Here is a 144,179-nt window from a genome sequence, read left to right on the forward strand (position 1 = left end):
GAGGGAGAGAGAGAGAGAGAGAGAGAGAGAGAGAAGCAGACTCCACGCTGAGTGGGGACCTCACGTGGGGCTCAATCCCATGACCCTGAGACCATGACCGGATCAGAAACCAAGAGTCCAAGGATGCTCAACCACTCAACAAACTGAGCCACCCAGGCACCCCAGGAAGCAAGAATTCTTGTCTGTAGAGGGCACTTTTAAGCAACATGCTTGAGCAAAGAAAACCTGAGCAGAGTAGAAGGGCCCACAGTGACCATGGGGCTGAATGGAAACAGGCTCATTAGCAACCCACTTTGAAACAGCCATAGGCCCTAGCTGACCAAAGGGCTACTTACAACTGGGAACAGGTACCAAAAAAGGAAAATTCTATATGTTCCCATTCCTCCTCACTTCCCCTTTAACTATAGCCCCTCGCCACTGCCTACCGGCAGACAGTCTCTCCCTTTGCTATCCTGCCTGCTGCTCCTTTGCAGTATATTCAATAAACTGCTATCTCCTTTGTTCCTCCTTGGGTGCATTCTTCCACCACCGGTGCCACTGGGTTCCATTCAATCAGGTCACCCTACATTGTCCCCTCAAAGGTCCTTCTAATTGGACTAAGATTCAAATTGACATAAGACAGATTAATGGGAGAAAATCAAATTTAATAGGCGTACACACAGGGAATTCACATAGACAAGAAAATTCCAAAGACAGGCAAAATGAGTCATATATGTCATTCTGAACTAAGTAGAAGGAAGTAGGGGTCTGGGATTTCAGAAGAGAGGAATGCACTTCACAGAGTGATAAGAAGAGCAGATGCTTGGTAATTAGATGTTTGCCCTACCATACAGATGGGATACTCAGATAAAATTTACATCTGCTAATAATTCTTAGTCTAAAAGACCCCCAATTATGATTCTTCTTCTGTGTGGTGAAGGGAGGAACAAAAAGTTTCTCTTGAGCCCACAAGGTCTCAAGTGCTTTCAGCTCAAAATAATCCACATGCCAAAGTGGCACATTTGGGGAAGGGCCTGTTCTGAACCACTTCACAAACATGTTATTAAAGTTCACTTTTCTCCTGTTAATTCTGTTTGTTTTTTTTTAAGATTTTATTTATCTATTCATAAGAGACTGAGAGAGAGAGACAGAGAGAGAGAGAGAGGCAGAGATATAGGCAGAGGGAGAAGCAGGCTCCATGCAGGGAGCCTGACGTGAGACTGGATCCCAGGACTCCAGGATCACGCCCCGGGCCTAAGGCAGGTGCTAAACCACTGAGCCACCCAGGGATCCCCTCTTTTCTAAATTTATATTAGCAGAGAAAATATTTGTGGAACTAGTTCCTTGGGTGTAGTGACTTTGGTAAAGGTTTGTTTTGAGTACTCTTGGTTTTTATTGATCCTTTTCCTCACAGAGATTGTCAATGTTTTTCTTAGTTTCTGTCTGTTGTGTTGTTTGTCATATAAAGAAAAACCATAAGGTAGAATGTAGGAATCGGCATGCCTCTATACCTGTTGTTCGAGCCCGCCTCAGACTGGCAGTTCACAGTTCTTACCAGACCAGCATCTGTCTAGACAAACTTGGCTGTAGGTTAATGTGCAAATGAGGTAAAGGTTGTTGCTATGGGACATATTGGAAGCCAAAGCCACTATATTGGTGGGCACATAAAGAGCACTTAAGGGCAGTAAGAGTGCTTGGCACCTAGCCCAAAGACCCCCATGTTAGGATAAGTCGGTCACAGAACAGGTTAGATTGATACAAGGTCACCCACCAATGCCAAGACAGTTTCTGTGCAATGAGACACTTTGTAAAACACCACACAGTCCCTCTAAGGTATTATTTTGATTCCAGGAGACCCCAGGCTTAAAGTTGGGTGCATATAATAAATGTGCAAATAAGAAAAACTGAATGAGGCTTTCCTTTAGTCTTCTATGTCTTGGGAGCATGACTTTGTCACCAAAGGGAATATGGCTTTGTCACTGCCAACTGTAGGACACATGTACCAGTGTACATCTGGCAGACGGCCGAATAGGCTGTGGATCCAAAAAGAGAGGGAGTCATGGGAACCTCTGATTTATAGCCAGTCAGAAGGACGGGTAACAACTTGGACTTGCAACTGGCATCAGCATTCTCTTCATCCAACTGTGCCAGTTCAGGAGAGTTTGCTATAAGGGGTCTCGGTTCATAAGGGACCTTTGTTTCTCAACCTCTGTTGTTTTGTTAGTGCTGGAAAAGTCCCATTCCAGTAGCGCCTGCCCAGTGTCACAGATTAGTGGGTCTGTAACTGGAGGCATCTCACATTCTTGTGGGAAACTGGATACACTGCACTACACCATTCTTACCACTGTGCCAATGAAGTCTGACTTCTGAGGCTACCTCTGGGAATGAGCTTTCTAAGTCTTGTGATAGCTGCATCTTTTGCACTCTTCCTTGGGGATGTGTCCTATGTCCATGGTTAAACCATAATAAGGCTTATTGGTTTGAGTCACTGTTGAGATTAAAATAAGTTCCTACTCATCAATGGTCAGATGATGGACCCTTTGAACTAGACAAATTTCTATATCTAATTTTTCCCCAAAGAGCTTTTATCCTAAACAATTGTCTTAGTGGTACCTATGGAAAGGCCAAATTGAAAAGTAGATACAAAGGATGATGGCTAGCCTTAGGGGCTCTCTTAATAAGATGAAAGAACAGAAATCAAGCATAGCACAAAAATTAGAGTCCACATTATAATGTAAATTCCCCTTCTCTACTCTCTCATATAGCCTCTTATGCCCACCTACCTGTACCGGACCCTCCAGGAGATCTTTTATATCTGGGCCCCTCGTTTAACCTCCATTTCAAAATCCAGCCCAGGTAGCCCGGGTGGCCCAGCAGTTTAGTGCTGCCTTCAGCCCAGGGCGTGATCCTGGAGACCCTGGATTGAGTCCCACGTCAGGCTCCCTGCATGGAGCCTGCTTCTCCCTCTGCCTGTGTCTCTGCCTCTCTCTCTCTCTCTCTGTCTCTCATGAATAAATAATAAATAAAATCTTAAAAAAAAATCCAGCCCCATTGCTCCAGCAAATTCCCTTAGATACCAAAACTCCTCCAACTTCATACCTTAAATACCCAGTTGCCTGTTTTGAAACACCTTTCTTTACAAGATTTATAGAGAGCACCCTAGTCTGATTTCTAGCCCCAGGGTATACAGGTTACACAAGTAAATATTAAAAGTAAAGAAGTGAATTTAGCAGAAGTACCAGAGAGTGATTGTGGAGCTCACTGTGCTATGTTCCTTACAATTCCTCCTACTTTCCAGGGCTCTGTAATCACAGAGTGACAACTTAAAGCCTCCCTATACAAGGTTCTTTGTGAATGTATCCTGGACCTCCACTGCAAAAAAATCCATATCCCGTGGACAGCAACAGATCTTCTATTTTTTTTTAATTTTTTTTATTTATTTATGATAGTCACACAGAGAAAGAGAGAGAGAGAGAGAGAGAGGCAGAGACATAAGCAGAGGGAGAAGCAGGCTCCATGCACCGGGAGCCCGACGTGGGGCTCGATCCCGGGTCTCCAGGATCGCGCCCTGGGCCAAAGGCAGGCGCCAAACCACTGCGCCACCCAGGGATCCCAGCAACAGATCTTCTAAACTATAAATCCCTCTTAGAAGACCCTACCAAATTTAGAGAGGAGTTGGAAAGTTTAGTGGTCATTCACAAGCCCACTCACAGGGGCCTAAATTGGCTGTTGAGGGGTGTTCTTCCCAACCAAGATTATACTATAACCATCAGACAAGCCAGATGGCTCCCAGGGAGACTCTCCCCCACCCCAAGGAAACAGATGACCAGAAACTCTTTCAGGCCCTCTCTCCTACAAATAACCAGGAAATAGTTCAGCTGGAGATTGATAGGGACTTGATAAGAGAAATATTAGAAGTTTTCACCCTAAAATGAAATGGTCTAAGATTGAGTTATGCATTCAGAAAGAAGAGCATCCAAGGCCTTTTGTTAAATGCTTCATACAGACTTCTTAAAGACATTAAATACATTAAGCCCTGAAGTTCCAGAACAAAGACATTTTCTGAATTCCCATTTTATTTGTAATGGAAGTCTTCCTGATATAAAGAAACAAATTGAAGATAATTTAATTGAATGGGTAGCTCAGCCCCTCGATATTCAGGCTGCAATCCAGTTCTTTAAAGAATTGGAAACAACTGTCTTTGTCTTGCAAATCTCTACAAAGCCAGAAATGTGGTTCTAGAAGCAATTCAAAGCCAACTATTCTCACTAATCCTCAAGCCCCTATTCATCTCAAAATTCTTTTTTTTTAAATCTTTATTATTTTTTTTAATTTTTATTTATTTATGATAGTCACACAGAGAGAGAGAGAGAGGCAGAGACACAGGCAGAGGGAGAAGCAGGCTCCATGTACCGGGAGCCCGACGTGGGATTCGATCCCAGGTCTCCAGGATCGCTCCCTGGGCCAAAGGCAGGCGCCAAACCACTGCACCACCCAGGGATCCCTCATCTCAAAATTCTTATAGGTATTGCAAAAGATCAGGAAATTGGAGACACAAATGTCTTACACTTAAGGAAAGGAAAAATTTAATTAGTAACTAATGTAGGGGTGCCAGCCTGGCTCAGTTGGTAAAGCATGCGACCCTTGACCTTGGAGTCATTAGTTCAACCTCCACATTGGGCAGAGAGCCTACTTAAACAAAACAAAACAACATAGTAATTAACTTAAACCTCTGATAATAGGCAAATATACCCTCAAAACTCCTACTGTGAGGGAAGGCCAGGTCCAAGGATCTGGGGAGCAGGAGGGAGAGGTCCCAAAGGACCAGCCAGAAAGGTCCTTGGCTATATGAAGGATAGAAATCAAACCTGAGCCAGCAGGAAGTGAGAACAGTTTTATTATATGAATAGAGAGCAGGTACTGATGGAGAGTCTGGGAGACTCAAAAAGGAAAAGGAGAATGACTTTTGTTTTTGCTTGGGGTCTGGAGTTTTTTTTTTTTTTAATTTTTATTTATTTATGATAGTCACAGAGAGAGAGAGAGAGAGAGAGAGGCAGAGACATAGGCAGAGGGAGAAGCAGGCTCCATGCACCGGGAGCCTGATGTGGGATTCGATCCCGGGTCTCCAGGATCGCGCCCTGGGCCAAAGGCAAGTGCCAAACCACTGCGCCACCCAGGGATCCTTTTTTTTTTTTTTTTTTTTAATTTTTATTTATAAGGGTCTGGAGTTTTTATTGAGGACAATCATCTGCTCTATGTGTCTTCTTGGGCACAGAGGAACTGGTTGAACAAGGATGAGTGTGCAGATGTCCTCTGTAAGTCACTTATGCCCTAAATCCAGGGGTCTTTGTGTAAGGGTGTCAGTGGTCTCAGAAAATGTATGTGATAACCTTACCTGGTCACTCCTTAGATGTTATCTATTGTGCTGGAAGTCTCAAAAAAAATTATTACCTCCTTGACCTTTATAAGGAGGACATACATTAAGGCAGGGTTGCAGGTTCTAGCAAGAATAGAAGCAGGAAAAGGAGCAAAGGAAAAAAAAAACAGCTTTTTTTCTTTGGGTCTCTTCAGTTTCCCTCTCTCACTCTCTTGGAGAAAACTTGGATAATTTCTGTGCCTTTGTCATGTAGATTTTCTACTTCCACTTTCTCTTGGAACTAAGAGCCAGTTTTTGAAATGCAAACTTTAGGGAGAGGTTTCTCATTAGAAGAAACACAAAGGGGGCAGGTATTGAAAAAGTGGGCTAATAAAAAATCTTGAATGTATTCTTCACAAATATTAGTAGAAAAAGTTTTAGCCATCTAAGGAGGTAACCTTAATTTATCTCATCTGCCAGAAACACAGCTTGGATCCAACTTCTCTTTTATAAACCAGTGAGTTTTGGGATGCCTGGGTGCCTCAGTGGTTGAGCAGCTGCCTTTGGCTTAGAGCATGATCCTAGAGTTCTGGGATCGAGTCCAGCATCAGGTTTCCTGCAGAGGGCCTGCTTCTCCCTCTACCAATGTCTCTGCTTCTCTTTCTGTGTCTCTCATGAATAAATAAAGAAAAATCTTTAGACATCGATAAGTATAAAAATCTTTATATATCGATAAGTTTTGCATTATTATGCCTATCTCATAGCTAAAGTTTTATTTTATTTTTAAAAGATTGTATTTACTTATTTTAGAGAGAGAGAGAGAGAGTGCATATGGGCAGGGGGAAGGGCAAAGAGAGAAAGAGAGGATCGCAAGAAGACTTGCTGTCTATAAGGTTATGTGTGTCTAGCATGTATACACATGTTATAGATGTGTGTTATTTTTGTTGCTAAAATTAGTTTGTAGGAGAGCTCTATTTAATCGGATTAAAAACAAATTCTTCTAAGCAATTGTTGGGAACAAATTATGTACATAGATATAAGTTGGATAAGAATTATAGATACATTTTTTAGCAACAATTATATTTTAGGGTATGCGTACTTAAAAACAATGTTCCAAATCTCTTTGGTAGTTTGAAACTTTAGTTTTTCTAAATTAAAATAAATGATGAGATATTTGTTGAATATCTAGATCATTTCCAAATAATATAAAATAGTAATTATAGAAAGCAAAATTATACCTCTATAGAAATTATAACATGTGGATATCAAATTTTAGTCCTGGGGATCCCTGGGTGGCGCAGCGGTTTAGTGCCTGCTTTTGGCCCAGGGCGCGATCCTGGAGACCCAGGATCGAGTCCCATGTTGGGCTCCCGGTGCATGGAGCCTCTCTCTCCCTCTCTGTGTGACTATCATAAATAAATAAAAAATTTAAAAAAATAAAATTAAAAAAAATTTTTTAGTCCTGTTAACTCCGGTCATGGTGATTGTCTTTGAGGTTTTGGTATTTATGCTAAATTCTTCTGGTTTCCTCATCGGGCTACAATCTCTAAATTAACATTTCCAATTTTCTCCCATCCTTTAGTTTGGAATCACTAAGTACTAAAACTGTCCTTCACCTTAAGGTCCTGCAAACTGAAGCTTGACACTTGATATAATTTTCAGAGAAATTGGGGCTCTTTGGTGGCTCAGTCGGTTAAGCATCCAACTCTTGGTTTCAGCTCAGGTCATGATCTCAGGTTTGTGATGCCGAGTCCCAGGTCAGGCTCTATGCTCATCTCCGAGTTGGTTTGACTTTCTCTCTCCCTCTCCCTCTGCTCCTCCCATCCCCCATGCTTTCTCTCTCAAATAAATCATTTAGAAAATCTTCTTCACACTTGTTGCTGTATGGTCCTCTCAGAACGTGTACTGGTACACTGATGATATAATCAGAGGCATTCAAACTGCAAACCATGAAAATCTCTCAGATTGTTACTGCCTCCCCTCACTCCATCTGAAAGTGCTTCAACCCTGACATCTAGAAATCTTGACTGGCTGTCCTCTGGGCTCAGAAACTGATTTATCATTTTCTCTAATCATTAACCTTTGCTTTTCTTTTGTTTCTGCAGAAACAGTTCCTGTTCATTACCTGATTCCTTGCACAACATAGGCCTAACTTTGGAGCCCACCTAGGCTGCCTTCTGAAATGAGACACAAGTGTTTAACTGAACTGGCCAATTTTCAGAACTAAGAGACAGTTTCAGTAAGATGGAGCAATTCAAGCTTCTTCTTCTTCTTCTTCTTTTTTTTTTTTTTTTTTTTTTTTTGCAATTCAAGCTTCTTGATCGTGAAACGTATTTAAAGTTTCAAAGGTGAGACTAAAGAGCAACAGAATTTGTTACCCCAAAATGTGTCTCTTAGCCTGTGGATTATCCTAAACTGGTTATTTTTAAGAAAAAGCTGACACAGGTAAGCTCTGAGAACTGAGTAGAAGTTACTTTTTTGTAAGGGACACTTATATTTATATGGGAAATCTGAGAGTGTGTCTCCTTTGTCCACTGTATCTAGAAGAAGGGGATGATTCAACCTCTAGAAACACTTATCAGTAGACTAGACCAGGACTTAAATCGTCGTAAGAGCCATATCCTGGCTTACAGTTTTCCTGGGTCTATTTCATGTATATACAGGAGGTATACGTATTACTAAACTTTGTTTTCTCCTGTTAATCTTATAGCAATTTAATCACTGGAACCTAGAAGGGCAAAAGGGAAAGCTTTTTTTGATCCTTCATGCTACAAAAGGAATACTCTCTGATGGATTTCCAATGAGGTAAATGAGATACAGTGATTAAAACTTGGAAATAGAAAGGCACTTTCTACATCTCTCTTTGCTTCTTTGGAGAGATACTATGAACTGACTCAAGGACTCTCCACATTCATGCTTGCAAGATTTTATTTTGCTTTATTGAGTGATTATTTTCACCTTGGTTAATTTATAAGCTTGAATAACCGAGGCTGTTTTAAAAGCGTTTCCTTCAAGTGTTGTTCCTGGTTCTCATTCACATGTGGCTTTTCCTCCTGTGGAAAGAGAGAGAGAGAGAAAAAAAAGAAAGATCCAAATAGGCAATAAAAATATCCCTCCTCATTTAATTACCTGTCCATCTTCTTTCTGGGACAACTCAAGGACTAAAATCAATCCTCCTAAACGTGGGCCCTGTGTTCGGAGCCCCTGGAATCGTTTCAGCATGTGGAGCAGCACCTGCCTAGGGTTTCCAACATCCTATTTGAGTCCCTCCACCGCTCCTCTCAAGAAAAATGTCTTCCTTGTCAAAATGTGGCATGTTTGTAACCGATGCCAATAGAGCGTCAAAGCCGCGCTCCTTCTTTGTGCCTGCGGGCACGGCAGGGGTTCGCACACTGGGGCTCCCTTCGCCTGGACCGAACCCACGCAGACGGCAGCCCTCGCCTCGGAGTCCGGGAGGGGCCTGCCTGGGGCCGGCGGCCCAGCTCTTCGGGGGAGCGCAGGTTGAGCCGCCGGAGACCGAGCAGCAGTGCCCGCGCCGCGGCCTCGCCAGGACAGCCTGGAGCATCCCCTCCCGGCCGGTGTCGGGGGGGCCCGGCGCCCCGCCGCACCCAGCTGAGGCTCCAGCATTTCTGGGCCCGGAGGCCCCCGGCGGCCGCTGCTCCCGGGCCAGGAGACCCAGCGGCTCTGCGGACTCGATCTGCAGCGCGAGGTGGAAAAGCCGCCTTGGCCACCGCTGGGTCGGCGGCAGCGGCCCGGGACGGAGGACGCAAGCACCGCACGGCTGCCGGGCTAGCGAGCCATGGGCCACGGTCGGGGGAGCCCGGGCTGGCCTCCGCCGACGGGGCTAGCGGAGCGGAGCGGAGCGGAGCGAGCCTTAGTCCGGCTCTAGTCCTGCGGCCCTTGTCGGCCGCGGAGGGCCGGGGAGAGAGCCCGGGAAGCGAGAACAGAGGCTCGAGAGCTGCAAGCTCTCGCCGCCACCTCCTGGCCTGGCGCGCTCTCCTTGCATGTGGGGGTGGGGGTGGGGGTGGGGGTGGGGGCCCGGCTGCGGTGGGTCTCTGCGCCCGGGTCGGAGGGACCTGCCCGGCCTCACCCCCCAGCGATCGGTTCAAGCAAGCGCCGCGCTCGCTGCATCCCTGGCCCGGCCCTCTGGCCCGGTTAGCAGGCATAACCCAACTCCCTTCCTGCCCCTGGGCCCTGCTATTTCAAGAATTCTAGTGAAAAAATGTGCACCGGAGAGATGCAGGCTGGGGCAAGCAGGGCACCTCGCGAGCAGACAAGCCCAGGTGGCCTGGATGCAAACACATCTGTCCCCTAAAGGTTTCCCCAGCTTTATTGATCGCAGGAGTGGGTAGGGGTCTATTCCTATCTCTCGGATTTACTCTGAAACAGAGCCTCTTGGGAGTGAAGTCCATATGATTATATCATGTTCATAGTCGCGCTCTGTCCAAAATGGGCACGGGCACTCGCTGCTCAGACACTGAGTTCCCCAGAGAGGAGCATTCTCTTGGCCCTAGGGCTTATTCTTGTTGCTCAGTGGAACAGGCCTCCGAAATCCCCCAGGAACTTCTCAGTAAGTAGGTGTGTGTTTATGTATGTGTATATGTATGTATGTATGTATGTGTGTATGTGTGTAATGAGTCCCATGAACTGACAGTTTGGTATTTAGGAAAAATCGGGCTTAGGTACAAATAAGTCATGTACTTGTTGATACACGTCTTCTATGGATAAGAATGAGATTTCTGAGACCTCCAAGACAATGTCGACCTCATAAGGGAGAGTATTTCCAATCCTTCTCATTTAATTAAAAATCTGTACGTTGTTAAGATTCTGTAGACGTTCTAGGTAGCACTTCAGACTTTTGTGTTCTGAGTTGAATCTATACGCATTTTCATAAGAGAACACTCGTCCTGTATATAATGCCTTTGCAGGTAACTCATCACACCTGTAAGCTTCTTCAAGCTAAGAATAGTTTTTTTGTTTTTTTAAAGATTTTATTTATTTATTCACGAGAGACAGACAGAGAGAGAGGGGCAGAGACACAGGCAGAGGGAGAAGCAGGCTCCGTGCAGGGAGCCTGACGTGGGTCTCCATCCCGGGGTTCCAGGATCAGGCCCTGGGCTGAAGGCGGCGCTAAACCGCTGAGCCACCTGGGCTGCCCAAAGAATAGTTTTTATGCACCTGTGATTTTCCCAAACCAAGCAGTGCCTGTGCATAGTCAGTAAATGATGATTAATTACACCACTCGTTCCTAGTCCTTCCATTTCCTGTAGGCTCTGAAATACAGAATAGGGAGGTAGAGCTCAAAGATAACAGATAAAAGTGAAGCACTTAGTTGCTCATGGTGGGGGACATTTGCAAGACCTTAACAGTGTTCAGAATCAATTTGCTAATCAAGTCTCCTTGGTTTTAGGGCTATCCTGGGCAGGAGGTGGGAAAGATGTACATTCTCAGGGTATTTTTTAATTTTATTTTTTTTTAACTTTTATTTATTTATGATAGTCACAGAGAGAGAGAGAGGGAGAGGCAGAGACACAGGCAGAGGGAGAAGCAGGCTCCATGCACCGGGAGCCCGATGTGGGATTCGATCCAGGGTCTCCAGGATTGCGCCCTGGGCCAAAGGCAGGTGCCAAACCTCTGCGCCACCCAGGGTTCCCTCTCAGGGTATTTTTTAAATCAGTATTTGGATATATTTCTTTTCCTGCATTTTCCTTTTCTCCCTTTTTCTTTCTTTCTGTAGATTAGGTGTGATATAAGTCCTTATAACTGAAGTGAAAATATACTTTATTAACCTTTTGATTTCTTTGGATTTACTGCTACATCTGGCTCATTTCATATTTCTCACTTTTTATATTTGCACTGTCATCCTAAAATAACATAAATTGGAGAAACATGGTTTTGGATATCTAAAATACTTCACTTGGGAAAGTGAGCTGCAAATATTAAAATCTATTAGCTGCCTTAATTGTTGCTTTAAAAAAAAAAGATTTTATTTATTTATTCATGAGAGACAGAGAGAGGCAGAGACATAGGCAGAGGGAGAAGCAGGCTCCGTGCAGGGAACCCAATGTGGGACTCCATCCCAGAACTCCGGGATCACACCCTGAGCGGAAGGCAAATGCTCAACTGCTGAGCCACCCAGGCGTCCCTAATTGTTGCTTTTTCAGCTATCAGGGATACTTCACTTTTTAAAATATCTTATTTATTTGACACAGAGAGTGAGAAAGAGAGTACAAGCAGGGAGGGTGGCAGTTAGGAGGAGAGGGAGAGGGAGAAGCAGGCTCCCTGTTGAGCAGAGTGAGATCCCAGGAACCCAGGATCATGACCTGAGCCAAAGGCAGCTTCTTACCCAACTGAACCACCCAGGCACCCCATCCGTGATACTTTAAAAAATATCCCCACTCCTTTGAATGTACTCCCCAGACTCTTCCATAAGTACATATTTTAAGAACTTGTCTTAATATGTAATATCAATAATACATGTTGTACTAATATTTTAGCTGATACTGTTGTTCTTCTATCTTTTAAAACAAGATTTTACTTCTTCATTTGGCAGATAGTGAGAATACAAGCAGGAGGAACTCCAGGCAGAGAGAGGAAGAAAGCAGACTCCCTGTTGAGCAGGGAGCCTGATGTGGGGCTCGATCCCAGGGCCCTGGGATCATGAACTGAGCTGAAGGCAGACAGTTAACCAGCGGAGCCACCCAGGTGGCCCCGGTACTGTTTTTCATGAGGGGTTCAGTTGTGCCCACTCACCTTATAGAATGGCACTCAATAAACACTGCTATCGCTGATGCATTTCAAAACATTCATTCTGGACAACATACTATCGAGAACATTTTCTGTAGCGCCTAGAAATCTCTAGCAGCACACAAGACGGATTCTTATTTTAAATTCTTGTACTAGAAGGATACACATCACTTGGAATGATAGTGAAAAGACTAGGTGCCTGATCAGTATCACTGCTTCTGAATTTGTGTAGACCGTTCAGTTTTAAGAAAGATAAGCATCAAAAAAAAAAAAAAAGAAAGATAAGCATCTTGTCTAATTTTCAATTACTAACAACATATTCGTTTTATTAATCTGAACATTAGGAGTTGGCTTTTTGTAGTACCCCTTCTACTGTTTTGTTCAAGTGTCACCTATTCCTTCCTTCCAGGTTGTAAATAAACTATGGTTGAGAATATCATCTCTATTTTCAATACCGGGGGGGGGGGGGAATGCTGTCGGATTTATAATAATTCTTGATAACCTTGTTCTTTTATCGTAGCACCCATTTCCCCTCCTCCGTTGTGATTTTTAATGGAGTTCTTATTGCTGTTTTTTTTTTTTTTCTTGACCTACTTTCAAGAGCTTTCCTATAGAGTGTGTTTTCAGTGATGGTGATTTCTGTAGCGTGTAGGACAAAGTCTTAAATCACAGAACCAGATTAGTCGTCTATCGCTCATTCTAGAAATGTCTTCGTGGTTTAAAAAAAAAAAATCATCTGGTTACGACACCCACAATTTCATAGAGTGAAATCTCTTAAGCTTGCTTTTTCGTGAGTTCGCTCCGTTTTCCCGACTGAGGATTTGAACCTCATTCCGCTCCGATCTAATTGTTATTTTTCTTTGTTGCCTCCGCCCCCTAGAGATTGGGTTTCCAGGGGCGGGGGGGGGGGGGGGGGGGGAGAGGCGTTCTCGGCTGGGGCTGAGGAGGAAGGAGAGTCTAGTGGGATGAGATCTGGTACCTCGAGCACTAGATCCCTCCTCCCCTCCCCCGCCTGGTGAGAAGTCAGACAATTTTGACAGTTCATAGACCCGCTTTGGCTCTCACGCTTACGGTCCATGGGTAGGTTTCACCTTCTCCCTTTCCCCGTGTCTCTGCCCTGCCTACAGGCCAACCGCGGATGCAGCCATTGCCCCAGCCCACCCAGGGCTTTCTCTCACCCGTCTTCTTGGGGAACTGGGGCATACGTCCGTAGAAGACTTCGGGGATTGGGGAAAGCCACGCCGGAATCGGGACACTGGAGAGGGCTGCCCCTCCCCAGGCTCCCCCCCACCCCCTCGTCGCGGCGCCCACGTGACCGAGAGCAGGCCTCCACGGGCCCGCCCCTTTCGGCCGCTGCAGCCCACTTCCCGCTCGGGGTAAGTAAAGCGCGGTTTTCCGCGCCGCCCCAACCCCGCCCTCTTCCTTTCCCCTTCCCTTCACCTCCCTGGGGCTCCCTCGCGCCACTCTCCCGGCTCCCCCATCCTCCCCACCGGGCCCTTTGTACGTGCTCGGCGGCGTGCGAGCGCGCCCGGCACGTGACCCCGCCGAACGTGGCATTGTGTTATCACGTGACCCAGGTGCGTACGCGACGGAGCGGGGTGTGAAGATGGCGGACGAAGAGGCCGAGCAGGAGAGGTTGAGTGGCGGCGGAGGCGGCTGCGTCGCGGAGCTGCAGCGCCTGGGCGAGCGGCTCCAGGAGCTGGAGCGACAGCTGCGGGAGAGCCGCGTGCCGGCCGTGGAGGCGGCCACTGAGTACTGTCAGCAGCTGTGCCAGGTGAGGGCGCCCGGGTCCCCTCCCCCTTTTCCCCAGCTAGAGGGAGAAGAGGGCGAGCGAGCGCCTGGGGGCCGAGCGGTGGTCGTGCCTTCTCTGGCATCGTTGGCGCCGCCGCCCAGGCGGGAGCGGGACTACGAGGAAGGCGCCTTTGTGTGCTGCCTGCCGTTGCGGCGGTTGTTGTCGGCAGCTCCCAACTGGGGGAAGGGAGTTGTGGTCAGGGCGGAAAATCCCCCTCCCCTTTCCTCCCCTGAACTCGGGACTGCGCGGTCCCCGAGGCCGAGGGGATGGAGACCGCCGAGCCCCGGAGCCCTCTCTGTCGCAGGGAGAGGGTAAGGGCGGAATGGAGGCCAGGTCCTCCTTTTCCTCCTCCTCTTATTGTGCACTGGGGATTACCGCGCCCCCCGCCTCTGCGCCTCTGGTTTCCCACTCCGACGGGCCTCCGCCCCCACTGGTTTGATTCCTTTGCTTCCCCCTGCTTTCATCCGTCCCGCCCCCGGCCCCGTCCTCGCTGTCTCCCGGCCTTTGTTGTTCGAGTTTCGCCTTGGGACTGAAGGGGCCTTTGTTGACGTTCCGAGGAACGGTCCCCGCCGACCCCTTCTGGCTGCCCGAGATGTTCGGGGGTGGGGGGCGCAGAGGTCGTCCCTTCTCGCCTTTGCTGGCTCGGTGCACCGCCTCCACGGTAAAGGTGGCTCTCCTCGGCCGAGGAGAGGAGCTCTCCCTGTATCCTACGGTCGAATGTTCCTGTGGAGCGGCTTTCCCGAGTCCGCTTCTCTCTTGCTTTCGCCCTTCAAGGAGTACGGTTCCCTGTGTCCTTCCTCCCCATCTGCCCAGCGCCCCTCTCACTTGGAGCCTTCCCTGTTGGGCCTCCTGGTGGAACAGGGAATTGAGGTTCTTGTGGAACCTGTGCACAGGTCAATTTTCAGACCTTTCCTTCCTTTTCCTGCACAAGGACACTCACTGCTTTCCAGTAACTGCGTTCTGACCAGGATTTGGAATCTTAAAAACGGTGCTTGATAGAAATCGGAGAGTTTGGGTCTGCGTTTAATGGACGTGATCACAAAATCCCCAGCTAACGTTTGAAATTTTAAGGAGTTGCTACTGGATGTGGTGAAGATTTTGGTTGGATTGTCGCCCCGAGGAGGAAAAAGACAATGTATAACAGGTCACATGTAGAGGTAACTTGTGGATGTATCCTTCTAGAGAAGTTGTTTGGGAAAGATACTGAGCTTAAGGCCGAACAATGGGTTCTAACTATTTTAGAATCTCCGAATAGATTACATTTTCCCTTAAGTTTTAGTCTTCAGAAATCTTTCCTATGGAAGATCAGGGGATACTAGAACATACACAGAAATTCTCCGTTAATGTGTACAGGTTGTTGTCACTAATTATTTGGTAGTATTTCATTATCTTTTTAAAAACAAACACACAAAAACTTTGTGAGATCAAGTGGTGACTTGTCTAGGAGTATATGCAATGTGAAAGCTCCACACTTAGGATAATAAAGGTCTGATGAATACCTGTGGCAAAATTAGAGAATCCTTATTCCAAAGAATAAGGAAATTTGCCGTTTTGACCTACCTTGGCTGGGCCAACTCGTTAATTGGTGTTATGAAGATTTTAATTAGAATACTTAAGATACCCATAAAAGGAGGTCTTTCTTTTATAAGTTAAGTCTGCTTTTTAGTCATTGAAAAGTATTAAAGTCTAGTTTTGCTGAAGGATACTTTTCAGATAGCAGTGTCCACTGATGGGTTTAAGGCTAATTATTGTAAATATTCTTGGCCAGCAATGTTTATAAATGGGATTACTAATTCTGAGAAAATGGACTCTCGTGCAGGTTGGACTTTTTTGAGCATACACAAGGTCATCAAGTTATCACTTTAAAAAGTATTTTTAATGGATGAAACAGCATTGTATTTTTATCAATATGAACGGAATTCCTAGTGTTCCTTTTAAGTGATTAGTCTTATAATACGGAAATAGTTTTTATTGACCAGTGCTACAGGAAACAGTAATAAAACAAATACTGCGTTTCTGGATTTTAAGATAAATGAAATATTTCGTGCACTAAAATCCCACAAAAATTTAAATGCATTTAAAAGTAGTCTCCATTAATTGAATACTTACAGAGTGTATCTAATATTTGATCCCCTCTAGAACGTATTCTGTTTTTCTTTTTTAAATGTGCTTGTTTTAGTGATCTTGTCAAGTGGACAGTAACTTGAAACATAATTGTCTTTTTAAAATTGTATCCTAGCTATTATTAACATTCTGATTTGAGTTGAGCGAAGCAGTGGTTAACAATTAAAGAATTTATTGGAGCAATTTAAAAACTGCTTGAAATGCTAGGAGCCAGAACTTACGTCTTGTTTCTAACCTTGAGATTAGTTTTTTTTTTTTTTTTTGTAAGCTTTCTCTGGGAAAAACTGGGGTATTTATATGCTTCAAAAAGGCAAAGATGAACATACTTGTCAGAGTAGTTGAGCTTCAGACTTAATATTCTGTATGTCTTAACACCTAGTGCTTGTAGTAATCCTTATTGTTGCATTTATCTTTAAAAAATCGGTTTAAGAAATGAACTAGTTTGTATTTTGAATTTTTACCTCAGTAGAAGAGGAATTTCTGGAGAACATAGTGAAACCTACAAAAGTATAAGTTGCTTATCCATCCTCGTTTATAAATTTTTTTTCTTTTTGAATGAAATACAATGTAACAGATTTTTTGAGTTCTAGAAATAAAATAGAAATAAAAGACATTTTTTCTTACTGTTAGGAGTATTGTTTTGTTCTTTATATTGATTGGAAGTATGCCCCACTTTTACTTGTTTACCTGAACATTTGCTTAAAGCTTGAGTAGGAGGAGGATGAGTATAAGGGAGTGCCCTGTCAAGAATCTCAAATTTCCTTAAATCTTTACAAGCTAGCTTTAATCTGGGTAATGTAGTTCACTTAATTGATTTTCTTAAAATCAACCTAGAATAGGAATACAAACCAGATAACCAGAAATAATTTCTTGCTTTATTTGTGTCAGGACCATTACTATATATAAAAACTGATTATAGTTGGAACTTCTTGGACTATTTATTGTATTAGACATGTCCATATTCACTTGCTCAACATTGCTATTGAATACGTACACTCTGGGCCAGGCAATCATGATCATGGTCCCTGGCTTCAAGGAGCCTACAGTCTCTGAAGGAAGGTAGACAACTAATTGTAGTAATCTGTGATTTGTATCCTTTGTTTAGGAGATCGGTGCAGTACAGTGGAAGGTTATTTTTTGGGGAGTTTAAACAGAAGCATTTCAATAGAAGAGTTGTTCTAAAAGGATTTTAAAATATTTACTCATTTAAAAAGTTAAGCCATTGTACTATTTCAAGGTTGGTTTGTCAGGGCGTCATATTTGTTGACAGCGTTACATACATGGCTGGATGACTGATTAATACATGAGTTGTGACTGGTTTTGCTCATTTATCTTCTGGTGGCCGATAATTGTTTAAAAATGTTGAATTGCAGTTGGGAAAATATGTATTTTGCCAGTGTGTGCGCGCGCGCACACACACACACACACACACACACACTTCATACTTTGATTCATATAAGCAGCGTTTCTCAACTGGCTAGTACTTTTTCCCTGGAAATTCTTTCTTCAAGGACATTTGAAAATATGTGGGGTGAGTTGTTTGGTCGTTGCAGCCTCTGAGGATGTGATACTGACATTTAGTGTACATGGGCCATGGATACTAAATTTTCTGAGGTGATTAGGATAGTCCCACCCCATTGAAATGTATCTCTCTGTCTGAATATCATATCCACAGTGTTCTTTTGAGAAACACTAAACAGAAAGAAAAATAACATATTAAGATTTTTTTTATTGTTATGATCTTTTCATGTTAAGAAAAGTAGTTAATCTGGAACAGGTCCAGGTAAATGCTGTTCAACCATATTTAAATTCACACTGAGCTTGAGAGGTCAAGAAAATTTCTACTTCCTTAGTAGAAATTACAAGCAATTACTTAAACAATTACTTAAACAATTCACTTTTAGTGGGGTAAGAGGGTAGCAATTTCAGCATACTTAATTTTCCTGATTAAAGCACATATTTGACCTTTTGATATAATTAAAATTCTGTACTTTTAAGAAAGCATTTAATGCAAAGACTAGATTTAGATTTTAGAGGATATAAGATACAGAAGACTCTAGTAGTATATAAAATAATAAGATTTATTTATATATTTTTAAGATTTTTGTTTATTTGACAGCAAGAGAGAGAGAGAGTTCAGAATCAGGGAAAGCAGCAGGCAGAGGGAGAGGAAGAAGCAGTTTCCGTGTGGAGCAGGGAGCCCCTATAGGGCTCAATTCCAGGACCTTGGGATCATGACCTCAGCCAAAGGCACACTTAACCAACTGAGCCACCCAGATACCCCTAAAATAATAAGATATAAATAAAACTTCAGGATGACAGTTGAGGTGTCAGAAGGCAGTGTATTTAAATTAAATACACATTAAATTTATTTTTTATTCTATTTTTTAAATTGAAAATGTAGTGCATCTTTTATTCAGCAAAAAATGTATCTTCCAGATCATTCCATAGCTCCTCATGTAAATCTGTGGCTTTCTGTTTTAAACTGTGTAATAATTCCATGGTATGGCTCTGTTTAATCTGTTAATTATTGGTAGCTGTATAGAGAAATAATTTTATGTATAGTAATTTCAATCAATTTTTCAAAGTAGGAGGTAAACATTTCTGGCTGGTCAGAGAAAGCTTTATTGAGATAGGATTTGAGCTGGACCTTAGTACTTTTATTAACTGGTGCTTTATGGATAAGAAACAAAAATCAAAGTAAAACTGTTAAGAGCTACTGAGTATTTAAATTATGTAGTTAAAATATTTCAGAGCATATTTTTGTTTCATCTGTTTGATACAAGTTGATTCTTTCGTTTATCTACATATTCTGCTTAGCTTTGTTATAGTGGCAATTGTTTTGAAAATGCTTACTTTCCTCAAAAAAAAAAAAACTAGACTTTTTTCCTTTTGATTATTAGGGGATATCTTAAGTTAATTTTTAGGACACTTCAAATCAGAAGAAAGGATGGCTTGCTTATTAATTAGTGATAATTACTTTAGGTATTGAGGGAGTAACAAGTCATTTAAACTTTAAAAGTGTAGGTAATGCTCAAGGGAAATAATTTTTTAAATGTTCATGATTAGTATGATTCTATATTGGAGATAATAAATTCCACTTTCCAGAATATGCTTATACCTGTTTTAGCAAAGGAAAACTTTACCAAATTTTTTTTGCCTCCCTCTTGATACTTCCTGGTCCAAAATTGAAATGGAGGAAGATAAGATGTATTCTGCAATTGCCCTTCATGATATTTTGTATGACTAACCTGCAAAATCAAGGATTTTTAAAAAAATATATGTTCTTAACTCTATGAAGCTGCTGCTGTATTCATTTTCCTTGAAATTCTATCAAAGTGGAGAAATTATTTTTTTTCCAACTCCCACACATAAATCCAGTTCATAAAATTTACCAGTCACTATGGGAGGAGCCTAATTTATAAAATTGAAAGTTTGTTTTTTACTATTGTGTTTGTTACATACTCCCTGTAACTTTTTAAGTATGTATTGTTTTCCAGCAGAACCTCTTGATTCATTATTTCTTTTTTTTAGCATTGAGAGTTGCACAGTGCACCTCAGAAGAAAAATGTTACCTTCCCCCCCTCCCCCTTAACTTTACATTAGGAAAACTTTATGGTCTGTGAGTACTTATCTTTAGCCAAGAAGATGTGTTAAAATTCATTCAAGTACATATATATTTTTCTTAACTTATTTTAATTAGGTAATTAAATTCCTAATGTGGGAACACTAAGCGATGTATGGAGAATTATGAAGATCTCTGCCTTCAAAGCCCTTACAAATTTGATGCATACATTAACAGTTAAGCATTAGTATTAGATAGTAGAGTATCTCGTGATAAATAACATTGTAAGTAGAGTGTGAATTATGAGCATTTTGAAATTAATTTAGTAAAAATTGATCAGGAAAGGAAAAACACTATTTACATTGCATCTTGAATGAACTTGGATGACTAAATGGAACTGGGAAGGATGGAAATAAACACTCAGATAAATAGAGCAACTTCAAACTGGCATCTTGGAGGAAAATGTCAGGTGTTGGATTGACAAATAGGATAGAAAAGATAGATTAGAACCAGAGGAAGGGTTTAGGATCCAAAACGAAGGAATTTTAATTAATCTTTTAAGTATAGATAATATACATTGCTTAAAGACTCACCCTTCTAAATTTGAGACATTGAAACAGACAAAAACAAGTTCAGAATGTTACAGCATTAGGTATTTGTTTTTAAAGTAAGCTCCATGCCCCATGTGATCTTTGAATTCTCTATCCTGATATTGAGAGTCACATGCTCTGTAGACTGAGCCCACCGGGCACCCCCAACTTTGGTTTTTCTTGAAGTATCCCGTATAAGTTTTATTGCAGTGTAACAAACTACCCAAAAACTTAGTGGCTTTAGAAGAACAGCTTCTTTTTTTGTTTTAAGTAAACTCTACCCCTGATGTGGGTCTGGAACTCAAGACCCTAAGATTAAGAGTCACATGCTCTACCAATGGAGCCAGTAAGGCACCCCAGAAGAATAGCTTTTTTATTACTGTTCTCAAGTCTATGGGTCTGTTGGATGGTCTCTAGTCAGCTGGTAGGTTGTCTGGAGCAGAACGGTCCCAAATGGTCTCACTCATTTGTCTTGTCCCGTGAGTTGGTCAAGGTTCCTCAGTTGGTTCAGTAGTTTTATTTCAGTTGGCTCGTCTCCACGTTTATCATCTAGTAAGGTAATCTGGGATTTCTTTACGTGGCCTGAAGAGAACAAGTTCTATTGCACAACTGCTGTGTAAGCCTCTGCCTGTGTCTTGTTGGTCAAGGTTCTTTTGGGTACAAGTGGTCAAACCTAGTTTCTTTTGGGTGCACGGCGATATGGTTCTTCTTATAACAGTCTACCACATATCCCAGTTCCCTTTATTCCCTGCTGCAGTGTCAGGCACTTTCATGGGTTAAATTTTTCCTCTCTGTAGCCCTCTGCTTTTTTTTCTTGTCATCCATATTCTGTAATCAAAGCACATCTTTTTGCTCCTTTTCTCTTAGTTTGGCTAAAGGCATTTCCAGTCCTCTTTTCTAATCTCAGTCTCTTAAGTAGAAGAAGGGTGTCCCTACTACATCACTCAAACTTTGGAAAATTTGTAGAATGTCTTTATTTACAACAATTCTTTGTCTTAATTAAATCTGGTCTCGTTTGGTGTTTTGAGTTGTCTGTACATTGTGCAGTCCAATAAGAGCATCCTAGGTCTTGTCCTAATCTTTGGTCGTCTTTTTTTGTAACTGAACTTGTTTTTGTTTTTGTTTTTAACAGGCACTGAGCTTGTTTTTTAACTTTACTTTACTTTCAATTTGTGAAAGTCCCCAGTATTCTACTCTTCTTATGTTTCTACCTAATTGGGAGTCCAATTCTTGTAACAGTGTTTCTCAAATTTGAGTTTGCAGAAACCCAAGAGAGTCTTTAGATCTTAAAGTTTTGACCTTAGCTCATAGTAAGATCTAACTTTTTAAAATTTCACCATTTAGTCACACTGAAACAAAAGTATCACAAAACAGTACTTCTACCTTACTAGGTGTGATGCATTCTATTTTGTTATTTGTTACTTATTATTTTGCAGAGCTGCTCTTGATTTTATAGTCCACTGATGTAATAACCAACAGTTTGAAAAATACTACTTATGGGGGAATGACTGTACTCAGTTTAGTAGTAAGCACAAAAGTAGGTAGTCCTAAGTTATAAGGTGGCTTTCTAGTTTAGCTGATTCAGAGCATCCTTACATTTTATTTAGGAGAGACATCAAAATTAAAATACAGTTTTAAATGTCTTACAGTGAATGCTAGAAACTCAGCATTATGGCCGTGGAACCCGATTTGAGAAATACTGGCGCATAGGATAACATACAGATTTAAGCCTCAGCCCAGGGGTGTGCTTGCTCTGTTAATTTTTTCCATCCTTTCACAAGAACTCTCTGCTCCATCTAAGTTGGTCTCTTCATTCCTCACAAGTATACCTGTTTGTTTTATTTCCTTTGTGATTTTGCTTATGAACTGGAAAGCCAAATGGATTTGATTTCAGATATGAGCTCCTCTCTAATCTGGACAAAACCTTTAGCTTATTTTTTCTTTGAAAAAATAAGGTGGAGTGAGATGAAGCTTGGAGTTAGAGGCTGGACTAAGCAGATTGAAGAGGAAGAGAATTAATGTTCAGAAAGGCACTGTTAGATGCTTTACTAACAGTGAATTGTTTAATCTGAAGACCTGTGAGATCATAGGATTAAGCATCATTTAGTTTGTTTAAATGTCTCATTTAATGCAAATTGCTTCCTGAGATCTCATCATTACTATATAATAATTATTTGGTACTGAATCATCAGAAAATGTTAAATTTTATGCTTTGAAGATTTTATTTATTTATTCATGAGAGATAGAGAGAGAGAGAGAGAGAGAGAGGAGAGGGAGAGAGGAGAGAGAGAGAGAGAGAGGCAGAGACACAGGCAGAGGGAGAAGCAGGGAGCCTGATGTGGGACTCGATCCTGGGGTCGCAGGATCACACCCTGGGCCAAAGGCAGGAGCTCAGCCACTGAGCCACCCAGGCATCCCAGAAAATGTTAAATTTTATTAGGCATTTGTTTAGGAAGACTGAGATTTGGTTAAATGGCTAAAATGAAGCAGTTAAAATATCTGGACAATGTATCCATGTGTAACATTTGGCATCCTTATTGATGCTTCACATAGATAATGTTACATATTAACCTCAGAATTCTTAGATACAGGTTTTATATATAAAAAGGTAATCTAAATTTGGGCAGCCCGGGTGGCTCAGGGGTTTAGCGCTGCCTCCAGCCCAGGGCATGATCCTGGAGACCCGGGATCCAGTCCCACTTCAGGCTCCCTGCATGGAGCCTGCTTCTCCCTCTGACGGTGTTTGTGTGTGTGTGTGTGTGTGTCTCTCTCTCTTTCTGTGTCTCTCATGAATAAATAAATAAAGTCTTAAAAAAAATAAAAAAGTAATCTAAATTTTAAAGTGGTAATTAATAATTGACTTGATTCCCATCCCAATCAATTTTATAGGGATATTAGAAAGTTAGTAAATCAAATATTTAATTCCTGTAGTAATTTTAGCTTAGCAAAGTTATTTGAAACAGATATCTGTGATTTTTTTTTTTTAAGATTTCATTTATTCATGAGACACACAGGCATAAGGAGAAGCAGGCTCTCTGCGGTGCGGGGAGCCTGATGCAGGACTCGATCCCAGGACCCCAGGATCACGACCTGAGCCAAAGGCAGACGCTCAACCACTGAGCCACCCAGGTGTCCCTATCTGTAAGTTTTGAGAGAAAATATTTTCATTAAATAGGAATGATTTTACTACATATTTTAAATAAGCCATTATCATCAAAATGGTATTTAGAATTTTATTTACTTCAAATTAATAGCTTGCATTTTATATTTTCTGTGTAAAACTTGTACATATTCTTGATATTTCCCTAATTTTTACAAATATAAGTCTGTCAATAAAAAACTGAAACATTATGTTCAACTCAAAAGCATTATCATTTTGTTAATTTATATTCTGAAAAATACGATTTTTAATTTTGGAACAAAACTTTCACAAGATTATATTTCAAAAGAATAAAACATAGAGCTTAATGAAATATTTACTAAAATTGATAGTTAAATAATTGGAATCTTGTGACTTACCCCAATTATCCAAACCATATTTGTATAACTTTTTTTTTTAAAGATTTATTTATTTATTTCAAAGAGAGAGCATTAGCATACACGAGGAGTGGTGGTGCAGAGGGAGAGGATGAGAATCTCTTTAAACAGGCTCCATGCTGAGTGCAGAGCCCAACTTGGGGCTTTATCTCATGACTCTGAGATAATAACCTGAGCTGAAACCAAGAGTCCCACACTTACCTAACTGTGCCACTCAGACGCCCCTGTATATAACTATTTTAAAGCTGTATTAGGGAAATTTAAAAAAAAAATGCTGCCTGCCTAAAATGGGATATTGCACTTAACAACAGGTAATATGAATAAAATTTATATCCTCAAACAAATTGATCATGAACTTCATGGTCAGCATGAGATTTTTTTAAAAAAATATTTTATTTATTTATTCATGCGAGACACAGAGAGAGAGGTAGAGACACAGGCAGAGGGAGAAGCAGGCTCCATGCAGGGAGCCTGACGTGGGATTCGATCCCAGGTCTCCAGGATCAGGCCCTGGGCCGAAGGCGGCACTAAACCACTGAGCCACCTGGGCTGCCGGAGAAATTATTTTTAATTCTGAAAAGACCTTTGAGCATTTACTTCTCTTGAATGAAACCATTTATGGTGTTTGATTCCCCCTCTACCCTGAGAATCAGTTTTTATAGATCGGGTTTTACTTGATGAAACAAGCCTACTCTTTACATCTTGTCTTCCATATATACTTTGCTTGACAGCCCATTAGATATTGTGAATTAAAGTCTTAGGATTCTAAGGATCCTGGTTTTAATTTTCACAAAATTGTTTATTGTGACCTTTGGCATGCTACTTACAACTTTTCTTTGCTTCTTTATCCTTGAAATGAAAGTGGTACAGACCTTTGTTGTAAGGATTGATCAAAGGCATAGTTATTTTAAATGATTGTTACAATATAAAGCAACATTTTCATTTACACTTAGAGACTACTTGGAAACACCTTTGATGTTTTATATATGATAATGACCTAGCATAATTTGAAAACAATAATTCTGTCATTTTCAATGTCTTCTGTTATCATCACCTTGAAAAATAACATTAGATTACTGATCAGTTTTTTTTGCAGTCTAGAAGAGGTATTCTAGAAGAGGTAGAATTTTATTTTATAATAATTTATAAAAATTCTTTTAAAAAATTCTTTTGATTTTGATGTTGTGAGCTGAAGAGAGAATACTTAATGTATGGAAGTTAGCAGGAGAAGATTATTGGCTTTACAATTGGAACCTTTTCTTCGTCCAGATTTTTAAACCTGAGATTTGAGAGGCTGGGATGAGAGAAGGTAGTATTACATAGTAACCAAAAGTACAGATTTTGAACTATGATTTGAATTACAGCTCCCTTACTTTCTTGTGGACTTCAGGCTTGGTTTTGTGTCTGTGTCCTCATCTATAGACTGGAGGTAATATCTGCCTTTTAAAGCTGTTGTGATTAAGGCATAATGTTTGCCGAGCACTTTGCATATTACTATGCTGGAAATACACAATAAATGCTAGCTGTTGATACTAATAAAAGGATTAGATCTGAAGTTTTCCCTCATAAAAGCACATTAACCGTAGTGTTAGTAAAATATTCTTTATTGTCATCTAGATAGTGGTTTTAAAACTTAAATTTTAAGGGTACTCCTTCCCTTTACCCCAGAGTTTTACTTGATATCTTGATGTATTTAAAACAGAAGTTACATCTGCAGAGAAGAGTGACAAGTACTAATCTAGCATATAACAGTACTGTTGCCAGAAGTTGTAAAGGGAGTTCAAACCTACTGCTGACATTATTTTTTTCTTAAACAGGTGTGGGGTTTTGAAACCCCCTTATTTTTTTTCTTCATTTTACTGTTTTTTTTCTCTGTATTCTAGAGAATATTATTAATGTTCTTGTCTCAGAGACAGTATAAAGCCATCATTGAGAACTCTCATGTATATTCTATTTAATTTTTAAGGAATTTTAAGGAGTTTATGGAGTTTAGTACAATTAAAACTAGAATAGTTTTAATAGTTTAGAATACTGCTATTCTATTTAATTTTTAAGGAGTTTTAATTGTGCTGCTTACTTTTGTTTTACATACTAAGGCACAATAAATAAACTTGGGGTTTTTTTTTGTACCTAATATTAAAATACATTTATTTCTCCGGAAGCATGGCACTGACATGTGTATAGTATGAATAGAGAAATTGTACCTTATCAGAGGAACAATGTTAAATAATATTGAAACTTAAAATAGTGAAACTTAATGCACAGCTCCATGAATATACTCAGTGCTAATATTAAATGATTTTTGAAAGTTTATTAAGAAAACCTGTGCCATCTTACACTTTCCCCCCAATCTTTGTATCTTTTTCTCTGGATCTTTCATTTTCTTCTTTGGGGTTCCAAAGAAGTGACTGTTCCCTGGAAAGTGGATCTTTTTTTTCTGTACAGTTGATTCCCTTTCTCCTCAGAGAACCTTTCCACTTGTATGAGGTCTTCATTTTTCTTTCCATCACTCCTGTCCTTAAGCCTGTAGATGTCTGTGTGTCTTTTTCATCTTTTTGCTTTGCTTTGTTGGTCATTTATCTTCATGTTTCTTTTTTTTTCTTGAAGCCCTTCTCTCCCATATGAGACCTTAAAGAGGGGGGGCTTTAAAACTCATTTTCTAATCTTATTGCCATGCTTCTTAGAAAGGTACCCTATATATTGTCTTCATTTCTTAACTTCCATTGCATCATTCTTATGGTGAGGATTCTGTCCCTCACCATACTAAAGAAAATGTTCTTTTAAAGGTCTCTTGCTTAGGTGTGTAATACTTTATCTGTAATAATTCTATTAACTGTAGACCCAAGTTGCAGTCTAGTAGCTCAGATTACTTCACGTGCCTGCGTTGTTTTTAAGAAATTGTATTTGTCCACATTTTAAAAATTATAAGCTTTCATGTTGAGATATAATGTTTGGCTTATCTTGAAAAGTCAAAAGATCTGGTGGTATTGGACCCATTCATGGCTACAGGCTGAAGTGGCTGTCTGCTCAGCCCCTCTTGGCATTTTAAAGTGTTTGTGATCCCATCTTAAGCTCATCTTCAGCTTATTTACATTCACCTCCTAATCTCTTAACCTTTGTGACTGCTTTTCAGTCATCTCCACTGACTCTTCCTTTCACCTACTGGAATTGCACAGTAATTATTAGCCATCATTAATATATATATCTTTTAAGATTTATGATTTGTTTATTTATTTATTTATTTATTTATTTATTTATTTATTTATTAATGATATATATAGAGAGAGGCAGAGACACAGGAGGAGGGAGAAGCAGGTTCCATGCTGGGAGCCTGACATGAGACTCAATCCCGGGACTCCAGGATCACGCCCTGGGCCAAAGGCAGGTGCTAAACTGCTGAGCCACCCAGGGATCCCACCATTAATATATTTAAGACTAGATCCAAAATTACAGATTTTATTTTTTTGTGTGGCATTTCCTCAAATGTGCTTTTCTTCCTTGCATTTTTCACAAGTGATCCTCAAGCATTTTTCCCACCTTACCATCATGTCTGAGATTGGATTTTTACCAGTGACTCATGATGCCCTGGTTGATAATCCATGCTTTACATACTAATCTTCAGCAATTATCCACTTGACAGCATCCCTTGTTACTCAGTCTGGATAGGATTTCTAGCTATCTATTCTTTTAGACCTTACTACTACTGGTAGCTCTTGGCTCCTATTTCCAGCCACCGATTGAACTCTTCCTTGTGGAGTTCATAGGCCGGCCTCCCTCCCTTCCTTCCTTCCTTCCTTCCTTCCTTCCTTCCTTCCTTCCTTCCTCCCTCCCTCCCTCCCTCCCTCCCTCCCTCACAGGCAGAGGGAGAAGCAGGCTCCATGCAGGGAGCCCGATGTAGGACTTGATTGTGGGACTCCAGGATCACACCTTGGTCCGAGGGCAGGCGCTAAACCACTGAGCCACCCAGGTGCCCCTCAATAGACTAATTCTAGATTTCTAATTAAATATTTGAAATCGACCTCATCCACTTTCCCTTACATTACACTACTGCCTGCCAAACAGAAAGCCTATTGGTTTTGGTGACATAGCCCCCACTCACACTTAAATTTAGGTTTTGAAACCTTGAGTCATTTTTAGTTCCTCCTCTCACCTCCACAACCTAGTCACCAAGTTCTGTTGATTTTATTCATGCACTGCTTCCTATAGCCTTCTCTGGCTAGATGACCTGGCTTCATGACCTTTCAACTTGGCTTCCAGTGCAGCAGCATGGCTTATTGGGAGCCATATTTCTTATTTCTCTGTAGCCTTAAGAGCTTTAGGTCCTGTTCTTATATTTCAGTTTCCATATCCTCCTTCACATCTGTGCTTTGCTTTTTAGCTTTTTCCTTTAGTGTTTCCTCTTTTTATCAATCCCATGCCTATACATTTCTTTCCCTTGATGTATTATAAAATTATTAGGTATTACATTTCTAATGGGGCTTTCCTATACTCCTAAATGGATTTATTTATTTTTAAGATTTTATTTATTCATGAGAGACGCAGAGAGAGAGAGAGAGACATAGGCAGAGGGAGAAGACATAATGTAGAACTCAGTCTCAGGACCCCGGGTTCATTTCCTGAGCAGACACTTGACTACTGAGCTGCCGAGGTGCCCTCCTAAATGGATTTAATGACATATTTCCCATATTTATATTAGACTATGTTTTTCTAGCTTTTATCATAACTTCTCTGTATTATGATTGCATTTATCTCCTCGCCTTATCCTCAAATGGAGCTTCTTAAACGCAGGAACCATGGTACGCCTGGATGACTCTTGGTTAAGAATCTGATTCTTGGTTTCGGCTTAGGTAGTGATCTCAGGGTCATGAGATGGAGCTCTGCCCTCAGTGTGGAGTCTGCTTGAGATTCTCCCTCTTCCTTTGCCCCTCCCCTCTTTCTCTCAAATAAAATAAATATTTTTTATTATTTATTTGAGAGAGAGAGAGAGAGAGAAAGAGAGCGAGCACTAACAGGGGAAGGTGCAGAAGCAGAAGCAGACTTCTCACTGAGCAGGAAGCCTGACTCAGGGCTTGATCCTAGGACCCTGAGATCATGACCTGAGCTGAAGGCAGATGCTTAACTGACTGAGCCACCCAAGCACCCCTCAAATAAAAAAATAAAATCTTAAAAAAAAAAAAAAGTAGGGGCCATGCCTTATTTTACTGACTCAAAGTTCTGACATTGGGTATCTGTTTTTGGGGAAGAATGGAGTTTGTTCAAATACATAGAGTCCTTATAAAGCAAACATGAGTATATGATCAGTAGTAGTCATTTTAATAATGTATATTTATTAGATGCAGACTTTGTGCCAGGAACTATTAAAAGTGTGTGTGTACATGTGTGAGGGAGAACGTATGTTGGGGCAGGAAAGGGAAAGAGATTGAGTGAGAGGAACTCATTTAATCCTCAAAAACTAAAAAAAAAAAAAAAAAAAAAAAAAAAAAAATTCCTCAAAAACTGTCTGAAATAGGTAGAGTTGCTATTCCGTTTATATATGAGATTGCTAAAGCACAACGCAGTAAATTGTCTAAGGCAAGTAACTAGGGTTTAATGTTTAAAAAACAAACAAGGGGCGCCTGGGTCGCTCAGTCAGTTAAGCATTCACCTCTTGGTCTGAGCTCAGGTCTTGATCTCGGGGTTCAGGCCCCACATTGGGCTCCACAGCCCAGTATGGAGCCTTTAGAACAACAAAACAGAAACAGGAAAAGCAAAATTCAAACTAAGTAAAACAATTTTTTTCTTTTTCGGAGGAATATGTAGGTGGTGTTGATTATTGAAATTTGTTTTAGGGTACAGAAGGAATTTACAGTAGTTTAATAATTTGAAACGAAATTTATCAGGAAAGCAGAATAAGGAATATAAGCATTTTACTATTATAGTGGAGATAAATTAATAGCTTTATTTAAGGGTATGTTAATTATTTTCTTTCTTCCCCTATGAGGAAAAAATAAAACAAGATGAAATCAGAGAGACAAACCATTTAAGAGACTCTTAACTATAGGAAACTGAGGGTTAGTGGAGGGTGGGGAGATGGGAAGATGGGATAACTTGGTGATGGGCATTAACGAAGGCACGTAATATAATGAGCACTGGGTATTATATAAGATTATAAATCACTGCCCTCTACCTCTGAAATCAATAGTATATTATGTTAATTGAATTCAAATGAAATTCTAAAAAAATAAGTATTATTACAGTTAGAGAACTTGTAGAACTTTTAATAAGTAAATTTATTACAAGGTCTCTTGCTATCTACGTATTTACATTTCTTTTTATCATTAAAGTTTTTTTTTTAAGATTTTGTTTATTTATTCATGAAAGACACACAGACACACTCCATGCATGGAGCCTGCTTCTCCCTCTGCCTTTGTCTCTGTCTCTCTCTCTGTGTCTCTCATGAATAAATAAATAAAATCTTTAAAAAAAGCATATTTAAGTGGAAATATGCTTTCTTTTCTCATTTACTTTTTATTAGAAATAATGTTTAGGCTTCAAGACTGTCAATGAGAGCACTGAGTGTTGTATGGAATTGTTGAATCACTATATTATATCGCTAAAACTGACATAACACTGTGCTAACTGGCACTAAAATGAAAACTTAAAAAAGAATGTGTTAATTAGGGTTCTTTGTTTAGCAATAGTGGGAATTTTATTAGTTTTGCATTTGAGTAATGTGTGAGTCTTTTAAAGGTAATCGGTACATACTTACAAGTTATAATGGCAGCAACTTGTTGAAGAAATTAGTTTCTAATCTCCACATATAACTGAGATAATTTCTCTATTTTACTAGATTAAGTATTTGCAGTGTGTTTTGTCTTTATTTGGCACAGAGAAAAGTATCTAAAGCTCTTGGGGAAAAATAGGGTCATTGTCTACATCAGTGATCTTTAAGCTGCTTTTAATTGGGTATGCTACCAGTAAACATTTGAATATGAAACCTCAATTTAGGAATGTCTAACTGTAAATTACATAGATTTATATACACAGTAGTCCCCCTCTTATCTATTCTGTTTCACTTTTTGTGGTTTCAGTTATCCATAGTCATTTGTGGTCCAGATCAGATGATCTTCCTTATAAATTATAGTCAGATCAGTGGTAGCCTACTGCTACATCACAGTGCCTATTTCATTTACCTCACTTTGTCTCCTTGGGTAGGGATTTTACAATTTCATCCTAAGAAGAAGGGTAAGTACAGCACAATAAGATATTTTGAGGGCAGTCTGAGTGGCTCAGCGTTTTAGCACTGCCTTCAGCCCATGGCCTGATCCTGGAGACCCGGGATCGAGTCCTGCATCGGGCTCCCTGCATGGAGCCTGCTTCTCCCTCTGTCTGTGTCTCTGCCTCTCTCTCTGTCTCTGTGTCTCTCATGAATAAATAAATAAAATATTAAAAAAAAAGATATTTTGAGAGAGTGTATACACACTTATGTATTGTTACAGCTTTTATAGTTATTTAAATCTGTATACTAAACTATAATGTTTATGTTTTAGATAAATTCAATAGAAAAAGAAGTCCTCCCTGCTATACTTCACTGTATATATTCTTTCTTTTTGTAAACCGCTGGTTTATAGTGCTGAGTAGCTGAGGTTTCTGAGGTATATTATTAAATAACCTCCTGATTTATTTTTCCCATTTTCAGAGTATACTGGAGAAATGACAACAGTGACAGCAGATTTTTATAATTACTGTCTTTTAGTCAAATTTAATGTAGTGTGTATTTCCAGTGTACTGTTTCTGTCGTGCTTTACCCTTTATAAAGATACGTGGGTATTAAGTGTGCCAGTTATCCGATTCCATCTCAGCTCTAAATCAACTCTATTACTTGCTCTGTGATACTGGAACTTGACCCTTTAAGCATTTCTTCTTTGATTGATGTTCTTTGTCAGTAGAGGATACTTAAGGGACACTGTACAAGAGAAGGGGCTTTTGTTTTTCTTTCTTGTTCCTGCTGCATGGCTGCTAGTGGGACAGCTATGAGGACATCCAGTGGTCCTCTGCCCCAGGTTGAGTGCCCATAGTAGACACACTCTTGGTGAGCTCACAGCCCTAGCCCTAACTTAGTGACCGTCTCACTGTAGTTCTCCTAACGTGTACGTTGCACACCTCAAGCATCATATCTCCTTCCTGGAGAGACAGCATCCAATTCTCCCTGTATGTCTTCTTTTACCATAGAGAATTTTTTTCCCCTGGCACTCCCTATTCAGGCACTGCTGGTTCTCAGGTTCTCAAGTGTTTCATCTCCCTGTGTGTGCTCACTAACCAGCCTATTAGACCCAGGCAACCCAACCTGGTGAACTTCTTTGCCATCCAGCAGGCTACAACCACACCACCTCCTTGGCCTAATTTCCCCTAGTTTGGGGAAAGGGCCCTCTTCTACGTTTGTTTCTGCCTTAGATACTCTCACTCGGCCGTCTGGAATTCTTTAAAGTTCTCTACACATTTCTGTATGTTACTCCTCTGTTATAATTAATTTTTTATAATTTCTTTTTTTTAGATTTTATTTATTTATTCATGAGAGACACAGAGAGAGAGAGAGAGGCAGAGACATAGGCAGAGAGAGTAGCAGGCTCCATGCAGGGAGCCTGATGTGGGACTCGATCCCAGGATTCCAGGATCACACCCTGAGCCAAAAGCAGATGCTCAACCACTGAGCCACTCAGGCGTCCCTAATTAATAATTTTTTAAGTGAAACTTTCCCTTTTCAAATTTCTGTGTGGTTCCTATTTCTTAGTTGGATACTATCTGATGAAGTAGGCTAAAATAAATGAAATACTATACTTATGCATAAAACCTGTAGATGGGTACTAATACTTTTTCCCTCCTATACATTCATTATTTGGGCCATCACCTAATCCATGGAAACTTAGTTGAGTATTAAAAAATAGTAACATGTTGGTACAATTCAGTTATTCGTTCTAGTGGGATTATAACTATGCAGGAATTATCCTTAAAAGTTACTGGTCATTGGGTGCCTGGATGGTTCAGATGGTTGAGCGTCCACCTTAGGTTTCACCTTAGGTCATGACCTCAGGGTCCTGGGATCCAGCCCTCAGTTGGGCTCTGGGCTCAGTAGGGATTCTGCTTCCACTCTTCTGTACCTTTCCCCTGCTTGCTCACGCATGCTTACTCTTTCCCTTTCTCTCTCTCTCTGAAATGAATAAATCTTAAAAAAAAAAAAAAAAAAAAAAGCCACTAGCCTTAAATTTGTTAAGATAAGGGAATGGAATAATTGTGTGTGTTTTCATAGTTAAATGTGTCTAATTTAAACAATCAAGAAACATCAAGTGAGAAACTTTCAATCCTCTTAGGTTATTAGCATATTTGATAGCTCAAAAAATTTCCACCTGGTCGTTTCTTTTTGAATAAATTAGCAAACGACAGTCATGTGAATTATCTTTTAAAAATTTACCCTAATAGGAGGTTGGATTAAAAGAAAAGCATACCCACACTCCCAGAGGATGTGGGACTAGTAGGTCAATAGGACACAGCAGTGCTATTGTGACTAATTTATTAGTAGTGCTAACATGTTAAATGTTCTATTTGTAGACAAGTAAACTTGATTGTTCATCATTTTCATATTTGAATATTCTTGTGGGTATTTAAAATCAGTACGTTTGCTAATTTTAAGAGCCCCTCATATCTTTCAGAACATTTACCACATATCTACAGTTATTTCTATGTAGTTGATTAAAATGTTCTGTTACTACTTCCTTCATTCCCAGGAATTTTTCTTGATTCAGTGGATACTGGATTTCTGACATATGGGCTTTTGTGCACCCTAGTCCTAGCTTTTGTTTTGAAGCTGTGATATATATTTAAAATGGATGACGATGGTGTCTCCAGAAATTGAAGGAGGAAAGAATAAAATTAATGACAGATTATTGATTCTATAGCAAAATTTGTTAAATCTTCTATATCTAATAGCCTTTATACTGGTACAGAAGTAATAAATCTGCATATTGTATTAAATAAGTTAAGTAACTTATTTAAACAATATTTAAAATATTTAAAAATATTTAAAGTAAAATCAATAAAATAGGAACTAGAATCTTGTTCCCTACCTCCTAGTCCTAGTACTTTAACTTCACTATTTGTTACAGCTTTGGGTAGAGATATTATTGAAGATAAAACTGATGCCACTGTTTGTATAGCTGATGATCTTCCCAATGGAACATTTATCTAGTTAGTATTTTAAGTAAATTTTTAGCAGCAAATGATATTTTCTGTAGAGGAGCCCATTTTTTTTTTTAAACTTAGGATATAATTACTATGCATAAAGTGAATGTTCTGGACTAGAGAAAGATAATTACAAGAAATGAAACTAATCATCATAACGGAAAATAAGAGTAAGAGTAATAGGGAAGAAAATATATATTGCTATCAAGTACAGTTTTTTCTTTCACGCTGCCCCTGCAAGAAAATAAAACATGAAATTCATATGGTATATATTGTATCTTACTTAGAAGTTACTTTTTTTGGTGACGTCTGGGTGTCTCAGTGGTTAAGCCCCTGCCTTTGGCCCAGGGCGTAATCCTGGAGTCCGGGGATCCAGTCCCACATCAGGCTCCCTGCATGGAGCCTGCTTCTCTCTCTTCCTGTGTCTCTGCCTCTCTCTGTGTCTCTCAATGAATAAATGGATAAAAATATTTTTTTAAAAAATAGTTACTTTTTTTTTTAAAAAGCCTCTTTCAGTAACACAGTATGGCAGTTTAATTAACAATAATAGTTTTAATTTTGTTGGTGTACATTTGTGTTCTTTTAGAACAGCACACATACTTTTCTGTGTTTATTAGTAGAGATAAAATTCCCAGGCTAATCACAAAAGTCTTTTTTTATTAACAGTATATGCTTTATTTTTTTTTTTAAGATTTATTTTTTATTTGAGAGAGAGAGCATGTGCACATGGAGGGGGAACAAAGGGAGAGTGGAAGCAGACTCCTTGCTGAGCTGAGTCTGACTTGGGGCTGATCCCACTACCCTTGAGATCATGACCTGAGCCGGATTCAAGAGTCGCACACTCACTGAGCCCACTCAGGCACCCCTACAGTGTATGCTTTAATGTTATTTTGTATTCTAGGAACATAATGCCATGCAAGAAAGAAGGGTGTGTTTTCCTGTTAAGGAACATCTAGAACAATTTATGAGGATGTGTGAATGTGCCTTAAATAGTTAAGATTTCAAGTAGATAATAGTGGGAAAATATGAGTGATTTGGGAAGAATAATTTGAAATAGAAGAGTCTTCAAGGAGACAAGGCATCTTGTTAGTGCTGAGTGCAGTCTTTTTTGTTTGTTTTAAGAGTTCCTGTACTTCTGAACCCATAGTTTCTCTGAAAACTTGAACTCAAGACCTTTTCCTAACTACTTCCATTACATTAGCAGCAAGGCTTCATGGAGTAGATGAATAGGGCAAGACTGTGTGTGCTTTTATAAATTCAGGATTCCTATTATGCCGTCATCACTCTGGTCTTTACCAGTTTTGTGCATGAATGAAATACCCGTTTTTCACTCAGGTGACCTTGTGTTGAATTTTTCATCCTAATAAAAATAGTGATCCAAATTTTTAGGTAAAAAGTTGCTTACATATGACAGTTTTATCAATTCTTCTTGTCCTAAATACATAAAAAGTATTGTAAATTATGGATACAGATCAGTCATGATAAGTATCAGTGAACTTTAAAAAAAAATGATCTTGTCTAGTAACTCACTTAACTCAGTCTCTGGATTCCAGCGCCTGGCCACTTAGTACTGGAAAGTACAGATTTCCATATAGGCAGATCTTCAGCCGAAGGGCTATTGAATGAACCTGTTTTGTGGACACATGTTTGATATTTACTGATGACTTAAGGTAGTTTGGTGTTTCTGTATTAAAAACTACTGTCATTACTTTTAACTGCCTGTCTCTGCCAGCACTAACAACACTAAATGTCTGTAAACCCCAGGAATGTAAAGTAAATGAATGACTTGGGTAGGAAAGAACAGTGAGGAACCAAAGAGTTCGCACCCAGATTCACTAACTGCTGACTGCCTGCTTATTACTCCTCTGTGGGAATTCTGGCCTAGTGTTGCTGGATCTTCTGATTTCTCAAGAAGAACTAGAAATCCAGATTCTTAGTATAACATCACAATTTTGAAATATTGGCAACTAATTAGAGAGATCTGGAGGGGAAACACCCCAAACATTGTGTGAGCCAAACAAAGCATGTCTGGGAAATTTTGAGCAATCTATTTTTTGCCAGATACAGGACATGAGAAACAACTCCTCCCCCAGAGTGAATTTTGGTTCTTTATGATTCCATTACAGTCTGTGTATTTCCATTTTTCATTTGCATCCCTGGAAACTGTAGTCTCCTGAATGCATCTAGAAAGAGAGGTGTACAAATAGCCAATAAGGGAAGGGAAGGGAAACAACCTAGGTTGCTTTGGTACCTAATTTGAAATAGATCTCTAAGGTAAAGATTTCTATTGGCAGATAGGTAGAAATCTTTTACCACCTTTCCGGTCGTCTTTTCTTGCTTTGTTTAATTTATCCTGAAGCCTGACAGATTTTTACCCAGTATTTTAAATTTCTAGAACTATTTAAACATTGTATATATCCAAGGGTGATTTTTTTTTTTTAAAGATTTTATTTATTCATGAGAGACACAGAGAGAGAGAGGCAGAGACATAGGAAGACAGAGGAGAAGCAGGCTCCATGCAGAAAGTCCGATGCGGGACTTGGTCCGGGGACTCCGGCATCACGCCCTGAGCCAAAGGCAAGACACTCAACCCCTGAGCCATCCAGGCGTCCCTCTAAGGGTGATTTTACAAATATTTCAGTGGGAGGATGGAAGAGCGCCAGTCAGATAATACTAGCTTGCAAGCATGTTAACTTACAACTTACATGATTCAAGTTTTAAAAATATACATATAAAAATATGTTAAAATTAGTTTGTAGAAAAATATTAGTTTGTAGAATGTGATGTTAGCATTGCTTAATTTTTTGCGGTATCTGAGAAAATTCTCAAGTTTAGATTAATAATGGCCAGCTGTATTAGCTTCTGATTATTTTTACCAACTTTCGTTCACGGTGTTGAAAGATAGCCAATAACAAGTTTGATAACCAAGTAAAAATAGCCAAAAATAGTATGGAAATAAATATAGTAATGAAGGATTTTTATTTTTTTTATTTTTTTTTAATTTTTTATTTATTTATGATAGTCACAGAGAGAGAGAGAGAGAGGCAGAGACACAGGCAGAGGGAGAAGCAGGCTCCATGCACCGGGAGCCTGATGTGGGATTCGATCCCGGGTCTCCAGGATCGCGCCCTGGGCCAAAGGCAGGCGCCAAACCGCTGCGCCACCCAGGGATCCCTAATGAAGGATTTTTAAAAATACAAATCTTAGGGGAACCTGGGTTGGCTCAGTGGGTTAAACATCTGCCTTCGGCTCAGTTCATGATCCCAGGATCTTGGGATTGAGCTTTTCATTGGGCTCTCTGCTCAGTGGGGAGTCTGCTTCTCCCTCTTGCTCTTTCCCTCTCGTGTTCTCTCTCTTTCTCAATTAAATAAAGAAAACTTTTTAAAAGTACAAATGTTGGGACCCCTGGGTGGCGCAGCGGTTTGGCCCCTGCCTTTGGCCCAGGGCGTGATCCTGGAGACCCGGGATCGAATCCCACTTCGGGCTCCCGGTGCATGGAGCCTGCTTCTCCCTCTGCCTGTGTCTCTGCCTCTCTCTCTCTCTCTCTCTCTCTCTCTCTCTCTCAAATAAATAAATAAATAAATAAATAAATAAATAAATAAATACTAAAAAAATAAAAGTACAAATGTTAAAAATAAATAATTAAATACACATGCTTTTTTGTTTTTGTTTTTGAGTAGGCTCCACATGAAGCCCAACTTAAGGATTGAAATCATGATCTTGAGATCAAGATCTGGACAGATATCAAGAGTCGGACACTTAACCGACTCAGCCACCCAGGCACCCGACAAATATTTTTTTGAATAAATTTTTGTTAGAGTGGTTTTAAATTTACAGAAACATTGTGAAGACAGTACAATGAATTCCAAAATACTCTACAGCTAGTTTCCCACATTAGTCACATCTTGCATCAGTATGGTACATTTGTCATAATTAATGAACCAATATTGATATAGTATTAAAGTCTATACTTCTTTTTTTTTTTTTTTGAAGTCTATACTTCATTCAGATTTAGTTTTTATCTTAATGCTTTGTTTTGTTTTTTTTCCGTCAGGATCCCATCCAGGATACCGCATTATATTTAGTTGTCATCTCCTCTGAGCTGTGATGATTTCTCGGACTTTTCTTATTTTTGATAACTTTATGTTTTGAAGAGTACTGATCAGATATTATATAGAATGTCCCTCAATTGGAATTTGTCTAATGTTTTTCTCTCGAGTAGGCGGGAGTTAAAGTATTTTCACAGGAAGACCACAGGTAAAGTGCCATTGTTATCACAGTCCTATTAAGGGTGCATATTATCAACATGATCTAACACTGTTGAAGCTAACCTGGCTTAGCAGTGTTTGTCAGATTTCTCCACAAGTCATTCTTTTTTTAGTCCTTTTCATACTATACTCTTAAGGAAGTCACTATGTACAGCCCACAATTAAGAGATAGGAAGTTATACTCTACTTCCTTGAGAGTGGAGTCTAGATAAATTACTGGGAATTTTTTTCTATGGGGGTTTGTCTCTTCTGCATTTATTTATTCAGTCACATATTTACATCAATATGGATTCATGGATATTTATTGTATACTTTGGGTTATAATCCAGTACTATACTTTCTTATTCAAATTGTTCTAGCTTTGGCCATTGGGAGCTCTTTCAGTTGATTCATATGTTCCTTAAACATATGAATATCACCCCAATCTGTGTTATGTGTGTGTTTTGCATGTGGGTACGTTTTAGCACAAGTCTTTCGATCTAGAAGAAAAATTTTAAAATAGAGGTTGTTTTATATACTAATTATCACTCCATTTTTACACCTTTGCTAACTCTAAAACCCCATTATTAACAAAATTCAATTACTGTGGTTATGACTTGCTATCAGCATTCTTCGTTCAAGTACTTTCAGAAGCATTGAACACTATCTTGGAAGTGAACATTGTCAGATAGAAGATCCTGGAAGATTTTGAAGTTCTCTCTCTCTCTTTTTTTTTTTTATTTTGAAGTTCTCAAAGTAGTGAAGAATGCCCATGCTTGCTACAGGGAAATTTACTAGGAAATGGAGTTTTTAGGCAAATGGATATATTTTTTTAAGAAGACTGGAGAAAAAAATTCCTCAAAGGAGTATTTAAGTAGCTAAAAACATCTTTGAACCATAAGTTTGTCTTACTTTTGATCAACTTTAATATTTTCTGATGATATAAAACTCATTTCCAGTGATTGGACTTTCATATATAATCTGCCTATATTGTTTGACTTAATCGGACCCAGTGAAGTCATTGGTTGGAGTGGGGTGACTGGTGTTAATACCTTTATAGAAATGTAATTCAGGGATCCCTGGGTGGCGCAGCGGTTTGGCGCCTGCCTTTGGCCCAGGGCGCCATCCTGGAGACCCAGGATTGAATCCCGCGTCGGGCTCCCGGTGCGTGGAGCCTGCTTCTCCCTCTGCCTGTGTCTCTGCCTCTCTCTCTCTCTCTCTGTGACTATCATGAATAAATAAATTAAATCTTTAAAAAAAAAAAAAAAGAAATTCAGTCATCAGCATCCTTTGAAAGTCCATTCTAACAGTTTTCTAGGTAGTAGAAACATCTTTTAATGTTTTAACAGATATAATATTTTTGTGTGATTAGTTTTACTTAACTCTGTAGTACAATAACTTCTTCCTAGTTTTTTTTCTTCACTAATTTCTTTTTTAAGTTATAAAAGTAACACTCTTATTATTTAAAAATCCAGACACTACAAAGGTTATTATCCACTCCATTCTCACTCCTGAAGTAACTAGTTATGAAATTGAATATCTTTCTAGATGTTTTCCTGTATATTCGCATAAGTATAATTCATCATATTTATATGTTCAAGCTTAAAAAGTGGGATCATATATTGATCATATATATTTTTTACCTTGTAATAAGTATTTCCTAAAATATATGTATATATACTGATCGTTCCATGTCCGTAAATTCAAAACTGCTTCATTCTTTTTATTTACTTATTTTTAATTTTTTAAAAAGATTTTATTTATTTAAGTAATCTCTACACCCAACATGGGGCTCTAACTCACAACCCCAAGATAAGGGTCACATGCTTTTCCACCTGAGCCAGCCAGGCTCCCTTACTTCATTCTTCTTAAATAAAACAGTTTGTAGTATGGACATACCATAACTTATTAAACAGACCTCCATTTGTGACATTTATATTATTTTCAATATTTTGGATCACAGGAAGTATCAAAATACTCCTATCTATTTCTTTTTTTTTTTTAATTTTTTTAAAAGACTTTATTTATTCATGAGAGACACAGAGAGAGAAAGGCGGAGAGAGACACCAGCAGAGAGAAGCAGGCTCCATACAGGGAACCCGATGTGGGACTCCATCCCTAGACTCCAGGATCACGCCCTGAGTCAAAGGCAGACACTCAACCGCTGAGCCACCCAGGTGTCCCTCTATCTCTGTTTTTGAACGTATGTGGCAATATTTGTTTAGGATTGTTTTATGGAACAAGAATTTTTAGTGTAATGGTTGTGCCTGTGTAAAATGTTTGTATTGCCCACTTGACCTCAAAAAGACTGTACTGGTAAATATTCTACAGCACTGGTCATTTTTAAAGTTTTATAATTTTTGCCATTTTGCGGAGTGAAACAGTATTTCTTTGTAATCTTTTTATTTCTGACAACTGTGGAGGTTTAGTTTCTTTTTCTTAGACATATGCTTTGCAATGAAGAAGTCTTTCAAAAGTTTTCATTTTTCCATCTGAATCTGGGTATTGAGAGTGCTATAGTAAAAGTAGTTTTCAGATAATTTCTATTTTGGGAGTATTTTTTAAGTACCTCTGAATCAGAGTTAATGTTTTTTGAAAAAAGTAATATGATTGTGAACCACTAATGTTTTAAGCAATGTTTAATATATGTTGATTGGTATTTTCCTTTTCATTAGGTTCAAATTATTCTTATGAATTTGATTAGTTATATCGGAAAATTCAGACAGGGATCTAAGCCTTAAGTGACACTAATTTGTTTAAAATTTAATTCTAAAGTAACAAAGTCACTGTTACATAATGCATATAACTATGTGCTGTATGTTTAGTCATTTTAAAAATATTAAAACCAGGACTAATTTGTAGTTGGAAAATGGATGATGCTTCCTATATAGATTATTGAAGATATGTTAGATTGGCTTGGGAAAGTTATTAATTCTCTGTGAATTTCATAATCCTTATCAGAAACTATTGAGGCTAGATATGATTCAGAATTTGGAATTTTATGGCTTTCAGAAAAGTAGGGGTGCCTGGGAAGCCTAGTTGTTTAAGCGTCTCTTAATTTTGGCTCAGGTCATGATCTGAGTTGTGAGATTGAGGCCTGCTTTGGGCTCTGTCCTAGGCATGGACCTTGCCTGATTATTTTTCCAGAGTGGCTGTGTGTACCATTTTACATTCCTTCTAGCAGTGCATCAGTTCTACTTTCTCTGTATCCTCACCAAAACTTGATATTGTCTGTCTTTTTAATTAAAGCCATTCCTTGGATGTGTAGTGGTTTCTTGTGGTTTAATTTGCATTTCCCTAATGACCAGTAATATTGAGCATCTTTTCATGTACTTTTTTAGCCATTTGTTTCCTTTTTTTTTTTTTTTAAGATTTTATTTATTTGAGATACAGATAAAGAGTGAGAGAGAGAGCAGGGAGCAGAGGGAGAAGCATACTCCCTGCTGAGCAGGGAACCCAATATGGGGCTTGATCCCAGGACTCTGAGATCATGACCTGAGCTCAGCCTAACCGACTGAGCCACCTAACTGCCCCTACCCACTTGTTTCCTTTGGCAAACTGTCCATTTAAAACCTTTCCCATTTTTGAGGGTCATTTATCTTTAATAGTTATTTATGCATTCTAGATACAGGGGCCTTTATCAGATATATCACTTAAAAAAACATTCTCTTTCTAGCCTGTGCCTCTTTTCATTTTGTAAATTTTTTTTTTTTTTTTTTTTTTTTTATTTATGAGAGTCATACAGAGAGAGAGAGAGAGAGAGGCAGAGACATAGGCAGAGGGAGAAGCAGGCTCCATGCACCGGGAGCCTAACGTGGGATTCGATCCCGGGTCTCCAGGATCGCGCCCTGGGCCAAAGGCAGGCGCCAAAGCGCTGCGCCACCCAGGGATCCCTGTAAATTTTTTTTTAATGAGAAAGCTTTTACTCCCCCATTTTTTTGAGGTATAATTATATGAAGTTGTGCAAGATGATGATGTAATATATACATTATAAAATGATTACAGTCAAATTAATTAAAACATTCATCACCTCACAGTTGCCAGTTTTGTGTGTGTGGTGTGTTGAGAAAACTTAAGATCTATTTTCATACCAAATTTGGAGTATACAATACAGTATTAATAGCAACTCTAGTCACCATGCTAAATATTATCTCCCCAAAATCTCTTCATCTTATAGCTGAAAGTTTGTAGTCTTTGATCAACATTTCTCAGTTTTCCTCACCATCACTTCCAGTCATTAGCAACCACCATTCTGTATTCTGTTTCTTTGAGTTTGACTTTTTCTTAAAAATTCCATGTATGATTGCCATCATACAGTATTTAACTGTGTTTGGCTTATTTCACTTAGCGTAATGCTCTTTAGGTTATTCCAGCAAATAACAGAATTTTCCTTTTTTTATGGCCGAATAATGCTCTGTTGTGAATATATACATTTTCTTTATCCCTTCCTCAATAGGTTATTTCCATATATTGGCTTTTGTGAGTAATGCTGCAGTGAATATGGAAGTGTAGATACTTCTTTGAGATACTGATTTCATTTCCTTTATGTATATACCCAGAGGTGGGATTACTAGGTCATATGGTAACCCCATTTTTAATTTTCTGAGGAACCTCTGTAGTTTTCCATAATGGCTCTACCAATTTGCATTCCCACCAGTAGTGTATGAGAGTTCCTTTTTCTCCACAGCATCGTCAACACTTATCTCTTATCTTTCTGGTGTTAGATATGAGGTGGTATCTCATTGTGTGTGTGTGTGTTTAATATTTTATTTATTTGTTTGTTTGTTTGTTAATGAGAGACATAGAGAGAGGCAGAGACCTAGGCAGAGGGAGAAGCAGGCAGCTCCCCCCCCCCCCCCAGGAGCCTGATGTGGGACTCAATCCTGGATCCCTGGGATCACGCCCTGAGCCGAAGGCAGATGCTTGACCACTGAGCCACCCAAGCATCTCATCATTGTGGTTTTGAATTGCATTTCCCTAATTGATGGTGTTGAGCACCTTTTCATTTGCCTATTGGCCATTTCTCTCTGTCCTTTGGAAAAATGTGTCCAGGTCCTTTGCCCATTTTTTAATTGGATTTTTTTGTTGTCATATAATTTAATATGACATTAACATAAACATTGTTTTTTTTTTTTTTAACATAAACATTGTTAAGACCAATGTCAAGAAGCTTTTTTCCTATGTTTTCTTTTAGGAATTTTATGGTTTCATTTTTTACTTTTATGTCTTCAATAAATTTCAAGTTAGTTTCTGTGAGTGGTTTGAGATAGTCTAGTTTCATACTTTTGTATGTGAATATTCAGTTTTGTCAAGACCATTTATTGGAAAGAGATTGTCTTTCCCCATTTGAGTTCTTGGCACCCTTGTCAAAAGATTAGTTGATCATGTATGTATGGGTTTATTTCCAGGCTCTCTAGTACATTCCATTGATCTGTATGCCTGTTTTTATGCCAGTGCCTTACTGTTTTGATTACTCTGGCTTCATAATATAGTTTGGAAACCAGGAAGTGTTGATGCCTCCATCTTTGTTCTTTCTCAAGATTGCTTTAGTAATTTGGGGTCCTTTGTGGTTCAATACAAACTTTAAGATTGTTCTTTCTCTGTAGCAGATGTCATTGGAATTTTGATAGAATTGTATTAAATATTTGGATTGCTTTGGATATTTGCAAACATTTTAACAATATTCTTCTAATCCATGAGCATGGACTATCTTTCCATTTACCCATTTCTCCTAAGAGTAGAGCATTCCTATTAAACTTTTCATAAGTAAAAATTGTGTAAAGTGAAGAAGCAATTACCATTTCATAAAAGTGAAAATCCTCTTCAGATTTCTTTCATTTAGTGAAAATGTATTAATATAGGTTTTTAGTAAAAGCATACATAGCATAAAGTGAACTTCCAGATACAGGAAGGAAAACTGTATCTTCTGCAGTTTCTTTCATTGATGTCTTTTTTTTTTTTTTTTTTGAGATTTTATTTATTTATTCATGAGAGACACACAGCACACAGAGAAGCAGGCTCCCCGATGTGGGGCTCGATCCCCAGACCTTGAGATCACACCCCAAGGTGAAGGCAGACACTCAACCACTGAGCCACCCAGGCATCCCATTTTGCACTGATGTCTTATAGTTTTCAGGGTACAGGTCACAGGTCACCTCCTTGGTTAAATTTATTCCTAAGTATTTTACTGGTTTTGATGCTATTGTTGGTGGGACTGTTTTCTTAATTTCTTTTTTCAAATAATGTTATTAGTATATAAATGCATCGGATTTTTGTGTTTTGGTTTCATACCTTGTAATTTTACTGAATTTGTGTCTTTTTATTTTTTTAATGGAGTTTTTGAAGTGTAAAATATTTAATTTTGAAGAAATCCAATTCAACTGTTTCTTTTTATAGATCATGCTTTTAGTGTTAGGAACTCTTTTCCTAACTCATTGTCATGAAGATTTCATCCTACATTTTTTTTCTAGAAGTTTTATAGGTTTAGCTCTTCATTTAAATATGGTCAATTTTGAGTTAATTTTTATATGTGATGTAAAGATCTCATTTCCTTTTTATGCATGTGAATATCCAATTGTCCCAGTACCATTTGTTATGTTGAGAATGGATCACATCCGTCATAGTTCAGCTTATGTTGATTAACATTTTTCCTAAGAAAAAGAAGTAACTTTAAATTGTTTTTAATCAGAGCTCTTTGTGGATCAGTGAGTATAAGTGACCGGGGGAAAACTGGTTTCTAATGAATTACCACCCAGGATAGTTATTAAAAGTTACAGAAATGAAAGAAATCCAGCATCTTTTAAGCTGAGTTTCCTGCAGTTGTGTTTCATGATCTAAGGTAAGTGTACTAGTCCATTCAGGCTGCTGTAACAAAAATAACACAAACTGGGCGGCTTAAAAACAACAGAAATTCATTTCTCATAGCTCTGGAGGCTGGAGAGTCCAGGATCAAGACACTGGCAGATTCATTGTCTGTTGAGAGCCTGCTTTGCAGTTCATAGGCAGTGCCTTCTTGCTGTGTCTCACATGGTGGAAAGGGCAAAGGAGCTTTCTTAAACCTCTTTTATAAGGGCACACTCACATTCATCAGGGCTTTACCTTCGAGAGACTAATCAATTCTCAGAGGCCCCACCTCCTAATACTCATCTTGGAGGTTAGTATTTCAGCATATAAATTTTGAGGGGACACATGTATTCAGTCCATAGCAGTGGTGATGTTATATATGTGGCAATTGGCCCATGATAGACATACCCAGTAGATTCTGATACCTTTTCTGGTTAAGCCCATGTCAGTTCAGATTGAAACTCATGTTGTTATTATTTATGGCATCTTAACTCTGCTTCTTTGAATATGGTTATGTGCATAAATGGGTTTGCAGGTTCCTGGACATATTAAGGTTAAATTTTGTGTAGAGGGTTTTTTTTTTCCCCCTGTAGGATTTTGGACCTTCCATATGGCATTTAGCTGTATGTTGGAATAAAGTCAGCCCTCTAGACTTGAGCCATGTTTTTTCCCTTTACTGAGTGTTTGACTATTAGAGTCATGATATAAAGGTACAGGTCCACCAGACATACGCTGTCATGGTTCTTGGGATATAAATACAAAGTTAGAAATGTGGAGATTAAACTGCATGGTAAGAAAGGGCACTTTCTCCAGTGCCCTTTGTACAGAAATATTTATATAGCATTATAAGAATTAGTTCATTGGGTGGGATCTAAAAACATTCTTTCTCTAGGTTATGTAGTAGGCACTTTTTTAAAGATTTTATTTATTCATGAGAGACAAGGAGAGAGAGGCAGAGACACAGGCAGGAGAAGCAGGTTCCTTGCAAGGAGCCCAATGTGGGACTCGATCCCAGGACCTGGGATCATGCCCTGAGCTAAAGGCAGACGCTTAACTGCTGAGCCACCCAGGTGTCCCATGTAGTAGGCATTTTTTTTTTTTATCACTATTTCCATTATATTGAGTTTCAAGCATTATGAATAGTTTAGTGTTAAACATTTTCATATTGATGCAGTATTTGCACCTTCTACACCAAGAAACTGATCTAGTTGGATGTGTGTAAGCCTTGCTTATAGCGAAGCATATACTCTACAAGAACTGGACCATGTCAGGGTAGAGAATAGGAAATTGGGGATCATGATGTTCATGCCACCAAAGTGCTGTGAAGAAAGTAGGCCTTAGAGTCTGAGAAACTCTGGAGAATGAGTGTTTATAGCATCTGTATTGGAGGTTTTTAGGATTCAAAGCTATCAGAAGTTCAGTTTCTGAATGATTACCTCACTCCCTAGAATGAGTATATGGGAGTATGAATTATGTCATTCATATTTTATTTTCTTTGTCATAGTAAACATTTATTTATTAAAGTGGTGTAGGTTATTCAAGATTACGCAGTCTTAAATCATGGATTACGGTGTGACATGGATTGACACAGAACTCAATGCCAGTGTAGGCTTTTTTCTTTATTACTTTGAAAAAAATACTTGTAGGCTAGAAGAAAAAAAAAATGTTTTGACTTTAAAAGGTGATAAACCATGGTCTAATGTAGCCAATTCTTTTGGCATGAGACTTCTGCTTTGGTTCTTGTGGACTGTTTCCTCAGGACACCGGTTCAACAATTAGTCTTTGCGAATTGAAACATTTTTGACCTTTATCCAGTAAAAATATCAGTGGCAACTTTTTTTCAAGTGAGTGAGAGGAATTGTGGTGCTCTTCAGATTAATTTCAGCCTTTCTGGAGCCATAAGTAGTCAGCACTTATGCCTGGTTGCTGCAGAAAAGATGGACAGGGTAAAAGTATCTCCAAAGCTGATTCTGAGGATGGTGTTAACAAGAAAGCGTTCTCAGCTACTATGTATCTTCCTAACACCCGAATGATTATAGGAACTTAGATTACTGGTTTATTATGAAAGACTATGACCCAGGAACAGGCAGGTGGAAAAGATGCACAGGGCAAGGTAGGTGGAAACGGCACAAAGTTTCTGTGACCTCTCCAGGGATGCCACTCTCCTAGCACCTCCTTGTGTTTATCCTGGAAGCTCCTGTAATTGATTTTCTTTGAAAATGCTAAAGTGTTATTGAAATAGCTATGACAGTGGCCATTTGCCAAGAACAGTAGACTAAGATGTGGGGCAACAAATATCAGGACCAGAACCATATAGAAGTAAGATGATAAAATGGATCTTGGATTTCATTGTAAGTAAGAAACTCTCCTGAATTCTTACTGTTTAAGGAGAAAGGTATATAAAAGTAGCACCCCCAGAAGAAAATATGGTGATGGAAAACTCAAACCTGAGATACAGAGACAGACTTGAGGGTTGGAGTGCTGTAAATGAACATTGGTTCTTTAAATTAGACTTCTGACAAGCTTGGTAGTTGGGATTCTCTTGGACTTACGTATGCATTGTCTACCATAATGACATTTTTATTTTTCCTTTCCAGCCCTTATTACCTTCATTTCTTTTTCTAATTGCACTGATTGGCCCTATGGTGTTGAATAGAAACACTGGTAGTAGGCATTTTTGTTTTGTTTCTGATCTTAAAGGGAAATGATTTTAACATTTCACCTTTTACCAGTTCTAGTCAGAGGTATCTTTTACCCCAAAGTTTACCTGAGATTTTAGTTGATCACAATTTTATCTTTACAGTGGATTAGCCATTTAGCTAATTGCTTCTATCTTTGGCCCATTTTAGTTGGATTGTGTGTATTTTTTTTTTACTAATTTGTAAGAGTTATTTTTATATTATGAATATATTAAATAAGTATTTTTTTGGAATATGGGTTGCAAATATTTTTTCCCAGTTGGTGGCTTTTCATTTGATTTTTTTTTGTGTGTGTGTGAGGTTTTGATGAATGGAAGTTTTAAATTCTAATGTTGCTGCAGCTGTCATTGTCTTCCTTTATGGTTTTGTGTCTTTTTTTTTTTTCTTTTTTAATTTAAAGACTATGTGAGAAAGAGAGAGAGAGCACCTGCACAAGCGGGGGTGGGGTGGAGCAACAAGCAGAGAGAGAGGAAGGAGCAGACTCCCCACTGAGCAAAAAGCCCATCATCGGGCTTGATCCTAGGACCCCGGGATCATGACCTGAGGTGAAGGCAGATGCTTAACTGAATGAGCCACCTAGGTGCCCCGTGTTATGTGTCTTGTTTAAGAAGTCCTTCATTTTCCCTTGAGATATTCTCTTATGTTTTCTTCTTAAAGTTTTAGAATATTGCTTTTCACATTTTTGTATTCAAACCATATGGGGTATAATTTGCTCTAGCTGGGAATAGTTGTCATTTTTTCCCCCTGATAACTGGTTATTTCTATAAGGAATAGTCTGGGGATGCTTTGGTGGCTCAGTGGTTGAACGTCTGTGTTTGGCTCTGGTTATGATCCTAGGGTCCTGGGATCAAGTTCCACATCAGGCTTCCACAGGGAGCCTGCTTCTTCCTCTACCTATGTCTCTGCCTCTGTCTCTGTGTGTCTCTCACAAATAAATTTAAAAATCTTAAAAATGAAAGAAAGGGGAATAGTCTGTACTTTACTCACTGATTTCCAATGGCACATCTTTCATTTACCAAGTTCCTATTTGTACTTAGTGCTGTTTTAAAGCTCGAATTCTCTTCTATCATCTGTTCTTGTACCAGTATCACATTCTTAATTTTTCTTTAGGGTGAGTTTTGCGATAATATCTAATTAGGGCAAATACTGCCACCTGCCTCTTCAAAATTGGTTTGTCCTTTTGTATGAATTTTACAGTCACTTACCAAGTTATATGAAAAATTGTATGGGGAATTTCATGACATTGCTTTGGTTTTATAGATTAAATTTGGGTCACATTACCATCTTTAAACTTTATCTTACTACATCCGTGAATATGGTATTTCCATTTATGCAGGCTTTCCTTTATGTCTTTATGTGAAGTTTCATAATTTTTTTCTGACTAGATCTTAAAAATATTTTGTTAAATTTATTTCTAGGTATATCACAGGTTTAGTTTTATGAGTGGTATTTTTTGACAATTATATTTTCCACTTGTGACAATTATATTATTTACTTGTGAACAGAATTAATTTTTTGCCTTGGTTTTACAACCCTACAGCTATACTGAATTCAACTTATGTATGCATTGTCTGCAGTAATGAGTTTTTTTTAAAAAAGATTTTATTTATTAGAGAGCATGGACGGAATCAGAAGGGAAGGGCAGAAGGAGAGGGGGAGAGAATCTTAAGGGGGTTCCATGTCCAATGCAGAGCCCATAGCGGGGCTCCTTCTCAGGATGCTGAGATGGTGACCCGAGTAGAAACCAAGAGTCAGAGGCTTAACCAAATGAGCTACTCAGGTGCCCCAATAATGACATTCTTATTTTTCCTATCCAGCCTTTATTACTTTCACTTTTTTCCTAAATACACTGATTAGTCCTACAGTGTTGGATAGAAGTAGTGACTGCAGGCATTTTTATTTGATTTCTGACTTTAAAGGGAAATCTCTTAAACATTTTACCCATAAGCATGAGATTTGCTGTGGGTTTTATTGAATACCCTCAATCATGTTGAGGAGCTTTCCTTTTTTCATGGTTGCAAAGAATATTTTGTTTTTTTTCATCACCTTGAATGGGTTGCATTTTTCTATGTACTTGTTTGAGCAGTTATTGAAATAATCATATAATGTCCCCTTTAAATCTATTATAATGGTAAATTAGTAAATAGATTTTTCTCATTTTATTTTTTTAAAGATTTTTATTTATTTATTTATTAGAGACACACAGAGAGACAGAGAAAGAGAGAGAGACAGGCAGAGGGAGAAGTAGGCTCTATGCAGGGAGCCCAATGCGGGACTCGATCCCAGGTCTCCAGGATCACACCCTGGGCTGAAGGCGGTGCTAAACCGCCAAGCCACCGGAGCTGCCCTGATTTTTCTCATTTTAAACTGTCCTCGTATTGCTAGGGTAAATCCTACTGGGTCCAGAATACATTTTAAAAATACATTGTAGCCATTCTTCCCGAATAACTCAGTCATTATTTTTAATCCATTATGTAAGATGAAGTAGGTATCTGGGGATGGCAGCAAGGGTGTTGCATTGACCCAGAGTGAGTGTCAAAGCCCAGATTAGACAAAGAGGGTATCTGCATAGAGTATAGCTCAATGGGGTGGGGTCAGAGCCCAGTTAAGGTGAAGAATGCTCCGTAAAAAGGTGGCTCACATAGCTGTGTGTGGAGATTTAGAGCTCAAGTGTAATGTAGAGAACATCCATGAAGGGGGAGGGAGCAGCCTGAGTTGGGGTCTCAGAGCCAGACCAGGGTGAGGGGGGCATTTCTGCAGAGGGGCAGCCTTGCCATAGGATGTCAGAGCCTAAGCAGAAGAAGGCTGGTGATGGGGGGTGGGTGAGACAGCCCAGTTCCGGCTTGCTAAGTCCGAACCCAAATGGAGTGAGGAGGGCGGACCCTACTTAAATCAGGTGATCAAAATGAACATCATAATGGAACAGATTGAGATCAGGTACTACTAAATACAATGAGAAGAAAGCACTATCACTTCCATGGTATTCCTGCTAAGAAGCATAACATGAATACAATTATGAGAAAATACCAAACCCAAATTAAGGGACATTCTACAAAATGAATTGCCCATAATCTTTGATAGTGTAAGGGTCCTAAATAAGTCTTAGAGACTGAAAGGACATGATAACTAAATACATTGCATGGTCTGAATTGTATCCTCTGCAAGGCATGATTGGGATAATTGGCACACTCAGATGGTGGCTAAGGATTAAATGGCATTAACTTATCAATATTCCCTGGTTTTCATGGTCATATTTATGTAGGAGGTCCTTGTTTGTAGGAAATACAATTAAAGACTGTGGCACATCAGGTTGGCACCTAATTTACAGATGGTTCAGGGAATATTTTTGTACTGTATTTCCAACTTTTCTGTAACTCTGTGATTGAAGATATTTTTTAAATTTTTAAATGTTTATTGTAGGTATTGATTTAGTGATACTTAGGATTTTTAAATCGCTGTTTATAAGTGAGATTGGCCTGTGATTTTCTTTTCTGATACTACATAGACCCAGTTTTCAAGTTTTAGTAGCCTGAAACAATGAATTAGGAGAGTTTTCCCTCCTTCCATTTTTCCCTTCCTTTTTTCTATAATAAAGAGATGATCTGTTTTCTAACAGATTATTTGCTGGATTTTCCTGTAAAAATCATTTGGTAATTTTTTTTCTTTTTTAAGATTTTATTTATTCATAAGAGACACAGGCAGAGACCTAGGCAGAGAGAGAAGTAGGCTCTTCTAAACAGGGAGCGGGATGCGGGACTCGATCCCGGGACTCGATCCGTGGACTGGGATCATGGCCTGAGCCCAAAGGCAGACACCTAACCACTGAGCCACCCAGGCATCCCTGATATTTGTTTTTTTAAATTGGATTCTGTTTCTTTATTGGGTAAAGGAGTCTCTACTTTTTTTTGAGATTCTTATAGAAACTTTTTCTAAAATATTTCCCATTCAGATTTTTAAGCTATATCATTGAAAATCAATTAAGTTAAATAGTAATAAAAATTTTTTAAATTTAATTTTTAAACATTTCAAATAAGGAATAGGGTATTTAATGTACTATTTTAAAAGTTAAAAAATTGTATTGCCTTTGTAGTGGTGGTCTCTTTCTCATTCCTAAATTCAATTTGTGCTTTTTTTTTCCCTTGATAAATTTTGTCAAAAGATACTTTATTTTTTAATCTTTTCAAATGACCGTAATTTGGGTTTGCTAATCCTTTCTCTTGTATCTTTATTTTCTATTTCATTTATTTATTTACTTACTTAAAGATATTTTATACTTTGAGTTTATTCTCTTCCTTGTCTAAATTCAGTTGGCTTAAGTTGTCTACTTAGTTTTCACAAAATTCTGTATAACAATCATAGAAATCTTAGTGACATTTAACAGTAAGCATGTACTGCTCACTCATCCAAGATCAGGAGATGGTGGGCTAGGCAGTTTGTGAGTCTTGACTGGAGTAATGCATAGGTTTGAGGTTAGCTGGATGTTGACTGACACAAGTTGACCTCAACCAGAACAACAGGATGACATCTATTTCTCATGCTCCTGATTATGGTAAGCTGGATATGTCTTCTCATGGTGATGGTAGAAGCATAAGACAGGGCAAGAACTTTAAACTTATAGCTGGCCTGCCATTACTCCTCCATTCTTTTTGGTTAAAACAAGTTGCAAGGGATAAGGAAATACTCTCTACCTGTATTGGGAAGTATTCCAAAGTCATGTATAATAGGACCTGGATGCAAACAATAGAGAATTCAGTCTACCACACTTGCTATCACCAATAGTTTGCTTTTCCAAATTTTTTATTACAGAAAACTTACAGAATAGTTCAGTGGATACTTTTCACAAGATTTGCTAGTTGTTAACATTTTGCTGTATTTGCTTTGTCTCACACGTTCTTTTCTCTTTTTCCTGGACTTTTTTAAGAGCAGACATCATGACATTGTTCCCCTTATATTTTTATCTCTTCAGGCCAAAGACACAGTCCTCACACTCAGGAAATTTAATATTGACAGAATAATATTACCTAATTACAGTATATGTTTAGACTTCTCTATTTGTCCCAATGATATCCTCTATGAGTGTTTTTCATTCTTCTTTTTTCTAATGCAGTCAGTTTTGTTTTATCACAATATATGTATTCCTACCAATCACTGTATGCAGAATTGCACAACAAAAATCACAAGGCTTACGGAGAATATGGAGTTAGAGACACAACACTCAGAAACTTAATTCTCTCTCTCCCTCCCTTCCTTCCTCCCTTCCCTTCTTTCTCCCCCCACAGAGAACCTTATAAAAAAAGTAAGAGTACTGTTTTATATTCATTTATTTATTTTTAAAGATTTTATTTTATTTATTCATAGAGAGAGAGAGAAAGGCAGAGACACAGGCAGAGGGAGAGGCAGGCCACACAGAGAGCCTGACGTGGGACTCGATCCCGGGTCTCCAGGATCACGCCCTGGGCTGCAGGCGGTGCTAAACCGCTGTGCTACCGGGGCTGCCTGTTTTATATCCATTTAGTGGCTAAACATACGTAAGTACTAAAATGAATGTGGTACTTGACCTTGAAAAAGACCTGAGGTTTGCTTGGGGAAGTAGGTTTGAGAAGGGATACAGCTTGTGAGTTATTGTGAGGTTGTGGAAGGAGAGTTCTCTGACACTGGACAGAAAGTATAATACTATGTGCGTAGATGTGGCTCAACACACCTGGTGAACTGAGATAGATGGTACATGTTTTTAGTTGTATGTATTTTGCATATTCATACAGCTCATTTAAGCTGGGCTCAGTTTTCTGCTTTTACCTGATGTTTCTCACCAAAAAAAAATCACACATAAGCAAATGGGAAATTTATGTCTTGCTCATACTGTGTTGAAGCAAATTTGTGGGTTTTTTTTTAACTATAGCAGAAGTTGGAGTATAAACATTCACATCTATAAATTTCCCTTTTAAGATTGCTTTAGCTGCATCCTACAAATTTGGTATGTTGTGTTGTTGCTATAGTTCAAGTCTAAGTATTATTCTCTGATTTCTATTATGATTTCTTCCAACCATGATTTAAAAGTACATTTAAAGATTTTCAAGTTTGTAGTTTTCTTTGTAGGGGTACTCTTTTGATAATAGTTCCTAACCTTATTTTACTGTGTTCAATGAAATGTATGACATTAATTGTTTGGTTTTTTTCTTGTGATTAAATAGTTTGTGGTTAGTTTTTGCAAATGTTTTGTTTGTGTTTGTAGAGAATGTTCCTTCTCGTTTAGTTGCCATTTTCTGGAGACTTGTCTTATTGCCTTAGATGAATTTTCTATATATGTATTGCTAATTGAATCCAAACTCTTCCTTCAGTTGTATAAATCTCCTCTCAGCTTATTCAGGCACATAAGGTAGTCTTTCAAGTTCATCTTGAAGAAATTTCTCCGAGAGCCATCTGTTATATTGCACTATTCTTCAGGCCTGTTTTACAGCTTTCTTCTGGGATCTTTATCGCCTCTCTGTTAGAATCCCTTTTTCCTAAATATCACTTTCACATCTTCCTTGCTTTATTCTCTCATTTTGGCAAAATTTACCCTTCAGTAGCATCCTGGAAAAATGTCCTTAGAAAGTGAAATTTTTGAGAACTTACATGTCTGAAAATGACTTTGCTGTCTTAATACTTAATGATAGTTGGATGGAAATAATTTCCCTTCAGTTTTTAATGCAGTGCTTCTTTTTCCTTTGGTTCCAGTGCTGCTGTTGAGAAGTCTACTGTTTTCCTCCTTTAGGCTTATTTTGATCCTCTCTTTGCCCTTGAGCTCTGAAATTTTATGAAAGAGTACCTTGATTGCAGGTCTACTTTCAGGAATTGTGATGGGACTCAGCGAGTCTTTCCATTAAAATTCATGTCCTTAGGTTCTTGTTCTTTGATTTCTTCCCTTCCATTTCTCTGTTTTGACTTTCTGGAATTTCTGTTGTTAATTATGGGACTCCAGCACTGTTCTCCAAATTTTCTTTTCTTTTCTCTCCTATCCCTTTTATTTTACTTGCTGGGGAAATTTCCTCAGCTTATCTTCTTGGCCTTGAGGATTTCATTTCCATTACTTTAATTAAAATTTTTAAAAATATATTTCTTGGTGATGTGTTTTTGTTCATAGGTCTAATATATTCTTTCACCTCTGAGACATTAATGATAGTTTTTTGGATTTTTGTCTTCTCCCCTAGTCTCATAGTCTCTGCTCACTCCAGGTTTCTTTCTTTTTGTTTTTGGGGTTTTCTGATGTGTTTTTGTTTTTTGTTGTTGTTGTTGTTTTACTGTTTGTTTTGATTTCTCACTCTTTAGATGCTATCCTCAAGTGTCTAGTTGGTCTTTGGCTGTGCATATTTAAAGGTATACTGCTGAAAAAATCATTCAGAGCTCCAAGCTCCTAACTATGGTTTGTTGTAGTCTTCATAAGGGAACCAAGCTGAGTTTGCTTGTTTGTTTTTTCTGGGAAAGGCCTGGGAGAATCTTTGGGTCCTTTCTCTTGAGTTCCAAGAGAAGGACTCCACTAAAGCCTCTGGAGGTTCTGACAGTGATTTTGGGAAAAGGCCTGAGAAAGGGAGCTGCCTCTATAGCCAGTGTGTAAAGTTGATTCAATGCCTTATTATAAAATTAAGATACCTCCCCTCAATTGTATAGAGATACTGTGGGGTTTTTCCCCCCTTTTTTAAAGAAAACTCTACAGAATAAGCTTCTATTGGCAATAGAGAAGAATAGTTCATAGATTGGGTCACCTCGCTTTGGAGAGGAACTAGGAAATCAAAGATTTAAGCTTAACCACTTAAATAGGCTTTCAACCGGTCTTCTTCCTAGACCTCCATTTCTAGAGGCACCTAGTGCTCCCAATTCTTGAGCCTTTGGTGATCCTGTGGTTAGTGTCTTTATGTAGTCTCCTTAGGAGTCACTTTTCTTAGAGTGCCACTCTTCTGTATGCTCCTTAGTGTTTAACATTTTCTCAGGGGCGCCTGGGTGGCTCAGTGGTTGAGCATCTGCCTTTGGCTCAGGTCATGATGCCAGGGTCCTGGGATTGAGTCCCACATCAGGCTCCCACAGGGAGTCTGCTTCTCCTTCTGCCTGTGTCTCTGCCTCTCTCTCTCTCTTTATCTCTCATGAATAAATAAATAAAATCTTAAAAAAGTAAAATAAAATTTTATTTCTCTTTTCTCCATTTCTGTTTTCTTAGTTTATGTGGGTTTATGCCACTTCTAAAATATTGTTGTTTTAGTGAAGTTTGGAGAGAGCAGGGTGCAAAAATGTGTGTATCCGATCCACGATTTTTACACAAAACCTTAAAATAAATTTTAATAACTTTGAAATTTAAAGAGCATTACACACCAAAAGCTCTGGGGGTCCAAAAGGTCAAAACTATAAGATGTTATTTGCTTTCTTTCACTTGTGTACAGTGGAGTCTTCCAGAGGTTATGTGATGTGTGATGTTGCAGCACATTAAATGCAGAAATAGGCAAATCCTGCTTTTTTCTAAGTCAAACATTGAAGAAAGTTTTTACTAACTTTTTACTAATTTTTTTGAACAGTTTTTTCCACTAAAAATATCTTATTTATAGTAACATGATAGTTTTATTATTGTTTTTTAAAATCCATTCAAAAATGTATAGTTTAAAATCTTAGTTTTCATTTCTAGTATGATGAATATCAATAGTTATAATCTACATAAAAAAATCTTTGGAATCCTCAGTAATTTTCAAGAGAGTAAAGAATCATGAAGTCAAAACTTTTGAGGGCTTCTACTCTAGACAATCCTAGATATAAACTGGAACTGAACATGAGTATAACAGTGTAAACATATCTAATGCTCCACTAGTCTCACCTTTTTTTTTTTTTTTTTTAGTCTCGCCGTTACATAGGATGATAATGGGATTTACTCCTCATGTTCATTAAATTCAACACTCCTGTGGTTTTATTCAAAATTTTTTTGTTTTCTCTCCTAATAATCTTTAGAGGAACAAGAGGAAGCTGCTGGAGGAAGTTAATTTATACTATCTTTCTCCCTAGAGTATATATATTCCAGTCTCTGCTGACTTAGATAATGAGAAATAGGTACAAGAGCCAAAATGTTAAAGTGTGCATTTTTTTTCCCCAATGGTAAACATTGGCTCTTCAAGAGGAAAAAAAAAAAACTTAGATATTATAATAGTTTGTGTCCCATAAACAGGTACACAGTACATCTGGGTATTAAAATTTCATTGGAGATAGGGGTTCATTAGGAAGAAAAATCAAAAAGTTCCTTAGGAGGGGATGGTAAGGAAAAAGGTTGCAAAACACTGTGTTAGAGATCCTGTTAGAGCACAGTCTTTTAGTCTTTCTTTTACTTATATTTCTTTCTCTCTCTAGGCTTGCTCTATAGGGCCACAGAGTAGAGGCTATGACCACAAATACCTTGTAGGAGTCCAATAGGTCGCTTAAAGAGGGAGACATCTAGGTGAGGCTTTTAGCAACCAGCAAGTTTATGCCCGAGGTCTCTGACTCATCAGTCAGCTCCAGCTGCTTATTGTCATGGTGGAATATGGGCCCAAAGTTGCCAGGATTTCTGTATTTTTTAAAAAGAAAAGCCAGAAATCCAAATTTTATGGAAAACTTATTTTTAGGGTGCCTGGGTAGCTCAGTCAGTTATGCATCAGACTCTTGATTTTGGCTGGGGTCATGATCTCACTGTTGTGTGTTGGAGCCCCAAGTCGGATTCTTTCTCTCCCTCTCCATCCTCCCCTTTAAAAAAACTTATTTTTAAATATCAGAAACTAATTCAAATAATTTAAAAATAATACAGCAATCAAAACTTCCATGAACTACTGGTTTAGGACACCCCTCTCCCCACACAGTAAGTGTAGTCTTTTCCACTATGATAGAATTAGTCTCCAAAATAAGACTCTTTGACAGCAGCCTGAACTCAGAGTCCTCTTGCTCCTACATGAATAACTGTGGTAGATTCTCTTGTCCCAGGATGCTAACCTGTCCTATTTTGGTTAACTCTAATTGTTTGATGGCTCTGCCTCAGAGGAAGCAGGAATATAACTCCTTCAAACTTTAGCCTAGTGGTCCTGGTTTGTTCTAGGAGACCACATAGAATAAAATTTACTCTTCTCTAACATGACAGGTCTTCAAACTTGTTAATTTGGCTGTGAATCAAAAATTTCTCCAAACTTAAACTCTAAATTCAAACTATTAGGGTTTGAATCTCTTCTCTGCCTCTTAACTAGTCTTGGGACTTGTTACTTTAACCTTTTTGTACTCCAGTGTGTCTGTTTTAATATATTACTCTAGTTTATCTAATTGCTGATAGATACTACATGTAAAGCTCTGAGAACAGTGCCTAGCCTATAGTAAATATTCAGTAAATGTTATCCAGATTAGCATCCTTATTCTTCATATAACACAGTTTTAAATTTCCTTATAGTTTACTCATTAATGGAAGCAATATGGTGCCATATAGGAAAACTTTTAAGTTTCTTTCCCTAGCTCTTATCTTCTATATTATCCCCCCCCCCCCCCCCACTTCTCTCAAAACCAGGTTACAATGACTCTTAACTCTGTTGTTTTTTTTTAAAAGATTTATTTATTTATTTATTTATGATAGAGAGAGAGAGGCAGAGACACAGGCAGAAGGAGAAGCAGGCTCCATGCCTGGAGCCCAATGCGGGACTTGATCCCAGGACTCCAGGATCACGCCCTGGGCCAAAGGCAGGCGCCAAACCGCTGAGCCACCCGGGGATCCCCCTTTATCTCTTTTATATGTATGTAAAACATTTATATGTATGTAAAACATATATGTATGTAAAACATTTATATGTATGTAAAAATATAAAATACAGACGTATATACACATAAACATTCACTTCTTCATTCTTGAGGGCAAAGGGACATAAAAACCATTAGTGAGACAACCGAAGTGTAAGACTGGCCTCTCCTTCACTGTCCTCATAGAACCCTGATTTTATTCACAGTTTCCTTCCTCATGGCTTTATGCTTCAGAGAACCAGTCCCAATCTATAGTGTTGGAGAGTGGGTTCTGAGTGGTTTAAAAGTCAACCATCGGGTTCCATGATGGTTGGGTGATTTTTGACATAGGTATGTGATGTGATTCTGGCCCGTAAGACCTGAGGAGAAATCTGATGGGAATTGGGTTTTGGGTTTCTGAGAAATGTTTTTTTGTTCCTAAATGAGATGCACACGAAGAGATGGTATCATCTTTCTGGTTATTGCTGAGTCTGGGTAAGAAACCTGTTACACTATTTTCAAGCCTGGGATTGGGTGGGGGTACCACCCGAGGATGGCAGAGTGCAGACATAAGTGGGTTCTTGAAGACATTGTTTATATTTGTTTGTGTTTTTCTTTCAAGTTTTTATTTAAATTCCAATTATTTAATATACAGTGTAATATTTGTTTCAGGTGTAGCCTTTAGTGATTCATTACTTAACATACAACACCCAATGTGCATCGCAGTCTTGAAGACATTGTTGAGCTTCTTACTACACTAACCAATTCTGGAAACTGCCCTTCCTCTTAATTCCCTATTATGTAAAAAAACCTTTCTTATGTATGCTGCTTTGAGTCAGAATTTCTGACTTCCAACTAAAATAAGTTTGATTGGTAAAGTTTCTTTAATTCCAGTATGGCTGGCAAATTGGGTAAAAGGTACTTTGTAGTTATAAAGTAATACCACAAATTTATAGTTCTCATACATTACCACAAACAGTAGTTGTTTGTAGTGGACAGAATGTTTCACAGAGAATAAGAGTTCAAAGCCAATTGGTAATGGGCTTTGCTAATTACCAATTCTATTAATAGTATGCAGGTCACTGGATCCTTTAATTACTACTCTGTAAAAGACAATTAAATGATCTTTAAGGTCTCTTCTAATTCTATGAAAAGAATAGGAGTCTTGACCATTCTGAGATTTCCACCTAAAAGCCCTTGTATAGAGTAAGGCAATAGATATCACTAAGTAACTTTTTTTAATTGAGGAAAGGATAATTTATTAACTGATGTGTTGGGGATACTTCAGTCTCACAGTGGTTCTATTGATCTTAGTGTCTTGAGAAGCAAGGGAAGCTCTACTATTAATATACTTGCTGGCTATAAATATCAACTCTCAAAGTTTTATACATCTAAATAATACATCTAAATCTTTTTTTAAAAAAGATTGATTTACTTATTTATTCATGAGAAACAGAGAGAGAGAGAGAGACACAGGCAGAGGGAGAAGCAGGCTCCATGCAGGAGCCTGATGTGGGACTCAATCCCCGGTCTCCAGGATCACACCCTGGGCTGCAGGCGGCGCTAAACCGCTGTGCCACCGGGGCTGCCCCCTAGATAATTGCTTTTTAACTTATTCTCTTCTATGTAATCACTATGAGTATATCATCACTTTTTTCATTCTGTCTCAATCTGCTGTCATCTTTCTGCCCTCTCCCTAGTTATGTTATTCCCAGACTATTAAATAGCCACCTGAGTGGTCTCTTTTTCACCAGAATCTGCTTCCTCTTCCTCTTTCCTCATTTATAAAGTGAGGTGATAAAGTCTTTAAGGTACTTTCTGATTCCAACATTCTTTTTTTTTTTTTTTTAAGATTTTATTTATTCATGAGAGACCCACAGAGGGGGGTGGTGGGCAAAGGGAGAAGCAGGCTCCATGCAGGGAGCCTGACGTGGGACTTGATCCCAGATCTCCAGGATCAGGCCCTGGGCTAAAGGCGGCGCTAAACCACTGAGCCACCCAGGCTGCCCAACATTCTATGCTTCTCATCATTTCAGACTCTATTAAATCCATAAGGACTTACCTTTTTTTTTTTCCCAATTAGAATTAAGTTTAAAAACTTCTTTCATCTGAGGACAGTAGAACTCAATTCATAAAGGAAAGAAGTAAGGTATAAGTACTCTTTGCAGAGCTAGACATATCAAGAAATGTAGGTCTTGGGGAAAGTGTAGGTATAAGCGTACTTTGGAGATATTGCAGGTTCAATTCCAAACTAATGCAGTAAAGCAAATATCACAATAACATGAGTTAAGTGAATTTTTTGGTTTCCCAGTACACATAAAATAACACTACACCGTATTCTATTGAGTGTGCAATAGCATTATGCCTAAAAAATATGTAATTAATTTTTTAAAAGATTTTATTTTTAATAATCTCTGCACCAAATGTGGGGCTTGAACATACAACCCCAAAATCAAGAGTTGCATGCTTCACTGACTGAGCCAGCCAGGCATCCTTGTACTTAGTTTAATTTAAAAATACTTTATTGATAAAATGTGTTAACCATCATCTGCTTTTAATGAGTCTTAATCTTTTTACAAGTGGAGGGTCTTGCTTTCATGATAGCTGCTGACTGGTCAAGATGGTAGCTGCTGAATATTGGGGTGGTTTTCGTATTTTCTTAAAATAAGACAACACTGAAGTTTGTTTTGATTGATTCTTCCTTTCACCAGCAATTTCTTTGTAGCATGAGATGCTGTGTGATAGCACTTTGCCCACAATAGAACTTAATTCACAGTTGGAATTAATCCTCTCAAATCGTGCTGCTGCTTAATCAACTTAAGTTTATGTAACTTAAATTTCTGTAATATTCTCAATGCTTTGTTGTCATTTGAACAGTCTTCATAGCATCTTCACCTGGAGTAGATTCCATCTCAAGAAACCACTTTCTTTGCCCATCCATAAGATGCAAACTCCTTATGTGTTCAAGTTTTATCATGAGGTTGCAGATAGAGTTACATCTTCAGGCTCCACTTTTTTAAAGTTTTTTTTATTTAACCTCTACCCCCATGTAGGACTTGAACTCATAACCTCGAGATCAAGAGTCACATGCTCTTCTCACTGAGCTAGCCAGGCACTCCTTTAGGTTTCACTTGTAGTTCTCTTGCTGTCCACCATATCTGCAGTTACTTCCTCCACTGAACTTTTGAACCAGAGTCATCCTTGACCATTGGAATCAGCTTCTTTCAACTCCTTTTAATAATACTTATTTTGATCTCTTCCCATGAATCACGAATGTCCTTAATGGCATCTAGAATGGTGAATTCTTTCCAGAATGTTTTCAACTTAACTTTGCTCAGATCCATCAGAAGAATCACTGTTTAGGGCAGTTCTAGCCTTATGAAATGTATTTCTTAAATAATAAGATTTGAAAGTTTAAATAACTCTTTGGTTATTTAAACCAGATGTTTAAACTGTGCTGCAGAACAGATGTTAACAGGTATGAAAAGAACATGAATCTTATACATCTCCATCATAGCTCTTGGATGACCAGGTGGATTGTCTGTGAGTGGTAATATTTGAAAGGAATCTTTTTCTCAACAGTGGGCTTAACATGTTCAATAAACCATGTTGTCAACAGATGTGCTATCAAGTTTCATTTATAGAGCTCAGGCAGAGTAGATTTAGCATAATTCTTAAGGGCCCTAGGATCTTCAGCATGTGCTTCAACTTAAGGCCACCAGCTGCATTAGCCCTTTATGGGAGAGTGGGCTTTTTCTTTGAACCTTTGAAACCAGGCATGGATTTGTCCTTTCTAGCTAAGGAAGCCCTAAGGTGGCATCTTCTTGAGATAGAAGGCTGTGTTGTCTGCACTGAAAATCTGTTGTTTACTATAGCCACTTTTGATGATCTTCGCTAGATCTTCTGGATGACTTGCTGCTTCACCTTATACTCTTATGTTAGAGTTGGCTTCTTAAACTTTAAACCTTTCTTTGAACCAACCTCTGCTGGCTTCAGACTTTTCTTCTGCCACTTACCTCTCTGCCTTCACAGTTTGAAGAGAGTTAGGATCTTGCTCTGGATTAGGCTTTGGTTTAAGGGAATGTTGCGGCTGGTGATTTTTTTATTCAGACCACTAAAACATTGTCCCTATCGGCAATAAAGCTGTTTGACTTTACGAACATCTGTGTGTTTGTGGGAGTAGCACTCTTCATTTCCTTCAAGAACTTTAACTTTGCATTCATAAATTGGCTGTTGGGCACAGGAGGCCTACCTTTCAGCTTGTCTTAGCTGTTGACTGCCTTCCTCTTTAAGTCTAGTCATTTCTAGACTTAAAGACTTCTAGTCTTCACTTTTGATTTAAAGTGAAGGATATGTGACTCTTCTTTCTCTTGAATACTTAGAGGGCCATCGTGGGGTTAATTGTCCAACTTTCAATATTGTTATGTCTCTGGGAATAGGGGAGGCCTAGGAGAGCAAGAGAGATGGTCAGTGGAGCATTCAGAACAAATGCAACATTTCCAGATTAAGCTCACTGTCTTATATGGATGCGGTTTGTGGTGCCCTAAACAATTACCATAGTAACACCAAAGATCAGTGATCACAGATCACCATAGCAAATATAATAATAATGAAAATGTTTGAAATATTGCAAGAATTACCAAAATGTGACAGACACAAAGTGAGCAAATGCTGTTGAAAAAATTGTGCTGATAGACTTGCTCAATGCAGGGTTGCCAAAAACCTTCAATTTTTAAAAAACCGCAATACTTCTGAAGCACAATAAAATGAAATGCAATAAAATGAAGCATGCCTAGATATGTACATATATAGAGAAATGTAGGACCTTTGAAATGTATGACCTCGGGATCCCTGGGTGGCGCAGTGGTTTGGTGCCTGCCTTTGGCCTAGGGTGCTATCCTGGAGACCTGGGATCGAATCCCACGTCGGGCTCCCAGTGCATGGAGCCTGCTTCTCCCTCTGCCTATGTCTCTGCCTCTCTCTCTCTCTGTGTGACTATCATAAATAAATAAAAATTAAAAAAAATAAAAAGAAATGTATGACCTCTTTAGGGTTTCTTTCAGTTAGGAGATAGGAAAAGGAAGAAGCTTATAATTTCAAAGCCGTTGGGAAATTGGTATATTTGCTTTTCCATTGAAAAATTAAATCTATTATGGAAATTGATTCATTATTGCAAGAGGACTAATAAGGGAAACCTAAGCATTGAATCAAATCCATGTTAGATTAGGAACATTTGCCAGGCATGAAATTCTCTAGACATCTAAACATGTTTTTCCAGAAAAAGGAAAATAATATTTAATAATTTTGTGTAGAAAGGTGCTAACTAAAGTAAGAATTGTATGCATAGTTGGTGTTAATTCTGAAATTCTTAAAGATGTGAGGTCATCCTCTGCCATATCACCATAAAATGCCCAAGGAAAACATTAAAACCAACCTTAAAAACAGAACATTATACTCTATTTCATTCCTAGAAATAAATGGATGATTACAAAACCATCCCAAAATGCTGATCTTTCCACTCAGTTGGTAGGTTTGGTTTGGATTTTTATAAGTTCTTTTTTTAAGATTTTATTTATTTATTTTTTTAAATTTTTATTTATTTATGATAGTCACAGAGAGAGAGAGAGAGAGAGAGAGGCAGAGACACAGGCAGAGGGAGAAGCGGGCTCCATGCACCGGGAGCCCGACATGGGATTCGATCCTGGGCTAAAGGCAGGCGCTAAACCGCTGCGCCACCCAGGGATCCCTAAGATTTTATTTTTATTTGAGAAGGAGCATGAGTGAGTGTGCGCTTGCACGAGCAAGAGGGGAGGGTCAAAAGGAGAGGGAGAAGCAGGCTTCTTGCTGAGCAGGGAGCCCCTCATGGGCGATATAGATATTTATAAGTTCTGTTGAGGGATTTTTTTTTTCTTTTTTACTGCTAACACGAAATGTGTGTTCTTTCCCATTACCATTTCTCTAACTCTCCAACACCAAATAGGTGTCCTACAATTAAATTCTGACACTTACTACTTGAGCTTAGCGGGAGACCCCACAGGTTTATTTTTATTTTTATTTTTTTAATTTTTTTTTATTATTTATTTATGATAGTCACAGAGAGAGAGAGAGAGAGGCAGAGACATAGGCAGAGGGAGAAGCAGGCTCCATGCACCGGGAGCCCGACGTGGGATTCGATCCCGGGTCTCCAGGATTGCGCCCTGGGCCAAAGGCAGGCGCCAAACTGCTGCGCCACCCAGGGATCCCGACCCCACAGGTTTAAAGGGCTTAGTCACACAAGACTGCTCTCACTTCAGATGTTAGTAGCAAGCAAGTGCTTGGGTCTCCAGGTTACCTGCACTTTCTATCCAATTTGGAGAGGATGGCGGTTTATGACTGCTCAGGAAGTGAGTTGTTATTATGTTGCTCTTTAATTTACCAGATTACCCTTCCTTCCTTCCTGTTCTTTCTGATCACTTACTACTGTTAAAGGTAATAAAGAGGACAAGCAGTGTTCTGAGTGTCTGATAGTAGAATGTAACTTCTTCCTTCCTAACTTCTTAACTTCCTTCCCACCTTCCTACCTTTCTACATATTTTTTAAAAGCTCCTTCTGTATGTCAGTTGATACAAGCCCTCATGGAGTTTTCATGTAAGATACCCTGATAACCTTTTTTTCTTGGAAAAGGACACCCAAATTTCCACGTGATGAGATGAGTCTTAAATCTTGAAGTGTGAAAAGGACTAATTATGGCAGTTTTCTATATTATAGAAACAATTAGTCCTTTATTTAGCATAATCATAGAACTTTTTAGATAATACTTTTTAGTAACACACAATTTGAATAGCTCTAGAGATTTAAGAATATGGGTGTCTTTTAAAATGCTGCTGCCAGGGACGCCTGGGTGGCTCAGTAGTTGAGCATCTGCCTTTGGCTCAGGTCATGATCCCAGGATCTAGGCTCCAGTCCTGCATCAGGCTCTTTGCATGAAGCCTGCTTCTCCCTCTGCCTCTCTCTCTCTCTTTCTGTGTCTCATGAATAAATAAATAAAATATTTTTTAAAATAAAATGCTGCTGCCAGTTTCTTCCACCTTCTCCTTCTATAGGATAATTTTTTTTTGGTGTTTTTGTTTTGTTTACTTTTAGTAATTCTGATAAGGTATATCTGAAAGATTTACTTCCTTAAAGGATAAAGAGTTTTTTATTTTAAAAAATAAACACTTTATTATAAAAGTTACTTAACCATATCATTCTTTAGTATCTTTAATACTGATTTTATGTATGTTAAAGTACTTTAGATGAAATTTTAAATGATTAAGTTTGTTATAAAACTAACAATATGTTATACTGTTTTTTTTATTAACTGAAAAATTACATGTCTCTTCTGACCATATGCAATTTATTTATTTTAGGCATTGAATTTTATGTTCCTTATATGAAAAATAGAAATGTAAATATTTGAAATTCTTTACTGCATGCCTTCTGGTCAAGCTGGTCTAGGTATCTTCTTTTTAAAATAACTTTTACTTAGAAGTTTTGGGGTGAAGGTGGCATTTGCTAGGGAAGAAAAGATAATGCTTGTACTACTTATCCTTCATGAAATTACGCTATTATTGGATGAATTAACACTAATCTTTTCTCCAACAGAGAGCCTCTGGAAATAAGACTGTGGCTTTATTACTTTTAATATTTTAATCAGTGTAAGCTATTTTTTGTTTTTATAAATAAAAAATGTTATTTTTCAAAATTTCTCAGGCAAGAAAGAAAAACAGTTGATTAGCGAGTGTGTATTTTGATTTACATTGAATACCTTTTACTGTTCCTTCCAAAACAGACACTCCTTGAATATGCAGAGAAATGGAAAACTTCAGAAGATCCTTTACCTTTATTGGAGGTATACACAGTGGCTATCCAAAGTTATGTTAAAGCGCGACCTTATCTTACCTCTGAATGTGAAAATGTAGCATTGGTTCTGGAACGCCTGGCATTGTGAGTAGACCTTTGAAAATAAAAAAGTTAAATTTAGCTTTTTGTTTTAATTCTGTTTCTCAGTCTTATGATGGTTTAATTTTAAATAGAATAGTTATCGGGTATCTATGATACTGGGATTATTTTGTTTTACTTTGAATTTTAATAAATATTTGTATCCATACCAATTTTTTGTTTTTTAGAAGCTGTGTTGAACTTTTACTGTGTCTGCCTGTCGAGTTATCAGATAAACAGTGGGAACAATTTCAGACACTGGTGCAGGTGAGAGTATTTACCTATTAGATTTCATATAGGCATACCTTATATCCATTTTCTTTATCCTTCATAAACTATTTTGTTACACTTTAAAACTCTAAGTAGTAACAAGCATTAATTGCAGCTCTTGTTAACAATAATGTCATGCATATAGTAGATGTTAGATAAATGTGTGTTAAATGAAGATGTACATTTAGATAGATGGTTGAATATTGCACTGTTTTTTAAGATGAGTTAATTAGGACTTTGCCAGACTAGTAAGGGAAAACAAAATGCCCTAATTTGTATTTAGAAACAATTTAATTGCTGAACATCTGCAATATGCCTTATTAGAATTTAACATATCATTTAATCCTTATGAAAACTTTGTGGGGGTAGGTATATTTTTTCCCATTTTAAAGGTGAGGAAACTGAGGCTCATACTTTTTATTTACCCAAATTTATACAGCTAATATTACAGAGTAGTTATCTAAATCAAGATTCTTTATTCCAAAGTCCATGCTTTTCTCCTATAACTAAAAACACATGCTGTGTCTCTCTTATTTAGTGCTGTTATTCTACCTTATAGAAGTACACAATTTAGTTCTTAGTTGTCTTGGACTATTTTCAAGAATGTTAAATTTTGTTTCAAGCACTAGACTGTGCTGTACATACTATAGCTTCAAGTAGGTTTTGATTAATTGATTAATAAAAAAGAATGTTTTTTACTAGCTAGCTTCAGAAAGTATAGTTGTCTCTTTCTCTACCCAGAGTTCATAAAATATGTTTTGGCTTGATGTTTTTTTCTGTAGGAGATACATTAAAGAGAATTAGTCTCAAACTTCAGAAGCATGTGAAATAAATTATAGTTACAGAAGTTAGCTTTCATATTTTAATATTAACCATTAAAATCTTCATCAGCTGTAAAATTCTTGAAGGTAGGCTTTATATCTTAATATCATAGGATCCCACATAGTGTCTTACACATAATAACTGTTTGTTGAAATAAAGGTGTCCTGTCTTGTTTGTCACGTTGCAGCTATTTGATTGCTCAGTTTCTACTTCAGCATATCAGTAACTCATGTCTTAGGTTGTTTTGACAGCAAGTATTTATTTTTAAATAATTATCTTAGAACTTTTCATTGTTTGGCACTCTACCCCAGAATTAAGTTGTTTTTATATACAAATACAATACTGAATTCCTCATGCTATTTATTTTGTCAGCATATAATAAACTTTAAAATTTTTCTTTTTGAAACAGCACTAGTTGATACTTTTTCATAGGGGTTAATGAAAAGGAAATAACTCTTTAAATCCTTATATGGTAGCTTTCAACAGTTGTTCAAAGAAACTTTCTTAAAGCACTGGAACTTGTTGCGTGGGAAGACTTTATGGTTTTGAGGAATAGACTTTTCGTATAAACGTTACATGTAGCTTCAAGAGTTTCCGTGACACTTAGCTCTTATTTCAGAGCTTCCTTGGGGTTATTTTATACCTGCTTAACAGCATTTGTTTGATTTTGCCTGTGTTTTACCTTTTTAACCTTTCTTTACCACATTAGAGGATACACCCCATAAATGCAGGGACCAGTTGCTCTCTTCCCTAGTCCTTTGCCCATGAAATTCCCAATAAACGTTTTCTGAATTGAATAAAAACCATTGGTCTTTTGTCTTGAAGAATATGCTAATTGCATGAACACTTGAGAATAACTAGTAAGCAGGTTTTAATGTCAGCTTTAAATAGAATATTGCCAAGGCTATGTAATGAATAAATGAAAAATCATGCATTTAGTTGTTTTCATAAGTCCCTTTTATTGGAATTTGTGTACATTGTCACTTAGGCCTTGATGCAAATCTGTCCTTTATTAATGGTAGAAGTGTTTTTGGAAAAAGTTTTTTACTAACACAAAGGATATATAAAATGTGTAAGGTCTTTTATGCTGTGGATATTCTGATAGCTTCCTTGAGAAATAACTTTGCTCTTGGTTTAGATTTTGGGGGAAAATAACTTTGACTTAATTCTAGAAATACATTGTATTTATTTAAAATTTATAATTGATACAGTTCTTGAGATTCATCTTTAAAAATTAGAAATAAAAGAATTCAGCACTTTGTAATGTGATGTGAAATTTTTAAGATAAAACTCTTATTTTTCAAAAGTTTAGTATTATTTTTAGAGCCTGATAAGCTTGCTTTTAAAAAATCTGTTGTAATTCTTTGGATGTTTATTTAATATTTATAGGTAGCTCATGAAAAGCTGATGGAGAATGGCAGCTGTGAATTGCATTTTTTAGCTACTCTAGCTCAAGAGACTGGGGTGTGGAAAAACCCGGTACTGTGCACTATTCTTTCCCAGGAACCATTGGATAAGGATAAAGGTAAATTTTCTAGAGAGAGAGAAAAAAAGAATCATTAGACTAGAAAAAATAAGTACTTAAAATTGTTTTGATAAATATAATTTATCTCAAGATTTCCCAAAGAAGGACCAATTAATAAATTTTAGCTGAGGTGCTTCAGGCCCTTCACCTTTATTTTATTTGGGGGAATATGTATTTGTAGGATATTACACAGTCGTAGAGTAACAGCAAAGCTAAAATTTTTCCCAACATCATTTCAGTAGAGGAATTCCCTCTGCGACATCCTGACAGGTGGCAATCTCGCTTATATTTGGTAACTTACTTGACAGATGGGGAAGCAGAAGTAGGGTAGTTAAATGATTTTCCTCAAAATAGAGAAAGAAATTAAACCTGGAACTCTTCAAGTCTTCTCACTCTAAGATTAGTACTCTTTCTCAAACAGCTTATTGCTTCATCTTATTCCGTTTTGTTGTAAACTGGCAGATGTCCTGTTGGAAGGAGATGGCTAAATCACTAATAATATGTATAACACTTAATGTTCAGAGCTGAAAAATTGTACATACGATGAGGAAGAGCACAGCTATTGTCTTTGGTACTTTCTTGAAATTATTTTTCAAGAACCTTTCCCAAGCTATTTAACTGAAGAAGTAAATAAACTTCTTCTGTTGTTTATTGCTGCTTTGCTTGTTGATTAATGGCAAACTTTAGGTACTTTGCTATGTAATAGCAAATTATGAAGGCTCTGAGAAAGGAGTGTTAGTTAGGTCCATTGCTTGTGAACTCTTCTGGTACATTGATATTTACCAAAAGGCTTCCCAGCCAATCTCCAAACTTCTTTTCAAGCTGGTTTTTCCTACCTGGCTCCCCCTTACCATTTCTCCATGCTTTCCTGATAGTTCTAGAAATGTTATCTGTTCCTTAATTTTCATAAGCAAACTATTTTTAGTACCTCCTCACATTGTGGATATCCACAGATTAGCTGCAGTATTCCTATGACCTTGGAGAAATGAGGAGTGGACTCTCATTATTTAAATTAGTAATAAGAACAACATTTAAAAGTTGAAAATCTTAGAATTTTTTGCCTTTAGCCTATTAGTTACATTCCCAGTATACTAATATCACTATGATTTTGTTCTTATAAGCAAATTATACTTTCTAATCTATTCAGCTTTTGGAAATACTGGATGTAATATATTCATAATATCAGATTACATTGTATAATTCCTAACAGTGTGAAATGTGCTTTTATATTCATGATTTCATTTAACCTTCACAATGATCCTGTGAAAAAGGTAGGATCTTTATTATCCCTGTTTTACAGATGAGAAAATGGAGGCTCAGGAAGATTGGTTGTCTTTTCTATATCACATTGCCAGTGATATGAGGCAGAGCCAGGAATTGAAGTCAAGACCTCTCTCCTTTTTATATCATGCTTTGTTGCACCTCGCCTAATAAAATCATACCTAGCTTAAATAATTAACTCCTTTTTTCTGTTGTCAATTTCTGAAGAGCATTTTTGCCAAACTCACACATTACACTAAAACAGGAAAATGGAACCTTTACCTTAGCAGGATTTAAAATTTATTTTAAAAGAATATGTGCTCAGTTTCTTTACTTGCTTAAATGTGCCTAACATCATTTCTATTAACACTCTCTGCCCATCTCTGTGCTGCTTTATTTCTCATTCTTTGCCTGACATAGCTACTGGAGTAATTTGGACTATTCAGTCAAGACAAGTTTCTTACAATAGCAGTGGATTATAGGTAGCTAGACTTTAATAAAACTCAATGAAGCAATCAGATGTTAAATGACAGAGATTTTGCAGCCATAATGACTACTTGGTCCTCTGTTACTTAGAATGTGTCTTTGATGAGAGTCATTTTATGGATAATCACATAACCTAGAAGTGTATGTTTGTTACCTCTTTTGAAAAAGCTGAAGGAATTAACATTTTACACAAATGTTAATTTATTTATTAATTTATTTACATTTTCAAACTTGATGGTTCAAAAGGATAGGGAATTTTTAGCTTTAAATATCCAGCTTCTTAGTTTAACTTATCTATAACAAGTTTGAAGAGAAGAATTAGGTCTTAGAGAATAATGAGTATATCTCAGTAAGCTATGCTTATTAGTTTGTTTATAGTGAAGCCTTTGGAGGTTGATGTAATAATTGAAAGTAATCTACTTAATCCTGAATATCTTTTTTGATTGATTTAAGTTTGGACCCACTAAAACTCAGGTAAACCAATAAATGCTCTTTGATTTGGGGGATTCAGGGTGGGTGGAAATGCTGATTTGACTTCAAGGTTTTAGCATCCTAGAATAAAGTAACTAGTAACTAAATCAACATAATTCAAGTAGGTGGCCTTTGAATATCACAGGACCTTTAAGCTTACATGTTACTTGTACCTTTCTTTGGTCATAATCTCAAGATTGGAAAGACAATGAATGTTTATCTTTTTACTCAATTTTAATGCCCTTCTAAAATATCACTGATAAATTGGCCTTTGCTTAAACACCAATTTATTTGCTAGAGAGTGCTTTGCTGTGTAGTTCAGTCTATTCTTAACCTGTGATTAGAAAATCTTGACTATGAAAATTGTGAAAACTACATTCTTAGAATTCTGTGTTTTGGATCTAGTGCTACTGCTAGAGCTATGCCAAACAAAGTATAAATCCCTCTTTCATGCCATAGCAATTGAGATTTTTAAAGATTTTATTTTATTTTTTGAGATTTTAGAAGATTTTAAATCTACAATCATGATTCTGGTTTTTTAGTGCATTTTGTTCTCTTTAATATCTAATTCTCGGAACTTAACGTGTACCCTAAATATGATCTAACAAGCTTTGAGGTCATTGGTACTCTATTTTTCATTCTAACAATTTATACTTGTAGTGTGACTTAAGATGACATTAAACTTTTCGGTAGCCCCATCATTCTCACAACTTGGTGCGATTACTAAAACCACACAAACATTTTAAGAAATAAGTGCGACCCTTAAATTATCAACTACATTTTTATACTTTGTCTTTTGGCACACGAAGCATTGCTTTTTTTTTTTTCCTGCTTAATTTCACTGTTAGATTCATTCTGTGTTTTGCAACTTTTCAATATTCTTTGCAGTCTTGATTTTGTTATTCAAGGTTTTTGTCCTTATCAGTTTCCTCTTATTAACATATATTCTGTTGGCATCCAGGTCCTTGAAAAATAACCATAAAATGGTCATGTCCAGAAGTCTAGCCCCAGGATACTTACAGAAACCTTCCTTCTTGCCTTCAGTCCTTTAATCAATACTCTTTGATTATGGTTGTTTGATAAAATACACCTGTCTTTCCTTATGTCTTCTGCTCCATCATTCTCCTTTTTTGTATATAAGGATTTGATAAAAGACCATAAACACCATAACACATGTTTGGCTAGAATTCTCTAAAGCCATAGTGTTTAATACTGAGGTTAATATGACCTAATTTATTATTTTTAAAAATGAACTTTTAATTTTAGAATAGTTTTAGATTTACAAAAAAAATTGTGAAGAGTTCCAATATACCCCACTACCAGTTCTCCTTACTCTTCATATCTTACCTTAGTATGATACATTTGTCACAGTTAATAAACCAATATTAATATAGTGTTATTAACTAACTTCCATACTTTATTCAGATTTCCTTAGTTTTTATCTAATGTCCTTTTTCTGTTCCAGGATTCCATCCAGGATACCACATTACATTTAGTCGTCATGTCTTCTTAGGCTCCTCTTGGCTGTGACAATTTTTCAGACTTTCCTTGTTTTTGATGACCTTGACAGTTTTGAGGAATACTGGTCAGGTATTTTGTAGAATGTCCCTTAATTGGGAGTTGTCTGATGTTGCTCTCATGATTAGAATTGGGCTTACGGATTTGGGGAGGAAGATAACAGAGGTAAAATGCCATTTTTACCACATCATATCAAGGGTACATACTGTCCGCATGACTTCTCACTATTGATGTTAACTTTGATGACCTGGCAGAGGTAGTATGTCAGGTTTCTCCATTTTAAAGTTACTCTTTTTCTCCTTTTCCATATGGTATTCTTTGGAAGGAAGTTGCTACATGCAGCCCACACTTAAGAGGTGGAAATTTAAGCCCTACCTCCTTGAGGGGTGAAGTGTCTACACAGATTATTTGAAATTTATAGAGATTTGTCTTTTCCCCGTTTATTCAGTCATTTACTTATATCAGTATGGACTAATGGAAATTCATTTTATACTTTGGTCATAATCCAAAACTACTTTATTTACTTTGTTGCTCAAATTGTCCCAGCTTTGGCCATTGGGAACTCTCTGATTTCACTTTTTTTTTTTTTTTTTAATTTTTTTTTATTTATTTATGATAGTCACAGAGAGAGAGAGAGGCAGAGACACAGGCAGAGGGAGAAGCAGGCTCCATGCACCGGGAGCCTGACGTGGGATTCGATCCCGGGTCTCCAGGATCGCGCCCCGGGCCAAAGGCAGGCGCCAAACCGCTGCGCCACCCAGGGATCCCACTGATTTCACTTTTGTATCCCTTTATACCTGTCATTATGGGTTGTTTTTTATTTGGGTACTTTCTTGATTTTTGGCAATATAAAGTACTCTAGCTTATTTTACATATTTCCTGCCCTACTTCTAGAATCAAGAGCCTTTGTTCTTTTTTCTTGGAGACCAGTGTTAGAAACCAAGACCTGGTAATTGGGTGTGTTTATTGCTACTAAAGTGACATTGTTTCTAGGGTATCACTGCTTCTAGGAACACTCAACAGATAAAGCAAGAAAATATATGTAGGTATACTAATCTATGTATAGATACATCTATACATATTTCCATATATAATGAGCTGTATTTATATAAAACTAAATATGAGAGTTCGTACTAATGTTTTCTAGTCTAATCCATACTGAAAGAATCATTCAAGTCTTCTGGCTTATCTATAACCTCTCACTTCAACAGAGTGTTATATAATTGGAATCATGCAATAATATAGCCTGTTCAGACTGACCTAGTATCACTGGCCATCAGTCTTAGTATACATGTATAGTGGTTTCAGAATTGATAACTTACACCTCTGTGGAAAACAACTTTATTGATTAGAATACAATGCTATGTACAATTTCTAATAGACTCTACTCATCCAGAGTTGGTTAGGTGAGCACTTTATTTCCCTGCCTCTTTCAGTGAAGTTCTTTCATAATATTTATAATACAGTGGGGTTTTTATTTTTTGGGGGGGTTTTGGGGTTTTTTTGTGTTTTTTTTTTTTTTTTTTTTTTTTTGCCATATTCTTCATTTCATCCTGGGCTTCCCCAACCTCCTAAATAAAATTTGCATACTTTAAGATTCCTTCTTTGTGCTGTAAGGTTCTAGAGGTTTTGACAAATGCATAGTACCATATATCTACCATTATAGTATCATACAGAATAGATTCACTGCCATAAAAAAAATCAACATCTTCACCTGTTGAACCCTTTCCTGAACACCTGATAACTACTGATTTATTTACCATCTCTATAGTTTTGCCTTTTCGAGACTGTCATATAATGATACAGCCTTTTGGTCTAGTTTCTTTTACTTGGCAGTATGCATTTAACATTTACCTATGTCTTGAATACTTTAACAACTCATTTCTTTTTATTGCTGAATAGTATTCCATGATAATATATGTGGCATGAATGTACCAGTTTCTGTATCCATTTACCTATTAAAAGACATCTTGGTTGCTACCATTTCTGTTTATGAATAAAACTACTATAAACATTTGTCTGCAAGTTTTGGGGAGAACATAAGTTTCACAGGAGTTGAGTAAATACTAGGGATAAGATTGTTAGATCATATGTAAGACTGTTTTGCTTTGTAAGAAACTGCCAAACTGTTCTCTTAAGTGGTTATACCATTCTTCACTCTCACAGCGATGAATGAGAATTCATGTTGCTCTAGACCCTCATTGGTAATTGGGATTACCTATTTTGGGAATTGTAGCCATTCTAATAGGTGTGTAGTAATATCACATTTTTGTTTTAATTAGCATTTCTGTAATGATATAAAATACTGAACATTCTTTTCATATGCGTATTTGCCATCTGTATATATTTGGTGAGGCATCCCTTTAGATTTTTGTTCCCTGTTTTTAAAATAAGGTTGTTTGTTTTCTTATTGTTAAATTTTATCAGTTCTTTGTATATTTTGGATATGAATCCTTTATCAGATACAAATTTTGCAAATACATTCTTCTAGTCTGTGGTTCATCCTTTTCCTTAACAGTGTCTTTCACAGAGCAGAAAATTAAAATTTTAATGAAGTCCAGCTTAGGAATTTTTTTCTTTTGTGGGTCATGCCTTTGATGCTTTATCAAAAATCTCATTACCACTATGTGAACTATACTGAAAAAAAATAAAATAAAATAAAATAAAATAAAATAAAATAAAATAAAATAAAATAAAATAAATAAAAATAGCAATACATACATACATACTCATTCATTACATAACCTAGAGTTCCATAGATTTCTTTCATAATTTCATTTATCTCTTACAGTTCCACATTTTACATTTGGGTCTCTGATATATATTGAGATAATTTTTGTGACAACTGTAACCTAATTTATGTTTATTGAATCTGTCTTGGCTCTGAATGCTCACATATCCTCTGAATGATCACAAGCCATGTTTTTAATGTAATTAATTGTGAGACTTTTATTCAGGATTACATCTATTACTCAGCCCCATTTTGAAAATTAGGTTTTCCCATCTATTTCCATTTGCTCCATTGTTCATTCTGCCCCTTTAAATCTAAAGCTTATTAACAAAACCACCGTTAGAGGAATTCTCCTTTTTCTCTGTCAGGAGACAGAGATTATTTATTTGATTATTTATATCAAACCCAAGGAACCATCTTTTCTCCAGAAGATACCCACCTCTGCCGATTTGATTGTCCTCAGTATTTTTGGTGAGCTCTAGGGGTCATCTTGGGTTCTAGCTTTAATAACATTTTGCATAGGTTAGAACCTAACACTCATGATGCATGCATCCTTGGTCCTCAGCCTGCTTTCTGTTTTGTACATGATGTCATCTTACAATATAAACTTTGTGAGACCTTTCTATTACAATCACACTGAATTTCTTCACCCCTTTCCTTATACTTCTATATTGGGATAATTTGCAGTTGTACAATTCACATTTTTGTTAGCTTACCCATCCTTTCTTGAATCTTAAGCCCTGCTGTCCTTCCCCCCCCCAAAACCCTTTTTTTTTCCAAAGGAAATTTCTGAAGCTTAAGCTTTCCCACAGTACTTATAAATCTTTAAGAATTTTGTGAGAAAATAAATCTTTATTTCAGTAATAAACTTTGCATTTAAAAGCGAAGGTGGATAAGTTCTCTGGTTTATCACATGTTAGTATACATAAGATGTAATATTTTGAAGGGAGGGGAGATAGAAGGTGAGAGCAGGTGATAACTCATTCTTTCCAGGTAAATAGGATGAGGTCAGATCTGATTGCATGCAGCTGCATTTACTTTCAGATGGTAAATCTTTAATTACTATACTGATACTTTTTTGATACTTTTGGTATATTTTTTGTGTATGTATATGTAGCTTTACGTGTCTATACAGAGAATGCCTGTATAGGCATTCTCTCCTTACCTCCCCACCCCCCACTCCTTACCTCCCCCACCCCCACTTGTGCCCTTGCTCACTTTCTCTCTCTCTGTGTGTCAAATAAATAAATCTTAAAAAAAAAATCACTTCTAAATTAGACTTTACTTACGTATAACCCTTAAATTATCAGGATAGTGACTGGATAGAATTAAGCTGATAGAATTTAACTGTAGTAAGCCTGTGAAAGTGTTTGCTCCCATTTTACACTGATGACATATTTGTATTTAACATTAATTATACTCTATTATATAATTAAATAAAAATATAGTGACCCCAAATTTTCATTTTTACTAAAAATGATTTTAAAATAAAATACACTCAATCGTTTCTTAAAACATCTTGAAGCATTCTGTTTTAATGAGTTTGTTTTATAATAATTTATATATATATATATATAAATATGTCAGTTTTTTATTTTTAGATTTTATTTATTTATTCATGAGAGACACAGAGAGAGGCACAGACATAGGCAGGAGAAGCAGCAGGCTCCTCATGGAGAGCCTGATGTGGGGACTCAATCCCAGGACTCCAGGAACATGCCCCGAACCAAAGGCAGACGCTCAACCACTGAGCCATCCAGGCACCCCATGTCAACTTAATTAATGCAAAGGTCATAATGAAATTTTAATTCGCACAAAAATTTTAGGTTCACCTATGGTGTATGGATTTTTTTTTTTGTCTTTTAAAAATTCTGTTTCACAGCAGTCAAGTCAGAAAATCTGTTATCATAAAGTTTTACCATAATCAGGTAATAAAGTTTCAGATTTAACGCAAAAGGAAGCAACATGATTTAAGACATTCTGAAATCTTTTAAGTAAAAGATTCTGTTTGTTATAAATGTAATGTATTCCCTCAAGAAAGGGTTGAGGGATAGGGCAAAGATTAAGACTATCTCTAATTGGTAATTTGGACATGAAATATAGATTCCCAGAGGAGTGGTTCTCAATCCTGGCTATGCTTAAACCACCTATAGAGTTTTTAGGCATTTCAAGGCTGGAGGTCTACCTCAGACCAGAGTCTCTGGGTGTCAGCCACAGGCATTAGTATTTTTAAGAAGATCAACCTAATTGTACAACCATAGTTAAGAACTGCTTATCTACAGCTTGAAGTATTCTATTTTTATTAAATTTCTAAATATGAAATTTTTGTGATTAACAGTGCTGCAGTGATTTTTGATTGTGGTAAAAAACATACCTTTTTTTTTTTAAAAGATTTTATTTATTTATTTATTCATGAGAGACAGAGAGAGAGAGGCAGAGAGATAGGCAGAGGGAGAAGCAGGCTCCATGCAGGAAGCCTGACATGGGACTCGATCCCAGGACTCCAGGATCACACCCTGGACTGAAGGTGGCGCTAAACCATTGAGAGCCACCCAGGCTGCCCAACACATACCATTTTTAAGTGTAAAAGTTCAGTAGTGTTAAATATATTCATATTGTTATAAAATGTATCTCCAGAACTTTTCATGTTGCAAAATTAAAATTCTGTAACAGTTTTTTTTTTTAATTTTATTTATTTGAGAGAGAGAGAGAGAGAGAGTGCACACACAGTGGAAAGGGCAGAGGGAGAGGGACCGGCAGCGTCCCGCTGAACATGGAGCCTGACACAGTGCTCCGTCCCAAGACCCTGAGATTATGACCTGAGCTGAAGTTAGATGCTTGACTAAGCTGCCTAGTCTCTCCAACATTTTTTAAAATTCTGTAACAATTTAGTTTCAACTCCTTCTACCACAAGTCTCTCAGCCCCTGGTTAACCATCATTTTACTTTTGGTTTCTATGACAGATTACTTTAGTTACTTTTATAAGTAGGATTATATTGTATTTACCTTTTTGTGACTGGCTTATTTCACTTAGCATAATGTTCTTATTGTCAAGGATCATCCATATTATAGCATATCCCAGGATTTCCTTTTTTGAGAGTGAATAATATTCCATTGCATGGATATACCACATATATGTATTTATCTGTTGGCGGACGTTGGGATTGCTTCTACTTCTTGGCTCTTGTAGGTAGTACTGTCATGAACCTGAGGGTGCATATGTGTATCACTTGAGGACCCTCCTTTCAGTTCTCTTATGTACATAACCCAGATGTGGTTGAATCATATGGTAGATAGTTCTATTTTTCACTTTTTGAAGAGCTTCCAGATTGTTTTCCATAGAAGTTGTACCATTTTACAGTCCCATCAACAGTGCACAAAGCTTCCAGTTTCTCCACATCCTCACCAGCACTTATTTTCTGGGCTTGTTAGCATTTGTTTTGTTTGTTTATAATAACTATTCTAATGGACATGAAGTAATATCTCATTGTTTTGATTTCATTTCTATGATGATTAGTTTGGTGTCTTTTCATGTGTTGAATGTATATCATCTTTGGAGAAATGTCTGTTAAAATCCTTTGTCCAACTTTTTAATAGGACTATTTGATTTCTTATTGTTGAGCTGTAAGTATTCTTTTTTTAAAAGTATTCTTTATATAGATATTAACCCCTCATCAGGTATATGATTTGCACATATTTTCTCCCATTATGTAGGTTGCCTTTTCACTCTGTTGGTTCTGTCGTTTGATGCATAAAAATTAGGTTTGATGTAGTTCCAGTTGTCTGTTTTTGTTTTTATTGTCATCTTGATGTCATCCAATAAGTTCTTGCCAATTCCAGTGTCTTCAAGCTTATCCCCTTTGTTTTCTCTAGGAGTTTTATAGTTTTGGGTCTTAAATTTAGATCTTTAATCCATTTTGAGTTGAATTTTTATATGGTATACGGTGAATGTCCAACTTCATTCTTTTGCATGTGAACGTGAGTTTTTCAAGCACCATTTGTTGAAGAGACTGTCCATTTCTCATTGAGTGATTTTTGGCATTCTTGTCGAAGATCATATGACCATATATGTGAAGATTTATTTCTGGCCTTTTTGCTCTGTTGCATTGCCTATGTCTGTCTATATGCTAGTACCACTATGTTTTGATTACTGTAGCTTTATATATATTATTTTGAAGTAAGGAAGTGGGACACCTCAAACTTTGTTCTTTTTCAAAATTGTTTTGCCTATCAGGAGTTCTTTGAGATTTAATGTGAATTTTAGAATAAATTTTTCTTCTTAGTTTCCTTTTCAGGTTGTTCATTGTTAGTGTATAAAAATTGACCTTATTTTTATATTTTGATTATTGTATCCTGTAACTTTGCTAAAGTCATTTATTCTAATAGTTTTTTTGTGGAATTTTTAGGGTTTCCTACAAATAAGGTCATGTCATTTGCAGTCAGATTATTTGACTACTTCTTTTCCAATTTGGATGCATTTTCTTTCTTGCCCAAATGCTGAATTGTTTTTAAGAGGAAATACAAATTGTATTTTTAAAAAAGGAATAGTTGATGGAGATTCAGGTAGGCCGTGGTAAAAATTTTAGAATTTACTCTTTGAAGGCAAAGGGAAAGCATTGGAGGATTTTAACTTAGGAGAAGACAATCAAGTCTGTTGTACTTTAAAAAAAAAAAAAAAGAAAGAAATCGGGTCTTAGTAGAAATGTGATGGTATAAGAGTGGATGCAGATGACTAGCAGAATGCTACAAAGTGGAGGAGTGGGTGAATGAATGGCAGGAGGAGAGACGGGAAAAAGTGAATGGGATGGAGTATTTAGGCAATAAGCAGTGACAAAATTAGGTGGTGGGCTGAATGTGTGTGTGAGAAGGAAGCACGAGAGGGCACTTTTAAGGAAACTGTTAGGTTCTTTGCTTGAGCACAACTAAGTGAATTGAGATAACATACTGTGGGATAGAGATTTCTGTATGCAATTTCAGATGCTTGTTAGAGATGTTGTCTATACCTTGCCCAGTAAATAAGTTGACTCCACTTTGAGGGAAATCTAGGACCTAGTTAACCTAAGCTTTGGTATATAGGATGCTCATTTAATATTTGTGTAATGATTTATCACAAAAATTCAACTTATATATTGTAAATATTTAATTATCTTTAATGTGGAAACTAGTATTTTTTACTATTATGTAAGTGGCATTCTATGAAGAGAAGCCATTCTTTCTTAATTGAACTGACTATATATTGATTTACATTGTGATATTATGTCATCCAGCTCTCTTGTTAGGCTCGAAGGTAGTAAAAGCTGCTTTTCTGTTCAAGTCCATAAATATAGAGAGAATAGATTAAAAAGCTACACACAAGTAAAATTCAAGATATTTTTATTTTTCTGGGATGGGAGTGGGAAAAGCAAGGTGTAGAGCATGAGATGTGGTGTGACTAGCTACTCAAGGATATTATAATGCTATAAGAAAAAACATGTTCTAGATAGGAGAGCAGTAAAAAGATATAAAGGGATGGGAAGTGGAAGCAATGCAGTAGAAATGGAAAAAGCTAGGGGAGAGGTTCAGCAGGTTCTGATTGAGTATTAAAATATAATCTACTTTTGATCCCTGTCAATCCTGAGCTTCAGAATGCATGATTATTTTCCTTTAAAATAATGCTACTTCATAGCTCGTTACTGCTATAAAGTGCCAATCTAATTAGAAGTAGTCACATTTACTGTGAATTTGGTTTTCTTATCCCACCACTATATTAAGCTGGAAGTCAAAAGACACATTATTCTGGTCCTGGTTCTGTCATTAACTGGCTTTATGATCCTAGGAAGTTACTTACTTTCTGTGAGCCTCAGTTTACTCATCTGCCAAATGATGGAGCTGGACAAAATTATCTGTAAAGTCCCTTCTGCTCTAATAGTCTATATTTCTTTGGAATCAATTTTGCACTAAGTGTGGCAGTGGTTTCCCATCATTAAAAAAGAAAAAATATCTATGTTTTTGAAATCTTATGTTAACATATATTCTATATATTGAATTAGCTCAAAAATTATTTTGCACAATTTGTCATTCTAATTTATGTGTTGCTATTTAAGATTTTTAGGTACTATTTCATGTTCTACTCAGTGTCATCAGTTTTACTAAATACTTTTGCCACCTTTAAATAATATCTTTGCCACGATCCTCAGAATTTGTTGATTACAAGTTTTAGTGGGAGTATTTTAAATAATTCTCAGACTTTGTATTGCTGGATTTTTCCTTTAAAGAGAATTATTGTATTAGGAAACTAAAGGTGTTTTTTAAGTCTATGACCTATTTATAGCCAGAACTTTAACTCTTTTTTTTTTTTTTACGTTTATTTAGAATCTTTACTGATTTTTGGTTTGGCAGTAAACTAAATGGTGAAAAGATATTTGCAATATAATTTTCCCAGTGGGATCATGTGATACTAAAAACAATAATAAAAGTAATGTCCTGTATATGTAAGATTAGAGGCAACACAGAGTTATGCACTTAATTTTATTTATGTGTTCAATCTTTATACTTTTTGATTTAGTTTAATATGGCAGAGTGTAGAATAGAATGAAGAGTGGCAGGTATAAAGGTCTAGAAAAGGATGGAATTTGGGATCCTGTGTCAAATTATACGCTCATGGTTTTAATACTGAGGAGCCATGGTTATACTGTCTCAGAGAAGAATCTCTTCACCATGAAATACAGTGCAGTTAGATCCAAAAAATAAAAGTACAAGAGGGTAGTAAAGGCTATTTAAAGAAGGAAGAATATCTCTCATTCTCCATCCTTTAATCCACACATTACTTGCTAGACATGTTTTCCAGTTTGTTCATAAGTAGACAAATTCTGTGTTTTATTTAGAATATTTAAAAATTATATTACTAAAAGCCTTCCAAAGGTTTCAGGCTAGCCATAGTAAATTTTTAAACATTTCTCATTCTGGTACAGAAAACAGAAGTTTAAATTTGCACTTGTTAAAACTTAAACTCCTTCACAAATACAAAAAATAAAAATTCTTATTTGTAGTTGATCAAACAAGTAGTAGGAAATTCAAAGAGTTGAACAGACTAGACATGTATTATGTGTAAGTGGGTCTTAAGCAAATGTTGAGGTTTATCAGTTCCTGTTTTAAAAATTTCAAACCTGCAGAAGTTTCATCAGACTTTCTTGAACCACTTATTTATTTTCTGTAGATAATTAATTTGTTCTAAAACACCTATTAAAGCAAAATAGACTTCACTTTTGTAACATGAAAAATACATCATCAGTATTGAACACAATATTAGTTGAGTCTCATCTTCTAAAATACCCAAACATTCTTTTGTGATTACCCATGTAAGTGTGTAATGCCCCAGTACAGCAGATTTGCAGGGATACTAACTTCTGATATTCAAGAATAAATGCTGTAGGGAAAAGAATTAGTGTAATAGCATGGGCTATTAGAAATCAATGCAAAATTACTTTTATCATATAAAAGTTAATTCACCTCAATCTAAGTGGGTAAAAATATTTAATGCACCTTTTAAAAGTTAGCAGTATAAACTCCTTTTGCTTTATAAAGTCAAGTATTTTATAATAGCATGACAGTAATAGAAAATCACAAAGAAAAAAGAGTATTATTAGTTCCTGTGCTTTAAAAAAGATATTCCTTTTAAGTATTTGTATTGCAAATGAATTATTACCAAATGTTAATAATCTATTATGTCTTGTTTTTTAAAGTGAATGAATTTTTAGCTTTTGAGGGTCCCATCTTGTTGGATATGAGAATTAAACATCTAATCAAAACCAATCAGTTAAGTCAAGCAACTGCTCTAGCAAAGCTGTGTTCTGACCATCCAGAGATTGGTACAAAAGGTAGTTTTAAGCAAACTTACCTTGTTTGTCTTTGTACATCATCACCAAATGAAAAGTTAATCGAAGAGGTGAGTATGTTTTCTTTTGTTAGTAATTATTTTTAAAAGTGAAGAAATTAATTTTCAATTAGATTAGAATGTCTTTGACGACTCTTTCTCTTAGATAGTGAGGGACTGTTGTCAATCTTAAATTTTAGTATGCTCTTGGGTAGTGATTCTAAGAAGCTTTCAAAGTTATATGTAAACTGATTTCACCTAGCTTCTGTTTTAAATTGAATCTTTTTCCTGCTGTGGTTAAATTATGGGAAGATGGGAGTAGCTTAACAATTAAGTAGGGTGTTTTTATTTGTTAGCAGTTGGGCCTTACCTTTCATTTTACCTGACTTCAAGATACTTGTAGATCTTTCTAACTGGCTAATTTAAGTAACTAGAATTTACATGACTTCCTCCTAAAAATATGTTCTCTGTTTTATACACATGCATAATGTACTCAAAAACATATATTCCTAGGGAGCAGTCATATATATAGATAAGTATATATATTAAGATCAAAATTTTATTTGCATATTTAATATAAAACTTTATTTCCTCTGTGAGACATAATTTTTTTTTTTTTAGTTTGGCATAAAGCATAGTATTTATGTATTTGTTTTATACTACAGAATTTTGAGATAGAATCATGGTCCAAATGGGAATTTGCATTTTGAAGGACTCATAATTCCAAAATGAAGTTGGAGACAGGGTAGGAAAATTAAAAGTTGTTGATCAAGAAACAGGGAATATGCATTTAAATAATTTAGGTAAAGCTGTAATGTGTTGAACAGCATTGATTGAGCATTTAATGCGTACAAGTGTCTTGTATCTCTAACTATCTTTCAACTCCAGAGCAATAGAGAGAGGAGAAGAAAATGACTATAGATACCCTTAAAGATGTGTAACGGGAAGAATTGAGATACAAAGCTCTGACAATTAACAGAGCTTGCAGTCAGCTGAGTAGACAGATACAGACAGCTGAATGCTCAGATGAGGTTAGAGGTTGTAATTATAGTATTAATTGTGTGATTTTTAAAATTTATTTATTTATTTGAGAATAGAAAAAGAGGAGGAAGATGGTAGGTAGGCTTGGGCCAGGATTAGAAATAAGGTTATTGTGGATGGTGAAGATAATGAGGGTTCTGGGAAGAGTGATGTCTGGGAATTTTTAGGCTAGGTAGAATAGAGCCCAAGGTTGTAGCCTAAGAAATTATATCATTAGTTTGGACATTGGCTAAATCAGAGGGGTTTTTTTTTCCTTTATTTCTCTTTTTATCTCAGATAATTGGCAATTTAGTCTTTGTATATCAGAGCAAAACAGGAGATTGAAGTTTTCTTATTAGTTCAGAATAGCTATGTAGACAGTTAAATTGGCAGACATAAAGTTTCTTGAGATAGCTTTTGAAATGTTTTCAACAATTTTTCTAAAATTCCTAAATTATTGTGTTACTCCCACATCTTAGATATTTTTCAGCTCCTTAGTAAAGCTTTAATCATCAGTTCATTCCTTTCCCTTATGTCAATCTGTCCGTCCATCCTCCCTTTGGCAGTTTTTTATTAAGTGAATGATGTGTGCTATCTAAGCACTGGGGGGGTTAAATGTGAGTTAAAGCATAAGTCTTGGCCTAAAGAAGCCTGACTTCTAATAGGAAACTATCTAAACGTTGGATCACTAGATTAGCTCTGAAGTCCCTGTTTGAAGGTTGGAGACTGTGAATTTGTAGTAGTATCTAGGAAAACAAAGTGAGCAGTGTCCTAGTATCTTATAGATTCAGTATTTTATTGGTTGTGTCATTAAAGTAAACATAGAATTTAAAAGTAAAATCCTCTTACTCTGTAACCATTACTTATCCATTTAATACTCCCCCAAGTAATCATTCAGTTTGAAATTTGATATATAACCTTTCTGATATTTTTCTATGCACATATATTTTTCTATGCATATATACACATATATGCACATATATTTTTCATACATATATACACCCTGACCGCTGGTCACTTTTCTCCCATTTATTATGAACATCTTTTCATATCATTCCATATAAATCAACTCATTCTTTCTCATGGCTGCATAATTCCATAGTATGGATTTGTAATATCTTTAATCAGACTAAGGGACATTTAAATGGTTTCCTTATATATACATCCTTTCATTCTTGTCAGGGATACACTGCTAATAGGGCAAATTTCTGGAAGCAGAATTGCTGGATCAAGGAGTCTACAGATTTTAAATTAATAGATAGGGCCATACTACTATCCAAAAAAGATAGATTATGCCAATTTATACTCCCATAAACAATATATGAAATTTCCTCTTTCCTAATACTGGAGATTATTTGTCTTAAATTTTTGATAGCCTGAGAGTTAAAAAAAAATAGCTCATGATTTGATTTTATGTTTCCTTAGTATGAGAAGTTTATCACTTAAGTTCTTTTTTATTTTTTTTTTAAAGATTTTAAAGATTTTACTTCTTTATGTGAGAGAGAAAAGGCATGAGCAGGGGGAGGGGCAGAGGAAGAAGCAGGTTCCCCTCTGAGCAGGGAGCCTGATGCAGGGCTCAGTCCCAGGACCTGGGATCATGACCCAAGCTGAAGGCAGATGCTTAACTTGCTGAGCTACCCACACGCCCCAAGATTTATTTATTTATTTATGAGAGAGAGCATGCCTGCCCATGAGAGAGCTAGTGGGGGTGGGGGGAGCAGAAGGAGAGAATCTTTCAAGCAGACTCCCTGCTGAGCACAGAGCCCACAGGGGAAGTCCAGGGGGGCTGGATCCCAGGACCCATGAGATTATAACCTGAGTCAAAACTCAGAGTTGGACAGTCAAACAACTGAGCCACACAGGATCCTCTAAGTTCCTTTTTAGATGGAACTCAATTTTATGTGATTAGAGCCAATACATTTTATTTTTTTAAAGATTTTATTTGTTTGAGAGAGAAAGAGCATGAGTGGAGGGAATGGGACAGAGGAGAAGAGAAGCAGCCTTCTCCCTGAGCAGGGACCTTGATGCAGGGCTCAGTCCCAGGACCCAGAGATCATGACCTGAGCCAAAGGCAGATGCTTAACCAACTGAGCCACCCAGGCAGCCCCCTCAATACATTTTAAAAGTATACTTGGCAGTCATACATAAAATCCTGATGAAGTGCTCTATATATTTTGAACACCTGGCATAAAAAGCCATTTTATTTTTTTATTATTTATTATTTTTTTGGAATTTTTTAAAGGTTTTATTTATTTACTCATGAGAAATACACAGAGAGAGAGAGAGAGAGAGAGAGAGAGAGACAGGCAGAGGGAGAAGCAGGCTCCACGCAAGGAGTCCGATGTGGGACTCGATCCCAGGACTCCAGGATCACGCCCTGTACTGAAGGCGGTGCTAAACCGCTGAGCCACCCGGACTGCCCTAAAAAGCCATTTTAAAACTTAAAATGATTTTTCTGCTTTACAGAGGGAGTTAGCATAATATGCTTTTACAGATCATTCTGATTTTAAAAATTTATTCACAGTTCTAAATTTTCTGGTATTTAAATTTTTGCTGGTTTTTCAAAGCAATAGAGAAAAGATGTTTACGATAGATGGTCACTATTTAGATAAATACTGGTAATTCCTACTTTATGCTGCCTTGGATTTTAAAAAAATAATTCTTGTTTATTGATACTTATATTTGACTTGTATTTCACTTTTATGGTTTGAATTCAGCCATCCATTAGTTTAATTATGTTTTTATTTTCCCTGCCATTCTTTTTAGTGTCCTATTTTTTTCAAGAGGACCATCTAGTGGCAAGCCAGGGAAATGAAGGCTATGAAATACACACTAAAAAGTATTTTCCTAGTATAACTATAATAAAAAGTGAGATTTTCTGTATTATTGAATATGACAAATGTTTCAGTTGATATGTTGTATATATGTGAAATATGGAGAGGTTATTTTACACACAAATATATATTTCCAGTTACTAAGTGTAAGTTAATAATGTAGGTAATGTCATTGGGAAAATGAATTTCCTTGTAGGTAATGTATGCATTTTACATCATTTGAGCATTCAAGAAGAGTGGCTTAGGTTTTAGAACAACAACAAATGACCAGATTCAAAACAAATCAGACTTTCAGGATATAAGATTTTTTTATTGGGGATCCCTGGGTGGCTCAGCGGTTTCGCGCCTGCCTTTGGCCCAGGGCATGATCCTGGAGTCCCGGGATCGAGTCCCGCGTTGGGCTCCCGGCATGGAGCCTTGCGTCTCCCTCTGCCTGTGTCTCTGCCTCTCTCTCTCTTTCTATGTCTATTATGAATACATTTTTTAAAAAATCTTTAAAAAATATTTTTTATTAAACCTGAACATGTAAACAATCAATATTTAGCAGTAAAGGGCCTCATTCTAGAAAGAGCACAGACTTGGAAGCTCCACTTGGGTTGAAATCTTAACTGCCACTAATTAAGCATGTGACTTTGATCAAGAACTTAACCTCTCTGAACCTTATGTCTAAAAAGTTAATAGTATCTACCGGGCCAGCCATTTTGCTGGTTAGCAATGCTATTTCTGAAGAAGCTGGGACTCATAAATAAGTAGTAGCTGCTATGACAGTTATCATCAACATGAAAAAATAAAACTTAATGGGTTGACTTCTAAAAAGATTTGCATGTGTGTACCAGGGTATCTGTTTAAAGTTAACACAGCTTGCATTAAAGATAATATGATGAAATGGAAAGCATGAGTGTTTAATGTCAATTAGACAAAATTTGATTTGTAGCTCTGCCACTTGATTAACTATTGCAACTTGGGCAAATCACATAATTTCTTTGAGCCCCATATTCATTGTATATAAAATGTTAATGACTATACCTACCTAGGAGAAAATTTATGATTAAATAATAAAATATATCTGATAAAGTAATGTAGATATTTGAAAATATTTATTGTGTAATTATATATTGTTCAGCCCTTTGTTTGTTTGTTTAAATGGGGTCGCTTATAGATAAAGATTTGTTAGAAAGAGTCAGATGGAGTAGTAGTGGAAAGAGCACTGCACCAGGGAGTTCCAGGACTCAGATTTCAGTCTTAACTCTGCCACTAACTTCATCATTCCCGTGAGGAATCATTGTTAAACGCACAGACTCAGAGTTGGGTCTTTTCTTGTTTTAGAGTTTTCTAGCTCAACTTAATGTATACAGTGAAACCTTTGAATCTATCCTCATGCAGCTTTTATCCTCCTCAAAGATCAACCTTAAGATTATCCTCATTTAAACACTTTTTTAATATTTATTTATTCATGAGAGACGCTGAGAGGCAGAGAAACAGGCAGAGGGAGAAGTAGGGTCCCTGCAAGGAGCCCCGTGTGGGACTTGATCCCAGGACCCAGGGTAACCACCTAAGCTGAAGGCAGATGCCCAACCACTGAGCCACCGAAGTGCCTCTCATTTAGACACTTGTTCAGTCCTAAACACATTACCTTTTAAACATACACTTTTCCTGTACTCAAAAGTTGATCAGGCGAGATAGAAGATCAACAAGGAGGAGGGGTATGGTTATCTCTTTAGTACTTGGGTGCCAATGGTCTGTATTGGTCTTCAATTTTTTTTGCCATTTGTCAGTTATACCATGTTGGAATTAATCTTTTTATTTTGTGGAACACCAGTGATTTGTGATCCTATGTTGTTTGCCATATCTTTGTATTACAGCAAATGCTTGTAGAGATCTGTTTACGTAGTAAATCATTGTATTGTGGTAGTAAATTTTAATTTTTCAAAAAATAAGCAATAGATGTAAGTGTGTAATTAAATGAAGAAGTTGCCTTCATCTAGGTTATACTTATGCATGCATGACTGTTGACAGGCTTTGAGATGGAATGAATTTGTATGAAAAGAAAAATAATGGAGATTTATAGAACACTGAGGTGAGCTTAATTTAAAGGTGGTATAAACTGCATAAAATGTTTCATAGTATACTTTTTTCCCTCAGATGAGTAGACACTTTATTAGTCTATATTCAATAGACTTGTCTGTGTCTTTCTGCTGATTCTAATGCTTTTTAAATTACCAGTTAAAAGGGGGAAAAGTACAACTTTTCTTTTTCAGTATCATAGACCTGATTAATGGGTAGAGGGTGCTTATAATTAACCTTAGCTATTTCATATAAATACTTATAAAGTTCATGAAAATAGTTGGTTCTCTGACCTGAAGAAAGATTACTTCTTCACTGTAGCCCAGTAATGACAAAGTATGAATTGATAGTATGAATTAATGAGGTTTTACTGATAAAAATGATCTGTAAATATCCAGTGAAGATTTTAAAGTATATTATTATATATCTTAATAATAAAACCATTTTATGGCATTTTCTATATCCTTTTTTCTGTAGATTTCAGAAGTTGATTGCAAAGATGCACTAGAAATGATCTGTAACTTAGAATCTGAGGGTGATGAAAAAAGTGCTCTTGTCTTATGTACCGCATTTTTGTCACGTCAGCTCCAACAAGGAGACATGTACTGTGCTTGGTGAGTTGGTTTTATTTTGTAAATAAAAGCTTGTTAAATAAGAATACCAGCGAGGTTGTGAGAATTCAGAGAGCTTAAGAACATATTTTTTAATCTTTCAAAGTCTTAAAACAAAAAGCTTATTTTCAGTTATTAAATACTGTGCAAACTGATTATCGTTCATGTTATAACTTTAAATTTTTTTATATTAAGGACCACACAACTCCATAGTATAACAGTAATCACTGTGTTATTAATAATGATCTGGAAATTTTTAGATGTTAGAAGATGAAAGAAAGGTTTATTTTGTCTAATGCCACAATTTTTTTCATATGTGTTTCAGTCTGTGATTGAATGTGTATATATTTTCCTCTGCATATTGCACACTTTTAACTGTATAATTAGCTGCTAGTGATTTACGTATGGAAATATAGTTCATTTTACGTCTGTGAGACATTCTACTTCACTAACTTCTTGAGTACACATTTCTTTATATGGTACATTTTCAAGTGTGCCTAGCCTGTTATATATGTATAATATTTGGAGCATACAACTAATAGAGATATTGGCCTCAACTGACTCAAAAAAATCTTAAGATTAGTTGTAAATCAATGTGTTAGCTAAAACTGACTTTTATCTGGTCATTGAACAGCATTATTAGTCTTCAGTGTTGTGTGATACTGGAAACAAAATTTAGTTTACAATTTTCTGACACTTAAGGATTTCTATGAAATGAAATGACATACAAATGCCATGAATATAGGACAGGCAAGCTAAATAAATGTGCAATTAAAGAAGAATAAAGTTCATAATTATAAAGGTTTTCTGAGCAGTTGAGTGTTTTGTTACGAAGGGAAAATCGTATCTGCAGTACAGAGAGGATGTAAAAGGTGGGTAGAAGAATTCTGAAGGGAAAATAAGAAACATGCATTTACTCAGGAAAAGTAGATTTTCCATTAATATAAATATTAGAAGTGACTAAAAATGAACTCTTATATTGCTTTTTAAAAAAAGCAGCAAAGTCCGGATTTCATATCAACAAAGGCAATCTATTATAAGCCTTTAAATAGGAGGACAAAATAGAAATTTGTCTTTAAGAAATGCTGTTTAATACAAGTACTTGAGAACAGATTGGGGTCTGAACAGTGAGACAGTTGGGGGAAAAAGTGGTAGGACAGAGTTGAGCTAGGAAAGTCAACTAGAAAACCAATTAACAGTCCAACTGGGAAGTTATGAAGGCTTCCTTATGGATATGGGATGGGGTGAAAAAAATGTTAAAGATAACAGTCTTTAGGATAGTAGAAAGCAGAGTTCGATAGGGTCAGTGATAATGATACATTAAATTACAAAGATGGTGAACTGGAAAGGATGTTAATAATCTTTTTCATATATTAAGTTTCAGGTTTGTTTCAGGTTTCAAAAGAGATCAAAGTGGAGAAGTCTTATAAAGAACTAGAGAGGTGAAAGTGGTCAAGACTGGAGAGAGAGATTTTGAATATATAGGTTAAAATCCAGTAAATGGACAAGTTATTCAAGTGGGTGGTCAAGGGGCAGAGTTCCTAGGAGTACAAACTAAGGAAATAATAGTAGGAAAGGCTTGTATTGAGGAGAATACTTGGTGAAAAAAGTTGAAGCAAGAAAGATGATTTTTGGAGGACAGAAGAGAAATAGGATGATAGGTAAAAGAGAGGAAAAGTCATCATTTCAGTAGGATTATTTTTCTGTGAAAAATATACTCTAGTTGCATTTGAAATAAATTTTAAAATTCATTTTTCAAAGTTTCTTTTATTCACTAATTTGACAGAAATTAGTTAAATTTCTTTTGAGTTCTGTGTTATTGTTAACATTTATCTAATAAATTTAATCGACCAATTGGTCAATTTTCAATTTAAGGTAGAAGGTAAAATTAAATGCTTTTACCTGTATTTTATATAAATACACCATTGATCTATATATGCATTTTATACATACACACATTTTGTACTTTATTACATAAAGTTCAGATGTGGCTCAGTTACTGTTTATATTAACTTGTTTAAATGAGAGGTGCTTTACTAATAATTGGCAGTACTCACTGACATTGAAAAATATTAATAAAATGATTAATCATTTCTTGATTTTATTTAGTCTCTAAAAGTTGATATATATTTTATATTTAATAATCAAATTTAAACTTAATTTCCACATGTAGAATTAGAATCTAAAACTAGTTTTAAATTCAAATATAATGACTGGACCAACATAGTCCATGATTATTACATTACTGCTTCAATTTATTTTTTATACTTTTTTTTTAGGGAACTCACTCTCTTTTGGAGTAAATTACAGCAAAGAGTAGAACCATCTATACAAGTGTACCTAGAAAGATGTCGGCAACTTTCTTTGTTAACCAAGACGGTATATCACATTTTCTTCCTGATTAAAGTTATTAATTCAGAGGTAAGAATAATTGAGCTATTTTTTCTTAATTTAAGATATATTCATTATCTTTAATAAAAAACTATTATTTTGGCACCTCTTCCAGTGATTTTTGTTATTTCATTTAGAGTTTTGAACATTGCTTTTTTTTTTTTATTAGTCTTAATAGGTATTTGATACAGAAAAACTTACAAATGCAAATGGGGGCTTACTCTTGACCTGAAGAAAAGTAATACACATACTCTGGTATTTTATCATTCTACAATTTTTACTTCTAGGTGTTATGCTATTTTGATAATTTGTAGAAATTTAGAAAGTATAAAGAAAAATATAGAGATAGCTTCTGTTGCTAGCTGTCTGGCAAATTACATTATCTAAAAATCCTTCTTCCATAAAATGCCCCAAAATAATTGATGAAATAAACATTTTGATGTATCTGATATTGTAAGAATGTTAGGGGAAATCCATAGGCTCAAAATGAGGAGGAACTTAAAAACTGGAGCAGAAAGCTTGAGCTGTTGCTGGGTCTTTCCTGGTGGATATTGGGATATGTTACTAATTAGAGTGAGGAGTTTGCACATGGGGATGGGAGGTAGCTTTATGGGGATAAGAGATAAGATCTTAGGACCTCTCAAGTTGGGGAGTTGGAGCTGAGCTTTCTGTCTGCCTGCCCTACCTGTGAAGTCCTTTAATTTCATTGAAAAACTAGACTAGAAAATACTACTTTAAATACAGATAGATGGGCAGCCCAGGTGGCTCATTGGTTTAGCACCGCCTTCAGCCCAGGGCGTGATCCTGGAGACCTGGATTCGAGTCCCACATCAGGCTCCCTACATGGAGCCTGCTTCTCCCTCTGCCTGTGTCTCTGCCTCTCTCTCTCTTTCTCTCACTCTCTCTCTCTCTGTATCTCATGAATAAATAAATAAAATATTTTTTAAAAAAAATACAGATAGATGATAGGGAACCCTGTGCATGTCCTACTGGGCTGTGGGTCAGACAAGGATAAATGTTTCCCTTAAGAAGTTATAACCATAGGTCTACCCTCACACAGATTTGGGATCTAAATTTACCCTATCTATATAGTCCAGAAATCCCCATGCCAAGTAACATTTAAGAAGGTAAGGGTGGAGTACTGGGCAGGTAACACCTGGCAGAAGCAAATGCAGAACTTCTTTAGAGGGACATAGCCTCAATGCAGCATTCTCAGGTAAAGCTCTCCTTAAGATGAGTTCATGATCAGGGTTTACAGAACATGAAGCAGCTTGTCATGAGGGAATTTTGGCAGAGAAAAATAACAATAGGATTAAACATGCAAGGATAGACACTATAAATTACATATATTTAAAGACGTAAATAAATTTAACCAAGATTTATAAAGCAGGCGCGCCTGGGTGGCTCAGTTAAGCATCTGCCTTCGGCTCAGGTCATGATCACCAGGTGCTTAGATCAAGCCCCATGTTGGACTCCCTGCCCATCAGGGAACTTGCTTCTCTCTCTCTCTCTGCCCTCTGTCTGCTTATGCTCTTTCTCTTGCTCTCTTTCTCTCAAATACAATCTTTTAAAAAAAAAAAAGTTTCATAAAGCATATGAAACAAAGTGACACAAATGAATGTCAGTAGACAAAAAGAATAGAATTATTTGCCTAACACTTTAAATAACACAGTTGTGGAAAATTCTATAAAATACATATATTTAAAGACCTAAAGTTAAGAATTAAAACATGAGAAAGAAAGATACTATCAAAACAACCAAGCAGATTTTAAAGAGTCCAAAGAACTTTTAGGAATAAACAATCATTGAAATGGAAGACACTTAATAAGTAGATTAAGCAGATTAGATACAACTCAACAGGAAAGTGATAGCAGAGGTTGCATATTCATTTTTATTTATTATCTAAATTGGAATCCAAGTTTTACAGAATTAATTTATTTTCTTATAGTAACCCTTGTAGTAATGCAGTGGGTTTCCATTTTAAATGTACACAGAAGGTATTTTCCAGAGTTGCTACCATTGCATAGAATGGGGTGCCAAACAGCATTTAAGGAATCCTTAAGACAGAGATGTAGCATGATAAGTATTTTTTTTTTTTAAGGTCTGTTTATTGAAGACAGAGAAAGAGAGAAGGAGCACATGAGCTGGGAGTAGGGGAGGCAGATGTAGAGGGAGAGAAAAAATAATCTTGATCACACAAACCTGCATTCATGATCTGAGCCAAAATGAAGAGTCAGACATTTAACTGACTCAGCCACCCAGGATCCCCAAGAGATATTTTTTAATTCACATGTAATTGCTTCTTTTTTTTTTTAAGGAAAGACCAAAAGATAATCTCCTGTCCCCCTTTAAAGGTAACTTTTAAAATCTGTAGTTGGTAGGACACCTGGGTGGCTCAGCGGTTGAGGGTCTGCCTTTGGCTCAGGGTGTGATCCCAGTCCCAGGATCGAGTCCCACATCAGGCTCCCTGCGAGGAGCTTGCTTCTCCCTCTCTGTGTGTCTCTACCTCTCTGTCTCTCATGAATAAATAAATAAAATCTTTAAAAAAAAATGTGTAGTTGGTCAATAAATCTTACATATATCGTCATTTTTTTCTCCTGAAATAATTTCTTTTCAGGAATAAAGAATAAGAGTCAGTTCATCTCCATTCTAGTTTTTGTCTGTCTGGCTCTTATCCTGATTTTTCATCTTATATATTGTAGTGTTGCAGTTTTAAAAAGGTAAACTTAATAGTAAGTTTCTTAAAAAATTACTGTGCAATTTTGGGGCGCCTGGGTGGCTCTGTCAGCTAGGCATCTGCCTTCAGCTCAGGTCATAAGGCCAAGGTCTGGGATCAAGCCCTGCATCTGGCTCTCTGCTCTGTGGGGAGCCTGCTTCTCCTCCCACTACCCCTGCCTATGTTCTCTCGCTCTGTCAAATAAATAAAATCTTTTTAAAAAAATTACTGTGTAGTTTTAAAATATAGGTTGTGCCACTGCTTTATGTCTGACTTGAAGAGCAGTATAGCGCAGTGGAAGGAGCTTGAAACTAGAAGCCAGACAAATTAAATATAAATCTTGAGTTTCTGTTGACCATGTGGTAACTAACCACTTTGTATTTCATTTTTAAATAAGATTAAAAATGAATATCAGAAGACAAATAGAATAGGATAATTCTATTATTCTAGATAGGTAAAAGTGACTCTCCTCCCTCAACCTTATACCCTATTCATAAGGAGATTGTGTTAGAGAGGGAAAAAACTTGGACAAGAGCTATACTGTCCATTATGGTAGCCAGTAGCCACATTTTAGGTGCTTAGTAGCTCCATGTGATTAATGACTACCATATTGAATAGCATACAGAACACTTCATCATCATAGACAGTTCTGTTGAATAGAGCCTTTCCAAAGAGACTTTGGGGTCAGAAGTAAAAGCACATAAAAAAGTGGTTAAAAGCATGAATAATAGCTTAGAAAGTTGGGCCAGGAGAGCTCACCTATTAACAAGAGTAACTTGCAACTTGCTAATTAATTACTCTGCTCCAAAAATCTGGTTTCCCGTTGCATAAAATTTTTCCCCTTTGGTTTTTACTTTATGAAAAATGATCAGGCATAGGTTTTATCTTAAAACTAGAATCATAGGGGCAGGTGTGTGGCTCAGTTGGTTAGGCATCTGACTCTTGATTTCAGCTCCAGTTGTGATCTCAGTAAGAAAGAGCCATGCATTGGGCTCTGAGCACAGCTGGAAGTCTGCTTGAGATTCTTTCCCTCTGTCTCTAGTCCTGCTGGTGTCTGTGTATTCACAGTCTCTCTCAAATAAATATTTAAAACAACAACCCTAAAATCATAGATTTTTTTGTTTGTTTTAGGACTAAAAGAGACCTTAAAGTTAATGCTGTAATGACTAGGTTCTAGTATAACTCCTTATCTTTCACGTCATATAATTTAGTCTCAAGGTTAGTGGTTTGGGTTAACTGGTGGCCCTTTTTCAAAATTCCAGGAGCTGTTGAAGACTATTAATTGGCCATTTTATTCTGCGTTTTCCTAGACTCTTGACATTAAAAGGTTGAAAAGTATTGCTCTGCCCTTTAGGCTTTCATAGTCTATTAATGGGGAGACACACACAGAGTTGCAATATGGTATGGGTCTTTCTGTTATGGTGGAGTGCTAAGACTCCTGTGGGAGCACAGTGCCTAGTATAAAGTAGGTGCTGAATGAATAAGAGAGGTGGGCCATCTAACCCTCTTGTCTGTTTTGACTCTGAGTAATAGCCAGAGTGGGAGGGTAAAAAGTGTTCCTATTACTAGAAAAAGCATGGGAAGTGGTGTAAAGAAAAAACTTTTTCTCCTCTATTCTCTTCTCACTGAATACTTCTGGTCATCAAATATGTGGAGAATTTTCTCCACATCGAGGAGATACCTGATTCTGTGGACACCAGCTGGGTATCCTACAGCTTAACTCAAGTCCGACACTATTTACCTGGAGATAGCACAATTGCACAAGAGTGCCACATACACACCCCTTCAGATACCACTCACAAGTCCAGTTTGTCTTCATCTGTAATTCTGACCAACTGGCTAAAATCAGAAGTTCCCACAACCTCCTCTTCAGATTTGATTAATTTCCTAAAATGACTCACAGAATTCAGGAAGACAGTTTACCTACTAGATTACTGGTTTTATGAAAGGATACAACTCTGGAAGAACTAGATGGAAGATATGCCTAGGACAATGGGCAAGCTGCTGTCTCAGATCTCCACCTGTTCACCAGTGCAGAATGTCCCTGAACCCCGTTCTTTTTGGGTTTTTATGGAGGCTTTCCATTACATGGGCATAGTTGATTAAATCTTCAGCCACCATTGACGATTGATTCAGACCCCAGCTTTTCTCCCTTCCTTGGGGTTGGAGATGGGGCTGGGGACGGGGGCAAGAGCTGAAAGTTCCAACCCTGTAATCACAGGTTTGTTCCCCTATCAGCCCTCATCCGGTGGTTATCTAGGGGCTTTCCAAAAATTGCCTCATTAACATAAACTCCTTTGTGGTTAAAAGGGCCTTATTAATAACAACACCTGTTTCACAGTTTAAGGCTCTAGCTATTTCAGGAGCTGGCAACAAAAGATGCCCTTATAGCTCTTCACAGAAAATTACAAAGGTTTTAGGAGCTCTGTGCTGGAAACCCTGGATGAAAACCAAAATATGTATGTATTTCTTATTATATCACAAAATCACAAGTGATACCAAGACAAATGAGAGAATGGGATATTTGAGGAATTACAGTTAGTTGAGTTTACCTGGCATATACTTGGGTAGGTAGGGCAAAAGATAAAAGATGGGTCTAGACCAGATGAGGCATAGGTAAAGACTGTGAAGCCCTGTTTATATTCCCCATTAAGAGTATATTTAACTCTAAAGTAGAAAAGTGGCCATTTAATAATTTTAAAGCAGGTTAAGACATCATGCTATGTGTGGATAGAGGAGGGCTGAATAGGATGTACATGGGGGAACTAATCAGTCTGTAAACCTCAGGTAGCTTTGGGTCAAGGACATTAGGCAGTCAGAGGAAAGGAACAGAAAAGTGGGGGGGTACCAAAGATAAAACCTTATATTTTTCAGAAGGTTGCCTCATATTGGATCATTGTCATTGGGGGGTGAGTCTCTATTCCTGCTCTGAATTTTTAGCAATTAGCTTTCTTCTGCTCCTATCACTCTTAAATTCAAGCTGGTCTTGTCAATACTTTTACTTTAATTTATGAATGAAGTAGATTTTTATAGGCTAATTGTTTAATCACATATTTATGGGAAATTATGAATTCAAACTCATTTTTTAAAATACTTTATATAACTAATTTATGATTTGAATTATCACCTATAAACAATTTTTAATCATGCACAAAGATGAAAAACTTACAAGAATAAAATTTTGTCATTTTATTGGCATTACTTAAGATTTCACATTTAATTACAACAGTAAGATGTTTTTAAAGCAATTTATTCAAATTAATTTGTCCTTAATGAGTTGAGATGCACTCTTGAATCTAGTAGCCAACTGTATTAGAATAGAACTATTTATTGAGTTTCTCTCCAAAATAATTTTAGTTGCATTTTCTAAGCAATAAGTAGAATTTTTGAATCTGCTTTTGTTCTTTATAAAGAGATCAACATTCACTTGACAAAGAATAGTTACAGTCATCTTCCTCAAGGCAGATGTCTTTCGTCCACAAAATCTGTTTCCTGGATCCTTTCTTAAGTCATTTCTTTCTCTGTCATCCTTTTTCAGAATTCTTATCCTATACATATTTACTAGTCCTTCTGATATGTGTCTTCATTATCACTTCAGATCATCTTTATGGTTGACTTGACTTTTGATTTCTCCAAGACCTCCTCTCTCTAATATGAATCTTTTCTCACCACATGTCTTTTTTGTTTCCTTCATGTTCTAACAGACAAGTGGCCTGATTATCCATTATTAGTGGTAGCCCCTAAGGCATGTAACAGAGGTGCAGATGTTTTATTGTAAAAGTTTTCTGGCTCCCATTTATCTCAAAATAGTATAAAATAACTCTACAGGTTTGACGTAAAAGCTAGAGACAACCGTATGGTTCTACCTCTTTCCCTGTTGTCCTTTCTTGTCACTTTTAAAAATAGGTCTCATATTCTATTCTTGTCCATTTGCTTCTTGGTCTTTGTGCCCTTGTTTCTCCTAAAGTTAAAGCCAATTTAGTATTCTTCCCTCACTTTCCTATTGGCCTACAAACCTAAGTTGCTTTTTCAGTAAAATATTTTAATTCCTTCTTAGCCTATGGAAATATAGACCCTATCAGCTTTTTTTTTTCTTTTTTTCTTTTTTTGCTTATTTCTTTCCTGCTTTTTGATTCTGTATAACACTCCATTTCAATGAATATGGCCACATCTTATAGCTGCCTTATTTCTTATATTTATGTTCTCTTAGTCCTTTTAAAATCCATTTTTATCTCTTCACTACAAATATCTTCAAAATTACTCTTACTTTTCTTATTGGTATCTTATAATAACAGTTCAAGATGCTAATTCAAAAGGAAAAACACTGTGTCTCCTTCTAGTTTTTAAGATGGTTCAACAATGTGGTAGGTGATTGGGCATTCAGCCAACATATGATAGGACTAGAATCTCCCTTATAAAGGATCAAATAACTTTATTCTGTTAAAAGTGAAAATCTCCTTTCATTACTAGTCTTAGGAAATATGGGGATGTTCTCAGTTCTGTAATTGAGTGAAGAAGGTTTTTATTTCATAAGGATTGTAAATACAAACTTAGGAAATAAGATTTATGATAAGGTTGACATGTATTAATTCCTGTGTACCAGACATTATACTAAGCTGTATCAAATACTTTAGATATATAATATTCATGTTTTATGAAATTTAAATGCTATTTTGATCTTTATTTTGTAAGTGGGCTGCTATGAATGGTTAGAGAAGTTAATAACTTCCAAGTTTGCCTAGCTATAGTTAATGATTTTATACCCAGGTCTTATCTTAGTTCCCAATGCTTTTCTTCCTTTTTTTTTTTTCCTATTTTTTATAATTCATTTTACACACACATACACACGCACAAGGCTAAGCTGTTGTGCCTTAGAAGAGACAGCATTTCATATGTTGCTGCTGCAAAATTTGAGAATAGCAAACATCAGTTTTTAAAATTAATAAATTCACAAATCTGTATTGGTTAGTATAGATTAAATTAACATTTCCTATTGCTCTTTCACAGACTGAAGGGGCTGGACTTGCCACCTGTATAGAACTATGTGTAAAAGCTCTTCGTTTGGAATCTACAGAAAATACTGAAGTGAAAATATCTATTTGCAAGACCATTTCATGCTTGTTGCCTGATGATCTGGAAGTTAAACGTGCTTGTCAACTGAGTGAATTTCTTATTGAGCCTACAGTAGATGCATATTATGCTGTGGAAATGTTGTATAATCAACCAGACCAGAAATATGATGAAGAGAATCTTCCAATACCAAATTCTCTGCGCTGTGAGCTCTTACTTGTATTGAAAACTCAGTGGCCCTTTGATCCAGAATTCTGGGATTGGAAAACATTAAAACGACAATGTCTTGCATTAATGGGGGAAGAAGCATCTATTGTGTCTTCAATAGATGAACTAAATGACAGTGAAGTTTATGAGAAAGTAGTGGACTACCAAGAAGACAGTAAAGAAACTTCTATGAATGGACTTTCTGGTGGAATTGGTGCTAATTCTGGCCTTCTTAAAGACATCTGTGATGAAAAGCAGAAGAAGAGAGAAATAAAACAATTAAGAGAGAGGGGATTTATTTCTGCTAGGTTTAGGAATTGGCAAGCCTACATGCAGTATTGTGTGCTATGTGACAAAGAATTCCTTGGTCACAGAATAGTACGACATGCTCAAAAACATTATAAAGATGGGATTTACAGTTGCCCTATATGTGCAAAGAACTTTAATTCTAAAGAAACTTTTGTCCCTCATGTCACATTGCATGTTAAACAATCTAGTAAAGAGAGACTAGCAGCTATGAAACCATTAAGAAGATTGGGGAGGCCACCTAAAATCACAACTACCAATGAGAATCAGAAGACTAATGCTGTGGCTAAGCAGGAACAGCGACCTATAAAAAAGAATAGTCTCTATTCAACAGATTTCATAGTATTTAATGACAATGATGGTTCAGATGATGAAAATGATGACAAAGATAAATCTTATGAACCAGAAGTGATCCCAGTCCAGAAACCAGTACCCGTTAATGAATTTAATTGCCCTGTAACTTTTTGTAAGAAGGGCTTTAAGTACTTTAAAAATTTAATTGCTCATGTAAAGGGGCATAAGGATAATGAAGATGCCAAGCGCTTTCTTGAAATGCAAAGCAAAAAAGTTATTTGCCAGTACTGTAGACGGCATTTTGTAAGTGTTACTCATCTTAATGATCACCTACAAATGCATTGTGGTAGTAAACCATATATCTGTATACAGATGAAATGTAAGGCTGGTTTTAATAGTTATGCAGAGCTCTTAACACACCGAAAGGAACATCAAGTCTTTAGAGCAAAGTGTATGTTTCCTAAGTGTGGCAGAATTTTTTCAGAAGCTTATTTACTGTATGATCATGAAGCACAGCATTATAATACCTATACTTGTAAGTTCACAGGTTGTGGTAAAGTTTATCGTTCTCAGAGTGAGCTAGAAAAGCATCTGGATGATCACAGTACTCCCGAAAAAGTGTTGCCTCCTGAAGACCAACTTAATTCATCTGGAGATTGTGTTCAGCCTTCTAAAGTGAATCAGAACACAGAAGTGAGCATCGAGAAAGAGAGATCTGTGCTTCCTTCAGAAAATAATATTGAAAATACCTTACCAGCAGATAAAAGTGATGCTTGGGATAAAAGCAAAACAGAATCAGCTGTGACCAAACAAGACCAGATTTCTGCATCAGAGCTCAGGCAAGCTGATGGACCATTGTCAAATGGTTTGGAAAACCCTGTGACTACTCCTCTGCTTCAGGCCAGTGAAGTAGCTGTGTCCATTAAAGTGTCCCTCAATCAGGGGATTGAGGATAACTTTGGAAAGCAAGAAAACTCAACTGTGGAAGGCACTGGTGAATCACTGGTCACAAACTTACATACACCAGTTGGAGATACCTGTAATGATTTGTGTCGTCCAGGTTTTCAAGAAAGAAAAGAACAGGATTGCTTTAATGAAGCCCAGATTACTCAGAATTCTTTAGTAAATTCAGAAACCCTCAAAATAGGTGACCTTACCCCACAAAACTTAGAAAGACAAGTGAATAACCTGATGACCTTTTCTGTGCAAAATCAGGCAGGATTTCAAAACAGTTTACCAGCTTCCAAGTTTGAATGTGGAGGTAATGTTAAAACATCATCCAGTCTTTATAATTTACCTCTTAAGACATTGGAAAGTATCACATTTGTTCCACCACAGCCCAACCCAAGTAGTTCTTTAGGAACTCCATCAGTGCCTCCAAAAGCGCCAGTTCAGAAATTCAGTTGCCAGGTCGAGGGATGTACTCGAACCTATAATTCTTCACAGAGTATTGGGAAACACATGAAGACTGCACACCCTGACCAGTATGCTGCATTTAAAATGCAGCGGAAAAGTAAAAAAGGTCAGAAATCTAACAACTTAAATACACCAAATAATGGAAAGTTTGTTTATTTTTTGCCATCACAGGTGAGCAGCTCTAACAGTGCATTTTTTACATCACAGACCAAAGCCAACGGGAATCCTACTTGTTCAAATCAGTTGCAGCATGTCTCGCCTTCCATTTTTCCAGCTCATTTAACAAGTGTGTCAACTCCACTGTTGCCCTCAGCGGAAAGTGTCATAAATCCAAATATACCTTCTCAGGATAAAAATGAACAAGGTGGTGGTATTATATGTTCCCAAATGGAAAATTTATCTACTACTACCTTGCCAGCACAAATGGAAGATCTAACCAAAACAGTTTTGCCTTTGAATATTGACAGTGGCTCAGATCCTTTCCTTCCTTTGCCTGCCGAAAGTAGTTCAATGTCTCTCTTCCCTTCACCAGCAGATAGTGGGGCTAATTCTGTTTTTTCCCAACTGGAAAATAATACAAATCATTTTTCCTCACAGATTGAAGGAAACACTAATTCCTCCTTTCTGAAGGGAGGTAATGGTGAAAATGCAGTTTTTCCTTCACAAGTCAATGTTGCAAATGATTTTAATAGCACCAGTGCCCAACAGTCTGCACCTGAAAAAGTTAAAAAGGACCGTGGGCGGGGCCCAAATGGAAAGGAAAGAAAACCCAAGCACAACAAAAGGGCTAAATGGCCTGCAATTATCAGAGATGGAAAATTTATCTGTAGCAGGTGTTACAGGGCTTTTACTAATCCCAGGTCTCTGGGTGGACACTTGTCTAAGCGATCTTACTGTAAACCACTGGATGGAGCAGAAATTGCTCAAGAACTTCTACAGAATAATGGACAGCCTTCTCTTCTTGCCAGCATGATTCTCTCCACAAATGCAGTAAATTTGCAGCAGCCACAACAGTCTACCTTCAATCCAGAAGCATGTTTTAAAGATCCATCATTCCTGCAACTTCTTGCTGCTGAAAATCGCTCATCAACATTTTTACCAAATACATTTCCTCGGACTGGTGTGACTAGCTTTAGTACCAATGTCAGTCAAGAAGGAAGTGAGATTATTAAACAGGCTTTGGAAACTGCTGGCATCCCCAGTACATTTGAGGGTGCCGAAATGCTTTCTCATGTTCCAACAGGTTGTGTTTCAGATGCAGCACAAGTAAATGCAACAGTGATGCCAAATCCAGCTGTGCCACCTTTGTTGCAGACTGTATGCCACCCAAACCCCCTGCTGACAAACCAGAATAGGACACCAAACTCCAAAACTCCCTCCATTGAGGAATGCAGCAGTTTGCCTGTTTTCCCAACAAATGACTTACTGCTGAAGACTGTTGAAAATGGTTTGTGTTCTAGTTCATTCCCTAATTCTAGTGGGCCATCACAAACTTTTACCAGTAATAGTTCACGTGTTTCAGTTATAAGTGGTCCTCAGAGCACGAGATCTAGTCATTTAAATAAAAAGGGAAACAGTGCTTCGAAGAGAAGAAAGAAAGTTGTTCCTCCCCTAATTGCACCTAATGCTTCCCAAAACTTGGTAACAAGTGACTTAACAGCAATGGGACTCATAGCAAAGAGTATTGAGATACCAACTAGTAACCTCCATTCAAATGTAATTCCAAATTGTGAGCCTCAGGGTTTGGTGGAAAACCTAACACAGAAATTAAATAATGTTGACAATCAGTTATTTATTACTGATGTGAAAGAAAACTTTAAAACCAATCTTGAGTCCCATACGGTGTTAGCTCCTTTAACATTAAAAACTGAAAATGGTGATTCCCAAATGATGGCTTTGAATTCATGCACAACTTCAATAAATTCCGATTTGCAGATTTCTGAAGATAATGTTATACAAAACTTTGAAAAGACTCTTGAAATTATTAAAAGTGCTATGAATTCTCAAATACTTGAGGTAAAAAGTGGATCTCACGGTGTTGGTGAAACATCACAGAATGCTCAAATAAATTATAACATTCAGCTTCCTTCAGTAAACACTGTGCAAAATAACAAGTTACCTGATTCTTCTCAGTTTTCCTCCTTTATAGGTGTAATGCCAGCAAAAAATAACATTCCTCCATCTGAAGTATTACATAAGGAGGATCAAATACAGGAAATTTTAGAAGGCTTGCAGAAATTAAAATTAGAAAATGACCTGTCCACTCCAGCACCCCAGTGTGTACTAATAAATACATCAGTGACACTGACTCCCACTCCTGTTAAACCAAATCCAAATGTCACAGTTGTTCAGCCAGTTTCTGAAATTATAAGCAACATTCAGTTTAGTGACAAAGTTAATAAACCCTTTGTGTGTCAAAACCAAGGCTGTAATTACAGTGCAATGACAAAGGATGCTTTATTTAAGCACTATGGTAAGATTCATCAGTACACTCCAGAGATGATTCTTGAAATTAAGAAGAATCAGTTGAAATTTGCCCCATTTAAATGTGTAGTACCTACCTGTACAAAAACATTTACAAGGAACTCTAATCTCCGGGCACACTGCCAGTTGGTCCATCATTTTACAACAGAAGAAATGGTAAAGTTAAAAATAAAAAGGCCTTATGGAAGAAAAACTCAGAGTGAAAATTTGTCAACCCCACGAATTACACAAGTAAAAAGACAGCTAACTATGACAGAGGAAAATAAAAGGGAATTCCAACCAACTTTAGACTTGGGAGCAATAAAGGAAAATTCCCTCAGTAATGTAGCAGTGATCCCAGAAAAACAACTTCTTGAAAAAAAAAGTCCTGAAAAAACAGAAAGCTCCTTGCAAGTGATCACAGTTACTTCAGAACAATGTAATACAAATTCTCTCACAAACATACAAACCAAAGGACGGAAAATTAGAAGACATAAAAAGGAAAAGGAGGAGAAAAAACGCAAGAAGCCAGTTTCTGACTCCCTTGAGTTTCCAACAAGATACAGTCCCTACAGACCTTACCGATGTGTTCACCAGGGTTGCTTTGCCGCTTTTACTATACAGCAAAACTTAATTCTGCATTACCAGGCTGTACACAAATCAGATCTACCTGCATTTTCTGCAGAGGTTGAAGAAGAAAGTGAAGCTGGTAAAGAAAGTGAAGAAATTGAAACTAAACAGACTGTGAAAGAATTTCGATGTCAGGTGAGTGACTGTTCCCGAATTTTCCAAGCAATTACTGGCCTGATACAACACTACATGAAACTTCATGAAATGACTCCTGAGGAAATTGAAAGTATGACTGCTTCTGTGGATGTTGGGAAATTTCCATGTGACCAGTTAGAGTGTAAATCTTCATTTACCACATATTTGAACTATGTTGTTCATCTTGAGGCAGATCATGGAATTGGGATAAGGGGAAGTAAAACTGAAGAAGATGGCATATACAAGTGTGACTGTGAAGGCTGTGACCGGATATATGCAACTCGGTCAAATCTCCTCCGACACATTTTTAATAAGCATAATGACAAGCATAAAGCTCATTTGATTCGGCCAAGAAGATTAACACCTGGTCAGGAAAATATGTCAAGCAAGGCAAACCAAGAAAAGACAAAGTCTAAATATCGGGGAACAAAACACAGATCTGGAAAGGAAGGAATCAAAATGCCTAAAACAAAACGAAAGAAAAAAAATAATTTAGAAAACAAGACTGCAAAAATTGTGCAAATTGAAGAAAATAAGCCTTATTCTCTGAAACGTGGAAAGCACGTATATTCCATAAAGGCTAGAAATGATGCCTTATCTGAGTGTACAAGCAGATTTGTAACCCAGTATCCATGTATGATAAAGGGGTGTACATCAGTTGTTACAAGTGAAAGCAATATAATTAGACATTATAAATGCCATAAATTATCAAAGGCATTTACATCACAACACCGAAATCTTCTCATTGTCTTCAAACGGTGTTGCAACTCACAATTAAAGGACACTTCTGAGCAAGAAAGTGATAAGAGTGATGTGAAAAATTCTGATGCATGTGTATCAGAGAGCAATGATAACTCTAGAACAGCTACAGTTCCACAGAAGGAAATTGAAAAAAAAGAAAAAGATGAAATGGATGAGCTAACAGAATTATTTATTACAAAATTAATAAATGAAGACAATGCAAGTGTGGAGACCCAAGCTCATACCTCTTCAAATGTAAGTAATGATTTTCAGGAAAATAACCCATGCCAGTCAGAAAAACAAAAAACAAGTAATTTGAAGAGAGTCAATAAAGAAAAAAATGTCTCCCTAAATAAAAAGAGAAAAGTTGAAAAAGCAGAACCAGCATCAACAGTTGAGTTAAGTAGTACACATAAAGAAGAAGAAACTGCTGTTGCAATTCAAACAACAGAGGAGCATCCTGCATCTTTTGACTGGAGCTCATTTAAACCAATGGGATTTGAAGTATCCTTTCTGAAGTTTCTTGAGGAGTCTGCAGTGAAGCAGAAGAAAAATTCTGACAAAGACCATCCAAATAGTGGAAACAAGAAAGGATCCCATTCAAATTCAAGAAAAAATATTGATAAGACTGCTGTGACTAGTGGAAATCATGTGTGTGCTTGTAAAGAAAGTGAAACCTTTGTACAGTTTGCCAATCCATCACAGCTTCAGTGCAGTGATAATGTAAAAATTGTTTTAGACAAGACTCTTAAAGATTGCACTGAACTTGTGTTAAAGCAACTTCAGGAAATGAAACCTACCGTCAGTCTGAAAAAACTTGAAGTACATTCAAATGATCCAGATGTGTCTGTTATGAAAGAAATTAGTATGGGTAAAGCCACAGGGAGAGGGCAGTACTGATAACTAATGTACTATAAATACATTATTTACCATTTTATTTTAAATAGGAAGCCATCAAGCATGCTAGAATTGTGAAACTTTTCATTAATTTTTGTTGTTGACATGAATTAACCTGGCCAAAAAAAAAAAAAAAATGAAAAAAAAAACACATGACATTTGTCATGTAAAACTTTTTTTTTTATCCCTATGGGACTTGAACAGAATCAATATTTCAGTTATATTGTAAATAATTGAGCTACACCTCAAATTTCTATCAGCCAGTTGCCCCTTCCATGAACTAAACTGAATTATCTGTGTGATTGATATGTTTCACCAAGTCACTGCTCATGTAGAACAGTACTCTTTGTTTGTAGATCTTTTTTGTATATATTTATTATTGTAAATCATTTGCTGCCACCAGCAGTATGTAAGTCTAAACTATTAAATGACACATTTATATTTGGAATTTTAATTTTTAACTAAGTGATCAAGTTTTTAAAACTGTTCTTTTATTGTTTTAAATTAAGAATTTTTTGAACTAAAAGTAGAAACTCTGCCATAGTTCATTGATTTTTACATAAAACATTTATTTACAAGATGATCTCAAAATTACTCTTCACAAAGTAGGCACATTATATCAACACCTTGCTCTGCTTTGTAAATTTATCCTCCAGGATTTTGGGATGGTATTCATGTGAAATTATAGATTCTTTAGCAGTTTCCTATAGCTACAGGTTTTTTTTTTTCAGTGCTTCTAATTGGATATAGTTACTATGATTCCATGAAATATAATGGAAATGTGAATAAAGAATTTACTACATCAAAGATTTTAAACATTTGGTATTAAAAAAAAAATCCTTTGTGAATGTGATAGAAACTAGTAGTGTGGAGCAGTGTAAATATTTGAGGTGGTGATTTGTGAAGTAGCCCAGTATTGCCTTAAATAAAATCACATTTCATTTCTTGTTTTATACATGTGATCTTATAAAGTTTTTTTTTTCCATTTTCTGAGATTTATAGATTGGTGTATAGCTTTAAACTGTATAAACTTTTGTGGAAAGATTTTTTTAAACATTTTTATAAATCTTAAAATTGGTATCATCAAAGTGAGCCCATCTTGTGTTTATAAAATGCAAGAGTCCTTAACATTTATAATTACATAGATGAAACACTTTCTATAAGGAAGTTGGATGTTTTGATTTTACTGTTTATAGATGTTAGATTGTACAGATTTGTATTTTCCCACCACATCTAATGATACTTTTTTCATTAGATTGGTCTTCCAGAGCAGTATTAGTTGTTATAATTGATTATTTTGGTTATTCAGTATATAGTTAGCTCTTATAGTTTAGCTTTATTCACCATATTTATACTGTGGATTCACGGCAGAGATAGAGGTTATTTCAGGAGAGTTTATTACCTTCATTTGAAGTCCAACTAAAGTCAGTACGGGAAACAAAAGAAAACATCTTTTAAGTTTACTTTTGTTTCTATTTGCCATAGATAGCATTGATTTTTGACTTTGTGTTTGTTATAAACCAGTTGCATCCACAATATTATTAGCCTGAGATATTGACGATGTTGTAATAATATGAAAATGTGTATATTCCCTTGTGCAACATCAGATTTGCAGGAAAAATGAAGCACTTAACTGAAATTGCTGGTACTCTGAATAAATAAGCATGGTCAAGGAGTGAATTATTTTCTTTTGGAAAATATTTTTTTAAGTTTTATTAAAGTATTATAGTTTTATTTTTAGGACCTAATGGGTTATATTGAATAGTTGGTTTCACCTCCTTAAGGTTTATTACCAATATGCATAAAACTTGACACATTAAAATCCCTTCCCTTTGGTAAGCCCACTGTTATTTATTAAAATAAAAGTTGTTCTTATGGGTGATTAATACATGTTTTTTTTTCTAAATTAACAATAACTTAACTGAATAATTTTAATATTAAATTTTTGTTAACAACTGAATGTTTCTGTACAGTTTTCTTGGAAGTTGACCTAGCTCTTAAAGATAGGCATTTGGCAAACCTGCGCTAAATAGTGCAGTAGCAAGTAGATTTATTTCTGCTTAATGTAGTGATGAGCCACTGTTAAGTGAAATACCATTGTATTGGGGCTTTTCTTTTGCTCATTAGCTGAAGAAAATTAACCCCTAGACATTTTTTTAATTGTTCTCCTACAAGTCAGGAGAAAGTTTGCCAACACTGAGTTAATCTTTTTTATATTCCAGGTACTGTTTGCTAAAAGTAATTATGGCAGAGTGGGCTTTTTAGCATGAAACAGAAAATATGAATTTATAGAACAGCATGTTGGTAAAATTTGATATGGAATGTAATGCCTAAGTATTAAAAAAGGAATCATAAAGTATATATTTTTCATGGTATACTTTCCCTCAATCTATTGTCTTGAGATTTTTTTTTCTTCCTACAGCCTCCGTTTGCTTAAGGTTTTATCATTTAAAATGGATTTTTCTCCCTCTTCTAAACCCAAAGAATTTGGATCTACAGATCAGAACATGTTGTTCAAAATACATCATGTGAAGTGAAATGGTAATAGTTTGGGAAATCTTCAGCAATGTTAAATTGAGCATAAATTATTCTAAAGGGCTAGACAGAGTTTGGCAAGGCAATTTTTTGATCATTGGGTAATAAGCAAGCAGTTGCTATAGCTATTAAAATAAGACTACATAAATACTATAGAAAGAACAAAGGGAATGCTCTATTTCAGGGGTGGGTATTTATGAATGTCTTTATAGAAAAGAAGAGTCTTGAAAGATGAATGAATAATCTTTGGATGGCTTTAGGGGAAAGGTAAATTCTAGGTATGGAGGTATGAGGAAGCAGCATGTGCATTTGCAGTATTGCAAGTGGTCTATGTGGAAAGATAGGGAGTTGGAGAAGCTGAAGAGGCAAATGGGCCAGATCACAAAGGGTCTTGTATGCCTTATAGTTTTCAGTTTTGATTTATTAAGTGGTTACTGAATGCATTTAAGTTCAACAGTTTGCCCAGGTACCAATTTTAGAAAGATAATTGGTATTGTATAGAGGATAGATTGGATAAGTCGGAAATTAAAAGCAGAGAGACTCAAGACAAAAATTGGTGGTTGTCAGAAGAAAAGATGTTAACAGAGTTGAGAAAAAGTATAAGCAGTAAGGCAAACATTTTCAAAATATTTATTGTAGTAAGATACGACCAGGTTGGAACATCTGTGATCAGTTTTCTAAACAGCATGTTCTAGTTGGCTGTTGAAGAATCCAGTGCACATTAGTATGTTAAAGACAAAATTATGTGCAGAGAACATGTTAACTGTTAAATGGGAATTTTTCAGACTTAACTGACAGTGAATATATGTTTTAATGTTAATACTTAGGTATGTCCTACTTAGTATTCTAAGGAGCACATTTTAGGAAACACTTCTCTAAAATGGCATTCCTTGAACCGGGGCTGATAATCAGCAGATATGTGCACCAATGTAGCTTGTATCAGCTGTTTACAAATGGTGATTTTTCGGATTATTAATTGGAATGGATAAATTGGCAAAGTTTCACACATCCTTCTATAACAGGGTTTCTGATTTTATATTATTATCTGCCTCCCAACACTACCTACCTCTCAGTGTACAAAATGATAGTATCTGCTTTATTTTCCAGTGGTTTTGCTCATTAGAGGTGCTTCATTTCAGTGATTGCTCCTCATAAATAGGAGCCCTACATGTATCACTTCCATTTTTGGAATTCAGATTCCCTTTGGCCAGCCACAAACTTGGAATATCACCACTAAAAAATACTTCTACCTCATCACAGCTAATCAATTAATCCTACAACCTGCTCACTATTCATCAGTTCACCCTGTCCTCAAATTGTCCTACTTAGAAACTAGATCCCACTGTTACATGCACTCCTTTGTATGTATCCTAAGACTATGCCCCTCTCTCTGTGTCGTGATCTAGAACAATTTCAAAACCTGTCTGCTCTTGAGCAGTTGAATGGGAGGAAATTATTACAACAGGCAAGTTTATAATCTCAGAGACTCAAAACCACCTGGCAGTTTTTCTGCAGTTTTATTGTAGTAACTTGCTTCCACAAATGACTTGCATGCATTTTATTATTTTTTATTTTTATTTTTTTTTACTCAGTGCTCTTTTACTCAAATTTTGCTGAGAAAATAGAAAAGTTTGATAGAAATTTTCTCCAATGGGAATTTATAAACCCATCTACAGATCTGCACTCATCAAAAATCAATACTTCTCACCTCAAAAACGTTCTGTTAACTACTCTATTATTACTTTTAACTATGCTATTTTCATTACACTTTCTCCTACTAGATTCTTTTCAATGGTTCATATACATGCCCTAGTAGCTACTATTCTTAAAACAATGGGGTGGGGAGGGTGATTCCGTCTAACTATAATCCCTTTTATTTGGTTTCCATCATAGCTAATCTGAGTTATCAAACATTCCATTTTGCCTCATTTACTCCCACTTTAAATATCCCCACAACTGTTCTGAAATTGTTCATATCAGGATCACCATTCTTTTCCATGCTGCCATATCTGTTCATTTTTCTGCTCATTCACTGCCTTAGGGTTAATGATTTGCTCTTGGGAAATATTCTCTTAGTTATCTCTTTATCTTTTCTGGCTGCTCCATCACTGAGTCCAACCCTAGTACCTCTCCCAATACCTGACCTCAGCTTATTGTTTGTGTGTCTCCAGTCTCTCGGGTGATTTAGTCCATCCCCTGGAGTTCAGTATGAATGTACCTGTCACACCCAAATGTATACCTCTAAGACAAAATTTTAATAGTTCACGCTTGTAATTTCAGCTGCCTACCTCAAAGTTAAACATAACACCTCCAAGTGATCATCTTTCCCCACCCTACCTTCAATCTGTTCCAGTATTCCTTATCTGGATAAGTGAAATCACTACTTAGGTTTCTCAGTCTAGGTTCTTCAACATCATCATAGTAACAAATTCACACCTTTTCCCTGTGGTCACAATTATAGAGATTTTTACATTAAGCAAAACGGAACCCACTTCTCCAAATCTTCATCATTTCTTGCCTAGACCACCATAACATTCTCCTTATGAGCTTTCTTCCAGAATATTCCCCACTAAACAGGTTGATCTTTTTTAAAAAATACTTTCAGTGGGTCTGAGGGGAGTGGAAGGAGAAGGGAAGTTTTTTCTTCACATTGCCCTCTGAATAAAATAAGGTGTGTATTTTAGTGTTTAGACGTTTAGATGCCTGTCTCTAATTGCATCTTGTTACTCTCCTTGCCTACTTTGTTATAGCCACATTGATTTCTTTTGAGTTCCTCAAACCATTTGTCAAGTTGTAATTGCTTTTTATTCTGTGCCAGGAACTAATCTGGTACCTTGAACATAGAATGTATTCAGTGGTAGTAAAAATTTCTTGAATGCTTAAACGGGAAATGAAGAGAACTTGATTCTGACTCCTGGAGCTCAGAGTCTACACAATTATACTATAACTGTTAGTGCTAAAGGCATTATAAGAAAATGTAAAAGGATGAGAATTTGGTACTATGTAGTCTGTGGTAAGGGAAAGCAGTTAATAAAGACTTCTCTAAAGAAGGAGATAAGGTGAGGGAAGTAAGAGAAAACTCCAGGCTGATTTTAAAAGTTCATTCTGATAAGTGTGCCAGTGGAAAATTCAAGGAGACCAGTTAAGGAGGCTGTTGAAGTTGTTCAGGGAAGAGAATACTTGAAGAGTAGTGATAGCTAAAGGAGAAAAGTGAACAGACAAGATACCTAGAGTATTTAACAAAACTTGATCATTTATGGATAATGGGAGGATAGAAATTGAGAAAATGTACAGGTTTTTGGTTTGAATAAATGGTTGAAGAAATATTATTTAGGATAAGGATTAAAGAGCAGTTTTGTGAGTTGTTGATTGCCTAATGGAAGAGTATAGAAAAGGATCCAGGGCATAACTCAAATAGTATATCAAAGTAGATTAAAAGAGAAATGGGAAAAATCCTGAGACTAGTACGATGGAACTATTTCAAGGTGTGTACAAATCTGCCACATTCTGCTGAGGCAAAGGAATTATAAAGTGTTCTTTGATTTAGTGGTAAGAAAGTAATCCATGGCCTTTGCAGTTACTTAGTCTGAGAGTTTGAGAAGTGTGGAGAGCAAGTATAAACACTTATTTTTGGAAAGTTTGGTTGTAAAAGAGGAATGATACAGTGGTAGCTGAAGAGTAACTTGGAGTCCATCCAGTTTTCCACAACATAGGCAAATTGAGTATATTCAAGTTCCAGTGAAAAGGATTGGTAGAGAGGGGTTAAGATGTAAAAATAGCATATGTTACAAAATTCTTGAGTTTCTGGCTTTGGTAATTGTGAGTGGTGATGCTGTTATCAAGATAATATAGAAGGAATAGAGTTGGAAGAAAGGTTAATAATACTGAGTTTGAGGTTCTTATACATCATTAAGGCAGAGAATAGTGATCAATTCTTTATAGGGGTCTGAAACTACAGTTGTGGAATTTAATCCCTTGAATACAAGTATCTTGGGTTTGTCTCATGAGCATTTTACTCAGAATCTGAGATATAGTGAGCACTTACTACATTTTGCTGAAATTGAAAGAAATAGCAAGCATGTAGGAAAAGATCAGCAAGGAAAAGAACTCTGAGGAACACTAACATTTAGTAGACAGAAAAAAAGAAACTAGCAAAGATGACTTGGAAAGGAAAGTTTAGGTTAGGTGAGGACCAGGAATGGAGGTGAAGGTATGGGGCATTATGGAAGCTTGAGGAAGGATGAAGGGTACAGTTGGTTCTGCCATGTGGCACTGGGAGATCATTAAGAATAAAGAGGCTACTAGAATTAACCTTTGGTGGTCATTGATCTTTAGAAAAGTTTTAGTGGATACAAGCAATGAATGTTTATCTAATTATATTCAACTGAATGTTGAATGAGCTAAGGAAGTGAAAGCAATGAATTATTTAAGTATCTTGCATGAAAGAAAAGGAAATTGGTCAGTGCTTGCCCTTATATGAAGGATTTTAAGATGAGTCTTGAATATTTGTGGACTCTGAGGACGTACCTGTTAAAGAGGTAGATGTTTAAGTAGAGTAATAGAACCTGGTCCTAAGAATGCAGTTTAGAAGTATTAGCTTTACAAAATTAGAAAGGACATCTCTTAGACTATTGTTAAGTAGAAATATTGAGCTTGTCACAAAGAAAGGAAACAAATGTACAGAATAGCAAGCCCTGGAAAAGTAGGAAACCAAGGTTAAATGGTGAAGGTTTGAGTTGAAGAATGGGAGAAGGAGCTAAATAGCAGATATAAAAGGATTACTGAACAGGGATGCCTGGGTGGCTCAGTGGTTGAGCGTCTGTCTTTGGCTCAGAGCATGATCCTGGGGTTCTGGGATCAAGTCTTGCACCAGGCTCCCTGTGAGGAGCCTGCTTCTCTCTCTGCCTATGTCTCTGCCTCTCTCTCTCTGTCTCTCATAAATAAATGAAGTCTTAAAAAAAATAAGGATTACTGATCAGCATTCAAGGCACAGCTGAGTTGAGAGCATGATGTTGTAGTGACAACATCTGCATAATTATGTAATATTTCCAGTACTGTTCCTCAGCTTGAATGGAGGAGAAAGAAGGAAGAGGTGTGATAGTCCTGGCAGGAGTAAATTGAGCTCAGTTAGAGTAGGAAACGAAGCCAAAAGGACTGAAGAGAGAATGGTCAAGGGACTGGAGGTCTTTATGGCACAAAGGCAGAGTATAGTGGGAATAAAGCCAAGAATTAGGTATGAAAGACCAGGGGATTGAAATTTAAGATTTTAGGAACAATGCAGCTTGCAGTGTCTGGAAATGGCTGTAGTAGATTGCTGTGAGTTAGAATGTAGATGAAAGTTGTTGGGAGTTGAGAAATTTAAAGAATATTTGTCTGATTTATTGAATGGACTGCACAGAAGATATCCCTAGTAGGAACTAGGTGTAAGGAGATAGTCAAGTGCTGAAGTCCTTAATTAAGCCATTTGTCAGGGAGAATCCTTCCAGGCTATATGGGACATGTAAGGAGTTTGGAAATGTAGCTTCTCATATCCTCTTGGCCCAGAAGTCTTAGGAGATCCAGATTCAGTTAAGATTGCAGAATACAAATTTGTGAAGAGGTAAACTGCAGTTCCAGAGTTAACTCTTTAAAGAGCATAATTAATAGAATTGAAAGGCTTACACAGAAGTCAAGGAGAGGAATTACAATATTAAGAATGGAGGTGGAGGTAGTAGGGAGAGGAGAGGGCGTCTTTAGTGACCAAGAGAGAAGCTTTGAATATTCAAGACCAAGGCTACAGTCTAATGAGAATTATGTATCAGATCTCCTAATGATAGTAATAGCTAATATTTATTGGCCCCTACTATGTGCTAGACTGCTTAAGAACTTTCCTTGTATTTCCATTCTTTTTTCATTTATTCTTACATCAATTCTTAGATGCTTTTATTCTCATTTTAAGATAAAATTGAGTAAGATGAGGAAAGACTAAGTATCTTGCCTAAGGTATATGTGGCAGAGCCAAGAGTTGAAACCAGGTTCATTGACTCCAGAGCTTATCTGTACCTTTATTTGGAAAACAGGCAGCCAAATGAAATAAGTGTCTTTATTTGGAGTGATGTAAAAATTGTGGTAGCTGAAGAGAATCCCCACCCAGGCAATTAGATAATTTGTAAATGATATGTTATATATATTGTTGTTTTGTTGTTGTTGTTTGTGGTTAATATTGATTCCAAAGGGGGAAAAAAAGAACTTCTGGAATCAAGTCTCGTGCCACAAAGAGAGGGTAGCTGTGTTGATGAAGGTAGGGAACAAAGGGCTCACTACAAGGGATCTTCACTGCATCTGTGTACTCTTAAACCAAAGAAGCTAAGAGAAAAAGAAATAAGCAGTTGTGGAGGGGTTGAATGGATTCTGACTAGCTCTCTTCTCACTCCATAGCTGGTGTGTAATGGGAGCCCTATAACTGAAACTAGTAGTCAGAGGTTTTGTTTGCTACCATTTCAGCTTCCAGGTTCTTGTGTTTCCCTAAAATAACTATGAGTATGTCAGAAGAATGTTCACTATGCAAGCTACACTTAAAACAACCTTTAGTACTACTATCCCAAATGGCCTAAATACCCCTGTCACCCAGGGTAGGTTGGAGAAAAGGAATGGGGTATCTGGGTGATAATGATAGCCCTCCTATGCTGTATTCCCTCTGTAACAGTCAAATGTTTAAGTCACTGGGCTTTTGAGGACATGGTAGCTTTCAGACTATTAAGGAGCATATCGCACCAGGAAATTCTTCATGGAAACAGATACCTAGGAGTCACCCCTACAAGGAGAGTGCCCCCTTTCTCACCAAGCCAAAGTAACCCCTTTTAATGTGGAGGCTTTAAGATGTTAACCAACAACTAAACACTTATGGGTGGGAAGGGGGATGGGATATACAGTGAAATCAGTCTCTTACATATTTGGGAAAAGATTTCTGTAATCAATATAGTCAAACAAGTCATTTTGATAATTCTTATCTGTTACCTCTAACCCTAAAACCTGGTAAACACATTACTATATTATTTGAAAATTTCAAAACAATCATTGAAAGAATTTACTAAGCCTACTTAACAGCTGGAGCATTACAAAGTTCATCTCAAGTGCGTATGCCTTCAATGGGAATGTTCTCATCCCATGATGGCAATTGGGAGCTGGTCAAACCTTATTTACGCAATTTCAAATGGAATCTCAAGCTCTGCCCCATGGGAGGAAGAGAAAAAGTAGCAACACCGTTTTATAGATGAGGATAATGACATGGGGAAATGTAATGACTTGTAATAGCAAACCTACAAAACAGGTCTGACTCCTTTCTTAGAATGCTTTCTCTACTGTCCTACTGGCTGAAAGTATTGCCACTTCAAAACAATGATACATAAGGAGAGTATCGTGATTATATGGTGAAAATTATCATTGCAAATATGGAAGGCAGTACAACATACTTATGAGTAAGACAAGTTCTGTCACATGTAATGGCATATGTTGATGTCTTACACTTTAAAAATAGGGTTTGTTTTAATGCAGTCTACATGTTACCAGTATAAAATGTGAAACTAAAGCAATTCTAGTTTTTTCCAGTAAAATCTTGATACTACACCAGCTCCCCAGCTACAGTTGATGAGCCAGAAGTATGAAAGACAACAGCTGTTCTCCTAGAAGTGTAAGACCAGAAACATCCAGAATGTTCTATATAATGATGTGACCCTTCTACCACAAAATGGTGGGTTGTGTGTAATCACTGAGATTTTAGCTGTGCTTTTGCTCTTTCTAAGCCAGTATTCCTGAAATTGAGAGAAAAATTGAATTTTGATTTTTAAAACTGTCAGTAGGAACCCAGTCCTATAACCCAGTCCTATATGGGTACATTTTTTTTCTTTTCATTGACCAAGCTATAACATCCACATAGACAGCTTTTCTCAGAAATGCAATACTGAAGCAAAGGGCAGGCATGCTCCATGTGTCAGAGCCTTTGGTACATTGATTTTTGGGCAGTCAGGGGAGCAGTAGTTACAATGCTGACCTCAAAGGTCCTGGAAGGGGGCCTTGAGAAGCCAAAGACTGAAATCTGGCATTATCTATTATAAGGACAGTAGGGAATATTTAATAAGCAATTGTGTCAGACCTCTGAGTTCATTGTATGTCAACTCATTTACTCACAGCCATAGAAAGGAAGTAACTGGTATTGGAGGTAATTGTCACAGTTTTTATTCATATGTTACCATCTGACTCCTCTATTCTGAGAGACCCATGTGTTCTTACTGAGGTTAAACCTAGAATACTTTCTAAAGGAAAATTTAAATCGTAGTCACAGTGGTGTATATGTGTGTGTATACACACATGTATACCTTCAGTAGAGAAAGCAAACATTGTAGTAGATTTTGTAATTGTGTCAGAATGGGAAGAAAGATCATGTCACCATTTTGATTTGGTAAAATCTACATCTAAAACCTGTTACTACCTTGCTTCTCCATCTTTATCAGAGGCCATGTTCATATTGACTTCACCAAAAAAAAAAAAAAAAAAAAAAAATGACGCACACTCCTATTCAGCAAACATGCATGTTCTATTCAATAAATATTCAGATGTTTTTTAAGTACTTGTCTCTCAGAGCATATTTTTTTAATTAGGTTATTCATTTGTAGCTGTCAGCATTTGTATTTCACTACAGGTTTGTCAACCTTTGCTGAAATGAAGTTGGTCTGGGAGTGAAATTGGATGTGCACCTAACTTACACGCTGCATATAAAACAAATTAAAAAGTGGATATGTGAGTGTGTGGTGGTCAGATGAGTTGCACAGGAGTAACAGACCACAAGATGGCAAGCTAACATAGGAGATGTGGTGTAGAGCTAAGGGCTAGAAATTGAACCAGAAATTACTTTTCCATTTTTTATTTATGTGTTATAGAGAACATGGGCTTTGGTGGTCATTTATATTTTTGAATATTTACTAATAAACAGCATTTGAAGTACAATTTTGAAAATTTGGAAATGACTGATGTATATTTAATAGACCACCATTTACAAGAAGGTAGTCATACTGCTACGTCTATATGCAAGGAGACTTGAAAACGTGCATTTTTTTTAAGCTGGGTGCATTGTCACTCCCAATAAAATCAGGATTTAGTCAACTACTAAGATAAACAACAATAACAAAAATAACGGAGTGCAATGCAGTTGGTTATTATGGGATACCAATATTCCAAAGATCTTTTAAACAATTTTGACCAGAAAACTTGTGAAAGACTAGATTTGGAGTTTTAAAAAGTCCTGTGTTCTTATTTCATAGCTTCATGTAATATCAGGCAAGTCACTTTTATCATTCTGAGTTGTAGTCTAATAAACATTTTAAAGGTTTCTTCCATTCCAGAATACAATGATTCTTTTAGTTCCTGCAACATAGACCGTAAGATTCATGGATATGTAATCATTGCCAAGCAACTACTGTGGGTAGAGCCTTGAGGGTACATGGTAAAGGACATGGCTCTTGCCTAAACTCAGTATGCTCATAATTTAGAAGGGGATACAAATGCACAAGCAAATTATATAGGGATACGTGATATAATAAAGTCATGTATTGTTAATTACAATATCTAACATTTAAAAAAATAACCTCTACTTACCAATGTTTTGCATGGATCATCTCTAGTCTGGTTAACGATCTGTGACATAGGTATTTATTCCCATTTTACATTGTTAGAAAATGCTCTCTGGTAGAAATATTTAATCCAAGCCTTGAAATAAATTTAGATTTATCAAGAAGAGGATGAAATTATAGAAAATATTAAGTATCTTACATATATTACAATGCCATGATTAAAAAGAAGAAAAATCTTATTACCATCAGTTCTATGAAACCGCATAAATTATTTAAAGAGGTTGTCTTATTGTACATGAAATTTTTTTATTTTTATTTTTTTTGTACATGAAATTTTTTTAAAGGTGATTAATCAGATGTTTCTATGGTATCAGGTTTATATAGTGAGATAACCAATAAAAGTCTTATTTTGTCATTACTCCAGTATATGTTCTAGTATGAGAACCATAGAATCTTGGAGAGTTAAAAGGAAATTTGGATGTCATTTAGCTATACCTGCCATACAGTTCAGAAATATTCTTGATCATCTCCCTCAGTGTTAGGCTTCTCACTATTTTATCAGGCAGTCATTTCATTTTGAGGTAGTCCAAATTAATAGAATATTTCTATATTAGGTAAAAATCTTTTTCTTTGATGTTAACCAGTTAGTCTTGGTTCTGAAACATTGGTACATAAACTATTTCTCTTTCAAGTTTGGGAAAATCATTCCCTATAGTTGGGACACAGCATCTAATACAAGATTAACTTTTTTCAGTAGTCTTATACTATACTCATTTCGAAGGTGTAAGCTTAAACTCCAAAGACTTTATGTCATGAGAACAAAATTCTGTGATTTTTAACCATGTTTTACATCTGGCATTCAACATACTGATGATCATTTGTTTTGTCCTCAGTAGATAAAAGCATACCATCTGTGTCTTCATCCTAATCACCAACATAAATATAGTCAGGAACTATTTTTGGCTATAAGTAAAAGAGCCTAACAAGGCAATGGCTTACATCAGGTAGGAGTTACCTCTTACACAACAACAAAAACAAAAGCATGGAGATAGGCTGTTCAGAGTTGATACAGCAATTTCATGACAGCAGCAAATGTCCCAGGAACTGTCTTTCTACCTCTTCACACATGAGGTCATACTTCCATTTTCAAAGTCACCTCATGGTAGAAAGATGTTTACTGCATCTCTACTGATGATGTCTCAGGCAGAAAGTGGTTGGAGAGTGAAAAAATGCATTCAAGCTAGGTCAGCCCTACTTTTTAACTTTCCCCAAAGCATCCATCAAAAAAAATCTTACTTTGATAAGATTTCAGACTGCTACCTTTACATGCAAAGGAGACCTGGAAATGTGACTTTTTAACTGGGCACATTGCCACCTCCAAAAAATCAGAATTCTCTTAGGTGAAAAAGAATAAATGTTGGGTAGACAAAAGAAGGAAGAAGCAAGAGGAACAGATTTTTCCAAGAAACCTTGAACTCTTAAGTACCAGGGACCTAAGCTGTAAGGTACAGGTTATGAAAAGATGAGTTAAGACATTCCTTCACCTTAGCCACAGTGAGTAGTTTTTAATGTCATCATCAAATTAATGTAATTAGAAGCCATTTCCTCTGTGAAGATTGGTTCATCACATTTGCTAATCTTCTGTAGAAAGTCAAATCTCAAGTTACTGCACTGACTCTTTTAAATAAATGCTTTATAAATGAAAGTACTTAACCTAATGACTAATACTTCTTTTAGTTACAAGGGATTGATGATCATCAGTTTACTTAATAAAGTTTTTGTAACAAAATAAAAATGGGATTGCTTAATATTTATCTCCTCTGGATCCAGTCTACTCCACAGAGTTCAACAGTGACCTTTTTCTAAAAGATAGAAAACGAGTCAATTTCTTCAATTTCTTATTCTGTACAGACAATTCTATACCACAGCCATCTGTCCATCTCTACTCTGACAGCATTAATAGCTGAAAAAATCAAGACCAAAAAAAATTAACAGAAGTTAAATATATTTTCTCTAAACAACATTATTCTTTTTCCTTTTTAATAGAAAATTACATCTCCATAGTAGGGGAAGGATCAGACACTTCACGTTTAAGTAGATGGGAATGTTGACCTATTTGGGTAACATCCAGAACTTATTTTACTTTCAAACAGAATATATGGATACATTACAGCCTTTAAAAAAATAATCCCCAGGATCCCTGGGTGGCGCAGCGGTTTGGTGCCTGCCTTTGGCCCAGGGCACGATCCTGGAGCCCCAGGATCGAATCCCACATCGGGCTCCCAGTGCATGGAGCCTGCTTCTCCCTCTGCCTGTGTCTCTGCCTCTCTCTCTCTCTCTCTCTCTCTCTCTGACTATCATAAATAAAAAAAATTTAAAAAAAATAAAAAATAATCATCATCTTAGAATAGGAAAATTGTTCAGGAATGGATGCTGTATTTTGTCAAATGCTTTCTCTGCATCTATTGAGAGGATCATATGGTTTTTGTTTTTTCTCTTGTTGATGTGGTCTCACATTTTACGAGTGTTGAACCAACCTTGCATCCTGGGGATAAATGCCACGTGGTCATGGTGAATAGTCTTAATGTACTGTTGGATTCTCTATTGGCTAGTGTCTTGTTGAGAATTTTTGCATCTGTGTTCATCGGGATATTGGTCTATAATTCTCCTTTTTGGTGGGATCTTTGGTTTTGGAATTACAGTGATGCTGGCCTCATAAAATGAGTTTGGAAGTATTCTGTCCCTTTCTTCAGAGTGTAGAGATGGAACATTCCTCAGCATCTTAAAAGCCATCTATGAAAAGCCCACAGCAAATATCATTCTCAATGGGGAAACAATGGGAGCCTCTCATCTAAGATCAGGAACACGACAGGGATCTCCACTCTCACCACTGCTATTCAACACAGTACTAGAAGTCCTAGCCTCAGCAATCAGGCAACAAGAAGAAATAAAAGGCATTCAAATTGGCAAAGAAGAAGTCAAACTCTCCCCCTTTGCAGATGACATGATACTGTACGTAGAAAACACAAAAGACTCCACCCCAAGATTGCTAGAACTCATACAGCAATTCGGCAGTGTGTCAGGATACAAAATCAATGCCCAGAAATCAGTGGCATTTCTATACACTAATAATGAGACTGAAGAAAGAAATTAAGGAGTCAATCCCATTTACAATTGCACCCAAAAGCATAAGATACCTAGGAATAAACCTAACCAAAGAGGTAAAAGATCTATACCCTAAAAACTACAAAACTCTTCCGAAAGAAATTGAGGGAGACACAAAGAGATGAAAACGTATTCCATGCTTATGGATTGGAAGAATTAATAATGTGAAAATGTCTATGCTATCCAGGGAAATTTACACATTCAATGCAATCCCTATCAAAATACCATGGACTTTCTTCACAGAGATGGAACAAGTCATAAGATATGTATGGAATCAGAAAAGGCCCCAAATAGCCAGGGGAATATTGAAAAAGAAAACCAGAGCCAGGGGCATCACAATGCCAGATTTTGAGCTGTATTATAAAGCTGTGATCATCAAGACAGTATGGTACTGGCACAAAAACAGACACCTAGATCAATGGAACAGAATAGAGAACTCATAAATGGACCCTCCACTCTATGGTCAACTAATATTTGACAAAGCAGGAAAGACTATCCACTGGAAAAAGGACAGTCTTCAATAAATGGTGCTGGGAAAATTGGACAGCCACATGCAGAAGAATGAAACTGGACCATTCTCTTACACCATACACAAAGATAAACTCAAAATGGATGAAAGATCTAAATGTGAGACAAGACTCCATCAAAATCCTAGAGGAGAACAGGCAATACCTTTTTCTTTTTTTATATATTTTATTTATTCATGAGAAACAGGCAGAGACACAGGCAGAGGGAGAAGGCGGCTCCATGCAGGGAGCCCGACGCAGGACTGGATCCCGGGTCTCCAGGATCATGCCCTGGGCCGAAGACGGCACCAAACCACTGAGCCCCCCGGGCTGCCCAGCAACACCCTTTTTTAACTTGGTCACAGCAACTTCTTGCAAGATACATCTATGAAGGCAAGGGAAACAAAAGCAAAAATGAACTATTGGGACTTAAAAAGCTTCTGCACAGCAAAAGAAACTGTCAACAAAACTAAAAGACACCCTAAAGAATGGGAGAAGATATTTATTTGCAAATGATAAATCAGATAAAAGGCTAGTATCCAAGATCTACAAAGAACTTACTTAAAAAAAAAAACTTATTAAACTCAACACCCAAGAAAAAAACAATCCAATCATGAAATGGGCAAAAATCATGAACGGAAATTTCACCAAAGAAGACATACACATGGCCAAGAAGCATATGAGAAAATGCTCCACATCACTTGCCATCAGGGAAATACAAATCAAAACCACCATGAGATACCACCTCATACCAGGGAGAATGGCAAAAATTAACAAGACAGAAAATAACAAATGGAGAGGATGTGGAGAAAGGGGAATACACTTGCACTGTTGGTGGGAATGCAAACTGGTACAGCCACTCTGGAAAACTGTGTGGAGGTTCCTCAAAGAGTTAAAAATAGACCTGCCCTACGACCCAGCAACTGCACTGCTGGGGATTTACCCCAAAGATACAGATGCAGTGAAAGACCAGGACACCTGCACCCCAATGTTTATAGCAGCAATGTCCACAGTAGCCAAACTGTGGAAGGAGCCTCAGTGTCCATCAAAAAATGAATGGATAAAGAAGATGTGGTACACACACACACAATGGAATATTCCTCAGCCATTAGAAACGACAAATACCCACCATTTGCTTCAACATGGATGGAACTGGAAGGTATTATGCTGAGTGAAGTAAGCCAATCGAAGAAGAACAATCATGGTTTCACTCATATGGGGAATATAAAAAATAGTGAAAGGGATTACAGGGGAACGGAGAGAAAATGAATGGGAAAAATCGGGGTGACAAAACATTGAAGACTCCTAACTGGTAAACAAACATGGGATAGTGGAAGGGGAGGTGGGCGGGGGGACAGGGTGCCTGGGTGATGGGCACTGAGGGGGGCACTTGATGGGATGAGCACTGGATGTGATACTGTATGTTGGCAAATCAAACTCCAATAAAAAAATACCCCCAAAATGCTTAAAAAATTGTTTAATAGACTCGACACAGTGGAAACAGGATGTGTCTGTGGAAAATTATGAGAACTCTCCATAATCACCGTTGTCCTTTACAACTGGAGGAAGATTTGCTCTGTGAGAAAATACTCGATTTTATACTAAAGAAAGAGCTTCTGGTAGGTTTCTCCTAGAACACCTCCCTCCGGATTTTGTCATAAAATTCAAAGGAATGCTGACATTTTTGCCTTCAAATGCTCCATCACTGGTTGTTTCCTTACAATTTTTTTTTTAATTTTACGGATGTGGGTTATACCTTCTTTTTCATGGTCTGTGCAGTACTAAATATACAATAAAATATAAACTAGGAATAAGTTGGCATCAATATTTGAGAAAGATGTTCTATGCATGTGATGGGATAGGGCACTTTGGGCTTTTAATTGTTTTATTAAAATTTTAAGAACAAAAATAATATGTTAAAAGATTTATCAAGAAAAATTCAATTCTCCTCTTATAACCAATGGGATCCTTCCACATCTCTTCTCCTTATTCACACAAACATTCTATATGTACACACGTGTAGAAGTCAGGATGCTCAGTGCCTAAAAAAGGAAGAATAAGTACAAGAGAAGTGTTCTGCCTCCAGCCCCTTTTTATTTGTACAGGAAAGAAATGTATGAAGATCGTGGTTTTATTAGAATTCTTCCAGTTCTGAGATACAGAAACCCTATTTAAGCCAGTTTAAACAAAAATGGGGAATTTACCTTGCATGTAACTAAACTGCAGAAAGCAGAGGTGGAGGGGGTAATGGGGAGCCTGTGTCAGGGACAGCAGGATTGAAAAGTTCAGTCATCCTCAGGTCTTTGCCTTTTTCTCCTCTTTGTTGTCTTTTTGTCTTAAGGAAAATGGCTTAATTTCCTTGGGAAGAACCATAGGTACTTGCAACCCTAGGCACTGTTTCATATAAGCACTTGAAAAAAATTCCCTCCAGCTCCAATGAGAAGAAACCCTGTGGCTACAGACAAAATCTGTAACCAGAAAGATTTGGGGAATGAGTGCTAGAGAGCCGAAATAACTGCAGGTCAGGAATGACTTGAATGAAGTTAAGACAACACTTGTTCAATGATCTGGGAAGGCTGACAAGGTGAGAAAGTGGTTTAAGGAAGAACTATAGTTGTTAACTCTGCTTTTACTAGATGTATGGTCCCTGAAAAGTGAATTTTTGAGTCTCACTTTCTTCATCTCTAAGGTTATTGTCTGCCTTCTGAGCACCAAGGTGGTAGGGTAGAGGAGGTCAAGTGAGGTGGCCATGTCAATACAGGACACAAGTGTCAGATACTTACACCCATCTTCACCTCCGTGCTCCTCCATGAAAGTAGAGATTTTCTTGAGGCAGGCATTTTACACCTCTGAAAGTATAATAGTGTCTTATTTCTATTGTAACTCAATAAATATTAATTTATTGGTAAGAGAAACAAAAAACATACCAAAATTTAAACACTAGTTTCAATCAAATGCTTTGGGTCTTTGCTGACACCAAGAAAACTTCCAGAGTATTTTTTTAGAAAACTCATTTTGTAAACGAATTAAGCTCATTGAAGAAAAAATTCATTCCCCCTCCTGTCTAAACTTCATTCACAGTCCTTGCTCCCATTACCTTTTCATCTCTTCTCCATGCGAACTGGGAAAGCAAGCAATGCACATGTCCCACCAATCCGTTTCCCTAGAGCAGAGCTTGTTATCATAACTGATATTAAGAGGCTGAGCTCCTCAAAAACATTTTTGGCAGCAAACTCTTCCTCAGACTGAAAAATAGTCTTTTCTCCATTCTAGTTCTGTGTACTAAAACCCTATTTTCTAGATTCTATGCCATGATTGGGGACTCAGAAACAAAATTATTTAACCCCCATCACTGTAAGAAAAAATATATATGTATTCACATAAATCCTTCAGTGGCTACCTGCCACTTGTGAAGATGAGGTGTCTTCATGTCAAATGGATATAAGCTTATGAGTGCAGCAATGAATGATTGGCATAAACTGAAAGCAGGAGAAAACCACAAAGTTCACCTTTCTCTGTGTTGTCCAGGGCACAGTCTTTAAGACAGATTATGACCACTGTTGGTGACACAGTTTGTAGATAATGACGGAAATAACCTTCATTATGCATGAATCACAGTGGCTTTCTGCTGAAGAGGGCAGTGCCATGGAAGACATGACATAATCAGTTTAAGTTAAAATTACATTTATATGCACTGACTTCTCATTAAAAAAATTCCAAGTGGAGAAGAATGATTTCTGAGCTATCCTCACCAAGGAGGATTGCTAGTCATGTTTGGAAACTGTCAGAAAAGGTTTATTTCACAGAATAATAATACTCAGTGCAGTCAAGTAACAATAACAATGACAGACAACACAACAAAAACACTTCATTTTTATTCTGGAGAAATACACATCCATTAGAATATTAAATCCAAAGATAATATATCTGTGATTTAAAAAAAAAATAAAGTAAGAGATGCCTGGGTGGTTCAGTCAGTTGAGCCTCTGACATCTGATTTCAGCTCAGGTCATGATGTTAGGGTGGTAAGATCCAGCCCCATGTCCAGCTCTGTGATGGGCGTGGAGCCTGCTTAAGATTCTCTCTCCCTTTCTGGCTCTCCCTCTGCCTTCCCACCCACTCCTCATGCTCATGTGCTGTCTCTCTCTCTCTAAAATGATAAAAATAAGAGCTAGGCTCCAAATCAAGTAATAATAAACATCTTTTTTTTTAATTTTTCACAACAATGTAACAGCATTGTACAGATTTTACTATCTATTCTAAAGAGAGATGTACTAGTAAATTTTGGGAAAATTATGATATATTGTATTATACATTCTGATTTCCTGACTCTAAAAAGGTCCAACAAATAGAGAAATTTATGAAGTATTTCAAAGTTCCATGGCTAAAGAGAAGTGTTAATTATCAAGTGGGTATGTTCTCTTTCTGGGTCCTACCCTGCTCCCTGTCTATGTACTCAGTGGGACCTGCCTTCCTGTGTGACTCCAGAGTGACCCTTTCAGGGGTCTCCTAGTTCAGGCTTAAGCAGGATATCTCCCAGTAATATTTGTATCAACTTGAAGACCACAAATAATGGCTTTGTTCCCTCTCCCCTAGTCCATATATATCCAGGGAGACCTAAACTGCAGAGTCTTGGGCTCTGTGGTCATTTCCCCAGGCCAAGCCTTCTCCCTGAGTGTCATTGTGTGTACTTCTGTGTACCCTTGGTTAGCTGCTGCCCACCCTCACCATACTCTTTCTCTGCAACTATTAAGTAGGGCTGAGTGAGGGAGCCTTGGCTGACACTTTGGAAAGATTGCCAGTGCTTCAACTACAGCTTGGAGCCATCACATCTGTCATAAATGTCACTTTTTATATTTTCCAGTTGACAGATCTAAGCATTTAAAAGAATGCTGCTTGTTGAATTTCTTCAGACTAATTTGCAATTAACTATTCAAATACAACTTACATACCCACTTGAGCCCTACAACAATGACATCTTTGTCTAGTATATACAACTGAGCACATACTGAAAATTAAAAATGTTCTCAAATGACAGTAAGGCTGACACCCTTTGTTTTCCAATGCAGCCCAGGTCTTGCTTAGAAAGGATGCAGTTTCTAACCCTCTTCTGTGTCAAAAAAGTGGCTTTGTTTCACCTCGCTGAGATGCGCCTATGACCAAATCTGAATGGCAATTCTGGAGTAGGGGAGGAGCCGCTATCACACCACATTCAACATATCTGAGATCGTGGCACTCACATGCTGAGGACTTGAGTCTTTTAGAGTATTTTCGGAGGCAGCACGTAATAAGGCACTTGAGAACCAAAAAGCTCAGTTCAATGAAATTCAACACAATGCACAGGCATGAGGTAATAACCAAGAAAAGTATAAAGATTGTTTTCTCGGTGGGTTTGGAGATGAAGCAGTCTACAGTGTTGGGACAAGGCTTCAAAGCACATTTCATAAGGTAGGGAACACTAAAGCCATTATACAGCTTGTAAAATAAAACCAGGAAGCCAATTTCAAAACCAGTTTTAACAATGAGGCTGATAAGATAAGTGTACCACAAGCCCCCATCCATTGTACCTGGGCTGACATACAGTTTCTTTCTGTGCCTTTTCTCTCTGCCCTCACGATAGGCTACATGTAGAACCACCAGAAGTGAAGGTGTGGAGACCATGATCAGTTGTAAGGCCCAGAGTCTGACTTGGGAGATGGGGAAGAAGTGATCAAAACAGACATTTTCACAACCAGGCTGTTTAACGTTGCACTCAAACTCTTTCTGCTCATCTTTCCATACATGCTCTGCTGCCACTATGTAGACCAGCAAACGGAAGATGAACACAACAGCCAGCCAAATCCGCCCAATCCCAGTTGAATATTTGTTTACTCCAGTTAGGAGGTCTCTGAGGAACATCCAACTCATGACTTAGGCTCAAAAGGAGGTCAGATTCTGCAAAAGAAAAAAATTGCATCATGATTCATTTATTTTTATTTCATTGATCATTTCTACTGTCTTACTTGATTATGGGATTATGGAAGATAAACTCAAATTTCAATGCTGGATATTGAGGACTCACTTTCAAACAAGGGAATGACACTATTGGTCTACAGATGTAATTAATCCCATGACCAGTTTAATTTGGAATTTAGTTGGTGATCCCACACATACTACCCTATTTTCAAGCAAATTATTTGGCTAATTGCTTCAAAGGATGAATGAGTTCTGTTACTGATCTAGAAAAAATTAGATATGAATCCTAAAGTGACCTTGGTATCTTGAGATAGCCCTCACATACCTACTTCTTGAAGTTGTAATCTCTACTCACTTTTTCTACTTTGTCAATGCCCCTCCCCAATCACTAAAGATTATTCCCTGCACCTACCTCCTGTAGTGTCCAGTATCCCATCCCAACAGAGCTCACTTCCAGTCTGATAGTGGAAAGTGAGGCTCTCCAGTATGAACGTTTTCAAAGTTATGTTTCCTTACTCCTCCAGACTCACATCCATGCCCAACTTAACCTGCTCCACTCAGTTTAGAGAGAGAGGTCAGTCTCATCTTGCCTCAGAATGATCATTCCAGCTCTACATCCCATTTTTTATCAAGTTTCCCTGGTTCTGTATTCTGTATCTCCAATTTCCATTGTTTCCTTCATCTCGGCATATAAATGTTCTTAAGTGTTACCCATTTTAATGGGGGAAATCTGCAAAGCTTATCTCGCTGACAACTATCTTCCTTTATTCCTTATTTCTATTTCCTCAACTATTATTTACTCTTCAACTCATTGAGTCTAGTTTTTCTGCTCATCAATGCACACTAAAATTTCCACAACCACTCAACTACCAAGTCTTCTAGATGTTCTGGATCTCATTTAGTTTTTCTGGTACTGTTGCCTGCTCTTGTGTTCTTTAAACTTTTTCAGCCTTGACTTCCATATTACTCTATCTTGTCTTTCTATTGTTCTGATCCTCTTGATTGTGCCATCTTGTTTTCTTTAACTAGGTTTTTTTTTTTATGATAGTCACACACAGAGAGAGAGAGAGGCAGAGACACAGGCAGAGAGAGAAGCAGGCTCCATGCACCGGGAACCCGACGTGGGACTCGATCCCGGGTCTCCAGGATCGCGCCCTGGGCCAAAGGCAGGGGCCAAACCGCTGCGCCACCCAGGGATCCCTCTTTAACTAGTTCTTAAAAGCTCTGTCTTCTGCTCTTTTTGCACTCCATATGCTCTCCCTAGAAAATCTCATTCATTCCATGGATTCAACTACTCCTTTCAGATCCTAAATCTCAAATCTTCAGCTCCTCCCCAGATTTCCACATCTCTCTGCCTCTTGGTTATCATTTAAATATGCCACAGTCATCTCAAACTCAATATATCTACAGCTGAATTTATTATCTGTCCTGCCCTTTGATTTTTTTTTTTTTTGGCTTAATGGCATCACCAATATCTAAGCACCCAAGTTGTATATCTCATGTTCATTCTGGACTCCTCACCATGATCCTTTTTTTTTTATGATCCTTTTTAATTGCTCACCAAATTCTTCTGATTCCTCCTATCTCTCAAATTTCCCTCCAAGTTACTACTGAAATCTCTCTACCTATACATCCTTCCATGGCTTTCTATTTCCAATTCATCTTCATTTCCTCTCTCCTCCTCATATGTCCTTGATGCTGTTTAATTATCTTGCACTTCTGTCCATCTCTTTTGCTGTTTTCCATATAAAAGCTGATAGGACAAAAAATCCAGTCAAGAAATGGACAGAAAACATGAACAGACATTTCTCCAAAGGAGACATACAAATGGCCAACAGACACATGAAAAAAATGCTCAACATCACTTGGCATCAGGGAAATATAGATCAAAACCACAATGAAAGACCACCTCACCTGGGTCAGAATGGCTAAAATTAACAAATCAGGAAACAACAGATGTCGGTGATGATGCAAAGAGGAACATTTTTACACTGTAGGTAGGAATGCAAACTGTTGCAGCCATTCTGGAAAACAGTATGAAAGTTCCTCTAAAAGTTCAAAATAGAACTACCCTATGACCCAGCAATTGCACTACAAGGTATTTATCCAAAGGATACAAAAATAGTGATTGGAAGGGGTACATGCTCCCCAATGTTTATAGCAACAATGTCCAACAATAGCCAAAATATGGAAAGAGCCCAGATTCCATAGGCAGATAAATGGATAAAGAATATGTGGTATATAAAATAGAATATTACTCAGCCATCAAAAAGAATGGAATCTTGCCATCTGCAATGACATGGATGGAACTAGAGGATATTATGCTAAGTGAAATAAGTCAGTCAGAGAAAGACAAATACCATATGCTTTCACTCATGTGGAATTTAAGAAACAAAAAGAGATGAACATGAGGAAGGTAAGATAAAAACAGAGAGGGAAAAAAAACAGAGAGGGAGGCAAACCATAAGAAACTCTTAACTATAGGAAACAAACTGAAGGTTGGTGAAGGGGAGGTAGTTGGTGGTTGTTAACTAAGTTGAATTTAAATTAAAAAATAGTTTTTAAAAAGTGGATAGGATGCTAGGGAGCCTTCTTTTTCATTTTAGTGATGTCTTTCTGGCTTCGATTTTGTCTTATAATTGAATTCTGTGGTGTGGCCCACAACTTTTGTTTGTTGGGCCCATTACATACTCAGCATTCTCTGTTCAGTGCTTTTGAGTTGGTCACACAACTACCCTGGAAAGTGGAGATTCTGTTTGCTTTTCAGTTTGGTTTGTTTGTTTATGGTGGTGGATGCTTTGTTCTCTCAGATGAGAAAGCTACTTCCCAAGTATACAATGTAAGATACAGAGCAGGGTTTAAATCCAATTTACATCATTCTAAAATAGAGCTTCTCAACAGTGACACCATTTATATTTGGGGCTAGATAATTCTTTGTTGGATCAGCTGCCCTGTGCATTGTAGGTTGTTTAACAGTATCCCTGGCCTCTATCAGCTAGATCCAGTAGTAGCAGCTCCTGCCTCTATTTCAACCAAAAATGGACAACCGAAAATGTCTCCAGATATATCCAAATGCATGGTACCATGCAGAGATGAGACAAAATCTCTCCAAGTGAAAATCACTTCTCTTAACTTTCTAACGTCATCAGAAGATGTGGGCCAGAGCTCCAGTTCTGCCACTAATATACTTTGTGATTTCTCAGGTGAAATCCTTGCCATTTCAGGTCTTGTTTTCTGTTACAAAAATTACTTACTTTTTGTTTTTTATATTACTCAGTTAAAAGAGTATCATGGAAATTATGGTGTGAGGAGAATGAGGAGGTTAAGAAAATTGGGATATTGTTATAGCAGCACACCTGTTGGAGCATGTCACATTACCTCTTACAGAGGGAACAATATGTAGTGAGCCCACACACTAGAGCCCTAAGGAAATATATGAGAGTTAAGAGATGTTTTCAGAGAAAACAAAGATACATGTACACAATGCTCTATTCAGCAGGGAATAAATACTTCAATGTCCTTGGGTTCAGAACACAAACAAAATTATATTAAATAAAAAGGATTCTGAAATCCACCTGAAAGGTTAGTGTCTCCATAAATTATTAAAACAAAGTCCCAAAGATTAAAAAGGGAAAACAAAAGGTATTATGTTTTCCTATAACATGTGTCATTGGGCATTTGTCCATATTATTCAAAAAGATATTTACGTAATGTTACAAAACATTTGGAAGTGCCCTGTTGGGCATTTTAGAGAAGGGAAGAGGGCAAGAGTAGATTCAGGCTTTTTTGCTAAAAGAAAAGCAGTAAGAACATTTTGAATAGAATTGGAAGACTGACACCATTAAATATGTCAGGATTATGAATTTCACTTGACTGATGAATGTCTATCCTATTTTGAAGTTCTCTGCTGATGGAAAGTCAATGGCTTTTCTCAGAGAGGGAGGTGTTCTAATTTTAACAAAGGTGATTTAGCATAGCACATAAGAGCCTAGGCACAGCGCTGGACTCCTTGGGTTCAAGTCTTAAGTTCAGCTGTGATTTTAGAAATACCTACCATGTGGAGCTCAAAACAGAGTGTGATACATGGTAGGTGATCCATAAGCATTATCATCATCACCATTATTACTTTGCCAGTAAAAGTCTTTTCTTGGTGTCAAATTGGAAGCCTTTCCAATTGCAAGTTAAGTATATTTTTTTTCTCTAGCTTTTTTCCTATGAAGATGGATAAGTTAGGAGTCTCCATATAATAGCCTTTTAAGCATTTGAAAGCAGTCATTGTTAGTTTGAAATCATTAGCTCATCATTCTTATGTCTTAACAATAATTCAGATTGTCTCTTTATTTTTAATTTATCCCTTAAACCACTAAGGATAACTACTGATTTTTTGAAGAGTTTCTACTTATCAATTCTAATGTACCAATTGTCCTATGACCTTCTCTCTTAAGAACTAGCAGTTAATTGCACAGGAATTTAGTTTGGAAAATTCAATTAATAAAATATTTTCAGAAAGTAAAATATTCAACATTGCCAATATCAGGAATAATTTTGGGAAGTTGTGAATTCTCCCCAAACATTTTATCTAAATTAAAATTGGAAGTGAGAAGAAGGTGCTGGATCAATCAGATTTCCATGTCAAGAAAAATTAAGTTGGATCCCTACTTTATGCAATTTAAAATATTACCTCAAAATGGATCAAAGAACTAAATATAAGAGCCAAAAAAAAAAAAAAAACCCCATAAAACTCTTAGAAGGACACAAAGGGATAAATCTTTATGACCTTGAGTTTGACAATGGATTCTTAGGTATGACACTGAAAGCATGAACAACAAAAAAGAATAAATAAATTGGACTTCATCAAAATTATTATTTAAAGATTTTATTTATTCATGAGAGAGAGAGAGAGAGAGAGAGAGGCAGAGACACAGGCAGAGGGAGAAGCAGGCCCTATGCAGGGACCCCGAAGTGGGACTCAATCTTGGGACTCCAGGATCACGCCCTGGGCCAAAGGCAGGCACCAAACCACTGAGCCACCCAGGCGTCCCAAGACCTCATCAAAATTAAAAACCATTGTTCATCAAAGGACATTATTAAGAAAGCAAGAAGAACCAAAAGTGGGGGAAAATACTTGTAAGTCATGTATCTGGTAAGGTTTTAATATCCAGAATACATAAGGAACTACTAAAACTCAACAACAAAATATAATTCAAAAATGAGCAGAAGATTTGAATAAACATATCTCCAAAGAAGACATACAAATAGCCAGGACATACATGAAAAGATGCTTAACATCACTAGTCGTTAGGGAAATGCAAATCAAAGCTACAATGAGATACTGCTTCACATTTACTAGGATAAGTACAGTTTTTAAAATATAAAAAAGAGGGCAACTGGGTGGCTCTGTTGGTTAAGTGTCCAACTCCTGATCTCAGGGTTGTGAGGTGAAGCCTCAAGTCATGCTCTGCACTGAGCATGGAGCCTACTTAAGATTCTCACTCTCCCTCTGCCCCTCGCTGCCTGTGCTTTCTCTCTTAAAAAAAAAAAAAAAACGAATTGTGATAAGTATATGCTCTAGCTGCTGGGATACAAGAGTGAGCTAGATAGAGAATAGAGATAGCTCCTTGCTCTCATGGAGCTTATACTCTAGAGAGGGAGAAAAATAATAAACAAGAAACAAGTAAATGCATAATATTAGATAATGATGAAGGCTGTGAAGAGGCATAAGCAGAATGATGTAATTATGATGGGGCCAGGAGAGCCTCTTTGGACTGAGGGACTGTGGGAGACCTCTCTACTGAGGTAGTGTTTGGATTGAGCCCTGAAAGGCAAGAAGTCAGCTACATGAAGCTATGAGGAAGAACATTTTAGGAAATGGAATACCTAGTCAGAATGAATTTATGTGTTTGAGGAACAGAAGGAAGGTCCTCAGTGAATGAGGGGTGGATGGTCTGAGATGAGTTTGGAAAAAGAGATCCAGCCAAGTTGTATAGAGCCTAGGTGGTCACACTAGGCTGTTCTGTGCTATGTCACTATAGACAAGAAGTTCACTCTTTTGAGACTTCAGTTTCCCTGTCTATAAAATGGGGTTACTAATATTCCACAAGCTGACTTCATGAAGTTTGTTGTGGTCATAAATCAAAATGAAATATAAGAATTTCATAAAACACACAAGAAAAAAAAAGAGATAGCAAAGTTGAATATTGAATTCTTAGGTGAAATATTCAGTCTCAAATTTCTTTGCTCTTTGCCGTAGAATAAATCACTTATGCATTCTTCAAAGGCCTTAATTCTTCCCACTGACCACATTAAGAAAACTGAACTAAAAGATGAGAAAGTAATTTTCATATCACTTTGCTGTCATATTTAATATTCATATTAATAGGAAATATCCATTCAGTCCTATTTACTCAAATAATTCCAATGTCAAACCTATTGCAAGGATTCTTTTCATTATTGGCATCAATGTTGATCCAAGTATTTCATAATTCTATTAAAAATCCCAAATGAAATGTATCTGGGAAGTGGAGACAGAGGGTATGTGAGTACACAAATACACATGTTCTATGGGGATGAGAAGTTAGAATGCTCAAATAATGACTGACAAATTGTTTTAACCCTTCTCTTAACAGCAGAGATTTAATCCTCAAAATGGAGACCTTGGAGAAGAATTGTGTAAATGTAAAATTTTAGATAACTATCCCCTGTGTGCTGCATATCCAAAAGTTACAACCAAATGAATAGGTAGAGGAAATAAATTTATACATGTCAGAGTCTACTCTCTTAGAAGAAACTTGCATTAGTATAGCTCTGAGTAAATAGATACAAATGAATAAGTGCATTTGAAGCAATTAGGATATCATTTGATGCCTGACAAATATCAATTTAAATATCATCATCATTATCAAACCAATGAAAATTGAAAGACCCCCCCCCCCCAAAACTCAACTAAAAATCCTCCACCGGCTATACTAAGGTTTTACTAACTGATTTTTTTTAAAGATTTTATGTATTTATTTTGAGAGAGAGAGAGTGAGCAAGCACAAGCAGGGGGAGCAACAGAGGGAGAGGGAGAAGCAGACCTCTACCCTCCCCCTCTGAGGAGGAAGCCCAATGTGGGGCTCAATGCCAGGACCCTGGGACCATGACTTGAGCTGAAGGCAGATGTTTAAACAACTGAGCCACCCACGTGCCCTACTAACTGATTTTTTTAAAAAAAACAAAGACTACAACCACAACCTCCATGTAACATGACATCCTGAAGGGAAAGCATAATCAGACCAAATTAAGTAACTCAGATTTGGAGACAAATACTTCCTTTGAGTATGAAATGACTAAAAACCAACATGGGAAAGGATTAGTAATTTGTAGAAGAAAACGATCCCAAAGAGATAATCTGTCTTATATTCCTGGGATAACCAGAAAAATACTAGAATGTTAGTAGATGTAAGTATGTAAAATTATGTAAGACCTTAAACATCAAGGTGAGAATTAGAAACTTATTTTCCCATCATAGCAACCAGAGGGTACCTAAGTAAAGTAGATAGTAAACGAAGAAACAAGCTAATCAACCATGTGGTTGGTAGGTGAACAGAAACTATGCAGACCTTCTCAATGTCTACATATTTCCACACACAGGGAAAAGTTTATAATGTACAGATATAAAATACTCCATCACTCTCTTCTGCAACCAAGGATTCTGGATTTTTCTGGGACAACCTTATTGCAAACATGCTGATGTCTAATGAAAACTAATGAGAACGTGTATGAGTTTTGGGTTGAGAAAATGAGTTACAATAACCATACAGTAGAGGCAAGGATAGTTAATGCATCTGACTTTTCTACATCGTGGATTAAATATCCATTACAGTCATTTGATTCTCATTCCTCCAATTTACCGAGCAAACTCTGAGGAATAATTTTCTTGTCAAGGAGATTCCCTAAACTGTGTGAAGATATTCCCCTGAAATTACATACAAGAGTTCCAGTCCCTGGAGAGGCACCTGTTAAATCAGGCTCCTCTGGGTTTGGTTAATGAGTCCCTTAGAGCTGACTCACCTCATGGTGAATCATACACCTGAGCTTCTGAGCCTTTGGGACTGAGCACCAGTCCACCCATCCTTCACTTATTCCAAGATGAGCTTTTGCTATGCCAGCAACTTCCCCCACACTGAAGCTTCACTTCTTGTGTGGTTCAGCCATCCACAAGTAAGTGCCTTCTTTGTGTTCTTGAGTGGGCACAAAACCACTGAGAAGCCCTGGCACTGCCAGAAGGCAGAGTCCCGCACTGAAATGATCAAAAACTGCTATTTCGAAACTTGTGTTTGAGGGGCACTGGATTTCCAATTTCCTTGCAGAACACCAGTGACAAGCCTTGAGAAAGGCATCAGCTTCTATATCCAGTTCCTTTCGTGTCCCAGTAATAACAGTGCCTGTCTGTGGGTAGTGCTTGAGCATTTCCAAAATGTCTCACAGCATCTCATGTAATCCTCACCTCCACCCTCTGAAAGAGGTGAGGTCTGTGGTATGACCCCCAATGTAGTGACGAAGAAAGGGAAATTCAGAGAAGGAAGGGGCTTGTGCAAGACTCCCCCTAATCAGTTGGAAACCTGGCAGCAGAATGCAGATCCTGAATGATTGGTTTCTAGTTCCCCTTAGCATGCTGGGTCTTCTGGTTCATTAACAACTCTGTGCTACATTGTACACAAATTATTTGACCCCTAAAGAATAGAGTTTCCTCTCAAGAGTCTCTTTCCACTACCTGCTGACACTTGCAAATTCCATAAAACCCCCATTTATATACAAGGCATTTTCATTTTTAGCAATAGCCTATTTGGAAAATCCGTAAAGCAAGGTGTTTCTCAGCCCAGGATCTATGACCCCTGAGGGTCTGTCATTAGATTCTCAAGGGCTTCTGAGAAGTTTATGCGTGTGTATTTTGTTTTTACAATCTTAAAAAAAAAGAAAGAAAGAAAAAGAAACAATGCTGCTGGATGACTAGCTCATAACCAAGGACTGCCACAGGATTTCAGTACTCATAGTCACCAGCATTCGGTAAACTACACAGCCTTCAGGCCAAATCCAGTTGACTACCTGTTTTGTAAATAAAGTTTTGTTGAGGCACAACCGTGCCCATTCACTTATTGTTGTCTATTGCTGTTTCCATGCTAAAATAGCAGAGTTGACTGGTTGCAACAGAGATAGTATGGCCCTCAAAGCTATAACTACTATCTGGCTTTTGCAGAGGCCATTTGCCCACCTCTGATATTTACATTGTATTTGAAATCATATTGGAACCAAGTTACAGAACTTTAATTTTTCTGGGCTTCCGAGAAACAACACATAATGGATTCTACTCAGCAGAAAGCTACATGAAGGCATATTGACAGCGCAGCCTGAATGAAGCCTGCTGGCAGTTTGAATGGAGACATGCTGTGAAAGAACAAGCCGTAACCCAACCCACAGTGAGGTAGGTAGGACCAACTTTAAAGAATCTGGGCTTCTGCAGTCAGTACCTTATTCTCTCAATGAGTGGTAATTTAATTTCAGCCAAATCATACCTTTTGTCCACTAAATTTTAATTAATTTTATTGGTTTTGTGATGTTTGATTTTTCTTTTGTAAATATAGTTGCATAAGAGCTATAAGTCTAAAGATTGGCCTGTGGATATAAAATTATTTCACATCTAATCTTAGGTTTTATACATATAAATAACAGTATACTAAAAATATAAATCGTTAACACTGAGGATCCATGGACAATGCTGAGTAGAAGAGTACCCACACAAGCTGACACGTATACATATACACCTCTTGCCTAGTATTTTACTTTCCTGTATGAATAAAGGCATTGCCATTTTTACTTTTTTATTTTTTAAATATTTATAAAGATTTATTTATTTATTTGGGAGAGAAACTGTGTGCATGAGTGAGGCGGGGGTAAAAGGAGAGGGAAAGAGAATCCCAAGCAGACTCCTCAAAGAGCACAGAGCCCAATGCAGGGCTTGATCCCCTGACCCTGCGATCATGATCTGAGCCAAAATCAAGAGTCAGACACTTAACTGACTGAGACACCCAGGTGCCCCAAGGCATTATCATTTTTAGAGGATCCCCTCTTAGGAACAGTTCAAAGGTTGTCCTTAAGGCACACAGAAGGGGCCACTGAGAGGTCTTGGGCTGTTCCTCTATGACCCCCAAGTCCCATTCATTCACATTCTGTGCTCAGGCCAAGCGTTCTGACGTGGCCACAGCTGCCAAAGCCCTCAAGTCCATCACACGTTCCAAATGGCAACTTAGAGGCAGCTTATCCAGAAAAGGCATCTGTGATGCAGCACAAAACTGGATAGCAGTACATCTAGTTTGTAATAATTAGGATTACTTCTCTCATCAAAACTTTTTGGAAGAAGGTAATGGCTAACTACCCAATTACAAGAAATGCCATCTTCCCATTAAATAAATAAATCCTATCATAAGAGAAATAAGCTTAACTTACCTCTTGACACAGATGTGGAGATTAAGAAGAGAGCCAGTCAGTTGCTCATTTGATTAAAATAAAATCATGAGCTGATTATATTATTTCCCTGAGAGGAAACTAGTGCGTTAAGCTCAGGCAAATGGAGTCTAGTGGTTTCCAAGGTAGCATAAGCCAAACAGGTGTAACCTGATCATTTGTTTTGCCTCATAACTTAGATGAGAACTTTTGTGTCTCTGCTGTTTATAACATATGTTAAAAGGGAATTGAAACCGGAAAAACTAATTCAAAACCATTCACATACACACAGTTCATTGAATATCTCTTTTTATAAAACCTTATCATCATCTACACAAAGAAGCTGGAACAATGAGAGAGAGTGTTTCATCTCTTTAAAGGATTTTTCCAAGATTATTTATCAGAACCTATCTACTATCTACCAAAAACAATAGGCAAAAGAACAATTTAAGTGAATCTATCTTTGATGAACTTATTTTAACTTCATATCATACACACTATTCTTAGAAACTCAGAAAGTAAGAAGACATAGTAAAAGTCACTCTCACAAAACCAGGGAGCATCAACAGACATTTTGTATGTACATAGCAAACAGATGAGAAAGAAAGGGAGAGAAAAGTAGGGAGGGGGAGAGAATACTTTATCTTTTTATTTCAGAATGAATTCAGCTAAAATTAAAGATATGTGGAATAAAAATGAAGCCATTTTCTCATAGAATAAGAAAAGCTTACAAATAGAATCTCATAGTTGGAAATAATATTAGATGTCATGAAATTTGATGCCTTCGTTTTAAAGATGAGAAAAAAGAACCACAGAGAGCAGCCTGCCTCAGGTCCCAGAGCCAGGAGAAAAAGTCTTCGTACTGAGACACCTTCTGCCAGGAGCAGTTGGAGTGAGGCCATACTGAATCCTTGAGTATTAATGATTCAGAGAATACGAACCTTCCAATAATGTTAGCACTAACCCAAACAAAGGTAGGATTTGACAGTTTTCTAAACAAAGGTCTCTGTCCTAAAGAATCTTGCAGCACCTTACATAGAAGCCAGGAGAGGGAGAAATTACCAGAGGCAAAGGGCAATCATGAAATGCTCTATAGAAGAGGTGGGTTATGAGTTGGATCTTTATGGGACAAGAGACAGAACATAGGTGTGCTCTGGACAAAGTGTCTCTGTTGAATCCTACCCCTTCTCAATTACACTCATGACTCTTGCTATGTTTTTGACAAAGAGATTTAATTCTTCTGCCACCATTTTTCATTTGGAAGAAACAAACATAATAAAAACTGCAAAAACAATGCTGTATTGTAGTAGAAATAATAGCATCTTCAAGCCAGAAAGCTAAGGGTGGTAAGAAATAAGAGAGGGCAGAACTGGTTAAAAAAAAAAAAATGGAATGAATACTGTAAATCTTGTTCTCCTCTGCTTCTTTAAGATTTGGATTTTTATAGCTTTCTCTTCAGTGTGAGAAATGCATTTCTCTGCCCCTGTGAAATGTCAGCAAGAGCAGAGCCCAGAGCAGAGGCTATATATGCCAGAGCCTTCAAATGTCCAGTGTGTCCCCTTGGACGAACGGAATAAAGATGGAGGCTTAAGATCTTAATAAAGATTTTAACACTGTTAAGAAAGACCACAAAGTTGTGTTGAGTGCAGAAACCATATGAGAAGAACATGATCAAGGTTCTGAGAGTTACCATCACAGCTGGCGGCAGTGATAGCAATATAAATGCTACTATACATTGGGGACTATCACACACAGACCACTGTGCTCTGAATTTGACTTTTATTGTTTCTCAGCATTTCTCTTCCAAGAGACATGGGAGTCTTTTCTGCTCAGTTTGAATATAGTTGGAGCACTTGGTTTTTTTCTGGAGTCAGTTGGGCCTTGGACAAACTCAACTAGGTCTAGAAGACTGACCAGGGTGGAGAGAGTGTCTCTAAACAGGCTATAAAAATGATTAGAGCAATTGAGCTGTTTATCCTGGAGAGGCAAGGTCCAAGGGAGTTACTTTTCAGAATTTGATGTGAATTTGGTCAATTTCAAGATTTTTTGGAATAGTAGATATCCCATAGATTCTGAGTTCAAACAAACCAGGGTTGGACTCTTAAACCTATTTCTTACTTAACTTTGTGGCATTGCCCAAGATGCTTGAGTTCCTTGAGCTCATCTACCAAATAGAAAGGCATTCCCTATGTTAGCATTCTTACGACGGTTAAATGAAATAATAACTGTTCGATAAATGGTAACCAACATTATCCTTGTCTACGGAAAGCAGCACTGACCTAGGATTGTGAAATTTCCTATCAAAAGAAAAAAAATGGCACCAGAAATGAGAGACATATGCATGGACTTGACAAACCACAAAAGTTACTTTTTGTGTTGGCAGGAACTTGCCTAACACAGAACAATTGCTTTTTAGTACCATTTGTGAACACAAGACACCTACATGAAAGAAAAAGTAATTCTCAGTTACACAGGAGATTGTAGGAGATTTGTAGTATCTGGGACAACTCCAGGGACACACTAAATATTACTTAATAATGCTTGATGTTTGTGAGATCACATGCTTCTGAGGTTTCCCATTCTGGTAAGAGGATTTGAGGGGCTCTTTGCCTTCTGCTGCTGTGTCTTCTTATGCCATACAGGATTCATTCCTTTCTGACTGATGTAGGAAAGGATCAAGGAAAATGCTCCATGGGTACAGAATACCTGAGGGATATAGGGAAGGTCACATATTAGCACCATTTTTAAAAACATTTTTAGAATGAAAATGTCAGCATTGTATCTTTGATTTTAACCTCTCTTTAATTAGCCCTTTCTGGACCTAATGGCATGAATAGCTTGCCCCAGTGGCAGCTGGCTGCCAGCAGAACCATGGTCCCAGGCCCCATTCAGATACCATATCTCCTCCCAGGTCATTGGAAGGGCTCACATTTTCAAGATTGGACTTAAAGCATCATATACTTTCTAAACATTTTCCGTGTCCAAGAAATGTTTGTGATATTGTTTTGCTAAGAATAGGAAACATGTATTACCTATCATGAGTGTGACCACCACTCTTTCAAAACTTTCAGGGCTCAAAGTTGATAGATGCATGTGCCTCTAACTCTAGTTAATTTTTTTGTTGTTGTTACGTCAACAAATATAAGGCCATATTTTACTTATGAGTGTTTTGTGCACCTTAAGAAAACAGGTGCGCAGTATTGGAAAACATTTAGATCCAACTGGTATGTTCACAGTATATAGAATATAATAGTTATTACACTTGTGTGACAGATAAGTCTAAATTTTTATCTCTCTTCCCTTATTATTTGAATCTGCTTTAAAAGAAATAATGGAGATGGTTTTGTGAGTGTATATAGATGTTATTGCAGATATTAGAAATTAAACAACACATTTTGTCTCTTCACCAACTTTTGCCAAATAAACAGGTCTTAATTTAATCACTTGCATGCCCCCCAAGAATATTACTTTAATAGTTAAATTTTAGATGGAGACATAAATATAGGCAACAAAAATCCCATTTTGTATAGAAAATATATATAAATCTGTATATGTAACCTGGAGATTAATAATGTGAAACATACATACATACGTGAGCAAGGATCTCCTATTCCAGGATGAGTGGAATACATTGGACTCATTGCAACTATAATTTCATTATGTGCATCGGAATTGTTGGCTCTAATTATCTAGCAATAATGTGAAAGTATTAGGTAACAGTGCTCAACATATAATAGGCATTTGATAAATGTTACTGCAACTTAAAGTTGAAAAGACAAAGTAGGGGTGCCTAGGTGGCTCAGTCAATTAAGTCGTCTGCCTTTGGCTCAGGTCAGTATCCCATGTTCCTGGGATTGGGTCCACATCAGGTTCCCTGCTCAGCGCAGTGTCTACTTCTCCCTCTCTGTCTGTCCCGCCTCCCTGCTCAAGCTTTCTCTCCCTCACTCTCTCCCTCAAATAAGTGAATAAAGTCTTAAAAAAAAAAAAAAAGAAAAGGGAAAGTAATGAATAATAGTTAATAAAGTAATTCAAGATTCATATTTGAAAAAGTATCACGGTATGTTAAAAATACCATATTTCTTCAGGCCATTGGTTAGTCCATTGGGATAGAAGGGTAAAAGTATTAACACTTACAAGCATAATTATAGAAGATGGAATAATTGGGTCAAATGCTTCTCCAGTACTTGACTAAACTGAAAAAAACATACAAACCATAAAAAAGTACCTTAGACATCTCTTTTTGTAATTCAGATGAAAAGCACACACTTCATATCCCATTCAGGGTTTAAGGTCTATGGATTGTGCCACTCTACATGTTGCCGTAACAGCTCAGCAGATGGTTCTGTAAACACGGACACAGCATAGCCATCCGTTCTTCTAAGTTCTAATGCCCAAGTATGCTTATATTTTGCTTCTTGTGGTGTAATAAACATAGCTAGCTTTGCACACAGCCTCCATATGGAAGAAGGCATAGAGTTAAGACAATGGCACCCAGAGCCAACACATTGTAGTCACACTCTGAATCCCAGAGACTTCGATATCTTTAGCCTATTTGAAAAGTGGAGAAGGAAACCCAGTGTATACAATGGTCTTCTATCAGGCATTTGAGAGAAAGAAGAAGGATTAAAGACTATTCCAGTGGGTTTGGGGGGAAATGGGGAGTAAAGAGGGAGGTAAAGTTTTATTCACTCCAGTCTTCTGTAAGGACAATGTATTTCAGAATACTCTTACCAGTCTTTGTCCTCTGAAAACTCTGAGAATGAGAAAGAAGAGAGGTGGGGGCAGTATATTTGACTGGACATTTAGAG

The 144,179-nt window shown here is 37.1% G+C and overlaps 2 protein-coding genes across 5 annotated transcripts; one reads left to right on the forward strand and one right to left on the reverse strand.

Annotated features, from left to right (window-relative positions):
* The first annotated feature begins 9,729 nt into the window (after nucleotides 1-9,729).
* ZNF292 (zinc finger protein 292) lies at nucleotides 9,730-109,083 on the forward strand. Of its 4 annotated transcripts, none has more exons than XM_072736899.1 (10): nucleotides 9,730-9,905; nucleotides 13,210-13,458; nucleotides 13,660-13,856; nucleotides 66,245-66,399; nucleotides 66,582-66,660; nucleotides 68,875-69,010; nucleotides 83,198-83,400; nucleotides 89,724-89,860; nucleotides 92,137-92,278; nucleotides 99,972-109,083. In XM_072736899.1, exons 3-10 carry the CDS (start codon nucleotides 13,689-13,691, stop codon nucleotides 107,124-107,126), a joined length of 8,175 nt encoding a protein of 2,724 aa, XP_072593000.1. In that variant the 5' UTR covers nucleotides 9,730-9,905; nucleotides 13,210-13,458; nucleotides 13,660-13,688; the 3' UTR covers nucleotides 107,127-109,083. The 4 variants fall into 4 exon arrangements, with proteins under 4 accessions (XP_072593000.1, XP_072593005.1, XP_025839650.2 ...); XM_072736892.1 differs by lacking the exon at nucleotides 9,730-9,905 and adding an exon at nucleotides 12,996-13,097; XM_025983865.2 differs by lacking the exon at nucleotides 9,730-9,905 and having other exon boundaries at nucleotides 12,865-13,458.
* Nucleotides 109,084-127,911: 18,828 nt separating this feature from the next.
* GJB7 (gap junction protein beta 7) lies at nucleotides 127,912-139,489 on the reverse strand. The gene is made up of 2 exons (XM_025983862.2): nucleotides 139,375-139,489; nucleotides 127,912-128,868 (listed from the first exon to the last, which is right to left on the reverse strand). The coding sequence occupies exon 2, from the start codon at nucleotides 128,839-128,841 to the stop codon at nucleotides 128,050-128,052; it is 792 nt and encodes a 263-aa protein (XP_025839647.1). The 5' UTR covers nucleotides 128,842-128,868; nucleotides 139,375-139,489; the 3' UTR covers nucleotides 127,912-128,049.
* Between the last annotated feature and the right edge of the window lie 4,690 nt (nucleotides 139,490-144,179).

Source organism: Vulpes vulpes, chromosome 1, assembly GCF_048418805.1.
Source record: "Vulpes vulpes isolate BD-2025 chromosome 1, VulVul3, whole genome shotgun sequence".
In the NCBI taxonomy this organism is placed as follows: domain Eukaryota; kingdom Metazoa; phylum Chordata; class Mammalia; order Carnivora; family Canidae; genus Vulpes; species Vulpes vulpes.

Coding starts and splice junctions, on each gene's coding strand:
- ZNF292 (XM_072736899.1), top strand. CDS start 13,689: ATGGCGGACGAAGAGGCCGAGCAGGAGAGGTTGAGTGGCGGCGGAGGC. Junction 89,861..92,136: donor GGAGACATGTACTGTGCTTG/GTGAGTTGGTTT, acceptor CTTTTTTTTTAG/GGAACTCACTCTCTTTTGGA. Junction 92,279..99,971: donor TTAAAGTTATTAATTCAGAG/GTAAGAATAATT, acceptor GCTCTTTCACAG/ACTGAAGGGGCTGGACTTGC.
- GJB7 (XM_025983862.2), bottom strand. CDS start 128,841: ATGAGTTGGATGTTCCTCAGAGACCTCCTAACTGGAGTAAACAAATAT.